Source organism: Anas acuta, chromosome 2 (genome assembly GCF_963932015.1).
Source record: "Anas acuta chromosome 2, bAnaAcu1.1, whole genome shotgun sequence".
Taxonomy (NCBI): Eukaryota; Metazoa; Chordata; class Aves; order Anseriformes; family Anatidae; genus Anas; species Anas acuta.
The window spans coordinates 36,710,372-36,825,945 of record NC_088980.1 but is presented as its reverse complement, the minus strand read 5'-3'; the positions used below and the strand labels follow the sequence as shown (position 1 = coordinate 36,825,945).

The 115,574-nt window shown below is 41.8% G+C and overlaps 4 protein-coding genes and 1 long non-coding RNA gene across 14 annotated transcripts; 2 read left to right on the top strand and 3 right to left on the bottom strand.

Annotated features, from left to right (window-relative positions):
* Positions 1 to 4,976: 4,976 nt before the first annotated feature.
* Positions 4,977 to 27,429, bottom strand: PLEKHA8 (pleckstrin homology domain containing A8). Of its 3 annotated transcripts, none has more exons than XM_068674291.1 (14): positions 27,288 to 27,429; positions 19,428 to 19,544; positions 18,661 to 18,816; positions 17,235 to 17,359; positions 16,429 to 16,587; positions 15,501 to 15,541; positions 14,602 to 14,759; positions 12,610 to 12,769; positions 12,124 to 12,209; positions 11,531 to 11,589; positions 10,309 to 10,439; positions 9,684 to 9,754; positions 8,047 to 8,108; positions 4,977 to 7,282 (listed from the first exon to the last, which is right to left on the bottom strand). In XM_068674291.1, the coding sequence occupies exons 1-14, from the start codon at positions 27,373 to 27,375 to the stop codon at positions 7,085 to 7,087; spliced, it is 1,611 nt and encodes a 536-aa protein (XP_068530392.1). In that variant the 5' UTR covers positions 27,376 to 27,429; the 3' UTR covers positions 4,977 to 7,084. The 3 variants fall into 3 exon arrangements, with proteins under 3 accessions (XP_068530392.1, XP_068530393.1, XP_068530395.1); XM_068674292.1 differs by having other exon boundaries at positions 19,428 to 19,557; positions 27,288 to 27,369; XM_068674294.1 differs by lacking the exon at positions 27,288 to 27,429 and adding an exon at positions 22,375 to 22,720.
* A 302-nt stretch (positions 27,430 to 27,731) lies between these two features.
* On the top strand, positions 27,732 to 35,822 carry FKBP14 (FKBP prolyl isomerase 14). The gene is made up of 4 exons (XM_068674303.1): positions 27,732 to 28,059; positions 30,562 to 30,713; positions 32,202 to 32,329; positions 33,184 to 35,822. The coding sequence occupies exons 1-4, from the start codon at positions 27,860 to 27,862 to the stop codon at positions 33,340 to 33,342; spliced, it is 639 nt and encodes a 212-aa protein (XP_068530404.1). The 5' UTR covers positions 27,732 to 27,859; the 3' UTR covers positions 33,343 to 35,822.
* A 1,614-nt stretch (positions 35,823 to 37,436) lies between these two features.
* LOC137852511 (uncharacterized) lies at positions 37,437 to 44,430 on the bottom strand. Of its 2 annotated transcripts, none has more exons than XR_011093894.1 (4): positions 44,288 to 44,430; positions 43,121 to 43,247; positions 42,833 to 42,933; positions 37,437 to 37,887 (listed from the first exon to the last, which is right to left on the bottom strand). It is a non-coding gene; the product is annotated as an uncharacterized lncRNA (long non-coding RNA). The 2 variants fall into 2 exon arrangements; XR_011093893.1 differs by lacking the exon at positions 44,288 to 44,430 and adding an exon at positions 43,346 to 43,681.
* On the top strand, positions 43,690 to 76,638 carry SCRN1 (secernin 1). Of its 3 annotated transcripts, none has more exons than XM_068674297.1 (9): positions 43,690 to 43,842; positions 52,524 to 52,683; positions 63,285 to 63,466; positions 66,777 to 66,979; positions 69,960 to 70,154; positions 71,751 to 71,916; positions 74,207 to 74,387; positions 75,899 to 76,058; positions 76,333 to 76,638. In XM_068674297.1, exons 2-8 carry the CDS (start codon positions 52,525 to 52,527, stop codon positions 76,055 to 76,057), a joined length of 1,245 nt encoding a protein of 414 aa, XP_068530398.1. In that variant the 5' UTR covers positions 43,690 to 43,842; position 52,524; the 3' UTR covers position 76,058; positions 76,333 to 76,638. The 3 variants fall into 3 exon arrangements, with proteins under 3 accessions (XP_068530398.1, XP_068530397.1, XP_068530396.1); XM_068674296.1 differs by having other exon boundaries at positions 43,753 to 43,916; XM_068674295.1 differs by lacking the exon at positions 43,690 to 43,842 and adding an exon at positions 44,074 to 44,216.
* Positions 76,639 to 78,758: 2,120 nt separating this feature from the next.
* On the bottom strand, positions 78,759 to 115,348 carry WIPF3 (WAS/WASL interacting protein family member 3). Of its 5 annotated transcripts, none has more exons than XM_068674298.1 (8): positions 115,192 to 115,348; positions 100,874 to 101,039; positions 88,004 to 88,136; positions 86,708 to 86,836; positions 84,544 to 85,275; positions 82,904 to 83,047; positions 82,119 to 82,220; positions 78,759 to 81,216 (listed from the first exon to the last, which is right to left on the bottom strand). In XM_068674298.1, exons 2-8 carry the CDS (start codon positions 100,952 to 100,954, stop codon positions 81,176 to 81,178), a joined length of 1,362 nt encoding a protein of 453 aa, XP_068530399.1. In that variant the 5' UTR covers positions 100,955 to 101,039; positions 115,192 to 115,348; the 3' UTR covers positions 78,759 to 81,175. The 5 variants fall into 5 exon arrangements, with proteins under 5 accessions (XP_068530399.1, XP_068530400.1, XP_068530401.1 ...); XM_068674299.1 differs by lacking the exon at positions 115,192 to 115,348 and adding an exon at positions 113,822 to 113,967; XM_068674300.1 differs by lacking the exon at positions 115,192 to 115,348 and adding an exon at positions 102,615 to 102,756.
* Between the last annotated feature and the right edge of the window lie 226 nt (positions 115,349 to 115,574).

The window sequence follows — 115,574 nt, the reverse complement described above, 5'->3', positions numbered from 1 at the left end:
TTTAACGCAGGCCTGTGCTGGCGTGTGGTGCTGGAAGGACACTGCAACCACGTTCCCAGCAAACAAATGGTTATTTTTGAAAAGCTGTGCTCATGCAGGAACATCCTGCTTGGGCATGCTTGTTTCTAAGTGTCTGTGTCAAAAAGCTTGACTCTTCTCAGAGCTGAAAGCAGCGCTCCCTTTGAGATGCTCTGCATAAAGCAATATGAACGTGGACAGAGGAATGATCCCCATCCTGAGAACAACTCCAAACTCACCAGCTGCTCAGGGCATAAGAAAATGACTTGATTGCCTGATGATAATAAAGGCTGAAGAAGTTGTGAATTAATATTTAATTACTTTGGGCAAAACTAGCCCTGACACCATGGCGTAAATTAAAGGTGAGAGAATATGAATCCTTATAACACTGGGCAGGACATTTATTAAATTGGGTTGAAGAAAATCAATAGTGAAATGTCCCTGCAGGAGTCAGCGGGTGACCGGGAAGCTCAGCATTCCCCTGGGAAGGGGACAACTCCTTAAGGCCAAGTGCCTGCCCCTCGCTGGCACTGTGATGGGCACAGGGCAGGATTTGCAGACAGCCACAACACCCCGTAGTGTACACAAAGCATTTTGTTGTGGCTTTTGGGAAACATGCCTGCCACCCGATGTGCGGGACGTGGTGTGCCAGCCAGCATTGAACACCTGAGCGCACAGCTCAAGTGTCAGGGCACGGGGACACACACGGTGCTGGGCGGCACGGCACAGGTCTTCCTCGCGCCTGCGGGAAGGAGGCCGGGTACCAGCTGCCAGGCAAGGAAGCGAGTGGAAAACCGTGACCTATAGGAAACTATGCGAGGCACGTCTGGTCTCTGGAGGCTACAGATGAGCTGACAACACCAGCACTGGAAACAGATGCTAAATTAATTGGAGATTATTTTGGAGGAAAGCCCATAGCTGGAGCTGGAGCCTGGTGACTCCTTGCTCTAGCAGCGGATAAGCAGCAAAAAGATCCTGAAGAAAATTTACTGAACCTTGCACCCAGAACAGGAGCAAAGTAATAGAGGCTGGTAGGAGGTGAAGGTTAGGGGACTGCAAGAACATGACAAAACTTGGAAAAGCCTTTTTCATTAATTTGGAAAGTCAGGAGTTGAGCGTACCCTGCCATCTAAACTCCTTCACCCTCACCACGCTATCAGCTACCCACCAGCTCAGCACCAACAGGTTAGACGTGTGGAGAGATGCAGAGTGTGGGGCTCCTGCCAGAGCCCTCACCAAAGCTCTGGCATTGGTCTTCATCAGCTTCTCAAAATGACCATGGAGAGTTCAAAGACTCCAGATACTCCTGAAAAGACCGGAGTGTAGGCAGGACAACAGGCCGGCTTTTATAACTACAGCCTTCAGCTATTTGCATTGGCCAAGGAACCACAACTTCATTGCAGATGCAGCTTTTATTCTTGTAATCAAAACAGGCTCCATGTGTTAACATTCTTCGTACAAAGATACATACAGGTAGTTTCTATGAACCAGAAACATACTGTTTTTGACTGTTCACACAGTACCTAGAACAGATGCAGTCCTGAAGAGCACTTTAGGCCCTCTGTTTCGATAAAAAAACAAAATCCATGCAAGGAGAAAATGAGATTTTAAAACATGCTTATTTAAAATAAGTTTATTATCATGAAATAATATAAAAGTCTGTCAAAGGTCTTAACAATACTCCAAAAGAAAAAACAGACAGATGCCGTGTGATTTGAGAAATGATGCAGACTGGAAACTCCAAAGTACTTCAACACTGAGCTGCTTACGACAGCACGATTTGTGCAATGCTTACACTGGAGGAGGTGATTTTGGGGGCATGAACAAGCCCTTACAATTAAATTTAAAGGGTGAGGCAATATACCTTCTCTTCATCTTACAATGTACTCATCTAAGTAAGGCTCACTGTAAGCTCAGCTTGACATTAATAAAACGAATGCCCAAAACTGGATTGAGAAGTGAAAGAAAATAAGAATGGAAACCACAGAAGCAAGCTGCTTTGGTTTTCAGTTTAGTCACCATGTTATGGAATGCAATTTACTTGTTTAGTTTCAAGTAGACAAAAATCACAAACTGTCAAGGTAACATTAAATAAAGGAATCAAAGAATAAATTTTGGACCCCTGAATGCTGCAAAAATAAAGTAAACAAACATGAAACTTCCTTCTTTCCTGATTTCTTTTTAACACTAATTTAAAAAAAAAAAGCTCTTTAGCACATGGGGGTAGCACTGGGGGTGGGTGGAATACTATACCAGGAAAGGGATGTTTAAAAATGCCAGTCAAGGGCCACATTTTGAAGAAACAGATGCCAGTGCAACAGTGTGTGTTTAAGGGAAACATCTCCCTATGCTCTACCTTCAAAGCAAGTGCTGAAATCCTTGTGTGAACTGGGAGTAGCTGTATGGGCTTACTCCAAGCCAGCAAGTGTGCTCTGATACCCCCTCTGCTCATGGGTGATTTTATATTACTCAGAGCAGGGCAGGACATTGAAGTTTGCAGGGTTTGTTCACCAAGGTAGGTTTTTAGACACCCCCCCCCCCCTTTTCTTTTTGTTTTCAGTACTATGCATGCAAGAGAAATAAGCCCAATTAAAATATAAAGTGTTTTCACTTGTAAAAGTTAGAACTACCAATTCTGAAGTGTCCTGATTTAAATTGCATCAGTGAAATTAGAAGTGGTATGGTTTTCCTGGCAGAATGTGTCAGACCAGGGCAAAGCTTCAAAGACAAAGCAGTACATTCTCCACCTGACAGTGTTTGGTTACCTGCCGCTGAATTCAGATCTGCTTTTCAAAGCTTACATTTTTATGACTTACAAAACCTCCTGTTTCACACTTTTATAGAGGTGTTTCAGCTGGACAGCAACATATCTGGCATCAAACAAACTGATGAATAGAAGGAAAGAAAAGGGTGGGGAACAGGTGGAAAGAGGGAAAGACAGCTAGGTAGGAATGTGCTAATGATCTTTTTCTGGTGTCTTAAAGGCATTTCAGGGTTCTCTAGAGCTTTTCACAAAAGCTGTATTGATTAATAAAAAGAAAGGGTTAGAGGGTCCAGCATGTGCACATAGATTACAGTTTTCCATAGTGGTCTATGTCCCTTTGTCAAAGCACGTTGCAAACAACTGGAGCACATTTTGGGCACACTTTTTATACGGCCAGCCAAGCAAGTGACAATATTCAAACTATGAAACATTTTTAAAGCAAACTGTAACCTAAATCATGATGATGCTTTACAAAAAGTTCGTAACTCAAGGTATATGGCCCTCAACTGTAAGTGCATTTGTTGAAGGGAGACCCGTAGTACGACAGCATCAAGACAGGATGTTTCAACGACTCCTGAACACTAAAGCACCCGAGCGTCCAGGTCATACTCTACAATTGTAATGTCACAGAACTTCACTATGCAACTGAGTATGGTGTCTTAAAATAGCAGAGGGGGGCTCCAGAACATCGTTTGTTTTAAAAAGAAATACAAAATAAATAAAATAAATAGAAGCCTCACATCACTACACAGAACTCTGCTGAAGTTATTTGGGAGCTCTGCTCTAATGCCAACAGCACTACATTACAAAGGTGTGTGTATGATCTCTGTTAAAATCTGCTGACAGCCATTATTCAGCACTAGATAGCACTTTGATCAGATTGCTTTGGGATTTACCATGTCTCAGCAAGGACATGCACTGGATAGACTTTGTCCATGCCATATGCTGTACAGAGTTCTGTACCCTGCCACGCTAATTTCACAAAAACACTCTTACTCCCCTAGGGTAAGGCTGTGATTACTCTTATTTTGCCATGGCTAAGTAAAATCCCTGAGAATACGCAACCGTTGGACATTGAAGGAAACATCTGAAAGCATTTCTAAAGGAAAGGGATGCAAAAACTTCAGACCAGTGCACTTTAAGAAAATAAAGCAGTTCATGTCAAGTATACAAAGCAAGGGTGCTGTTATCTGAGAGTCACATGGACCAAGATAAGTATGCAGATCAGTTGTTTATAACCTCAGCCATTAAAGAAAAATAACAAATACACTCCCCCACAATCAATGAACCAAACAAATCAAACAAAACCCACCCGCCTCTTTCCCAATTCCAAATTTGAAGGCCAGAAGTTAGTTGCTTATCCTTTACAATCCTGAAAAGCAAGAATAACCTTCTGTGCTTGCCAGACTGACATCATAAAAGTACAGGGTTTCTTTCTCAGTGGTGCCAGGACTGGAAAGGTAGCATCTGTAAGTCTTCAAAGTGCTCAACATCCTGCAAGAACAGTGCGTGGTGAAGTACAGGATTTGAAGGCAAGGAGACCTTGCTCAGTTCCATCTCTACAAGTCCCTTATTAAGCAACGAGGACACGGGGGTCTCCCGAAGCTACTGAGAATGTCCTCAAGCACCAATTCCACAGTTCGGAAAGACCAGCTTTACACAGCAGAGCCAGAGAAAGCCTGCTCTCAGGCAGGATGCCACACTGGTTAGAGGACACGCCATGTGGACTGCTATCTGCTTGTTAAAAGAAAGAAGAACTGTAGAAGTCAGCAGCTGCTGAAGCTAGTGGCCCAATGAAGCTGTTAAGTTCTTTGCTTAAGAAATAAAGCTTCTTCACTTTTTGCATCAAACACTGGGATTGATGCGCTACTAACAAACCAGTGGTTCTCCCGCTAGTTAAAAAAAAATAAAAAACAAACCCAAGAAACCTCCAAGCCCTTAAGTGCTAGATTTATTTTCCTACTACTGGAAAAGCTTACAGCAAAAACATGATCTTGCAATTCATTTTTGAGAGAAGAGTGATCTGTTCCTGCTGTCCCCATACGCCAACTGATTTTGTGGCTATGTGGTCTCTATTGCTTTCTCAGAGCACTCAGCTAAGACCTATTATAGCAAAGTTTCCCTCATAATAGCTGAAAGCCATGAGGAAACCACACGGGGTGGAGAGCTGGTTGTTCTGCTGTAGGCGTGGGTGTTTTTCTTTCCTTTTTTTTTTTTTTTTTTTTTTTTTTGCATTCATGCTTTCAAGAAGCAGACAGCCAAATTCTGAAGGCTCTCTGCTTCCTTTTTAGCACTGCAAGTAGAGAAATAATTTAATGGAGCTTTGGTCAAAAGTTCTTACTTTATATTCTAACATAAATATACACTACTTAAATTAAGAAAACTCCAAAAATTAAAAGCCCTATACATTCTTTTGATTCTTCCTTGGTGCATGTAGAAACTACAGATAGGCACAACTCAGAGATAACAGGAAGAATAAAGTGACACTGTTTAAATACCTAATTACAGTCTTAGTATCTTGCTTTATGCACCTGGTGTGACGTTTGGTCTTTTCTTCAAGCATCATATGCTTTTCTTAAAGCTTGCAATGCTGGGCTCCTTTGAAAGGATCAAGTATAAAACATGCAGAGAGGCTCCCATCTCAGAACAAAGCAGGGCTGCAGGCCTGCAGTACATTCATTTTAGATAGAATTAATTTTTAGCCTAGCAAAAGCTAGCATTTCTCCTGTGAGTACAGCAACAATGAAACTTCTCCTGTATTTATGAAGTCATTACTAAGTACCTCATAAGCACAATCTTATCTCCTCCTCTACATGGGCAAAGCTCATCTCTTTGGACAAACCTATCCAAATCCCTACCTCATTACTGAGAGACCCACTTACGCCTTGTACTGGCAGTAAATAATTCACAGGCAGTGTTCTAGTCTTCAACACAAGTAGGAATTTCGTCCATAACCATATCACTAACTAAAAGGACTTCTTTATTATTTCTAGTATCAGCAGTGCTAAGGAGCACATTTTTTAATTGATATTAGCAGAAGGAGAAACCCACCAAATCTTACTTTCTTAATTTCAGGTCACTTCTGCATAATTTCAGGTTTTAAGGTTTGTAATTCGCCCGATGTGTAATGGCTCAGTGACAAATTCTAGCTTCCCCTAGGTGTCACTATTTCATGTCCACTTTCATGAAGTCCTGCCTATAACGGCAGCCTGAAGGACTTTAATGAAATCTGCTTTATAAACTGCTAGCTGCATTCAATTTAAAAGCAAATATTATATTTGTATGACTTTAATTTAAAAAACCCTAAGCCCAAAATATAGAAAAAACACAAAACTTTAATAAACCAGGATGATAGACATGATTTTCAATTGCTTGTGTAAAGCACTACTGAAACTAGCTGGGCTCTGCCAGTCTGTGCCAGCCAAGGCTCTGGCTCACCAGCCAGAGCACTGGGACTGGTACCAGTGCAGAAAAAATATCACCTCGTGCTTATGGCCTTCCGAGTGTGTACACTCGTCACGTGTACACATCTCCTTCCTGCACTACGCTAAATGGTGCAGCAGGCTGCCCTGAACCACAGCCCGAGCATCCTCTTGCTGTGGAGGGCACTAGGAGAAATTTCCTGTACATTTGGCCCACTGGCAGGAGCTGAAAGGAAAAAAAACACAGCACATATTGGTAGCTGGGAGGGAACACAATGCCTGGTTTCAAAAGCTGGTTCCTGGTGGAAGCTCTTGATCACCAGCCGTGTGTGCTTGTGATGAAGATCGCCTCTATTTGTGGAGGCAAAAAAAAAAAAAAGCTTCAACCCAAATTAAGGGAAACTCACAGCATAGACAATGAACTGGCATTTAACTGCCCTTCTCTTTGCTACCAGGGTAAGAGTAATGCTCACTACAGTGAGCAGCACAGGGCACGGGAGGATCCAAGCCAGCAGCGCCTGCTCAGGCTCTGTGTTGACACCACGACCGATCTGCTGCATATGTGGCTCCCGTGTAAAGTGAGGGAGCAAAGGGCAAATTCTGCTCTGCTACTTTCAAGAGGTGAGGGGAACAGGGGGTGAGGCAGGAGAGGAAAGAGTCAAAAACATTCATCACAGCTATAGTTACGACCCAAAGAGAAACAGTACCTCTGCATTTAAACACTAAATGTGCACATCAAAACATAAAAATCATACATACCTTTCCCCCAAAACACTCACACCCTTCCCACCTGAAAAGCTACAATGAACAGAAATGGTGTTAAAAAAATCTTTGTTAACAGACACAGTCCCTGAAGTTTTAAGATGTTGGCTTGCTGTAGTCATACCACCTCATCCGACTCCAAACCATGTACTTCATAGAGAGTGTCCAAGATATTTAGCTGCTTTTCCATGGCTGGTAAGTAAATGTTGAGGTCCCTCTGCATTCCTTTGTAAAATGTTTCCTCCTGAGGATCACAGTCCTCTACGGACAGAGCTGCTACAAAGTCTTCGTATGTTGGAGCTGCCCTTAGAGCTAACTGGGAGAGGAAAACAAAGATTTTAAACTGAAGGTCTACACGGAAATTAAGACATCTTCAGAGGTGCCTGATTTTTAGGAAGTGTCAGTATATTGTATTTTGTACAAATAAAGAGTAAATATTAGAAATTAAATACAAAGCTTGAATGATTGTTAGGGATCCCACACTTCCCAGTGTCCCACACTTCTGCACTGCAGTCCCATGTTCAAAATACTCTTCAGAAAGCTCTCCCCCTCAACATTCCTGCTTCTCCAAGTCAGTCTTTGTTTAATCAATTGGCTGAGGCTTTTGTTTTTCCTTTTACAGTTTCAATAATAGTTTCCAGTGACAGACACAAGGGGGAGCTGCTAGATTGGACAAGAAATAAACCATCTCTAGTCTGTAAATTCTGCTTGAACTCCCTGACACCATCTACATCAGTTCTTCTTGAATGCTAATGCCCCAGAGAGAGAGCAATCCTCAAATTAGCAGACTAAAAATCTCACTCCTTTTAAGAGCCCCCACAAGACTGCAAAACACATAATGAGAACAACACACATGCAAAAAGTAATTCTTCTCTTTTGGTTCCAGAAAACGAGCTCCGCCCCGAAAGCTCAATACTAAACATAGTGATAGCTACAATCCTCACCTTGAAGGTAAGATCTGACAAAAGGAACCTACTAATTGCAATGCTTCTAATTTTAATACCATTTGTTAACTAAAACTAACAGAAAATCTCAGTAACAAGACCCCCAGCTCTATCAGAAACTAAGATGAGCACTCACCGCAAAGACCCCACGGACAACCCAACCATGGTGCTGCCGTAACGTCTTTCCATAAGCATTGTCTAAAAAAAAAAGGGAAAAAACAGAAACATGTAAGGAGTTTGCATTTGTATCACCATATTATTACTGTTTGATGCACGTAATTGCCCTTTCTGAGCACCAAAGTTATAAATGAAAGGAAGGAGAAAAGGATTGGCAGATCAGGGATTTCTGCAGTGGGGTCTCAGCTCTGCTGCCGTTCTCCTACACATCATCAATGTTAAGTAAGTTCTTGTAGACACGAAGGCAAATTTATTTTTTATTTGATTAGCTGTACTTTACAACTAACTTTTCTTCTACTTTCTAGTCCTTAGTTCGGTGCAAGTTTGAAAAAATGTTATACAGGGTGAAACTATTCTGCTCAGTCTGGATGTAACTAGCTCAGACATTGAACAAGAACCTTCTCTTTACATTTGAGTGTCAACTTCTAACCCCTCAGAACAGAAAGCACAGGGCCTGTATTTAAAAAAAGTATAAAAAAAATCACAAACTCCATTCTTCTCTTGTGAGTGCCTAAGTGTAGCCTTTGACGAAGGTCCTTGTTATGTTCCTGGACAGCTCCACTTTCATACAGAAAGCTTGCTATATAAAAAACTAACACCTTTGAGTCTTACTGGTGTTGTTTCATATCCTTGGCTTTCAGTTGGATTTTTTAAATATCAGACGTTGTGTTATAGTTTCCTTGAGCTGAAGCAAGAAAATCTGTTTTGCAGTGTTTGGATATTTGCTCAGAAATCTGCAGACAGTTATTCTTGAAGAGCGCATAAAGTCAGTAAAAGTCAGATACAAGTTTTACTGTAATCTGAAGTATTCCCCCCATCTACCAGTCTAATGTGACTGAGGAAATGTGTCTTTTTCTATACATTGAGATAGAGAATGTATGAGAAAGGTATTCAGTAATAAAAACAAAGAAAAAAGTAGGAAAATAGGTATTTTGTAGCAAATAGGATTGACAAGTCTATTCTCTGCCTTAATAAACAATATAGGGGACATTAAAAACATCAGAAGTTAAAAAATTTGTATTATTGCAATGCAAGACTGCATGCACACAGGAAGAGTCTTACTCAGGAAGAACTAAGCCTACGACAGTTTCATATTTTGCACCATACTTGCTGTGGTCACTAGCTTGACTCAGTAAGTGACAAAAATTGTATACTTGGAAAATTTTATTTTTCTGTTATGAGCTTTCTTCTTACTGACACAGACATACTGACAAGGAGGTGATTTCAAAGAGTGATGGCCAATCTCACAAGGAACTGAAGAAGTAAAACATCAACTGTAAATTTGGGAATGCTCTCACTTCATGCCAGTGGAGAAAATGGAATGAGACAAAATACTTTTTTCCCCTGAAGATATGACTGTCTCCCTGATAGAAGTATGACAATTAAGTGAATCTTTATCTGGCATCAAGTCAAGATCGACCAGTTATTTAATCTGCCCAAAGACTACTATTTTCAAAAAAAACCCTACAACTTTCAAAAAAAAAAAAGTTGTGTATTGGAGATTACGTGCATCATTAATCACTGGAGAAAAGGAAACGAAAAGGAAAGTAGACAAGTATGTAAAATCATGTGAAGAATAAAGCAACTAGCACTTACTCAGAGCTGTTTGGATATTCTTTTCTCCATTCTTCACTTCTGTCAAAAACCCTTTCAAGAACTTCAAGCCTCTGTCAGGATGAGCCCACAAAAAAGAGAACCATGTAACAAAGTAAATCCCCACATTTTGCAGTACTGTTTTAACTTCAATATACAAACTCATATTTCTGTATCTCAGAGGGATATTCTGGAGCCAACCTAGCTTAATCTTTGCTGCTTATCTCCACTCAGAATTAAGAAGCCATTTTCCATCTGAACAAAGAAATGCAGCTACATTCTCCAGCCTCTCTGCCAGCCCAAAGAAAAAACACTTTGCTAAAACAATTGTGCTGAAGCCTGAAATTATCTGCCTGATGTACTGGTCCAGCAGGAACAGTCATTCCCTGTAACTTGTTCTTTTCTTTTATGGAAAAAGGGTTGTCTGCAACCACTTTTTTAGACCTTTTGGTAAAGATGCAGTGGCATGACTACAGACAATACAGTGATCTTGAATCTAGTGAATTTGGGCTGACTGATGGAGCCTGTGAAAGCAACAAGTTTGCTCCTGATAAATAAGCTTACACTGATGAAAGGCCCTTTGTTGCACTTTAATTGTTTATAGTTGAAACTGATAGGAAGCTGTTACCTTTTCAGCCACAGAAGAGCCTCTGTAGCAGAGTTTCTAACTTGTGCTACACCTGCATTGACTTCGTGGAGCACTATCTTCTGCAGGGTATCAAACTCTTCTTTGTTGGTTATAAATTTCTGGTTTATTTTCTGGAGGAAAAAAACAAGTGGAAAGGTTTTACGATTTTAAGATCAAACAGTATCCCGTCCCATACACAGCACCTATTTATCACGATTCTTCCCTTAAAAAACATATTACAGCTCTCCCCCAATCAGTTCCTCCCTCAGGCTTATTATATGTGATGCATTGAGCAGCTGACAGGCTCACATCATGCATTCCCCATGACTGTGCACCGGCAAAGCGTGCACAGTCCCAGACACACCAGGCTAGCCTAGAGGGGGCATGAAGCTCAAGAGAGACCACATTGCTGCTGGATCAATCTCACACCACAGCACTGCCTGGTTCTACCTGCACCAAGACTTAGCTGCTGTGAGCAAGTGGCTTAGTCAAGGATTGTTTTTTTTTTTTTTTTTTTTTCTTTTTTACATTGCATTCTTCCCTTGTTCTATTTCCACAGTCCTACTGTGGCCGCTTTCAGCAAGATAAGCCAGTTCCTGAGTGACTTTGCTTCAAACAAACCTGAATGCGTACAGTGTTCCTTATCATACACTCAGGAGATGTTCTGCTTTTGTTTTTCCCCTTGAAAAAAAAGCTATGAATAGTCTTCCTACAAATATGTCTTATCTCACAAATGGCACTTCAAACCTTTCCAGACTTGAAGCAAGAACAACTTTCAGAAGAACCTAATCTACAGGATCTGCTCTGATTTGCAGCCATTGAAAAGCTGGTTCTTAATGAGCTGATTTGCTGCTACTTTGCTGAGGAAAGGTTTTTTTCCCCATTTGTCTTACAGTCTAAAGATAATATTGATACCACCACATCGTGACTTACAATCCTTTCAGCTCAGAATCAAAGTCATATTCATTAGGTGTAACAGGCTTTTTACTTGGCAGTCAACCAAGTATTTTCTAAGTTTGGTTGTGCACAACAGTTGGATTTATTAAACACAGCACGTACTGTAAGGACAGAATTAGGGACATTTCAGCATTCTGATCTGACAGCAACATTATCAAATATTAAAAAGCCTTGTAGTATTGACTCCCATGACAAAAATTCTTGAGGCCTGGTAGCAAAGATATGTATTTCATTCAAGAAGTCAGCGTTAGAAATCAGCTGTTACCTTGATGTTACCTACAAAATCCATTTTAACAGGAGCAAAGACAGTTGGTCCCAGCTTGTCTAGGAAAAAAAAAAAAGGCCATACTTTAAGATTATGTATTTTTCCAATCCTCATGTCTTAGCAACAATTTTATTCTACTGTCTAAACAATCCTTCTAACTGGTGGGAAAATACTAGAGGAATGACATAAAGCTAAGAAGAAATAGAAAGAAAAATAAATTAGAAAGAAAAAATAGAAGATATAATAATTAAAAAACAAAAGTGACAACAGATAGTATAGCTGATAACGTGCTGTCAGCTGTACTGGATGCATAAGGCACTCCATGCAGTTCTGTGGCGGGGAAAAATATTGTTCCAAATATACCCGTAGATTACCAGACACATTATACGTGGGTCCCATCTAAATGAGAGTGGATCCTCTACAAAGAAGAAGAATGAGAAACATCTAGTACCATTCATGTCCATTCTGCTAATAGAAATTAATTCTATCACCTCAGAGAAGTAATGAATTCTCCAAACAAACCACTTTTTTTTTGTAGCTGGTGTCAGTCAAAAGGACTCTGAGGCACCCCAACACAAAAATGAGCTGCTTACCCAGAACTGGCACAATTGCATAACATGACTCCAGAAACTCTTCCGTTGGTATGCCTTCTTCCTCCCGAAGTTCAATATCACTGAACCTGGTATCCAGGACAAGCAAGAGAGATTGTAGCTTTAGTAGTGCCTTTTCTGCAACTTCTAAAGACAAAAATTACATTTTATACCCACTACATTTGAACAGAGATAGAATTTATAGACACTGAACCACCAACATGGCTTTTGTTTCACTCATTTACTTTAAATGACTGCAGAAAATGCATAACTGCTGGCATGCAAGGCATGTAATTACAAACAAGGAAAAAGCCCTCCCACTCTTCCGTACAACTGATTCTACAAAGAGTATCTTCTTCCATTTCTGTGCTGTCTGAATGCTTGTTAAATAATCTCAAACACAGCTTTGCAGACAGAACAGACTTGAAAACGAGTCAAAGGTTTAATAATTTCATTATTTGTATATTGTAAATCTGCAACATGTACTACCTATTGCTCATGACACTGAAGAAGGTAGGAAAGCCATTTTCATTGTCATCTTCCTCACACAGAGTCAGTCCACTTAAAGAACTTGTTTCTGACTGCAGCAATGTGTGGGCACCAAAGCCTTCTACAGCTTGCAGCTTGTTCTTTCCATCTTCTTTAATGCCTTACATTCATGGGAAGCAGAAGAAAAAAAAAAGATAAAACAGCCACACACCCATATTGTTATTGCTCCTCAAGATGTATTCTACTGAAGGAAGGCACTGGGATATCTGGGTCACACGAAGTTAGTGACACCATACTTCTCCTGTCAACTGCTAAGACAACATCCACACCAGTCCCCTCCCCTCCTTCTAATCAGTCAGACCAATTGTGTGCAAGCCAGGAGCAGACATCTGTTTGAAGACAAGAGTAGTTCTCACCCAGTTGCAACTGCCCCAGTGCCGATCAAGTGGCACAGCCCTTTTCAGAGGCTAAAGAGCTATGTGGACTTGTTTGCTCCTCTTGATAAGGAAGTACAGTGACTGCTCAGAAGGGTACTGCTATGACATGAAAGGCTGCTACGTTCTCCCCAGTTTGTAAGAATCATCTGAAAGTTTGCCAGAAAAAGATCCCGTTTCCTTTCCCCCTCTCTGGTCTATTTTATTTCTTCTTTGAGGTCAAGTGCATCTGTTTCAAACAAACTCAGAACTACAAAACCACCTCCAAAGGAAGACTTTTATATAAGTCTTATATACCCAAAGAAAGGGCACATCTATGCACGGCAAGACCTTCTGACCTCACAGAGAACTGCAGGTAACAGGTCAAGAAGCAGAAGTGATACATTCAACAGCATCCGCTGTGCACAGGCCATGGACCTCAGCAAATCTTCCTGCCACACCACCAAACCAACACCCGGAATTTCTCAAGGACCCTGACTCTCCAGGGAATGAATGCTTTCAAAATCCATTGAGCATTTATAGACCTGAAGTGGCATTGAATTGGGCTGAAGAGATCCAGCTGCAACAAAGTCTCTTCCTCTGAGCAAAGCCTGAAAGCAAGCTATTTGTAGAACCACTAAATACGCCTGGTGCTGGGTGAAAAGAACCATTTACACCTGGTAGGAGGAATGAGACTTTAGCCATGCTCCTCAGGGAAAAAAGGAAATGTGAAAGAAGTTTTTAGGGAGAAAAAAAACGTCTTCCACACAAAATACTAAGGAAGGCCCCTGCATTTAGGGCTTCAAAAGAGTAGCTGCTTGACTGATGGCATGGATGTTTTAGAATAATGGTGAGTCAGAGAAAGCTCCTGCTAAAGAACAACGCAGTCCATTCAACAGAAGGAGGAGACATAAAATTAAGTGTGTACAAGAAACTTTTAAAGTTCAGCAGCCTTTAACAATGTGGCCACAAAGGATGGAATTTTATATGGAATTGATTCAACTGTTTTACCAAAGTCACACACAACTCCAACTTTCATACTACTAATGATGTAATGAAAGAAATAAGGTGCTCTCTAATAAACTCTCAATTGGAAGAGAAAAAAAGGGTTTATTTTCCATATAGATTTGCCAGAACAATTGTTAGCAACTACAAGGTCAACGCCTCTGACACAGGCGCATAAAGCTTCAATGTACCCTTCTGACAGTGCAGCCCTACATAATAGGGGAGGTGCTGGTTTTCCCAGATGAGGGCCTCTGGGAATGAAATGCTTGTCCACAGACCAAGAGCAGCTGAAGCTCTGCCACAGCGTATTGTTCTTCACGTCAATCAACATCAACAGGAGCCTGCACCTGTCCTAAAAAACTTTTAATTTCCTTCCACATTCAGTTCTAAGTTAGCTGTCAGCAAAGGCAGGAGCTATGCTGAGAAGACTTGACAACAGGCAGATATCAGACTAAACCACACTGACATTCCCTCTCCTGGGAAGCAAAGTATTAGTAGCACACTCGCAGGCAGCCTAAACCTCCCTCCACTTAAGGAACAGTAACTCTGGATAAAAGGTGGCACATATATTTACCTGCCAGATTCTCTTCTATGTGATCCTCAACAGAAACATCGCTGCACTCCTCATTTGTTTCCAGGTTTAAACACGCCAGACTTTTAATAAGGGTTTGTTCTTGCTGGTTAATTTCTGCTTTTACAGAGCCATTTTCACAGGGGTACAATTCCATCTGCCTGAAGAAAGCGAAGGAATAATGGTTAGTACAGAACACTGCTTGGTAAGCTTCTTCCTGTGAAGACACACAAATAACAATACAAGAAAAATAGCTGCCAGAAATTGCATGTTGTCACAGGCTTCTCTGAGGAAAAGTGACTTGTCTACCGTAATAAAAGGAATCAATAACATATATCCTACTGTCTGCAGCAAGTAGGATATACATTAATGATTCAACCTCAGCTTTCAAAATATATAGAGTATATTTTTAATAAAGATCATCGCCAAGAGACACAATCAAGAAAAGTCTGATTACAAAAAAAAAAAAAAAAAAAAGGAAATCATGGGTGTATATTGTAGGTAAAACAACATCCCTTCATTACTGCTTTTAAATAGATAATATACACTCTTGCCATCTCATCCACAAATAATCTACCCTCTGTCAACGATTTTACAAGCATATGGAGTGGAACTTAAGGTGCAGGGAAGAGCACTGAAGTGGAGAGAAATGTTTGGTGACAGGCCAGGAATTCACTGGGTGGATGGCCAGGGAAGAGAAAAATTTAAAGGAAAGGGCTCAGAAAGAAGAGGCATGAAGTGAGGCAAGCCAGCTCTCTTTTATTACATCTGTTTCCAAGTATGGAACTCAGAGCAATACAGTTCTGCCTGTATCCACCACTGGTAATATCAGAGTAAAAATATGGAAAGAACAGACACTACCCAAAACAGATTAGAAAGATTGAGAGTAATTCTTATTATACCTTTCTGTTGAGGTGTGGCTGGGCAAGACTGAGTGTTTTATCTGTAAGACAAGAGGGGGTGAGTGGGTAGAGAGACATCCTTTATAGCAAGAAGACTGTATTGTGTTTCTTGAACTTTTAATAAACCCAAACTGCAGTCAGCAGAAAAGCCGAAAAGCATAAACTCACTACTTCTGACCCAAAGGCACTGTACAGAGAAATGTGAAAAGGTGCTACAAAATCATAACATTAATATATTGAAGAGAAAAAAATGACTTCTTTCAGAAGCTAGTTAGCAAGTGCCGAGTGAGATGCCATACAGCACCTGAACAAAACTAGGGCAAGGTGTTCTTTGCAATGACGTTTTCTTTACTTAAAAAAGAAATCTGAAAAACTAGGCTAAGTAATGTGAAGCCAGATACCAGGTACAGTGAAGTGAATTCACTTCCCAGAGGCAGTGAAGCATCCCACACACCTTAATCTGCTGTTTGCCAGGGATGCTCCAATTTTACATATGTAGCTGTGGGTTCACGATTCAAGAAAATGTCCTTGTCATTGAAAAGATAAGTTCATTAGCCCCTGTTGGCATGTTAACATAGATGTGCTGCTGCAGTAACATAAATGAGTTGTAATTGCTGTGAACTCCCACAACGGACCAGCCTGTCATATAGTCAGGATGTTTTTAAATACCACTGTCTGCAGCTGAATCAGGCCCTGAAAGTCAGCAATTAACAGCTTTCACCTATCATTAGAAGTGAAGGGATTGGCCAGTGCATATTACAAAAATTGCCTTACCTAACTTGCAAGCCACAGGAAATACCACAACAGTTCCAGTGGAGGACTACTAGCTACAGTAGGAGTAAAAATTAATTCCCTGCTTCCACAAACGCTACTTTACAAAATGGTACCTTGCACGCCAAGACTGGTAGAAGAGGGTACTTGTCATTACCTTGTTTGTTCTGAGAACTGCTAAATGCGGGGATCCGGGTGGGGTCTGATGCAATAACTCAGAAGTAAAGGCAGTATTTGCAATCTGCATACATTCTTCAAGAGTCTTGAGGAAAGTGTCACAGGTTGATTTCAACAGAGCTCCCATATCAATCCCACTCTGCGGGAAAAAAACAATTGGAACGGAGACTCAACACAAAAGATCAAATTGGAGTGGCTAATTTCTACAAAGACCATGACTGCTATAGTCATGATTCTTGTTTCACACAAATTAAAATGCACAGGGTCAGTTGATAAGAGAACTGGCACCACAAATTACTGGGGCTATGCCCCCTCACGGCATTGCAATTATTGTAAGCCTCTCTCTACAACAAGCAAAGCAGACTTGGGTTTTAACAGCTGCATCTTAATATATTTAACACCAGAGATGAGTAATTAAGTACAACCTTTTATGTATTCAATAGTTGTATTCCAATAGACAACACCGACAAGGGAAATGAAAGCAAACAAATGAAATAGATACAGATTAATCTGAAGGTAACAGTAACTTCAAAAATCCCAGGAACAACAAAAAAAGATTACTTCAACTGAAAAATATGCAGAATGAAGTATCCCATTACCAACAACAATACAGTATTACTTCATTTAAACAAGAACTATTGTGGGGATATGCTATTTCCCACAGGTCCTCAGCAGAAAGAGGGTGAGTAACACAGACAGTAAATAACTATGAATGAATACTGCACTGACTAACCAGAAGGGTTCAGAACAGTCAAGACTTGGTCTACACCGAAAAAATAATCATACCTCTGGTTCTGATACACCAGAAATGCTGGCTTCTTTTGTTTTATGCACTTGCTGAACAAGGAGGTTACAGTACAGTCTAAGTTCAGACATTTTAGTCTTCAAGGCTTCTGTGTTTTCAGTGAACTCTAAAAATGAAACGAAAGATAAGTTAAATTTGTTGTATCCATCTGGGAGTATGTGATTTTAGAAAGCTGCTGCAACAATACTATACAATCTAATTCAATCAATACTTCTTTATTTCAAAACATTTTACAATCAACCCCCCAAAATGAGCTAGACTGCCATAAGTTATGCTCATGACGGGTGAAAATGTTTCACTGTTTGCTGTGATACGCAGGAACAGTGTGTTGCTAGGCTTAGAACCCAGAGGAAAAAGCAAGTGCATGACATATGACTTCAACAGGCTTTTTAAATAGAATAAAAGCCCTTTGTATCTTTTTGTTTTCATTAAGTAGTTTAAGGGGCAAACAATTACACTGTGAGTTAAAGGATCAGGGTTCTGAGTAGAAAAATACTGGAGGGAAAAGACATGTATTTTTAAACACAAATGGATTAACTTAATATATATCCTTGAATCACAGAGTGGTTGAGGCAGGAAGGGTCCGCTGGAGACCAGCTAGTCTGACTCCCCTTATTAAAGCAGGGTCATCTAGAGCAGCTTGCTCAGGGCCAAATCCAGTGAAGTCTGGAATACTGCCAAGGATGAACTCGGCTTCTTTGTGCAACCTGCTCAGTGCTCTATCATCCTTACAGTAAAAATATTTTTTCTTCATGTCCCAATGGAGCTTTTTGTATTTGAATTTGTGCCCATTTCCTCTTGTCAATTCACTGAGAAGAGTCTGGCTCTGTCTTGTTTATGCTCTCCCATCAGTTATTTCCTTAAAATATCTCAGTGGCTCTTTGCTGGACCAGTATGTCCACGCATTTCTTGTACTGTTGAACCTAGATCTCGACAGAGTACTTCAGCTACTTTATGACTAATAGTCAATCTGAGATTTTTCAGAAATAATTTTTTCTTATGAGTCCCAGAATTATGAAAGAAATTAATTTGTCTGTGATTAGTGAGAGTTTTGCCTTCATACGCAGCAAAACAGTAACAGTCTGCATCCCAGTGACCCAGAGCCAGGAGCTAGTCACTCCTTGTACTCATAGAAGCCATCAACAGACAGTTTTCAGATGATTAATACATGGTGTGTCTTAAGGAAAAGCCAAAGTTTTCAGATTCCTGGACTAATGCCAGAGCTAATGCCTGAGATTTCCAGCTAGGGTTCCCATATGCCTTGTTGTTTAGTAGCTCCAAAGACCAGAAGCACAAGTTGGACACAGAGTTCCAGTACTGATTTTCTCATTTTTGTGTGTACGTCTACTAAGGTAAGGATAGGGAAATAAAAAGTAAAAATTATGTGCCAGAAAAGGAAGTTCTTGCCTTTTTCCTTTTGTGTCCTGCTGTCTGTCAGACAGGCTTTGGCAGTTCCTAGCGCAACCAGCCACTTTTGCCTCTCAACTGCATTTCTCGCTTTCAGATAGAAGTATTGCTCCCCGGGGATGATCAGGTCCATTCGTGTGTTATCTGCAGGATGAACTGGAAGCAACACAGGTTTCAGGACAGTTCTTCAGCCGTTCCCAGCCCAACTAAATATCCCAACAGATATTAGGTGGCAGGTCAAACAGTAATGGGAGAGTATGAATCTATAGCCCCAAACCTCCCTCACTGCCATTTTGTTACTTCTAAGTAAGGGAATAGATAGGATGTGTGTACAACTGTGGGACAAAAGGACTATGTGGGACTATGAAAGACAGCTTTGTGATCATTATCATCCAGAAGTCACACCTCAAAGGTATAGCAAGTAACCCAATGCAGGTGAGCAGACCTAGTACTGAGTCACTCATATTTCTAGTATTAGCTTTGTGCCTAGGAAGAATTGTTTAAAGATGTGCTCTCCCACCACAGCTCACATGAAACAGTGACATACCTCCATGCAGAATATTCGTTATTGTAGAGCTTTGCAGCTCTTGTAACATTTTCAAAATACCATAGAATACAAACATGCATATAAATCAAGTTACTGGTTTACTACAAAAGGGTAACATCAAAATAAAAACAAATAGCTCTTGTGTCCTGAAATCTCATCCCAGTGCTGCCTGTGCTTATCGGACAAACTTTGTGCAGTTGTGTCACTGTATCGTACTTACCTTGAATTTCACACACAGCCATCTGGATGCTTCCCTTACAACCCTTCCAGGCATCTTCCTGAGAGTCATAGTAGGACAAGATGCCGCCACAGAGAAGAAACCACCGAGGCTGCCAGCCTGAAAAACAAAACTAAATCTCTCAGTTACTTCTCTCCTTGCAGTTCTACCACCTCTAATTCAAGACTTGCTGCAAATAAAGCCCCAAAGATTCTTAGTTCCCCCAGGAAAAATAAACCATTTGAATAGGTAAGATTTACAACAGGCCTGGATGTTGCACACTGCAACCACTGCTTGCTAACAATCACATCCTGCAGGCAGCCCTGCCTGCAGACAGCTGGGCTCAGAGGCTTTCAGCTACACCCCAGCGATATGTTCCTGAGATGCCATATGTCATTTCCAGTACTTTTGCTAACACAGTATTACTTAACGTTTCTCTCCCCAAACACCTTTTCAGACCACTATCCATCAAGTTCTTCACTTCTCAGTTCTCCCCTTTGCTCTTTCCAAATGCCACCACAGCAGTCTTGCCTTACATATAGAACCTTACAATCATTACGGTTGGAAAAGCCCTCCAAAATCATCTGGTCCAACCATCCCCTACCACCACTGTCACCCACTAAACCATGTCCCCAAGCACCAGGTCCAACCTTTCCTTGAACACCCCCAGGGACGGTGACTCCACCGCCTCCCTGGGCAGCCCGTCCCAGTGCCTGACTGCTCTTTCTGAGCAGAAATGTCTCCTGATTTCCAGCCTGAACCTCCCCTGGCGCAACTTGAGGCCATTCCCTCTAGTCCTGTCACTGGGTACCTGTGAGAAGAGGCCGACCCCCAGCTCCCCACAGCTTCCTTTCAGGCAGTTGTAGAGAGCAGTGAGGTCTCCCCTGAGCCTCCTCTTCTCCAGACCAAACACCCCCAGCTCCCTCAGCCGCACCTCACAGGCCTTGTGCTCCAGGCCCTGCACCAGCTCCATAGCCCTGCTCTGGGCACACTCCAGGGCCTCGATGTCCTTCTTGTAGTGAGGGGCCCAAAGCTATTTTCTTCCCTTACAGAAAAGCCTAATCAAACTAGTATCAGAAACAAGGGCAAGAAAATCCTAAATCAAGGTAGAGAGGAGACAGAGGAGGAAACAGTTCCTGAAAGCCATCTTTAACAACAGCTCTTGGATCTCCTGTGCTGCCCATCTAGAAAGCAGTCTCAATTAATAACTAGTGCTTCTGGATCCATTCCAAGAGGGCGATGAAAATGTCAGCCTAGACCAAAACAAAAGCTCCGGCTACCACTTTTGCCTGCCCTGCTGCCCACCCTCAGAACTGGATTACCCCTTTTGGAAGTACTACTTCGGTGCGAAAAGATATGAACAAACACGACACCAGCCATCATTTTACTCCTAATTAAAAGCTGAAGGTCATTAACATAAGAAGCAAGAGCACAGCGTTGTCACTGGAGGAAATCAGCTTTCATTCCTGAGCAGCACCAAGCAGCTCCCTGGGCCAGGGCCAGGGCTGGGACACCCGGGTTCCCAAGCTGTGTCAGCAAACTGCCTCCGGGTTTATAACCCATAGATTACTGATCCTTTGGGACTGTGGGAAAACAAATTAACCTATATCCTCCTTCACACTCTTCTAGAGTTCCCCCACTGTTTTCTAGCAGAACACAAAAGCATTCTAAATGCCAAAGCATTCTCCAAACTTCTTTGCTTTGTCTGAAAGGAAAAAAATCACAAGAATGAAAATTTAAAAAGTGACGAAAGAAAACAACAAGACTGGGTTTTATTTGCCTTGCCACCAAACTAAAGAAACTGTCCTAAAAGTCACTATTGATACAGGGGAACTCGCAAAAAAAAAAAAAAAGGAGGCGATTGTTGAGCAGAGACAAGCAGTTAATTGCCTCAGACACCCGGTGGCACAGATCCAACCCTTTAAATAACACACAGTGACACAGTCGATACAAGCCTCTAATTCAGCGTGGGGACCCTGCTGGTGCACACCAACAGTTTCAGCCACAGTCCTGCAGCTTACAATTACAGCTGATGCTCACCCAAATTGCAAGCCATCAATCCAGGGCCATGCAATCAATTAGGCAACACACACAGCGCTCTGCCTCCGTCCCCTTTGGATGCTGGTTAAAAATGTTAGGAGTCAATATATAGGGAAGGTTTTGTTTGGTTGGGTTTTATCTGCAACATCAGTGGTTATTTGCCTTGCTCTGCAGAACCTAACTTCTTTATCAGATGGGTATTAAAAGTGCAATGACATGCTGTTCAACACAGACATGTATATACACAGCAATTGCCTGCATTTTCTGAACACAATTGTTATCCTAATAAAGCCATTTTTATAAAAGGAAACAAAAAATAATACAAAAATCACAGCAGGACTGTGTCGGAAGATGCACTAACCACCTGGTACTCAATGACACTGAGTCAGCAGCCACGGGAAGGTTATCCTAAACAACCAGCTAAAAATAACGCGTGGCTGACAAATCCTGGACAGTACAACAGGGATACAACCTTCAATCTGAGTAGCTTCACATTCACAGTCAGGCAAAGAACAGATTAAAAAACAAAATACAAAAAGGGAAGCAGCAAAAAGACATTTCCATGAGCACAATCCTGGTTTTATTCAGTTTTATTTTGTTCCCCATAAGCTCTAGTAAGAATATTGCAGTTTCTGAAACTACACATTCAGACTTTACCCAAGACAGAAAGTTAAGGATGAACATCTCCAGGTCTTACTGGCGACAGCACTAACACTACTCTGCAGAATTTACTAAGCCCATTCATACTGCTGGTGTACGGGCAGGAGAAAACATAGCTCAGACTTCCACAGCTTGTCTTAGAGACACAGAACCATTAACAATAAAAGCTGACCTTGCTGGAGGGAAAAAGGAAAACCAAAAAAAAACAGACAGACGATAAAATTCAAGGCACAAGAAAAGGAAGCAATACCTTGAGGGCTCAGTCACAGAAGCCAGCAAAGAGATTTCAGACACCTCAGCAGCCACTGGTTCAGGTCCTAATACACGTTGCACTCCTTTGTGAAACTTAAAGTTAGCACCTGCAGAACCCACAAGACCTAATATTGTCCACAAGAGATATTTATTTAAGCAGCCGGTGCCTGCTGAGGATTCCTTATTTCTCCAGAAGCTCCCCCGATCTGAAAGATCTGCCTACTTCCATCATTACACTTCAGGAAATCTGGATGCAGCTATCACTGAGCAAACTTGACATTTCTTGATAAAGCTGAGATTTGGACTTCATTCAAACTTTAATGCTACACAACACAGGCTCCAGAAAGCACCGGTTCCCAAGTGCCAAGCCTGAAGAAAAAAACCATCTGAATACACATGGATCACGTCAGACATCCACAAAGCCAAACCATCTGGGAGAATTACATACTCAGGAAGTCAAACTGATGACCTGGAAAACAAGCTGCAATTAAGAGATGCCAGTTTCAGTTGCATTTCTAAAAGGCACAAAGGCAAAACACTCAGGCTTTTTTATTACTGCTCACTTCCTACTAGAATTTTGCAATAATTTATGCTTAGTAATTTCTTGGGCTTCAACGTTAAGTCTTTAGAAAAGCTTCTGCAGTAAATAGTCCTTGGATTTCTTTGACCTTAATTCATATTTTTAGTGTGGGTAGGAGATAACTGTGTACTTCCACTTTACAGCAGCATCCACCTAAGAGCAGGAATTAAAGCCTTCATCACATCCCCACTGCTCACATCCCAGGCTGGTATTAAGACTGTGGCAGCCCCCAGCACAGGTGCAGAGCAGGGGGCAGCTCCCTGCTTTTCTTTGTCAAGTCACAAGAGAACCCAGATAGTCAGAGACATCTCACAGCAAGTGCAAGCACCGTCCATCTCTCCACCCTGCCCTGGGCAAAGCAAGAAACTTTATCTTCCACCACCCAGGGACAGACAAACTGCAGCCTCAGGGACAGACAGACAGATAAGAGCAGCTGAAAAAGCTCAAACAAGCCTAAAGCAGTGCTGCTGGCTTGCAAAAACCAAGTGAAAAGCCACAAGAGAGGTCCTTCCCCAGCTGCTAGTGCTGACAGAAGTCTACAAACATCACAAATTTTGGCCCTTTGCTAAAGCCCAGCCTGCTCCAGGTAGTGGCTGCTGCCCAGGACATGCCATCGTCCCAAGACGTAACTGCTAAAATATCTGCCTCCCAGTCATGAAGGAAGTCAAATTTTCCAGCCAGAGGACGTCCCTCCACCAGCCAAGACACAGGACTGAGTCAAGAGCTCTTATTTCCAGCCTCCCGTTACCTTGCTGAGCTGTCACAGGCAGTGCTGAAAACCTTCTGCACTTCCTCATCTGCACAACCCAAAGATTTCGTACCAGCCCAAAAGCTACGCTCGTAATGCACTGACATCTGATGGACAAGGATATCCCTGGGGAATGAAGGCAATAAAAATCCTCACATTGCAAATGCGCAGAAGTTTTCAAAATCTCACCTTTGTGAAGGTACAATCTGAGGCACTGCAATGCATTTTGCAGCCTTAATTCCCTGGTGAAATGGTTTGGCAGCAAAAAAAAAACACCGGTGAGGGCAGCAGAAGTGCATGCAGATGTGGCACAACTCGCGTGCCCCCTCAGAGCTGTTGCCAGCAGTGCTGGCAGAGCAACCTGCCTTCACAAGGCAACTGATGGCATGTTTGCAAATGGGTTTTATGCCCACGGCCAGCTCTCCGTGCTTGTGAGGAAGGAGGACACCGTGCCAGTAACGAGGCGTTACTAATAGGGGCAGTGGAAGGACGAAGGGCAGAGCAGTGATTGCTGAGAGCGACAGAGGCAAAAGTGCAGTAAACCAGGTCACTGCTCAGACACGCTAATTTGAGTTATTATCTGCAACAAAACATTCACCTACTGAAAGCTCCTGGGCATTTCCCTCCTCTGGTCACACTTTCTCAGCTCCTGCCTGACCTGGGGGCACCCACAACCTGCTCACCTGAGCCAACACGACCGATTTACCAAAACACACAAGATGTTATTTTTTTATCCTCATTCTGCCACACCTTTTGATTCTGTCTGACCCAGCTTCTCCAGTGCAGAAGGGCAGCACGCAGAGGCGCCGGTACTGCAGCATACCTGGTGGGGAATGCAGCGCTGCCGGGCAGGCTCTGCAGCACCACTCCTGTCCCCTACAGAGGACAGAGGGGACACGGCTCTGTTCCTGCAGCCTCAAACTTCTCTGCTGCGAGGCACGTTGCTCAGCTCCAAAAAGGTGTGACAAAAGCAGGAAGAAAAAGCAAGAAAGAGGAGACGTGCTCATAGGGAATTGATAAGAAAGGTCAAGCCACACAGTTATGCAGAATCCTAACAAGTGACCTAAGCAGTCCCTGAAGCATCCCGGGGGAGGCTCTGTCACCCATCTACACCAACAGCTGGTCTCTGGCAGCAGCCGTGGTCAGTAATGCTGGTCACACCACCTCCCTTAAGACAGCAGGCACCTCTGCTGCTCAGTTCCACCTCCACAACAGCCAGACTTCTTGTTTTATGCAATCACAAACTGGACTATACCCAGAGAGCTAAAACAAGGAAAAAAAGAATTATAAACAAAAGCATTTTTAGAACCAAATGTTAATATAAGTGTGAAGTTTTCAATTACTTTCTCCATCTCTACAAACAGAGGCCCTTATTTTCAGAGCTTAGTAGCAAATAGATGGGATGTGGCTCCCATCCTAAAAGATCAGATTTCTTAAACTCCCAAAACAAAGACTCACTCTAAGCGGAATCATACAGATACCCATGGATCCATGCATCCAGAACCAAGCTATAAAAACTAATGCTCTTCCATGTTTTCTTTAGTGTTCCCCTCAAGTTTGGGAAGTCTGAAACATCAGAGCCAAGAGTAACTTCAAACTTTAGACAAAGCCCCAAAACTACTGCTTGGTGTCGGTGTCTTGGAAACAAACAGCAAAGAAATCAGAGCACAACCATAAAATGATGGTGCACGATCCACAGAGGTGGATGGGAGGAGCCAGCCGTGGTACGTGGCGCGATGCAGCGTCACTTGGGACGGCATGAGGGTGAGCGTGCCTCGGGGCAGACAAGTGAGTTAGTCAGCATAATTAAGAAAGGGAATATTTAAATACAGGAAAAGGTGAGCTTTCTGAAGAGAGCGATCAAAGCCACTTGCCTGAGCGTATGAAGAACGCCAGGCGACTCAGTGGAGGCCGTCAGCAGTTTTCTTTCTAATGACTAGGCTGCCTTTGATCCACAAGCCAACACCTGGTACACACCATCCCCTTCAGAGTCAGCCTCCATCCTTCCTGTGGCCAATTATCCCAGGTAAAGCGTCCCAGGTAAATGCTGAAGATCCAAACTTAACTGAACTTCAGTGGAAAAATCAGCCGAAAGTGCCAAGCTGTTACACAATTGAAAGAAGGCATTCCTCAACCCTGCTGTCTCCCTATGGGTAAATAATAACTCGCTCATTCTGTAAGCCTGGGGATAAATAAACATCTCAAAGGCAACACCTGCACGTACAAATCACAACACGAGCAGAGGATCAATGCCAGGGAAAAAACTTATCTCCAAGCAGAAATCAAGCACCACTAACTCGGTTTATCCTAATCTACATAGAGCAAACAAGTCCATTTTTACAAGCGGAGATAACTTGTTTGAGCAGTAAGGCGAGCTGACCTGCCTTTAGTTGTTGGCAAGCAAACCCTGCCTGCTTCCAATTCCAACCTTTGCCCAAAAAGCAAAGCCCAGCGCGTTTCCCACTTGTGACAGGTTCTTGCTGTCAGGATCCGGGCAGGCTGTGACACAGATCTCGCTCCCTGCCCAAGGGCTGTGGGGAAACACCTCGGTGGGAACTTCACCTCTCACGGTGGTGCTGACAGAAGGCGCCATACAACCAAAATTCCCAGAAAAGCCCCAATTACCGACCGACTCCATCAGCTCCTCTCCCCCTGCAATAAGAGCCAGCAGTTCTCCTTTTTTTATAGGGTTGGGCTTGTTCTTTCGGTGGATGTCTTATCTGCTCTCCGACTGTGGCAAACAGAGGCGTGTTCCTTATAATTAGGAGGAAAGGGCACGGGATGACTGCTGCGTGCATTTACACAGCCGTACACACGCTTACACAAGCCAGCACACCATTTTCCCCAAGCCAGCACACCTTTTTCCCCACTTTTTGCGTCCACCTTGCACAAGCGGGCACACAACCTGACGGCCACCAGCACTGCCCCAACACCCTGCTGAGCCCTTGCCCAACCTCACGCCTCCTTTAACCTCTGAAATTAGGGTTTTTCTGGCTCCCAACCCCTTGCTACCACCTCGACGACCAACACCACACTCCGGCAGCGTACTTTGTGTTTTGTTTTTTTTCCTTTCTTTCTGCTTTATGACAAATTTATGACCCAATGCCTTGGGGGCAGGAAGCCTTCGTGATATTCTGCCAGAAGCCAGCACATGTGGGCACAGCCAGCTGGCAGCACAGCCCATCCGCCGCTCCCAAACGCGTTAATGGATGGGATTTTGACAACCGAGGAGGAGACACCGGGCGACCCTGCCCCTAAAGACCCGGGGCGAAAGGCACGGAGCAACCCCAACCTTTTATACACCAGGGCGGGCTTTCAGCAGCGAGACAAGGGAGATGCCCCCACCCTCCATCACCGATCTGTGGAGAACAAAAGCCCAGCCCGTGCCCGCTGAGGCACCCCCAGCACTCCCCCCACGAACCGAGGCGGAGGAGCGCCATTAACCCCATTAACCCCATTATTAACCCCATTAACCTCCCCCACAGCCATTTCAGCGCCCCCAGCGCCCCGCTGCGGGTCCCCCCCGCTCTCCCCGGCTCTCCCCGAGCCCCCCAGCCCGCTCCCGGCCCCGCCGGGGGCTCACCGCTCAGGTAGTTGGTCCACTTGTACAGCACCCCTTCCATGGCGGCCGCCCCCCCGCCCCCCCCGCCCCCGCCGGGCCCCAGCGCCATAGCGCGGCGCCGCCCGCCCGCCCGCCCTGCGCGGCCCCCACGCTCCTAGCGCAGCGAGCGGCTGGAACAGCGGGCCCGCAGCGCTACGCTAGCGTAAGCGGCTCTGGGAATCGCGAGCTGGACGCCAAAGGGGGAGGGAGGGAGGGGAGCGCGGAACGCCCGGGGCAGGGGGCCGGCCGCAGCCAATAGGAACGCGCCCCCCGTGCTGTGCGGGCGCTTCCTGGAGAGCAGAGGCCCCGCTGAACGGTCAGCGTCGCCGCCCTCCGATTGGGCAAACCGCGCGACGGACGGGGGGCACCTCCAATGGGCGGCTGCGCTTGCTTGCCCTCACCAATCAGAGGGCGTTCCCCGCCCACCCCGGCACAGCGCGAAGCCGGGGGGCTGCCAGTCCCAGGCCCGCTGCCACGTCTGCGGGCCGGGCTGCGGGTAACGGCTCCAACGGCCCTAACGGCCCCGGGGCGCTGAGGGGGGCGGCGGGGCGGCCATGGCGGCCGTGCTGCGGGCCGTGCTGCTGGGCGCCGCCGTGCTGCGCTGCGCCGCCGCCGCGCTCATCCCCGCGGCCGAGGTGGAGGTGGAGGTGCTGCAGAAGCCGTTCCTGTGCCGGCGGCGGAGCAAGTGGGGGGACCTGCTGCTGGTGCACTACGAGGGCTTCCTGCAGAGCGACGGCGCCATGTTCCACTCCACGTAAGGCTGCGCGGGGCCCCGGGCTCTGTCCGTGTGGCTGTGGTTGTCTGGGGGTGTGTGCGGGTGTTTGTTCCTCGCTGGGTTAAGAGGCAGCAGCTCGGGAAGGTCTGGCTTGGAAAGGGGGGTGTCAGCTGTAAGGCTCCCCTCCTTTCCTTTCCACAAATCAAAGTACTAAAATAAATAATAAATAAATGTATTGTGGGTTCTGCTTGCTGGTTGGGCGCTAGAAAGCAGCGTTGGAGAGCGGCTGGTAAAAGGTGAGGGTGTTGGGCGTCCTCTTGGACCAACCAGGGGACAAATTTTTGGTGTAAACCAGCAAGTTTTGGTATAAAGCCATCTGCTGTGCACAAATCGCTCCTTAGTTTCTGAAGCAGACTTATGGAGGAGAAGTCTGCCTTCATTTAAAAAGAAACACAGCAACATCCCCCAAAAAATCATCTGACAGGCACTGCTGCCTTCTAGTTACTGAAATGCCCTGAACGACACATCTGGGTCTAGTCTTGTTCAACATCTTCATCAACAACCATGCTGAAGGAATCGTGTCAGCCCTCAGCAAGGACACTGATGACACAAGGCTGGAGCAGCGGCTGACATGCCAGAAGGCTGTGCTGCCATTCAGCAAGACCTGGACAGGCTGGAGGGATGGGCAGGAAGAAATAAATGAGGTTTAATAAGAGCAAGTGTAGAGTCCTGCACCTGGGAAGGAACAACCCGAAGTGTCAGTACAGGCTGGGGGGTGACCTGCTGGAGAGGAGCTCTGAGGAGAAGGACCTGGGCGTCCTGGTGGATGACAGGTTGACCATGAGCCAGCACTGTGCCCTTGTGGCTAAGAAGGCCAACGGGATCCTGGTGTGCGTTAAAAGTGTGGCCAGCAGGTCAAGGGAGGTGATCCTCCCACTCCACTCTGCCCTGGTCAGGCCTCACCTGGAGTACTGTGTCCAGTTCTGGGCTCCCCGGTACAAGAAAGACAGGGATCTCCTGGAAAGAGTCCAGTGGAGGGCCACAAAGATGATGCGGGGCCTGGAGCATCTTCCCTATGAAGAAAGGCTGAGAGAGCTGGGTCTGTTCAGCCTGGAGAAAAGACTGAGAAGGGATCTCATCAGTGTGTACAAATACTTGAGGTGTGGGAGATGGAGGGATTTGGCCAACGTCTTTTCAGTGGTTTGTGGGGACAGGACAAGGGGCAATGGCCACAAGATGGAGCACAGGAAGTTCCGCACCAACATACGAAAGAACTTCACAGTGAGGGTGACAGCACTGGGACAGGCCGCCCAGGGAGGTTGTGGAGCCTTCTCTGGAGATATTCAAGGCCTGTCTGGATGCCTACCTGGGCAGCCTGCTCTAGGGAACCTGCTTTGGCAGGGGGGTTGGACCCAGTGATCTCTGGATCATCAGGTCCCTTCCAACCCCTACAATTCTGTGATTCTGTGACATTCCTCACCTGCCCCAGAGCGGAAAAATCCACAGAGCAGCAGTGATGTAAGTGGGAGGAAGAGCCAGGAACTCGGGGAGCCTGCTGAGAGCCTTGGAAGACTTGCTAATGTTGCCTTTCCTGTAAAACAACGGAGTGTCAATAGTGGGAAGTGGGGAAATGAACAAGTACCTGCAGGCTATGTCTGAAATCTGCTGTTGTGGAACCCATTTAAATAAAAAATGTTTTTGCATGTTCACAGATATAAACTAAAATCTCACTAATTTTCTCTTGTAGTTTACCTGCCTCTCTAAACGGAGCTCTAGTGACACTTTAAGTTTTTGATGCTGACTAACTTCTGTAAGTGCTCGTATTTCTTGTTAAGCACCTTTCCTGCATGGCTGTCAATTGAGCTTTTCACTGTAGTTAAAATTCTGTGCCTTTCAATAGAGTGAAGGTAACCCTGGTGTTACCACCTGGTTAAACTGGAAAAGGGGATTGTCTGCCTATTTTAAACTTAAATGTTTTGCATGCACTTCTTTCTCTTTTTCTAAACTATCTGCTGTGTAGTCATTTTTTTTTTCCCCAATGGCTTTTTCAGAAGAGATGTGTCAGACTCCTCTAAGCATGCTATAAGATAGATTGTAATCGTGACCTAGCTGGTTTTTGATTTGCAGCTTACCAAAGATGTGCAATAGCCTCAAATATGTGTGTGTGTGTATATATATATATATTTTTTTTTTATATTTATATATGTATTTTTTTTAAAGTAGAAATGCCTTTCTAGTCTGATCAGCTTCAAAGTGGAAATGGGTGATCAGGGAAGTGAAGGTGGGGATCCAGGTTGTTCAGCATTGTCAGAAGCACACCATGGACATGCTCTTTTATTTCTTTCCAGTTCTTAAGAAACTTTGTCATGCAAGGCAGAACTTCTTAGAACTTTAAAAGTCTAGGCCTTTCATTTAAGAAATACCAAGGTGCCAACTGAGATTCTTTTTTATTATATAGCTGTGCTGTGAACATCTTCCATCTGTTCCACGTGCCTTTTATGGAACTTGCTGTTCAAAGACTTTTATGCCATTCTTTTCCAGTCACAAGCATAACAATGGTCAGCCTATGTGGTTTACACTTGGCATAAGGGAAGCTATCAAAGGCTGGGACAAAGGCTTGAAGGACATGTGTGTGGGAGAGAAGCGGAAGCTAACTATTCCACCAGCCCTTGCTTATGGAAAAGAAGGGAAAGGTAAAACACCTGAAGTCCTTCCCTTGCTTTATTTATTTTTGTCTTTGTTGATTTACTCTTGGCCTAAGAGTTTAGCAAGCTTTCAAGCTTCTGTTAGCGTTGTGTTCAGTGGTGCTCAGCTTTATTTTATTTTTATTCCATCGAACTTGAAGTGCTTACTTAGGTATCAACTTGGCTGTTGCATCTGTGTTTGTGTTAATACTTCCTGAATGTGCAAGCCTCATTCTTGTTTGTGGGTTTCTTTTGAACCCAGAAGGACTCCCAGTACTGCTACCTATCTTCTCATGTTCTCAGCTGATATGGTGAAAACTTGCCGTTTATTTCTCCAGAAAGGGATGCTTTATTCTTTCCCTCCTCCAGACAGTTTTAGTCATGCCTGTTACCAAAAATGAGATATGCAGGAACATTGGCAGCCATGCTGACATCTACTGAAAATGTACTGAGTGCTGCACGGACAGACAAAAACATTGCTTGAAATGTTTTCTGCCAGTAGTACACAAGCTGAGAGTATTGAGGATATTTTCCTTTCCGACATTTCCAGATCCCTCTTTTAATGGTCAGGTCTGGGATCTGCGGTTAAATGAGTGTCAGTCTGAATGAAGCAGGAATGTTACTTTTACTGCTTTACGCGGGGCACTACTGTAAATTTTTCCACAAAAAGCCACTAAACGCTGCAGAGCTCACCTAGTAATTACAGCCATAATTGCCTTGACTAAAATGCACAGCACTACAAGCCTTCAAAGACTTCTAAACCTCACCTATGGCTTTAATGCAAGAAGGCTGAATGAGTAAACACTGCTAGCTGCTGTAAGGAATGATGTATTTTAGGAAAAAAATGAAGTATTTGAACATAATTATGTTGCTATTTTCAAACGATGACAGAAGTACTCCATTTTCTTCATGCTTTGCTCTGAACACACATGAATTCACTAGCCTCCCACCTGGTGCCTTGCCTGCCGTCTGCCTTGAGTGATGAGTCACATGCCTTCTTCTGTAACGCTCAGAAAAAATTACCTGAGTTCAAACCCTGTGCAAGCCACTGTGGTCTGCAGTTCCAGAAGTTTCTGCACATTTATTCATCCCAGAAATCTCTAATCTTGTTTGGCGCTGCAGCTCAGGCTATGTTTAACACCACATCTCCAAAATAAGATTAGTTTTCTCCCTGTCATCTCAGGTTATGTGGATATTATTGGGGTTCTTCCATCCAATATAGGAATACAGAGAGCTTAAATAGGACCAAATGTGAGAGGAGCAAAGTTGTGTGCATTTAAAGTTGCATGTGAACTGCAGGGGCTGCGCAAGGTCTGGGCTACAGTCTGAAATATTTGCGTTTCTCATTGTCACTGGTGCTTATCCGGTTTAGTTCAAAATGCAGAATGCTTGAGAAGTGGTGGGATTAGCAGAGTGTTCTTTGAGGCATATGGCTTCTGTGTGGCACGGAACGCGTAATTGTTTCTAACTTTTCTGTATGTTTACCATTCTGGGCAGGAAAAATTCCACCTGAGAGCACGCTGATATTCAACGTTGACCTTCTAGAAATTAGGAATGGACCAAGATCTCATGAGTCATTCCAAGAGATGGATCTTAACGATGACTGGAAACTGTCCAAGCAAGAGGTGAGTGGGTTACTCTTCTTGTGAGGAAACCCATTGGGAGGAAACCTAATGGGATCATGTAGGGGAAAAGGAAAAGATAAGCCAAAGCTTGTAAGCTTAACTCTTAGTAAAACTAAGGTAAAGATGCACAGCTGTGCTGCACCATGCTGAGCCTTGGATCCCAGCTGAACTGCTGGATCGAGGGATTTAAAAGGGGTGCATTAGGATTAATAGTCAGGTAGAAGGCTTTGCAGTGTAGAACACCTGGGCTCTCAATAGTTAAACCTTAAACTCGGTAAAAATCATCTGATGTTGTTAAAAACATTGCTCACCGTTAGTAACTAGCGTGGTGTAAATAACTGTTGCAGCAGTCTTTTTAAAAGCTGCCTCAAACCTATTTGTCCTTCAAAGCTGTGAGATTTACAGAAATAAGTCCATATTAATGTAGTTCCCATTAGAGCAGCAGATGCCAAGTTTGTGGACAGATTTCTGTATCTGTTTGGGGTGGCTGTTTACACCTGCTGGTTTTTCAATGTGAAAAAGCTGTTTTGGTCTTTGACCAATTGGTACCTAATAATTTCTGCCTAGCTACTCATACTTTATTGAATATACAACAGATGACAGACTTTCTTGGCACACTTTTCAGTCAGATACCGTAAAGCTATGGCAACTGCTTTGCTAGTTTTATTTTCTCTGAGAGTCTTTCATCACTGAACTTGGCTGCAGAATCAGTCAGACAAGTACTGTTCTGTCAGTGGCATAGGAAGGAAGGTATCTGTTAATAGTCTAATGCTACCATCCCAAACATAATGGCCCTCCAGTACTTAATTTTCTTGTAAGCCTAAAAACTTTAACTCTCACCCTTTACCTTACAGGTGAAAATTTACTTGAAGAAAGAATTTGAAAAACATGGAGCAGTGGTAAATGACACACAGCATGATGCTTTGGTTGAAGACATATTTGATAAAGAGGATGAAGACAGCGATGGGTTTATATCTGCAAGGGAATTCACGTACAAGCACGATGAGCTCTAGAGAAGGGTGACACAATTTTTTTGACACAAATGGCAGTGACTTAGACTGTCTGGTTCTCTTGTCATCTTGATTCTGTGTTTTGGAATTGACAGCTGCTGTCGGCAAAAAAAACCAACCCAACACTATGTATCAAAAGAGAATTTCTGTTGTTTATATAAAAATGATTTAAACTATTTGTAAGTATGAAAATGTACTTTTGTGCAGCAAAGATTTGCACATTCCATGTTTTTTAAATTTTGTATTAACTTATTTTTTAGAAATGAAACCAGATTTCCACTTTGCAAACATTTTGAAAATCAAAATCCGGTTCAGTGCCTTTCTGTGATTTGTTTGCGCGTTGAGATCACTTTCAGTGACTTTTATGTCCGAATTCTGGTCTGTGGCTTAAGGTTAATTACTTTTAACCTTCCTTCTCATGTGTCAGTGCTTGAAAAGCAGTTTGCTGATCTTGCTTTTTTCTGCAGCTTTGGAAAAGCTATACTTGAAAGCATCAACATCTCCTAACGCAGCTGAGAAACTGATACAAAGCTGAATGAGAGGAATGTCTGTCCTGTGCTGCTTCTGCTTTTCTCAAGGGAGAGTGTTATCAACTGTGTCAATAATTGCCTGTTTTTTTTCATTATGTGAACAAAGTAGGGGGTAAATGTCACTTTTTCATTTTTAGTATCAGGAACATTCTAGGAAATAACTGCAGTTTGGAAAACAGCAAGTTATGCTGCACTGCAGGGGTGGTGTCCTTTACATACCTACATAAACACATTGTTTTTGAAACTCAGTGCTTGTGTTCACAAAGAAAAATAATCCTTGTCCTCAAGTTTTGAGGGAGATCTAAAACAAAGTGTTGCAAAGCTGAAGCTTTTTCCCATTTTCAGAAGAGAAAGAGCGTTCTAAATGGAGGGTTGGTATGTCCTGAAGAAAGCTGCGTTGCTTACCTGCTTTGCTACTGCCTGAATTGCAAAACTTGTCTCATCCTTACACCTTTGCTGTATTTTCACAAGTTAAGCACAGAAATTATTTGAATTTTAAGTAATAAAGTGAAGTTTTGAGGCATGAGGTAAACACTACAGTGCTGTATCTTCATATGAGTAGAGGCAATGAGGATTTTAATTCCATCTCGTTTGTTTGAACCCTCTCTGGAGAGAAAGAAGCTTAGCCATCATCCATGGGCTCCTAAATGAGAGGCTGAGGTATTTCTTGGAAGGAATTAAATTGTATTCTGACACCTCTAATAGGGGTTTCTGGACATGGTACTTTAAAAAAAAATAAAATAAAAAAATGTCCAAGGCTAAAGAGGGACAAAGGCAAATCTAGTTATATAAAATCAGTGCTGATGGATTGTGCTAATCCCTAAGTAGTGCCAAGTGGGTCTCTGCCTTCCAGGTTCTCTATACAGCAGATGAGCCAGTTGTTCTCCCTGCCACCTAGTGTTGAAAGCAAGCATTAGAAGACTGCTTTATTAGACTTGAGCTGGACATCAAGGATTGCTGTAAACAGTGATTGATTTTCTGGGGAAAAAAAGTGTAAGTGAAAGTATGCGAGACTGAAATCTGCATTCTTCCAGCATCTGGTATTTTGTGGCCAATGACCTACGTGATGTGGAGTTGTGGTCACATATTTTGTTTTCAAGAACTCAATCATGCCATCTAGTCTGAAACCCATTTATACTTTCTCTCCCACAGTGTTCTATGGCAGTGAGTTTCACAGTAGAACAATGTAGGATGGTGCTTCCCTTTGTTTTTGTGCTCAGTGCTTATCCTGGTTCTTGTGAGGAAATAATAAATAAGCATTTAAATCTTCTTACCAGTCATAATTTTGCATGAAACTTTTTTTTTTTTTCCTCATCACTGGCAAATTCAGCTTGCCTAACATTGTGAGCTGGGTGTCTTGATTTCTAAAATCACTAGAGCACTAGGCACTTGGCAGCAACTCATCACATTTATATTGTTGGTGTGGGTCAGGATAGATGCCTGATCGAGCAGAGGTACCCGTCTTTCTCCATTAACTACGTGGGGAGCCTAGACAATTACTGCAACTGAGGCCAAGGATGGCAAATGGGATATGAAGGTGGCCCTTAGGGCAGCCTTGCTTAGGATACAGGAGCCAGCTGGTAACAACCAACCAAATTGGAAATGCTGTGTGTGCTCTGCTGGGGAGAGCAGAACTGAGACTTGGATTGGGTCTGCAATGTTTAGCATATTCTCTGAATACCTGTCTGGGAAATTAAAACATAAAAACATGAGATAAAACTTGCCCCTGATCACCAGACAAATACTTAAACCTTTTAAATGGATGCTAGTGTGCCTCTTCAGTGAGGACCAAGTGTTTCCTTGGTATTAAATACGAGTTGGGAGGCAGAGAATACTGTGAAATGTACATATGCATTATCTTAGATTTTTAAAGTATTTCATAAAAATGGCTTCCAGTAAACATGTACCATAGGCAGTTTGTACCAGCAGACTATTAAAGCTGCAAGACTGAAATGCTCTCTGTTTGGTGCGTTATGTGTTGATTCATGGCAGACTGGATGGGGTTTGTTCTTACTGCTTTTCGTGGTGGCTGTGGTACATTTTCTGAAATTGAGCTAAAAAAACTTTCAAAACTGCAGAATCAGCAGCAGATTTGAGAAGCCACTGCAACTTCATTACCATTTGCTATCATTCAAGTCCTTCTGTGAAGATGATGGGTTTTTTAGGTAGAAATATTGCTGCTTGTCTTACTCTCAGCTGCGTCTGCTTGTTAATCCACAGGGCATATTGCTGCAGTACCAGCAGGAGCCAGCTAGCTACCTGCAGGAGAGCAGAGGCAGGCAGCTGCCTGCCCTATGAGGGAGGAGGAATATTGGAGCTTCAGGGGCACTCAGCAACATTTAGACTGGCTTGTTTCTGAAATGCAAGGTATATTTCCATGAGGAAACAAACCCTCAGTGCTTGTCTCTAAGATGCAGCACTTGAAGAAGTGGAGATGGCTCAAAACAGCATTGTGAGCACGTACTGGATTGTTCCTCCTCCTAAAGTTGTAGTTTATAGCCTCCTTCACACATTTCTTGTTTTATGGTTACCTAGGAAAATACACACTGATGATTTTTAGAATGGCAGCCTGTCATTCAGAGCTACTACCTAGCAATTACAGGAGTTAGTCCCTTCTGTAGGTACAGAAGCAGCCTTCAGAGCTCATTTTATTTGAAAATCCTCGCAGTGCAGTGACACGAGAAGGCTTTTGGCAAAGCTTCAGGAACAGTGTTTACAGTTTGAGATGTTTTCTGAAGCTTTCTTCTTTGAGATCAACTGACAAGGCAAACAGTGCTGAAGCTATAGGAATTGCTTTATTCGGTTTTAACTCTGCTTTTCAGCACCTTGTGTCCTTATGCTGTCAGCAGCATTCCCAGTATCGAGGTGTTCTGGTTTGTAACGAGGTCATAAAATTGCAGCGTTAAGTACACACTGAACAAACTGCTATCATAGCTTCTCGTCCATGACACTTAGAACTGAAATGATCTATGGCATGTTTTTCAAAGCAAAAATAGATGGTACAGGTCAGCCTTTAAATTACAAGTGTTTTTGTCATACGTGCTTCCCCAAACCACAAAATCTCCGCCATTGGATAGGAGGCTGTCTAATCCTCCAAAAATCCCAGCTTCAGGTGCCAGGTCAGTATCAGCAGGATGGAGAGAGCTCACTGCTTTGGGACGTTTCTGGGGAAAGCAGCAAAATTAGGGGAAGTGTGCTAAAAGATGGTGGAAGCATGCAGAGTGATGTGAGAAATGCAGAAGGTCTTCTTTCCTCAGTCCTTTTGGCATCTGCTTCCTTGGCAGAAAGAACACTGGCAGCCACTGGTGCAGGTACTGCAAATTATAAGGCTGGTTCCTGATCTGGCTTTGGTTAGAAATCACTGCTCCTGACAATTTCTATGCAGATTCTACTGCTATAACAAAGCTAAACCCACACTTCCAAGGACCATTAAAGAATATTCAGAACAGTTATGCTGAGTTTGATGTCTTCTTAAAAATACATCAGCCTCATCACTGAGCTTTTGCAAAAAAACAAGGCAATCAACTCCCCCCAAAACAAACAAACAAACAAAAAACCAGCCCTGAATCCTTAATCCTTAACACTGAATCATTTTTGGTAACAGGAAATAAACACGCAACAACCAGAACCTGCTTAGTTTTGTGTAATCCTGGATAATTTTAGCCTCTCCTGAAAGTTAATCATGATGCTTACATTCTGCGTCCTAGTTTTCTTCCGGCTTGTAGCAAAAACAACTGTGACAAAATAATGATCTTCTTTTAGCTGTCCTGCTTCTGTTTTTTATGTTTGTGCTTGATTATGCCAACAGTTTAACTCCAGAAATGTAACTGAGAAGCTCGGTAGGAAGCTCTGTATCTCTTACAGGGACCAGAACCTTCACCATCAGCTTTCCCAACCTGTAGGGGATTCAGATGGGAGTTGCCTCTGGCATCACATTTTTTCCTTCCAGGAGTTTGAGCTCCAGAAGCAGGCTCGCTTAGCTTTCCCCCAGTTGGAAGCCTTGTGGTATTTCTGCTATCTTGACGGATATAAAAAAAAAATGTAGGAGGTTGGTTTAGCTGAGAAATTTGCTGCTCAGAGGTACGATCATTCGAAGCTTAAGCATGTCAGGTAAACAATTTTGTGCAAGGTTTCTGAATGCCGTGGCTCTGAAGGCTTACTTTTAAGACTTTCTGGCTTGCTATTTACTAAATGAAATCCCTTTCAAAATGTTATTAGGAACACCTTATGGATGTGAGAGCAATTTTTAATATGTGTTCTGTGTATTCCTTAGCTCTCTCTGTCTCATTTCCCACAAAGGGGCTACAAGGGCTGGACTGAGCCATCAGTGGCAGCAGGGGAAAATCATGTTGTGGAGCTTTCACTGTCTTTGTGCACTGCTGGCAGGATTGTGTGTGTGTTGAGCACAGGTTTGTCCTGCTTTTTTTTTATTCTTCCCCTTATAAAATAGTAGGCTCTGCCTGCTGAAAGCTGGTGTATCGAGCTCTTCAAAGCTTCCCAAATCCCAGTTAGGCGTTCCTCTAATTTAAAAATTCTGAGGTGGATGCTAACTACCACTAAGAGCTGCTCTTTGTATTAGACGCAACGCTTCTAATTTCTAGTTTGTCGTGACCTGCTTAAGGAGATTAAATGACGCAGGATAATTGATTCCTCATCTGAGAGTCTGACTGAAAGCATTAAATCAGTCTTGCCCTCTTGCATTTTATTGCCACTGAAATTTCTTTAAAGCAGCCGATGCTTTCTCTTCTGCTTCTTTCCCTGACTAATAAACGAGGTAATCCCCATTTCTTTTGCATGTTTAGCCTGCCAGCTCTCTGGAAGTAAATAGCACGGCTTAGCTCTGGTCTCTAATCTGTTGGGATATGTTTTTAGAGAACAGATTTTCATCCCATAAATGCAAAGTAAAACGTTATTAATGACTCTGTGTCCACCTCCTGCAGTAGCTGACCTGGGCTCACCGTGGCACCCTCTTACAGCCCCAAGGGCTGTGCAAAAAACAACCCTAACCTTGCACCTTGCTTTTTGAGCAGGCAGCTGTGGGAGAGCAGCACAGGGATGTGTCAATGTCTCTGGACAACAGGAGTGCCATCAGCCAGGGCCCTGCTGTCACACCGCTGCCCCTGGGTGAAGCTAAGCATGGGCTTGGGGAAAACACCAGGGGTCCTTGCAATGGGGAGAAATAGGAGAAAAGTTAAGGAAGGCAGAGGAACAGTTCTCTGCACCATCCCGTGTTCCTTGGCTGATAGCCACAGCCAGTGCAAGGAAGTTTAAAAACTCCTGGGTAATCCATTAATGACATTTCTTCATTAAAACAAGCATGTAAAAAATAGCATGTGAAATGTTGCCTATGTGTAAGCTTTGTTTTGTTTTTCCCCTGTCTCCTGTTACCTACCATTTTCCAGTCACACGCTGTGGGCCAGGCCACTTGTAATAACTGGGAGCTCTTTCCTCAGAAAGAAACACTCAGTCACGGATATTTTTAAACTATGTTTTTCCCATCCTTTTGCAAGTGCTGCAACCAAATGAATGTCTTTGCTTTCCTTTGTTTTCACTTCAGTCTGAAGCATTTCTGTTGCCAGAGACCCCTTCCTACCTGCAGCTATTGACCAGTTGGTGCTGCAGAAACCCACCCCGAGCCTCCCAGACAGGACATGCCCTGTTTGCAGCCCCCAGCGTCTGAGGTGCACGCAATGGTGAACAGAGGCTGCTGCCACACGCTTCGCTCCTAAGTGTGCTCAGCAGACCTGTTGCTGTGGTAACTCCTGGAAGCCTGTAACCTCCTCTTTGCATTGCAGCAGATGGCTGACACATCACCGAGTGGCATTTTCTGTCCCTTTTATTACTGTCCAATCTTTCCTCTAAGTGCTGTGATTTAATTTGCAGCAATTTACGCACAGATCATTCGGACACGACACACTAATACACAATATAAAGCTCTTTCAGATAATACACAGTCACTTCAATAAATTCCTCCATCACCTGCGTGACACCAGAACTGTTTTTATCTTATGCCTCGATGTTTAAGCTGTTGCAATTTTATGAATAATGCTAAACTTGGAAGAACCCTAAGCTTGAATTTTAATACAATTTTAACAGCAGTAATTATATAGCACATGGTTACTATAGCACTTTTCTTGCAGAGGGAAGTGAGAGCACTTTTCCAGTTCATTGCTCTGCTACAAGCATTTCTGCACAGGCAGCACAGTAACAGTGGAAACATATATCAGGATTAAGCAGGAGCATTTAATAAAAAAAGCCGTTGTATCTCTATTTGCTGGTTCTTTGTTTTTATAACTGGCTTCTTTTCTCAGGATGACAGATTTCCTTCCACCTACCTCAACTATTGACTCTATCAAGAGTTTTAGCCTCATTGTTATAGGTGCTGTAGTAACACGCTAAAAAAACCTACAGACCCACAGACTTTACAAGCCAATGACAATAAATATGTCCCGTGATACCTTTTAGAGTTATGAAAAGAAGTATGTAACCACAGGTTACTATACATTAAAACAAGGAAGATTACAACATTTACAAAAATCAAGCAACAGACTGATGCTTTTTTTTTTTTTTGGTAAATCCAATCATCCAGAAAAGAAGCAACCTTTTTGAATGGGTTCTAAGTTGTCTGGTTAAGTGCTAAGTCCGATAGGTTTCTGGACCCCAAGGGTTACTGCAACCTGGTGGCACGCTGGCTTCCTCTGTCCCCACGACACTGGCTAAGCAGTTGTGATCACTTATGTCACTTCTGCAATGGAAAAATGATGTACTTTCTGTGGTGCATGAGTAAGCTCAGCATCTAAGCCTGCCTTTGTGCCTACAATGACATGGTACGCACAGCTGCAGCCATTTACATAGATTTATCTTCCGTGGCATAACTGGATAAAGGAGCTGCACCCAGGGTTTCTCGTATCTGTATCATTTGAACGTTTGCTGAGCCCAGCAGGTGGGATCTTCACTTCGTATCAGAATATTGCACTTGCCACCCTCTGTGGCAAGATTGTTACAGATGAAACTATCTTTAGTGTGGGAGAAGTATTCTCATCTCTCCGCTCCAGTCCGCTGACCATATAAAAGGAAATCCCAGTATCGCTGATACTTTATGCTCCTTAGATCTGTGTAACATCGTTTGAATTTACTGGCCTATGGTGTAGGTATGATCCTAGGGGCTTGCAGGGTTTTCCAATGTTACACAGGGTTGGCTTTTCTCTATCTGAGGAGATTTTTGCCCAATAACTAAATGTAAATGGAATCCTTTAAGTTTAGTGGAACGCCTTTAACAGCTAGAGGTTTAGAATTCTGATTTAGCAGCAGGCAGGTCATTTTTTTTTTTTCTATATAACCCAAATACATCTGATTTTTATGTGCTTTGAATCAGTGCTCCACCAGAGAGAACAGGACTAAGATGGTGGCTTGAAATGTCAGAAGGGAATACCAACAAAAGGGATTTCTTGGCTGTTAGTAGCCTTTCACAAAAATCTATCATGTTACATTTTCGTATAGAACTGAAACACTTGGACGATCTTTTTTTGTTGTCTGCATTAAGCCAACTTCTCTCCTTCCAAACTGCTGAGAGAACTAGTTCCACCGGTTGTATGTCTGCGTGTTCTGCTCCCTGACTTGCAGAGGAAAGTATTTTAGAAATCAGGAGTCAAATAGATTAGTGCTGAGGATTTGGGGTACTAGTTCTGCTGAATAGGCTTTGTTCTCCAACCAAGGAGGTGTTTAAAGAACAAAAATAAACTGTAACAAGCTATACATTGCTCTGTTTGGGTTTTGGTCTCTCTCTTTTCACAGATAAAACAGAACAAATGTTCTTTGAATTTCTCTTCTGTAAAGATGTGTTCTGCGCTCCTTCAATATTGTACCCCATTTAATCTTTTACAAGAGAATAAACATTTGTTTTGTATATCCACAAATTCTGCTGTCGTGTTATTAAAGATGATGAGCAAATAATCAATAAATAATCATTACGGCTTTGTCCAAATTATGATAATTTTGTATTTTCTGTTTGCACAGCAGTTCCACTCAAAGGTTTCCAAGATGCAGCTGTAACTAAATGCTCTCTGCATTTCATTTATGAGGTAATTGAATTTCCATGAGGTTACAAGTTTTATCCAAAGCCAAGCCACAAGCTCATGGCAGAACGACACACAAACACCACACACTCTCCTGCCTGCCCGGGCCATGCTCTAACTGCTCATCCTTGGTGCTTTACATAGTTCGTGACAGCTTACACAGAAAGGAAGCATCAAGGACTTCTGCATAGCCAGTATTTAATCATTCAGTAGACAGTCTAATAATTCTTAGGTAGATTATACTCAGCCATAATCATCTCTGGTGTAATTAGGAGAATAGACTTAGTCATCTAAGTGAGCATAATATGGGTAATGGAAGTGGTGTGTCGCAGGATATAATTTAAAACTCCTTTTAAACTGCACCTGTTCTTTTCATCAGCTATCTTTCTGATTCTGCAAAGCAAGCTATGACACAGTTCATCCTTCATGTAATTCCAGAGCAAGGAATTTGGGTCGTTATGTTTAACTGAATTTGTTACAATTAAATTGGTATGAACTCCTCAGTTTTACAGTATTGATTAAAGTGATTCAAACCACCTCTCAGTCAGATATTTTAAGGAGGAGATATCCAGACTTTTTTCTATTGCACAACACATTGAACTGTAATTCTGATGGCAGAAAGCTGATAGCACAGGAAATCAAAGGTCTTGTCTAAAATACATAGTGGAAGATCTTGGAGTACCAAGGGCTCCATGAGGCTACTGATCAGCTTTTTTTTTTTTTTTTTTTTTTTTTTTTTTTTTTTTTTAATAAAAAGCATTGAGCCTAAGTAATTCTAAATTGGTGCCTATTCAGGTTACTGATATAGCCCCAAAAGGTGTAGATGTCAGAATATTTTACGTTCACTGAGATTTAAACTAGGAAAGGCAAATTAATTTTTTTGATTACCTAATGAAGTTACTACTTCTTGTCTGCATGTTTGACAGCAACGGTGTCCAAAGATGATCCATCATTTCTGAACCCATGCAGACCCATGGATCCTCCTGTTCCTGTAGGTGATGAGATGAAATTATTTTCTCAGTAGATGGTTCCAGGGTTTTTCCTTCTAAATTCTCTTTTAATGTAAGGTCCCGTATGTAGATTCTGCCTGCCCTTTTGTCTTTCCTTTGTTAGATTATTAAACTGGATCTACTGATCTGCTGAGCAAAGTGATGATTCAAATGTCTTGATTCCTACCTGGTAGGAACGAGTGACTTGCACTAACTGAAATTCAGAGTGACCATCATCATCACTCCTGTTTTTTGTGGTGACTGATTCTGCAGACATCTTAGCTTGGCTCGGACCATGTTAATGGATCAGGCTGCTGAAGAGAAATAGGAAGACAGGCAAATGTCCTGAGGAGCCCAACCTGACCACAGAGTTGTGCAGCAGTAGGGGAACCCCTGATGGCAGGGAGCTTACGGATAATTAGTTCTGCTGGCCACAAGCACAAAAACCCATGACAGGAGGCAATAGCATGGAGAACAAACTCCTGAACATGGACACAAAGCTCTCTTATAGCTTAGCTGTGCCGAGTGGGGCTGGAGGCGACATCCGTGGAGCAAGCAGAGAGCTCCTTGAGGACAGGGACAAAAACCTGAGGGTGGTCCCTCACCCCCTGGGGCCAGCAGAGCCCCCCCAGCCCTCGAGGCCGCCCCCTCAGCTCCCCAAAACCGGGGAGCGGGGCGCGGGGGCCTCTGCCTCCCCCGGGCGCCATTTTCCGGAGCCCCCCGGCGCGGGGCCGGCTGTGAGGGGAGAGGCGGCGGCGCCGCGGCCGCTGCGGGACCGGGCGGAGCGGCTCGGGCGGCGGCTGCGCAACACGGGGAGGGGGAGAAGGGAGCGGGGAGGGTCGAGCCTGCTCCCACCGACCGGCAGGGGCCGCCGCCGCCGCCTCCAGGCTGAGGGGAGCGGAGCTCGAGGTGCGTAACGGGGCCGCTACCGCCGCGGGCAGGGCGGCGGCTTCCAGCTCCCCGCGCCGCTACCGCACCGCTCGGTGAGGCGATGGGGCGGTGGGGAGGGGGGTGCGGGAGGTGAAGGGAGGGATGGAGGGGAAGGTATCCGCCGCCTCGCCTCGCCTCGCCTCAGCCCGGCGGCCGCGGGTGCTGGAGGAGAGGAGGGCGGCGATGGCCCCCGGCGGCTCCGCGCACCTGCAGCGGGGCGGGGGCTGCGCAACATGGCGGGCAGCGGCGGGGGGGGGGGGGGGGGGGGCGGCATCTCCGGTGTCCCTCGGAGCCCCTCAGTGTCCCTCGCCCTCCGGTGCCCGCCTTCTGTTCGCTAACTGCTTTCCCTTCGGGTTTGTAAGCATCCTGCCCCCCTCCCCTCCCCCTTTATTTTTGTTTTGAAGGTGCCTTTTGGTGTAGTCACCTTGAGAGCTTGATGCCGTCGCGTGTGTGTGTGTGTGTCAGGTAGGTGCGTGGCGGGCTCCTTCGCCCGAGCAGCAAAACTCAGCTCTGTATTGATGCCACCGTCATAATCCTAGAAGATATCGTTAGCCTGCCTTAAAAAAAAAAAAAGATGTTTTCACCAGTACTGATAACTAGAGAGGGGGGAAAAAGATCTCGTTACCCCGGCATCTCGAGCAAAGAGCAGCGTTATTTGGGCCCTGAGCCGATGGGTGCTCATGTGTATAGATCTATCACTACGTACAATTTTCTTTAAACTGTGAGTGAAGCCATCTGTACCTGTAAAACGTGAAACTTTCAAGGTAACGGTCTTGGAGAAGAGGTTGTGTTGCAGTGGGTTTGGTAAATTCCGTGACGCAAGGGAGCTGGGTATGTTAAATTTACTCAGTGGTTCAGAAAGCAAATGCATGAGCTCGTGGGAAGTGGGCTCAGCTGTAGACTGTTGGTCTAAAAGCTGGGTTGGATTTATGGATTTAAAGCACCTCTAAGCATGCGACTTTGTACATAACATGCACCCCAAACCCTCCCACCAACCAGGTAGAAACCTCAAAACAAACCCTTAACCATACGTATTTGTCTGATCTCTGTGAACACAGGACTTCCTCTGATTTGGGATGAATCAAGGCTGAAGTTAAGCCATTCATAGCGCTATCAACTTTTGCAAGGAGTTTAGTTTCCAGAATTTATGTAGACAGTCAGAAAACACAGATGTAATATGGAGATATGGAGGCAAAGTGTGGTAGATGGAAATCCTTATTGTTATGAGTAAGTTTTGTGCTACCCAAAAGAGTATTTCTGATGCTTGGAGTTTGAGATTTTTTATGGTGGCTGCCTTTTAATTTTTTTTTTTTTTTTTGGACGACGTTTGTCACTTTTTTTTCCCTGATAGAGTAGGATATGACTTAAGCTCCATTTGCTTACTCCTGCTGAGTTTGGTGTTTTTGCTAAAAGGTACTGAATTTGGCTATCTGCCCTCCCCTTCAAAAGTCATCAACTGTGTGTGCTTTACATGGCTTGCATGTGGGAAACTTGTGCTAGTTTATGCTAGGAGCTTTCAATAAGAATTTCTTTGTCCATTATGGACTTGAAGATTTGTGAAACATGACATCGTCCCTGTAGTGCACTGGCCTTCTCTTTCTGTAAATTCAGTAGATAGGGAAATTGCATGGAATTGGCATCAGTGAGGTACCCAGGTAGCTGTTTTCTGCCACAATGTATCTTATTACATGGTACATTTACAAACTCTGTTGCTAGTCTTGCAACATTTGCTGTTGTTTTGGGTTATATTTTAAACATTGAGGAGACTTCCAGCCAGGTACTTTGGTGCTTTGTATTTTACCCCTTGTTAATAGACCAGTGTTGCTAATTTCAAAGGACTGCCGGTCAGTGCTCATAGCCAGTTATGTGTGTAGGTGGACAGTCTTCCTGTGATGGGATCAGGACCTCACTGAACAGCAAACCTGGCTTGTCCTGGCCCTTTACAAAAAGGGAAAACTGCTTTGCTAATCACTGTGCAGCAGCAAAGGATGTCTCATTAAGAAGCTGTGTGCTCTACCAAGATGCTGGGGATGCCAGCAGGTCCTGACCAGGGTCTCAGCCTTAGTACAGAAGCAAAGAGCTTGTGCAGGAAAACAGGTCCTTCTCCACAAAATTGAGGATGTTACAAATAAGACCTTAGATTGCAGGCTGCACAGCAGCTACAAAAGGGATGTAGTTCTGATCCTGCTTGAAGACTTAATTAAGTGCATTGACATCCGCTCAGTGAAAAGTTTGTATAATGAATTTTCCCTGTATGCACAGCCTATGATGGAAATGGGGTTGAAATCTGTTGTCTTCTGGATGAATGACCCTCATTTGTTTTTAAATAGAACGAGTTTTCATCAACATAATTTGAATTACTAGAGGCAAAAACTAAGATCCTATCTTCTTCTGAAAGATGCCTATGTTGAAAGGATGGGTGAAGGTATATTAGACAATGAAAGTAGAACCGGTTGGTCAGGGGACTTTAAACTTTCCTAACGGCCGAAATCTTATCATTTGTGGAGAATCTAAATGCTGAAGAGTTTTGCCAGTATCTCATCTGCTAGGCAGATTTAAGAAATCTGACAGCTGTTGCCAGGACTATCTCAAATTTTCTCCACATACAGCAAGAGAAATATTTTCAATTCCTTCCAGGCCTGTTATGCATTTGTTCAGTAAAATGACTGAAGGGGGTGTACTGTTTGGGAAAGCTTTGAATTGCAGCTAGTCTTTATGCTTGTGTAGGGAATTGCTACTTCTTGTAAGTCAAAAATAAAAGTGAAGCTACTGGAGAAAATGGCCATCCCAAATCTCTGACTAGAAATTTGAGGTTTTCCTCATATTCTCCAAAATGCAGTAGTTCGTTCTGGCGTGGTTAATGAGGCATTTTCAGCGTGTAGTTAATGTGCAAGGGGAGCTAGTGACTTTAAAGAAAAGTAGAGAAGCTGAGCTCGGCTTGCTCAGTTTCAGCTGCTGATAACTCCCCTTGGATATCTTCTGAGGCAGACAGTCAAAGCTGAGCTGCATTTCTGTAGGATGTGGCACCTTTAAGTGGTAAGTTGGCATCACCAGTCTTGTGTGGTAAGGAAAGAATCAAACAGTCTGACTGATAATGAAACGTCCAAACCATAGGAATGCACAGATCTGGTGCAGTTTTGTGCTTTATATTCAGGAACAATCTCTGCTTTTCTAATTTCTCAACAAATGCAACCTTCCTCTCTCCTGGTAAGTCAGTCTTTAAAACTGTCCAATTTGTCAATTTAAAAAGTAACCTTTCAGTGCCTCCCAAGATGGGAACAATATTATTATTGTGCCTTTCAGATTGTTGTCTTTGTTCTCTGCCTGCAGCTGAATGAATTTTGCTTTTCATTTCTGTTTCTGGAAACATTGCTTTTCTGCAGGATGCAGAGATCACATGTCGCTGCATAAGACACTAAGCTTGATTTGGAAATGGAAATACCAGCTTGTCTCCGGCACAGGAAGCGTTTTGATTTGGAGGTTAAAGTACTGGTTTGAAACCAACAGCTGAACTGTCAACAGTTCTCACAACTGAGACTGACCTTTCTCCTGCCACCCCATTAAAAGCATGGAAGATTTCAGAGGGTATAATGTGGGGCCCATTTGATATATTCTTTCCTTCCTCATGAGAGAGTCATAATCCAAATTTGAGGAACATTGTGCAGGTGCTGCCTCCAAGTTTGACATTGTAAAAGTGTGCTGTGGATTAGGTGACTTGTCCTTCCTGGTAGCAATGAAAACAGATTTATTGGATTCTTTAAACATTACTGAAATAGTTCAGAAGTATTAGTACAGCTGGGCTTCTCTTCTATAAAAGCCCAAAATGCAGCGAGGAAAAGTCCTGCTTTTATACCACAGAAACAAATTGTATGCCTTTGTAAAAGGCTTAATATGTTCTCTGGAGTTTAGAAGCAGCTCAGGTCCCTTTTGCAATATATATATAAAAAAAAAAAAAAAAAAAAAAGTAATCACCAGAAAGCAGTCAGAGCTTATCAGCAAGAGTTTAGCAGCCCTGTCAGGTAAGTAGGAGCTCTAGACATAGGACTGGCTACTTCAGAGGGTTTTCTTTTGGTGTTTCCATTGTTTAGGATGTTTTCATAACCAAAAAAATCCCAGCTAACGTGCTTTCCATTTCAGAAAACCCAGCTAACCCAGCTTGTATTAAACCCAAGGGGTTTAATATGTGATTCTAGGGGTATATTATTTTTTTATTGTTGAGATAAAGCTGTAGGGCATTGCTAGCAGCAATTAAAAAAGCATGAGGAGGAGGAAATACCTGTTCAGTTCAGTAAGCACAAATTAAGTTTCAAGACAGACTCTTTTTTTTTTGACCCTGCTTTATCTCCCTGATCCTTTTCATTGCCCGCTGCTTCCCATTAAGTGCTGCACTTTCATTATCAGCTATTGTCTTGTTTTCCAATTGAAAGGAAAAGCAGAGAAAAGAACTTGCTGTTGGCAAAAGCAATTTTACTGTTTTAGAAATAAGCTCCAGAATTGCTTGAACAATAACTTATTAGAAGGGCTTCAAAAACTAATAGCTCATAATATTGAGTGTTTATTTTTGGTAATTCTTTTGTAAATAAATAAGATGTAGCATCTCAAACTGTTGGCAGACCAGTTTTCACATAGTTTGTAACTTTGTGAAACCGGTAATTATTTTGTACTTAATGTCTTCAGGGTTTTTGGCAAACAAGGGAAGTTTGGCTTGAAAAGAGTCAATACCTACTTGATATAGTAGGAAGATATTTTTCTGAGAAGTAATTTTATTGTAGCGGTCAACTTCTTGAACTTTGTAAAGATGACTTCAGTCCCAAATTGCAGCTTTCAGAACAGCAGTGCGAGGTACGGAAGCCTTCCTTCCTCCAGTTTGGACTCCACTGGTCTGCAGGCTCATCTGAGGCATGCTGACGTGCAGCACAGGTTTACCTCTGTCTGTGTCAAAGCTTGTCTGAGGTACGTGCTGAGAAAAGCAGGCCTGTGTGGTGAAGAATGCCACAGTGACTATGTCCTTGTGGCTGTGACAGTGTTCTTTGAGATGTATTTGCAGTCATTCCTTGTGTTTTCTGAGGTTTTCAGGATTGCCTTTCCTTGGAGGAGCAAATAATCTGTGGAAAAAGAGGAGCATTCATGGGATCAACAGTAGGTAGCTTTGTAAATGAACCTGATTTATGGTGGGTTCTGTGAAGGAGGAGTGTTCTGTTCCTCCTGTGTATGAAAGATGCTTGTGTGGTATTGAGAAGGTTTTGGTGAGGTGGCAAAAATGGCAGGAGATTGCCCAACAAAGGGCCACCAAGGTGATGGAGGGGCTGAAGTTCCTCTCCTATGAGGAAACGCTGAGAGAGCTGGGATTGCTCAGCCTGGAGAAGAGGAGGCTCAGGGAAAATCTTGTCAATGTACATAAACACCTGCAGGGAGGGTGCAAGACTCTCAGGCTCTTCTCAGTGGTGCCCAGCACCGGGACAAGAAGCAATGGGCACAAACTGGAACATGAGAGGTTCCATCTAAATGTCAGGAAGCATTTCTTTGCAGGTGACTGAGCACTGGCGCAGGCTGCCCGGAGAGGTTGTGGAGTCTCCCTCCCTCCTTCCTCATTCAGAAGCTGCCTGAACATGGTCTTGGGCAAGCTGCTCTGAGTGGCCCTGTTTGAGCATGGGGGATGGACCAGGTGGCCTCCAGAGGTCCCTTCCTACCCGAACTGTTCTCTGAAATGCATGAAAATGAGAATGAGGACAACCTGAAAATGAACTAAGGAAAGAGGGAGGAGAAGCTACCTGTTCGGACAGGTAGCTGCTAACAAACTGCTTCAGGTACATGATCAAGGAAGATGAAGATCAGTGGTGTTCGGAACAAACTCAGGCTGTGGGTGTTTGAGAAGCTGATGTCCTTGTCTGATTTAAATTTAACCAAATGAGGCTCTAGGAAACACTGCTACCCAATAAACTGAGTAGATTTACATTGTACCAGACTGCTGGCTAGCTTCCCTGTTTGTAGATGCAATTTAAGATCCCAGTGCTAACTCTTGTGATTGTTATGATCATGGTCTTTACTCTTATGATCAGGTTTTCAGTGTAGTGTTGTAACATTCAGCTTGAGGTGTTCAAATGTTATAATGCACCACCTCCCCTCTGCCCCAAGTATACTGTGTGGTATGGAGAGCTACAGAGGAGCTTACCAATACTTTTGTACCCAAAGTATTACCAAAATGGTATTTTTATTTTTTTTTCTGTAAGTGTTGATATATTTAGAAGAACAAATAAAAAACAAAGATATAAAAATGACCCCATTTTATGCTAAGGAGGACATGAGGAATCTGTATAACATTATATACCTACATTTTTTTTTCCTTACCTACTCCATCTGGAGATATGTAAAAGCCTGCCTTGCATACCTTCTGATTTATTCAGTATCATAGTGCTTAAACATTCCTTCCCTTCTTTTTAAGCCCACCTGGCAATAATTCGGTATATAAGTAGTACATTTGGTAAGCAAGTAGAAGAACTGAATCTAATAAAATTAGTGCTGTATATCACTTCAGACATCCAACAGCCTAGAAAGAAAGGTCAGTGTCTTTCAGCTGCCTCATGTATTTCAAATAAATCCACTTAGTTTGTGTTTAGAATAAAGAAAAATTATTTTGCTTTCTGGTATCTACAGTAAGCCTGTGAGTTATCTGAGATTTTGGCGGGTCTGGCAAGACGACAGAAGATAAATTTAGAGCACTGAATGTTGCTGTACCTGAATGTAGATGTGAACTCTTAAGGGGTATTGGAAAGCAGTTTTGTTGATGTTGCCAACAAAGCAAAATAAACCTGCATACTCCTAATAATTCATGCTTTGCATACATTAAAATACTATATGGTTTCATTAGTGATGGAATTTGGGTAAAGCTCTGTATCTGCAGTTTAATCACAATGCTTTGACTCACAAGTGGTGAGAATGGCAATTAAAGTGGAGCTCTGTCTTCATGTGTGTCCACAGGACACCCGTCTACAACCGGTAGTATGCTGGACTTAGTGGCACAACGTACAAGCCTGTGTCCTCTTGCGGGTGTATTTTCATCAGCAGAAGTCATTACAACTTATTGCTGCTTGTCCCTCCTCACTGGTCAAAATTTTGCCTGTAAAAAGGGGTTTATGAGTGTTACCTGAAGTATTTTCAACTCAGAGCTCTTCTGTAAAAATCTTGCCTAAATTAAAAGGTTGTGTGAATTCCCTACACAGTTCATCACCGCCCATTGGGTTGGTGGGGAACACCTTTAACACAATGACATCTCTTGGTGATTTTTTTTTTTTTTTTTTTGCAAGGCTGAGCATGTGTATAACCTGTTAGTAGTCAATAGGTGAACTCTTAAGTGTTTTCTTCACAAACAATTGCTGCTCTGTGTGTTATAGCCTTTATCCAAAGTCATTCTTTCTTTAGTTTAACATTGGAAGCCTGCTGTTTTGTCTGAAAAACGTCTCAAATGGTACTGTTTTTTCTTTTTTTTTTTAAAAAAAAACAAAAAAACAAAAAACAAAACAAAAAAAAAAACAACCACTGAAATGCCAGGTTTGAATAGCATACAAGTTAATGATCAAAACCAGCTTTGTGCATCCCCTTCCCTCCGTGCACGTAACATTCTTTCAAACAAATTAGCAGCTGTTTGGGGGAAGTTTGAATGTGTAGGTTGTTTCTAAGGAGTCCAAATGTGTGGGTATGTTTTCACCTGTTCAGGATATCAGGGAGGGAGAGGAGGAACATATTTGTTCATTTTGAACAAGGTGTACTTCTGATGCAATGATAAGGTCTGAGACGTGTGTTGAGTGATATTTTAACAAGCAGTAAACACCCCACCTTTTTATTTTGTAGGCATGTGCCAGAAGGTTCCCTGAACGGAGAAAAAAGTCATATATAGCAATGTACACAAGACAAGCTACAGTAGTGTCCTAGTCCTGAAACCATTTACATTTTTAATTAATATTTGTCATTATAAACACCTATAATGTGTGTGCTGCCATACGAGCATTTTAAAGAACATTCACATTAACCCGCATAAACAACTAAACTGCAATCAATTAACTTTAGGTAAAACAGCAATGCAGAGAAACCACAGAGGAAATAAGGTGCAGTTAGTGCTTCAGTCTCTCTGCGATGTGAGTAGATAAAATGACAGACAGGTTTTGCTATAATTGTGCCATGTCTTTGTTCTGTTTCCAGTTACATCATTGTTCTCCCTCAGGAATCCCTCAGACATGTTTTCTTTTTCCTTTTTAAAAATTTTAAACTGCATTGGAACAGTGAGAGTAATTTAAAATTCTTCTGTGTCTCTGCACTTGTCTGAGTCAGCAGAATACATCTAGGTCATATGTTCCCAAACAGCTCTGGTGCAGAATATCTTCTTTCCTTCCATGGGGACTGGGTAGATTCATTAAGATACAGTCATCTTGTCTTTCTCTCTTCGTCTTTACAAGGCCTGAGTGAGAAATGTCTGCAAGTTACCACTATTGTTTTTATTAAACCTCCTCTGAGCTGGCATCTTCTTCTGAATAATCAACTGACAAATAAAAGGAATGTCTTGTCTCTTGGCTGCAACAAATCATGGAAGAATGAATGATTTTCTATTATATGAAATTATGAATTGGGCAAATGCTAATTTTTACTTCTCCTTTCCTTTTTTTTAGGATGGCTGCAGCTCCTCCAAGTTACTGTTTTGTCGCCTTTCCCCCGTGTTCTAAAGACGGGCTGGTGGTGTTTGGGAAGAACTCTGCACGGCCTAGGGATGAAGTACAGGAGGTGGTCTACTTTGCTGCTGCAACTCATGATCCAGGAAGTAAAGTTGAGGTAAGGGTGAACATTCACACGGTGTGAAATGACTGTTACCAGAAGAAATGACTGCTGCTTTTTTTCCTTGCCAGTTTGTTCAATCCTTTTTCCCTTCGTTAAGTAGGGAGGAGACAAGATTTTTGAAAGTCTTGGAAGTGAAACTTGGAATGTAACTTTTTAGTTTAATTGAGGAAAAATACACAACCTGTACTTTCTGCAGCAGACAGGCGGAACTGATCCCAGAGAGCTGCACTGTGTAGCCTACATGACAGGAGAATTGTAAGGATAAGCAGATTTGGAAGGGTAAAGAAAGAGGACAAATCAAACAAGACGGGAAGAGGGTTAAGTGTTTGGTGCAGGTGCAATGAAGAGACTGAGGCAGCAGAAGGAAAGAGAAGGATTGGAGGGGGTAGCTGCTTGAGCATAGGATCTGCATTCAACCTCTTCCCATCCCTGTGGCTGTGCAGAAGGCTGAGGACGCTAGGCAGTCTGTGCCAGGCTGGCGTCTCCCCTCCTTGCCAGTCATTTATGGATATCAGAGTCGTAAATTCCCTGAAAGAGATCCCAAGGCTAGTGCCATTTTCATCCTGTCTTTGAAGTGGGGCCAATTCCAGATTTCAGAGGACCTGGTGCTGTTCTGTTCGTTTTTGTAACAGCTAATGTTCCCCTGATTTGTTCTGCTACTAACATGTACTGCAACTTGTGCATTATTAAATGGTTTAATTTCAGATACAAAGAAAACCACCCCCCTCTACAAAAGCACCAACTGCTGTGCCGTAGAGAGGTAGCACTGCAGTAGACCTGTGCTAGCATACAGAACACAAGCATGACGATAAGACAAGAAAACTTTAAGAGTAGATTTTTGAAGTTTCTCTTCAGAGAACTGGAAATAGATTAAAAAAAAAATGTTAATGTGGATAAAGAACTTCTAAAAGCAGCTCCGGAGCCTTTGTCACCTCAAAGGAGAATAATTTTTAAGAGCTTAATGTTAGAGTAGTGGATTATTTTGGACTCTGCCCTGTATCTCATTCTTTGATGAGATCGTCATAATTTCATGTAGGATGTAATTGAGCCATATACAATGTATTGTGATTCCCATTAGCATCCCATGATTAACCAGTTTAATTCCTTTTGTAGTTGCCTTTTGGAAACAGGGAATACAAACGCTTTGCCTAGCACACCACATATTATAGTTATTCTGCTAAGCAGTGTCTGCAAGCCTCCTTAAATTACACAATCTTTATTTATAATGGAGTTAAAGTTTGTTGTGGAGTTAAAATGGAGTTATAATGGAGTTAAAGTTTGTTTGTTGAAGATACGATGTTAGACAGGGGACTGGAGTGGGCTAATGCCTTTTTTTTTTTTTTGTAAAAAAGTAGAGGCTTAAGTCCTAAATAGATGATTACTTTGGCCTCTGTTAAATAAGTCTAGCAACTATCAATATTGGTGAGTAATTATCTTTAGAAATTGCTCTTTGTATTTTTCTGTTTTCTTTTGAGCTAGTCACTTAAGGACTTTCAAAAAGTACAATAATCCTTTTTGTAGAAATTCTGAATGATCAAGTTCATCATTAAAAGTTCTACAGTCTACATTTTGGGCTGCCAGATTTGATTCTAGGTTTTGCAGCTGTTTAAACTTACAGATGCTGATTAAGGAGAAGATTGCAACTTCTAGTGTGGTAACTCTTCATGACAGCAGAACTGAAATAAGATCTTCAGTTTTTGCTAATTATCCAAAACACGTGTATTTCTCCTGTTATGGGAACATGTCTAACACACTGCTCTTGTCTCATGATAAATGCGTGCTTGACTGTATGCAGAGCTTGGGCAAAAGCTGTTAATTTCCTGTGTGCTGTTACCTGTGCCCCTAAAAGTTGAGAAGAGCTTCACAGGACTTCATCTGCTTCACATTTTTTAAGTAGCAGCCATGGATAGAGTCTATCCACCTCTCCAGCAAACTTACTGAGCTGTCAGACATAATTAGCTAATACAGAAGGTGAAGAGGAATATCAAAGCTTCTAGATGTAGCCTCTGACATGTGCAGAATTATTATTTTTTTCTTCAAAACCTTTGAAAACTGTGAACGATTCATCTACTGGTGTTTTGGTGGTGGTGGTGATTTTTTTTTTTTTTTGCTACAGCTTTTCTTCTTTTATAAATTAACTAGACAGGTTGAGGAAATTAAAGGTATGATATTTTACAAATAGAAAAATGTGATTGATTACTGCATGCTACTTTTTTTTTTTTTTTTTGACCAATAATCCTTTATGGTTCTGAATAAACTTTCCTTTTCCTCTATATTTTTTTTTTTTTTTACCTCCAAGTGAACAGATTTCTTTCCAGTTCATACTGTACTTCTTGTAGTGTTGTGCTGACTTCTTATGCTAGATACATGTTCTTTAACTTCACTTGGCGATGATGGCCAACTTGCTTTATGTTATATTCTGTTCTTTGCAGGTAATGTCTATCCCTCTTTCAGTACTCTTCCACGACTGTCATGATAATGAGCTTCTTTAAAGAGCTGGTTTTGAACACACGTAGACCATCAGTAGTTTGTAAGGCTCTCTCAGGAAGTCTGCATCCCATTTGTCCCGTGCTGCTCATGTTTGCAGCCGTGTTAATGCACAGTGTAACCACACATGGCACAGTACTTCAGCTAGATTGTTGCTGTAAGGGAATGTAGCAGTCTCTGCTCTGTAGCTCTCACCCAGTGTGTGGCAGCACCCTAAACAAGGAAAGATCAGTATTCAGTTAATACTGGGAGTTGTTTGAAATTTGGTCTTTGTGGCACAATCTACCAGACAGTAACCCGGCAGCTAACTCATCAGCATAATTCCTTTCCTGCGTGTCAGCAGGTTCCCAAGGCCCTGTACAATAGGGCTTTTCACTAAGGTCTGTTCTGTGTGTGTGTGTGTGTGACAACTTTCTCAAAACTTTGCTCTTGTTTTGTATTGTTACTTTGCAGTTGCAAATGCTGATCATCACTCTTGCTTGTTGTAGTGGTCAGTCTAGGAAATATGTGTGTGCAGGTGAAATGTTGCTCCCTTACACGTAAATAGGGACCTTTTTGGAATCTCTCTACTAAAAGTAAGTATTTTTTTTCTCCAGGTGTGGATTTTCTCGTGTATTGGTAGAATTTGTGTTGTGTCAGTGTTAAGATACAGAGCCCTCTGTCTTATTTTTAAGGTAGATTTTTCCTGACTAGATTTCTCTCATTCTCTGATAATCTGTTACTTGCTATGGTTTTCTTTCTCCTGAAGAATTTTTGGGCTTTTGGGGGAGCTTTTTTTCCTTTTAGATCAACCATCCTTCATTTTAACCTGGCCCTTTATCCACGATTTGGAAATTGTCATGGTTGCTTGCTAGAGCATAGAGCTGTAAAAACTTTTCTACCTTGATAGCGTGCAGCTTTTTATGGAGGAATGGAATGGGGAAAGGGAAAAGAATGGTCTACAACCAAGTCTATCGCATTGTGGAAAATGCAGAGTTTTCTAATGGTATTGAGTATTGGTATTGAGCACTCTTCTGGGCTTAAAGCCAGCACTCTGTGGGGTAGGAGGAATTCTGTGTTCTCTAAAACTTCATGGCACAGTTATGCCTTACAGGATATTTTTTGTTTTATTTTCTCTTTTTAGTAGTTTTTATTATTATTTTTAAGGGTACAGTCCTTGTTCCCCTTGCTCTGAATTTTCAGAGGAGCAGTATGTTTTTGCTGTGCATTACACTGAGTACTGCAGACATAAAAATTCACCTGAAGTTAACTGAGAGGTCTCTGTTTGACGTTGCAAGATAGATACAAAACTTGGAAAGTAGATGCTAGCTGCATTAAAGTTGGCTTCGCATTACCTGGATGTATTTTACTCTGCTATTTGTGACATAATCACCAGGCATCATGCCAGTGCTGCAGTTTAGTTCTGCTATACTTTGATTCCCTCTTACGCTAGCTGTTTGGTTTATCTGCATTATACCTGGGAGTAAGGTGTTCAGAATCTGGTAATAGAAGCCAAGCAGCGGCTGAATCTGCTGCGAACTTGCTCTTTGGGAAGCCTCCAAACCAGAATGACAGTGCAGCACTTAAGAGTCATGTCACTGCAGCTGGGAACTTGAACCTGGGCATCCTGGCGTCACACCTCCATGGGTAAGTGCTGGCCAGCTGGAAACCTTAAACAAACATAACATTGTTTGTGATAAATGATAAAACTTTTCATTTACTCTATGTAGATGCAAAAAGTTGTAGTCTAAAGGCTGACAGTTCGGAGATGGTTCAGGAAGCTGCTTTTTCTTGTTTCTCAGCTGAGCCCCAGTGTCTGTCTGTGTAAGCAGCCCATCATGACAGGCAGACAGCTTAGCTCAGCCCACCTTGTTTAAGCTAACCTTTCCAGAGGGGAGGCACTGTGCAGGCAGACATCAACTAATAAAAGACAAAGTGGTTGCTGCCTTCTGCAGGGTCTGTTGCTTGGCTAATGTGAGCTTTTTCTCTGTTCTGCTTCATTGCATGCCACTGGCCTTTAAACTAATGTGCTTGACTTTGCTTTGTAGCACAACGCACAAGCCGGCAGCAGTTCAGAGGTAGAAGCCATAATCTCTTGGATGCTTCTGCCTTCTCAAAGCCTCTTTTTTTTTTTTTTTTTTTACTGTAGGAGTGCTGTTGCTTTTCTCCCTCTTGCTACCAAAGCAAAACTGGTTAGCTTGAGCTATGCTTTTTTTTTTTTTTTTTTTTTTTTAAATAACTGGAACAGAGAGGAAGAGAGGGTAGAGTGCTGGAACCATGTTTGAGAGGCAGTAAAAACCATCTGTCCTGTCTTGACTCGAAGTGTTTACAGGTGGCAAAAAAAGTATGAGTTTCAAAGTGGTCAGCCAAAGGAATCAATAGTAGGATATCAGAGAATTCCAAGGATATCTCTGTGATGGGCTTTTTGTGGCTTCATTAAAATCTGTTTCTTACCAGTTTTAAAAAATAAAATTAATAAGCTTTGTCCTGATTTCAGTTTTATTTTTACTCAGAACCCAGGAGACTGCTGGATTTGTAACTTACAAAAACAAGAGATGAATTCTTGATTGCCAAATAAGCTCTGACAGCTGATGTCTCCAGAGTGCTCCGAGCCTTGGGTGCCTTGCTGCACTCAGTGGTATTTTGTGTGTTTAACAACTTTTATATTTCTTTTTGTTGTGCTCATTTCCATAGCGTGGCTCGATGCCTGAGGCTCCTTGATGGGCTCTGCAGAGTAGGTCAGAGTGTGCGTACTTCTACTCTTTGGAAGGAGAACAGTTCAACTTGTTCTAGCTTCCCTAATTCTTTTCTAGGATAAAATCTCTCATCCATAGTCTTCAAGTTTTAGTGTTTTTTTTTTTTTTTTTTTTTTTAAGACACTGCTAGAGGTGAGAGGCATGCAGATGATGCAACTTTTACAGTTATTGGTTGTAATGAATAGAAAAAGCAAGGAACAGTATGCAAATACTGAGGTCTATGTCGAGCGTACTAGTATCTTAAGAACAGTTTTTCCCTTTTATTAGTGGGAGGTAAGAGGTACTCTTCTGTGGCAGAAACTTTTGTTCTGTATGTGTACACCTAGCAAATGCTGCTGCTTTTTTTTTTTTTTTTTTTTTTTTTTTTTTTTTACCTGGCTACAACACGAGGTTGCAACTACTAGCAGAGAGTGTGTTTTTGAGGATGGATAGCTGAGGATTCATCATGCCACCTGAGAGACTTATGGTCACAGTTCTGTTCTGACTGTGCAGCTGCTAGAGCTGACTACTTCAGTTGTGCCCACGCTAGATTTATCCCAGTGTACACTGTCCCCTCCTCTCTGTGTGGGTGGGAAGGGACAGAGAATGGCAGCAAACTATGGGGGTGTCTAAGGGGTGGTGTAAAGTTCTCCATGTGTCTTCCCTTATATGCTTACGGTGCTGCTCAGTGTGTAAGTGCAGGTGGTGGTAACAGTGTCAGCTAGCCACATTTTTTGTCTTTTGTGCTATTCCTTGCATACTTCTCTTTTCAGAGGGTTGTTATTGCCACCCCTTTAGCTCTATTGAGTTCGTTCTTGTAAATAAGCAGCAAAAGAATTACCTGTAAAACACACTGCCAGGTACATCCACAGGAGCTGCTCTGAGGGGCTTTCTTGACCAACCATGTTCTAGCTTTCCAGTCCTCCACTTTTGCTGTTTTTGCTATCCCCCTCTAGGAGAGGTTGAAAAGCAGGCGAGATGTAACTGCAACTTCTCTAGTTTCTGCAACAGCACAGAGATCGTGCTTCTCTTCAAATATGTGCAATGGTACAGCAGTGCTTGAAGCAGTTAAGCAAAGAGTTAACTCCAAGTTAGAGCCTGGATCTGATGCGGGGGTGGTGTGGGGGAGCCTTTCTGTAATTCTTAACCTAGAATCTTAGGGCCTTTCTTCAAAGATCAATCTTCTAAAGCGTTCACTCACTATTGCCTTTGTTACCCAGGGCTGATTTCCCTGATGCTTTGTAATGACCTGGCTGACAGGGCTAGGAATCAGGCTCCTGCAGCCCGAGCGCAGTAAAAGCTGCACAATAGTTTCTTTTCATTAATGAAAGGAGAAATCTCTTGTGCCTACGACTGTCATGTTTGTGTTTGGAATACCTCCAACATCTCTGGATGCCCTAGCTAGGGTGGGAGGCACATTTGTGCCTTGTGCTATGTTTAGAACTGCCTTGATATGATTCTTCTCCTGATACTGTGAAATAAAGGAAATGTCATTAGTATCCAGCCTGCTCAGCTCTCCTTAAAGGCGTTGGCTGCATCTCTTGCACATGAAGCCTGTTCCTTACTTCCTTATTTCCCAGTGGGAATCTCCTGTCACAGAGCACAATGGCAGTTGTGCTGCTTTCAGGGCTGGAGCTCGAGCAGGTCAGTGGAGCCTGACACCACTCACCAGCAGCCGTGGCCACCAAAAATAGCAGTGGTACTCCCCCAATTTTTAGCATGCTCTAAGAAAATTGTTAGCATTAGGAAATCCTGAGGTTGGTTGCTTTGGGAATTTTAAAGACCGGATTGGCAGCAGGCAGAATCACAGCAGTGCCTTATGTCTGTTTGATTTGTCATTGCCTAGTTTGGCACAGCTCGTGTTTTAACAGGCTGCTACACCACTGTGCGGAGAGATGTGCCAGATCGGTGGGGTGTAGGAGAGAGGCTAGGGAGGCTGTGGTTTGGGCTTGTTTTTTGAAATCTGTTCACCTAAGCTCCCAGTTCTGAAGATTTAGTGGCCACTGTTTTTTTTTTGTTGTTGTTTTTTTTTTTTTTTTTTTTGTGAATAATGTTCTTTTCCCCGCTATTTTTTTAACATGTCTGAGCTGTTAAAAGCAAACACTCTGATTTCTGTGAAACAGAATGGTTGTCGCACTGCAAATCAGCAACCGGTTTCAGCTGACCTACCTTTGTGATTGATGTGTCTCGGATCCAGGTGGATAGCCTGGCTCCTCTGTTTCCTGCACCTTATTTCTAGCGTGAAGGTATTCCTTCATCCAGAAAATAGTTTTCTGATATTACTTTAGGAGGGAAATGGAGTTATGATGGGTGAGTTTTTAAGTGTAAAATAAACAATCTATTGTCATATATGGACCCTATATATTTTTAAAAAATCCATAAAATTCATACTGGTATTAACAAATATGAACCAAGCTCCTGCATTTATACATCTGTCCTATTGACTGCCTACTTCTCTGCTTACTGGAATAAATAATTCTAAATGGAAGGTAAAATATCATGAGGGACATTTCATTCCTGTCCATAGCTATGGCAAAGGACAGTTGAACACGTGTCACATGAATGTTAGTTTTACAAGGCTGTGTCATCTGCTGTCAGATTGGCATAGCTCTATGACTTTTAGGTTTTCTAAGACAATTTATATAAGGCGTAAACATTTGTACATGTGTTGTTGTACAGAAGCTGAAAATAACATGGCCTGTGTTTGCTGGCTGTGGGGCGGGGGATGTGAAGAGTCAATATAGGAGGTGACAGCAGCATCCTGTTGGTTTGCTGTTGCATTCGCACTCAGCTGCACTCAGCCAGTTGCCTTCATTACAGACTGAGATGTTCCTAAATGAAAGAGGCGCCTGGAGAGGCCTCTGGATATTTTCTGTCCTGATTACATAGTTGCAAAGCAAAAGCACTTTTTTCTTCTTTCTTCCAGCAGGAGCAAACAACTTCCTCTTTCCTGTTCATTGACCGCTGCTGTTGATAATAAAATCTTTATGGCAAATAGTTTCTTTGGAAATGCTTGGCTTCGGGATGAAGCCCCAAGTAATAAGCGTTTGATGAGCAGGTATAGCTGGAATAGGATGATTTGCAAAGAAAATCTTTTATTTGTTTTCATCATTTTTCCTTCTAGAAAAATCAGAGCCACAGTATGCAAAGTTGTATAATAGGACTGTTCAGCCAGAGAACGCTACGCAAGGGTGGTTTGTGGAGTATTGAAGTCTCCTTCACATCGCCTCCAGGTTTTTTCTTTCTTCTCTAGAGCTAAGGTTCATGTCCTGTATGGCTCTGCAGGATGGCTCCAACGTGCTGCCCACATATGAGATGCAGGAATCCAGAACTTGACCTGTGTGGGGGTGGAGGTCTCCCTGCCTGCAGACCTGTCTCCTGATATCTGGTCCTGTCATGTCTTCGTGTGTAATCTGGAAAGGTGTTTGGCTCAGCCCTTTTCCTGCTGCTGCAGCTCTGTGTCTTCCTTTGCACATCCGAAAAATGCTGTTGTTCTCTGCCCACTTCTGCGTGCGTGAAGTGCATTTCCAAACAGCCGTGACTTTTTGGAAAAAAAATGCAGAGAATGTCAAAAATGAGATTTACTTCCTGACAGCTCAAATGGAGAAGGGGGAGTTTTGATTAGAAATGACTGCTCTCTGACACAGCTTGGCTGGAAAACAAACAAAGGGTGAACTGACCACAATGTTTTTATTACATGGATCTTAGTACCTGGCCAGTGCCAGATGTTGTTACACCTATAGATTATGATTCTGCATCTACAAAAACATAATGCGTTACTATATAAACAATTTGCATCCTAGCTTGATCAAACATAGGGGATTTTCTCCAAAAATACAGAAGATAAGTCCCTGTCAGGGTCTTATTGCCTGAGCCAAAAATAAAAATTAAGCATATGGGAAAAAGGGAGCGTGTCCCTAATCTATTTTTAATTCTTAAGAATGGAAAAGTTTCCCTTTCTTTTAAGATATATATCCTTCATAAGAAATCATCCTATTATTTCACCTATAATTTTCCCGGTTTTGGGGAATGCCAGCAGTTTGATTTGTTAGCACCCAATTCCTAATGAAGGCAGCAAGCTGATTGCTGGTGTCCTTGCATGGTCATAGAGTAAAGGACTGTAAAAAATATCGTCTTTGATCAAAAATGGTCTGTTACACATTTTAGTTGCGTGCTAGACTGCTGCTATTCAAGTCATTGTTCAAGATGGGAGGCTGGAGATGATTGTGCTGCGTAATCCTTAGAGGGGAAAGCCAGGTTAGAGAAAAATAGCTTCTCACTGTTAGAAATTTTGGGCAGATTCCTTTGACTTTAGGTTTTGATGTAGACACAGTATGTATTTTCATGGCAAGCAACTTCCAGTTCACAAGTTCATTTTGCTCATCCTTCTCACTTTGCTAAGTCTGGTCAAATATTCCTGCAAAATGGTACAAATTACTTCCTGCGAGGATGATGTTACGCCAGGAATGCTAGACACTAGGAGCTGTCTCATAAATATGACATATGGCTTCAGTTTCCTCAAATGAAAAATCTGTGGTCCTTGAAGAACTTGGTGTGACCTCAGGAGTAAAAATGTAAAGCCCATTTCTTTGGCTTGATCTAATGATGGATCAAGCTCTCTTCCATGCTGCCTGGCAAAACAGTGCTTGTTTTTATGTCCTAGAGCAAGAGAAAAGTTGTTATATGTGAAAGATAATGAATGATTTCTTTCTTCCTTGCAGTTCCAATGACTTCTGTGCAGCCTTCCTCTGTATCTTTGACTTGTCAGAATATATCCATAGACGTCTGATTACAGTAGACCATTTAAAATAGCAGAGACATCAGTTTTAAGCAAAAACAATGCCTGTGTTTTTCTTCCTGTGACTGTTTATCCACTGAACACTTTCAAGGCTTGATCTTTTTCTACCAGCACTCTTAGACCAGAGCAGCTGCAGGGAAAGCAGCAAGGGAGAGGGGGAAGCCTTCTAGTGTACTTTGTCCAGTTGCTGTCATTATACCATATACCTAATAAACTACAGGAGATTGTATTTAGGTGAGATGATGGTTTGATGTTGTTGTGCACAAAACATGGTCTGCTTCTCTATGGTAACAGCACAGTCCATCTAGTGCAGCTTTCCACAGATTCTAGGACTTGGATTCTGCATGACTCTCTGAAACCCGCAGCTAGATATCAAAATAGTATTCTCCCAGTCTTTTGCAGTATCAAGAAGTAAAGGTTCAAACATGACAAATACTGTTTTAAAAAAATCCACCTCTTGAGTATGAGCAGGGGATTCTTTTTAAGGACGTGTATCCTGTCTCTGCATTGAATCTTGTGTTACTTTAGTCATAATATTAAATGAAGTGCTTGCAAATGTTTTGCTTTTTCTCTTCCTACTCTCTTCCCCAATGCAGTGCACGTATATTGAGATTGAGCAGGTGCCGAAGACCCATGCTGTGGTGCTGAGCAGGCCCTCCTGGCTTTGGGGGGCAGAAATGGGAGCGAATGAGCACGGGGTCTGTGTAGCTAATGAAGCTGTTGTGACCAGAGAACCAGCTTCTGAATCGGAAGCCTTGCTCGGAATGGATCTTGTCAGGTGGGTGGCTTGCCGAACTGTGACCGTCATTTGAAGTGCCAGAGGTTTAGGTGATGATGATAACAGGTAATGGCTTTGTGGTGTTGGCATTAGGAGATTTTAAAACAAAAGACATCAGCTGAGTTAACACTTCAAAGCACTTGGGGTCTGAAGTTGGCTACCAAGTATGTGCTACTTCATTCTAATGTGAGTTCACTAAACATACCTCATCTACCTACTCCGCTGCCCAGCAGTGGCTATTTTGACAGGATAAGGGAAACAATTACAATGTTAGTTAGAAACTGCTAACTGATTTGTAGCATCAGACTGCTGATGCACCCTTCATTCTCCCTCACTTTAAAACAGCCTACTCTGACCTAAAAAGCTTATCCTGGGCTTGTAGCCAACTGTAGTCATAAACAAACTACTATGCGTTGCTTCAGCCCATGCATTCCAATGCAAACCATTGCCCTTATTTAAATGCTGGCAAACAAAGCTCCATGGAAGTCTGTGCACTGAAGGCTGTCTGCCTGAAACACTTGTGCTGCGTTGTAAGTTTCAGCCTGCATGCTGATGCTGCAGTAAAGAGAATTTAAAGAAGGGTTAGATGGGGGAAGAAAGCTGAAAATGGAAGAACAAGAGAAAATAGCACAAGCTTATCACAAAGGAAGAGGGAAAAAATGTCAGTCAATTTCAGACTCAGTGGTCCTGCTGAAATTTGCCATAGGACATCTAACAAGCAGGCTGAACCACTTTCAAAAGTATTGTCATTTTTCTTGGTTTAGTGAAAGATAGGAAAGGTTCTGAAAACTGGAAAAGATTAATTGTTGTGGCTATACCTAGAAGTGTTGAAAAGAGCTGTGGTTTAGACCAGCTTAACCTCAGTTCCTGAAGGGGAAAAAAGCCACTTAAATATCAAGATGACATATGTCCAATACTGACTGTTAGTCATGAAAAACCCTGTCAAACCTTTCTACTTTACCCCTGTAATGGGGTAACAAATTTTATGGATAAAGGCTAGGAAATAGATAGTTTGACTTTTAAGAGGCCATTAAAACCTCAGAAGGTATTCTCATACGTAAGCTTGGAACCATGACTTAGCTGAAATTGCTGCTAGGTGTATAGCTGCCTGAAACTGTAAATGTAAATGTTCTAACTCTAATGATGTCTCTGCAGAAATACAGTATTGGGTTCCAGCTACCATAAATCAAGAGGAATGTGAGCCAGTCGGAGAGAATGCAATGAAAATGGGAAATATGATCAGAGATCTAGAGAATCTGATCAATAGGAAGATCATGAGGGAACTGGGGTTATGTTTCTCTTTGTTATTTTTTTCTAAATTCTATGTTACTCAAGGAATCTACAGAGAAGCTGTACGTAAGAGGACTAGTGAATTTAATTGCATCAAGGGAGACTGAACAGACTGGGGAGCTTTTTAGGAAAATGTAGGACAAGCTTTTGACAAGAGAAGGGATACGTTAGGTGATTTTCTAAGCTCCACCTTAATTTTTCCTCTCCTTCTACCATTCTTTTGCAATTTTAACAAACCATTGTTTTAGGTGCAGAGTTCTGCTTATTTTGGTTACACTTACTGCAGTCTCAGAATACTGTCTAATGCTAGAGTGTATATGTGATCCAGCAGCTCTGGGTTTACCCACACTAATAAATTAGGATACATTAAAATAAGGAGAAGCAACATAAACAACCAGTGATTCTCACCTGTAGATATTACCCTCCCTCTCTTCCTTCTTATTTGCAGAAGAAATTGTTCATAGCTTAGAAGCAGGGAGTGCTTGAGGCAAGGAGAACTAGAGATGTTGCGGACTACCATCTGTCTCGTGCTGCAGCCAGAATGGTTCTTCCTCTTGCTGCAAAGACTTGGCCAGTGGCATTTAGCTTATTTGTTTTGGATGACCTCATAGAATAAAGAGAGCCATCAAGTACAAAATCAATCATGTAGGCTGCAATGAAGCAGCTGGCACCAGCACTGTCTCTTTTTACCCATCTGCAGAAATGGTGAGCTCTGTCACACAGGATTTATTGGAATGAAAATTAACTGGGGAGTTTTAAGCCTAAGTAAGGAATGCACATTTCTGCTGTCTCAGCTTTTTTCACACCTGTGTACGTGTTGGACTTTGGCATCTACATCAGATCTTAACCGAAGGATGAAGACTAACACAGTGTGTGCATGCATGGCTTTAAATGCTTGCAAAAGAAACTAAGAACTTTACATTTCAAAACGTGTTCTTCATAGCAGGCATAAGAGTTGTCAACCCAGGAATGTCATTCAAGTAGTAGAATCAAATTTTTCTTGAATGCTAAGGCTCCCCTAAGACTTAGCTTCTGCATTCTCTTAAAGCAATTATTCTTTTCTGTAGGGAAGACATCCTTTCTCTTTGAACTTGTATGGAATTGTCACTTTCCAATTAGGATTTAAAATCCATCCAACATTGGCAAAGGCTGAATCCATTCAACAAAGGCAAAGAGTGTTGTGAGAGCACATGAGGTTAAATAGGCCAGAGGCATCTCGTAGTGTGCTCGTATAGTTCTGAAGTATGAATGGTTGTTTAAATTGGAAGTTGAAATTTTATCCTAAAACCTCATAGATGAAGCATTTTTTTTCCAAATGGAAATATGTATTCTACAAAGTTCTTTGCTTGTTTAGTAACTGGCTACTGACTTAATGACTGAAAACAGTGTTACCTAGTATACTGCTGTATGTGAGGATTAAGACAGATCTCTGTGGATCTTTAGCTTGATAGTGTCACAGCACAGCATGTCAGAACATAACGGTGAGTCTGAAGAAATGGATGAAGATTGTGTGAGTGACTTGAGGGGCAGAAGTTGGTCCTACTACACACAAGCTTGTCCCTATCCCAGTTTATCGAAGTGGAAAAGGTAAAGCTAGTCACAACAGATGGAAATATTGAAAGAAAATCGGTTCCCAGTACAAATTCCAAAGAGACACACTGTAAATAGACATGTAAAATTGAAAAGCCTAAGATAATTTTTTGACAGCCTTAAAATATGCTGGGGTAGGTTATTGAAGGCACTGAGACACTAGATTGTACTAAATCACTTACATTTCCTTAATGAATAATTCAAGCTATCCGATCTGGGTGTGAAACATCCTAAAACTTCTTTATGGTGTCTCCTTGAAGGGTTTTAAATTAAATTTGAAAACAAACAAACAAAACAAGCCAATCATGATACTGAGAATAAAGAAACCAGAGTAGAAAATAAAAGCAGCACTGATCTGGTTCTAAAATGAATAACTTAAAGACCTCAGTGTTACATGTCTGTTTGAATCTGTTTTACCCTTTTCATGTAGACTTGGCCTAGAAAGAGGTGCAACTGCTAGAGAAGCATTGGATGTAATAGTTGCTCTGTTGGAAGAGCATGGACAAGGAGGGAATTACTATGAAGATGGGAGTTCATGCCATGCTTTCCAAAGTGCGTTTTTGATTGTGGACAGAAACGAAGCCTGGATACTGGAAACTTCTGGAAAGTACTGGGCAGCAGAAAAAATCACAGGTCAGTTCATCACACACAGCAAGCCTCTTTTATAATTAGTAGCTGTAATTATTAAGAATTTTCTTGGAAAAATCGGTCTCATAGTAATGTCTTCAAGGAACTTATTTATGCAAGTGTTCGATTAAACCATCAGTTTCAATCTTCTTTTATGTTTGTACTACTTCTAGCTTTTAAGTGCTTATTTGCATTGGTTAACGCAGCCAGGTTCTGTGAAGTTGAAGAGTATGTTACCTGTACACAGCATAAGTTACATAACATTATTAATGTTTAAACTTGAATCTTTAGTAAGTGTTATATTTTCCCAGATTAATTTACTGTTTGGAATATGTCAAGAATCTTTTCAGTGGAGTTAATGTATAAATTATTACTTACAAATCTAAAATGCGAAGAGGCTAGGATAAGCACTGATAGCGTTGAGAAAAGGACTTAGATGTAGGTCTTAAATTGAATGGTCTGCTTCCAGTTGCTTCACTGCACTATCCCCTCATATCCACTTTTTTTTAATCTAATACTGCAAAACGATAGTTTTCTGCTCTATATTATGTAGTTTCTTTTTCTGTATGCATAAAGCTAGAGCTCCAAATTTTCCTGGCTTGGTGGCTGGACTTGCTTTAAAACTTTGTGAGAACACATGCTCTGCCTTAATGTACTATGTTTATCTAAGGTGTATATTTATGGTAACATGGGTTGTTGTTTTCAGTTTTGAAGGAATTTTTATTTTCATAAGAGTAGAGCTTAAACCTTGCACACATTTGAATGAATTAAAAGATTCAAATAGTAAGAGGATTTTTACCATCTCTGCTTTGAGATCCATTTAATTCTCTTTTTATTACTCTTTCATTGAAAGTAGGAGGTAACAGATACGGGAGGGAGGGAGGGAGGCTTAACTTTTTGAGTGTACCAAAGCAAAGACGTAACACCGGGCTGTGTCATGTTGTGTGATGGCCTGTTGTCAGTTCGTACCATCAAGTACAAATTGGCTTACCTTTGCAGGGATGACGCTTTGCCAAGCAAAGCTTACATTTTAAGGACATCTATAAAATGGAGAAAGTCTTCTAGCACAAATGCATACCAAACCTAGAGCAGGGGAGATTGATAATGCTGTCCTGATGAAATCCAGATTTTTGAAAACAGTCAGCTCCTGGAGTTTCTAGGGTTATGGGATGGCAGGCTTTCCTCTTCTGTTGACCTACCTGGCTGCTATTTCAAGTGTTTTTTACTTAGCCTTTTTAACTGCATCAGCAATATATAACCTTCATGGGTTTCTTCTCAGCAAATAAACTGTTGACATCATCTGCAGCTTGCAGCTTTTTGAAATGATATTGTAGCTCTGTTCTCATTTCTACCAGCACTTTTCTCTTCTGGAGGCCCCTATAAGCAACAGATTCAACTGACTGATTTCCATCTCCTGCAGCCTGCTGAGGCTGCCAGGAGGAAAGAGGATGGTCCTGTCTGTGTAAGAACTTTGCATTTCATACGTTGTTCAGGAGGTTCTGTTTTTCAACCATAAGCATGCCTTGTAAGCTTTCACACGAATGCATAAAAGTTAAAACAGGGAAACCATGTCATTTCCCAGCAGTGTAAAGGAATTTTTTTTTCCTGATTCTCCTGAGAATTTTTCTTTTCCTAATATTACTGCAGTAGTTCTGTAAAGCTTATAGTGAATGTTTATCAAGCAACTTTTTGACAGTAATTTAAGGATAAACACTTTTAAAATCAGTCCTATCAGGCTGAACAGAGAATAATTTGCATGATAAACTTGTCTTTTTTTCAGGGGGGATCAAAACCATGCAATACTATTTCACACAAGTTATTAAATGTAATAATCAAAGGGCTTTTAATGAGTAGTTTGACTAGCTTGATATGAACACAAGTATTCTTATCTCTCAAGTCAAGAAAATCCTCTGTAAGTTATGCTGTTTGAAAGTGCGCGTCAGAACAAACTGTCAGTGAGCCTGTAATATAAATCAGAACTGAGGGACAGCAATTTTCCTTCAGATGGATGCACAGAACTTCCTACTGTAAGTTCTTCCTTGTTAGTTAAGTTTCAGGCATGGGATGTTAGCAGGGCAAGCTTTCGTGGAAGGCAGTATTAATAATTTTCAGAAATACTTCTTTGGTTTCTGTTTCAGAAAAACCTTGTGCCAAATTCCATAATCTGGTTTTATTTTAATTTACAGATTTCCTTTATCAGCTCTTTCCCTGGCTTTCAATGCATTTACTTTATGCTCTCTGAGGAACAGCTGCAGCAGCCACTGTTTGTTAGTCATGCTGTAGATGTATGGATATAAGCACTGCAGTGTTGTTGAAAAAAGCTAATTATAAAAAAAAAAAAAAAAGCAACAAATGCTTTAATATCCTTTGAAGGTTGCTTGCACTTTCCTTTTACTTCATGCCATTTTAAAAATTAAGATTAAAAATGAACTTCTGTAGCTTAAGCCTATCTTTTGCTGCTTACAATAAAATTGTTTTTCAATTGGGAAGCTTAAAGTAATCAGTAAGCTTTTTAAAACGTTTTCCAAATTAAATTATTGGTTTTGGGGGCAAGGAGGATTCATTAATCTAAATGCAGCCAGGTTGAAATATGTTTTGAAATCAAATTAGACCTCAAATCTTGTTGCGGCAGTGGAATACACCACTGGTGAATATATAAGGCTGGCATCTTCTCAGTGTTTTGTCTGTCTTCTGGAATTGGGAGACCTCTTACTTCAGAATGTGCGAGGTACAGAGGAATTGTGAACCTATAATCTTACTAAATAACACTACTGATCACATAGTAGTGTAACTACCTACATAGGGTACAGAGAACCAAGCTCTGCAACGTGAACGGTGGCTGTGTATGTGTAGTTAGGTGGTTGTGTTAAATGTGTATACTAACTGATGGTTTGATTTGTTTCCTAATTGCAATTACTTTGTCCTTCTAGCTTCTCCCATAAGAACTGTATTAACACTTTCTTCTAATTTGTGGCTCTTCCAATAGAGGGAGTGAAATGCATTTGCAATCAGCTTTCATTAACTACAAAAATTGATGCTGAACATCCTGAACTGAGGAATTATGTGAGAAGTCAAGGCTGGTGGAATGAAGACACAGACTTCAATTTTTCTGAAGTGTTCTCTCTTGCTGATGACCATTTAGCCTGCTGTTCTGGCAGGGAGAGCCTGGAAAAGCAAGGTGGTAAGCGTGAACCATTTTTCTGCATGTGCAGCAGGATTTGTAGTCACTATTACCTCCTTTCCACCATTCTGTCCAGAACTACAAGTGGCTGAGGAGAATACCTACTTCTACTTGTAAACCATGTGGAAAGGAAGGCCAGAACTGAAGACTGTTCCTAAACTTACCACAATTTAGGATGAAACTGTTAATGTCACTCAAAAGTTTGTTTCAAATCATGATGCCAGTTAAAAAATAACTTACTTTGCTGTTATTCTAGCGTGCATGATGTGCCACGATATTTGTTCTTTGGTGCAAATATAATGGCCCTGCCTAATATCATAAATATAGGATTAAAAAAAATGGCCCGCTGTATGAAAGCTTGATCTCAGTGGATGCTACATTTTGGGAGGTTTGCTTAAGCTTTTGGGGAAAGAATTCAGGTGATAGTTTAAGCAGAGAAACACTATTCAGTTGCAAACTGAAGTCCTTTTTTCATTGTTGAGCAGAACAAAGTTACCAGAACAGACAACGTGCCAACTGCCTTCAGTCATAGGAAGGGTTTATTTCCACACCAAAATTAATGACTGTAGCTGGCTAAAATAGCTGGAATATGACAAGCCTGCAGGAGTGCTTTTCTTCATGAAAAATGGTGCAAATTATCTTTATAAAAAATCATGTATTAAAAAAGTGAATTTTATTTATTAGCATTTTCATGTATTGGCAAACGTCAAGAAGAGTGTAGAGATGAAATGCTTATTGTAATGTTCCTGCTAACATTATAGAATTACTTGGAGCATAGTTGGTGTATAAGAGGCAGATAAAAATGAGTGAGAAGGGAGGGCCATAATAAACAGGACCTTAATAAACCTGGATTTTAGCACTGGAAGGCCTGAGGATCTTGATGGACAGATGGCTATGGCTGCAAATTGCAGACCTGCTGGGTCATTCCATGTCTTCAGGTGGACTGAGGCACTCATGCATGGAAGGGTGAGGTTTAGGAAGCTGCTGTGGAAAGAGGCCCTACCTGCCAGGGAATAGCACAAGGTGATGTGGAGGTGCCATGGGGAGACCGTTGTGATAAGACACATACAGGAAATACCATGAGAACAGGGGATTCTTGCAGATCGTGGTTTGGGGAAAGATCTCAGTGTCTAGATCTGCTGCTGTAAGATACAAGGAGTGTGAGATGATGGTTCAAAGTTTTGACTGAGAGCTGATGGAAATAGAGAAGTAGAAGATCAGGGTGCTACCATTGTGCCTGGACTTGGGTAGTGTCGTAGAGGAAAATGGGTATTTTCTGCAAGTAGTCTGTTCACAGTGATTGCTGAAGCAATATTACAGACATAATGGCCTTCTTCCTGAAAAATACCTTTTTAATGAGATTTCTCCCTATCTAGTAATTGTAACGCCTAATTAAAGCTCCCTACTGTTCTCTTTTACTAGTAGGACTAGTAGGCAACTTTGTTCTCATTTACATTGTTAAAATAGAAACTGTTAACTGGAATTTGCTCATGCTAAGTGTTGCTGGTCATACTACGTCAAAGCCTATTCAGGCTAAAATCTTTCCCTGGGATCCAAGCCACCAAACACACAGGAATTTTCTTTCCCTTCGTATAGGTGACGTCTCTGCACAAACTATGATTGATGTGCTGCGTGACAAGGATAGTGGTGTCTGTGTGGACTCTGAATCTTTCCTTACTACAGCTAGCATAGTGTCTGTTCTGCCTCAGGACCCTAGTTTTCCTTGTGTTCATTACTTCACTGGCACGCCGGACCCTTCAAGGTAAGCTACAGCACTGGGGGTCCCCTGGGTGCAGAGTAGACGGTGGGCTGAAAGATATTAAACAAGTCCTGTTATCAGAATTGGAATTGAATAAAGAAGCATCTATATGCCATCCCGTCCTGTTTCCCAGAGGCCTTCTGAGCCATACCAACAAGATTCTCAAAATGGAAATCTGAGGGAAACCATAGGGTTGTGCTGAACCCTAGAAAAATCCTGAATTACGGTCACACAAAGGCACCTTGAGAAATAATTATTGTCACTTTTTAGTAGCTAATAGGAAGGTCCACTTTACTGCACTTCCTTTCCTATGAAAGCCAAGGTGGAATTATTCCCTTCATTTACAGAATAGGCAAGACGTGTGTGGTCTGTTTTGTATTAAAAGAGCTCTCATTGACTGAAGCAACTTCTTGCTGCCGAAAGGGCTCTTTGCTGCCTCCTCTACAAGTCACCTTAGGTTGAGAGAGGAAGGAAAGTGTTAGAGGGGCACCAGGTCAAGAGAAGATGTGGCTATGGCTGGGACACCACTGTGCCTGTCTAACAGAGAGGCTCGTTAATGAATGGACACCGCTGGGTTGAATGGCTAGATCTGGAATCTTGCCTGAATGCAGAGCTTCTAGAGTAAGCACAATTTAGGGAGGACCCAGAAAGTACTGCTCCAAAGTGATTGCTTAGGAGCTGGATTCTTGTTGAGACAGTAAGTTCTTGGACCATTTCAGTCATCTCTCTTGAATAGGTGGGTGTAAAATTGCAACAAATAAAGTGCCTAGCTAGCAAAGAGGGGTGTGTGCCCCTAGGTAGCTTTGTATGGTATCAAAAAAAGTTAACAGAGCAGAACTACTGCAACCCTCAGTTACCCCAAATATCTTTTATTGGAGGGACAATTTCCATTTCTTTAATGATGCCTTCTCTAGTTGAAAGCATCTGAGAACATGAGGGAACTCATGGGCCAGATCATCAGAGAACTAATGAATTATCTTGTGTTTTAAACAGAATCCACCTGGGATTCACAGAAATTAAACTAAGCCACTTGCAGTTATTCAGGAGATCTGCCACTTGCATTGAGGTAAAGCAGTTATGGGGAGGAGAAAACGGTGCCCTTGAACAGCTGACAGTCATTCCTGTAGGACTGGTAGTTAGCATCAGGTGCTAACAAGTGCTACAGAAGTCATCCAAACCCAAAGGACTTCTCACCACCTTGCATGATGCAACTCAGACACTTAGGATTGAGAAAGAAGTTTAAGTTTGCTTTCCAGAACTTTTCTTTGACTTGATACAAATCATTTGGGATAAAATGGAGCAAAGTTTCAAATTGTTTTGGTGGGATTTCTTTCCTTTTAAAAGAATGAAAGTCTGTCTGTAAAAGTAACTTTAGAGACCTTTCTTGTTTTTATTTTATACTTGTATTAAAAAACAAAACACTATTTTAACTGCAGGTAGAGAGTCATACTAATTCGCAGTCGACAAGGCTTCATGACAGTGATGGATCGGGTAGCGGTAATGAACCCACTGACTGTATTCAGGCAGCAGTTATTAGCATATTTTTGCAGAAGTCTTGCACTTCTGGCAGCTTCTCTGTGAAATGCAGGGTACAGGTTTGATGTGCATCTAAAGGGGAAGGCAGTTTCTCTGCATTTGAGAATACCTCCTCCTCTCAGATTCTCAGGAATTAAGATCCTGGGTAGTTGGTTTTATTTATTTCTCCCCTCTCTCTGGAGTTCAGATCCAAATTTAATACTGGAGTTGCAAGTGATGTGTCACAATATTAGTAGCTGTGTCTTTTTTTTTTCCCACCTAACATAAAATTCTTAAGTGTTGCTGGTTGTATGCCAAATCCTCTCATACTGAGCGAGCTGTGTGATCGTCCCTGCTCCACACAAATGTGTATGTGTGATTTTAATGGAAATTATGTCTGGGGGAGAATGAGAGATGGCTAGGTGAACAGAGGAGAAAAAGCTGAAGTGAGGTCAAATGCTGAGGTATGTTCAACAAAAAAATTGGAGAGGAAAATACAGTGCTGATGTAGCAGAACTGGCATGAAGGAGACCAAAGAAATCTATAGCTAAAATGGGATAATGAAGTTTTACAATAATTGGCAAACCTACATTTCTTTTTAACGCATGGAGATTTATTTTGCTTCTGGGCAGTACCAACTCCCTAAACGAGTTTGTGGATGGTGTAGAGGGATTACCTATGCTTTCTCATATCTGTTTTAAAATAGGCTGGAGAACATTTGAGTCATGTATATAAAATCTGTCTGATTACTACCAGCAGTAATTCTCATTTATTTCAGGTCCATATTTAAACCCTTTATTTTTGTTGATGACGTAAAATTAGTACCAAAAGTCCAGTCCCCTTCTTTTGGTGATGATGATCCTGCTAAAAAGATACCTCGATTCCAGGAGAAACCTGATCGCAGGCATGAATTGTACAAGGCACACGAATGGGCCCGGTCTCTCCTTGAGAGTGATCAGGTAAGAACTGTGGGACCTGGGAATTTTATAATCTTGTAGAGAGTTCCTTAAACCTCTCTGCTGATAATGGCTTTGTTTGAGATGGGGCACCACAAAGGTTTTACACTCCACTCTCCTTTCTTAAAACAGTTGTGATGTGAATTTAAAATACCAGGTATCTTTGCATTGTATAATGGTGTCTGGATATACGGGGAGGAGGAAGTAAAACAGAGAGGGATCACCAGGTCATGCCGGTATTGGTATTTCAGGCAAGTTGTGGAAGACCCACATAGTCATGCTGTACATTCCTTCACAGAGGACTTGTTTTTCTGCAGTTTTCCTCTGCAGCAGGGTCAACTTTGCATATTTACATAGGTCAGGGTCTTGCTAAGATCATAACAACGTTCGTTCAAACCTGTTCATTAAGGAAACAGGGGTAACCTCTGTCAGTATGATCTTTGTTTTTATGTAGTTTTGGCTAGATGTAGTTTAAATCTCTTGGAATGGTTCAGTTTAAGCTCTGTGACCTCTGTGGTAATACTGACTCGCTATTACAGCTGTCTTCCATAGCTTTCAGTTAAGTCTGCTATGTGAGATGCTGATTTAGGGAAGATCTAGAGAAGAGTATATTAGTATCCTGTGAACTCTTCCCTATTAAAATAAAGCGTGGCACCAAAAGTTGGGTTAAGAAGGAAATGTGCTTTCAGTGAGGTTTCATGCTATGATAACTGAACATGTGAGAGCCTAAAGCACCTGAGGTGCCCTGCTCTTTCTGCACAAATGGCAGTATAAATCCTGGAAGGCTCTGAACCGTCACTCATTCTAAACAGCTTTTGTTTCTGGAATTCAATTTTAAAAGCTGCAGGCAAAACAAACAGCGTGTCTCTATTAAATTAAAAAAACAAAGTGGGGGGGGGGCTTGAAGTAACATCTGGATAACACAAAATGACACCTTCTTCAGGAGTGTATTTCCTGCCCATCAACATGAAGAAAAGTAAGCTAGGATGATAGATGAAGCCTTCCCTGCTCTCTGGATTCTTACTGCTGTTGTATTATGCATCACTTCAGATCTAATGACCATCTTATAGGTGATGATGAGGGATACACATGTGCACACCATGATCTCTACAATCATCAGGACATGTGCACACCATGATCTCTACAATCATCAGGGCTTCTAGTCAGATAGCCATCTTCATATAGAGTTGTTCACTGGTTTGCAAGCTTAAGAATTTGCTCTACTTCTTTCTCATGTCTATAACCTTTTCCTCTGTCCATCTTTCACCTCATCTTCCTTCTATGCTTTAAACTTTGCAACTGCTTCTTGTTTATTGTTTGTAATGCATGAAGTATCCAGCACCGTTCCTTTTAGCCTTTGACCATTCAAAAAGGTATTAACAGAAATTATTTTTATTTAAAAAGACTTCTATTTTTAAAAATACTTGAAAAGATCTTTGCAACAGAAAAGATCAGTAAATACTTTAATGAGCTGGTTTACTGGTTAATTCAGTTTGATTATTTTGTGCATTTAGGATAAGGGCCAGAAACTGATGAGGATTATGTTAGACCTCGAAAAACAAGGCTTAGAAGCAATGGAAGATATCCTTACTCGTACAGAGATTCTGGATCCTGCTGAAGTAGTGGATCTTTTCTATGACTGTGTTGACACAGAACTAAAGTTCTTCAAATGAAGTAAGCAAACATTTTAATTCTTTAGATGCTGAGTTTCTGGTGCCAGGTGTCAGTGAACACATAATGTTGGATCCAATTCTGATCATCCTCTTCCTCTTTTAGACAAAGTTAAGGGTGTTCAGAATTAGGTCCAAAGCCACCTCTCCACTTCAGTGCATCTAACTGAATTGCCTCAAGACCCTATCCCCTATATTACATTGCAGACATTCATATACTTTTTTTCAATTTCACTGTTGCTTGGAATGGATTTTAAACCAATTTTATCTCGTTTCAGCTACAGTGGCTACTGTTAGCCTTTTCACAGGAAGACTGCAAAGTTCTTCAAGCCTTGAAAGAAAGTCTTCACACTTGTGAATTTGCAGGAAAAAAATTTCTAGAGGAAAAAATGTTACTTGCTAGCTATATCTGGTTAACAAATTGCTTTCCTTTGTCCAATCTTGTGGCGTTCCTGTTTGTGTATGTATATAGTGAAAGGAGAAAATCACTGACTGGTCCAATTACTGTGTGCATGCTGGCTAATTTAGTACAGAATGTTTAAATATGTATGTTGGGCAACCAATTAAAGCAAAGATTAACTTCATCAGGATAACTACCATATTGTCATTGAAAGCAATCTGTTTTTTTTCCTCTGCTGCTCAGGTCTAGGCTTGCAGCAAAGCTGACTTGCATTTTTCTCTTCTTGCTAATTCATACAAAGAACGGTAGAGTTGAAATCCCAGTTTTGAGGGGAGGCAGGAAGGTAAGTCCTGCTTCTTGGGTTTGCTGTACTGGTCTTGTACTGGTGTATCTGGTAACAGTGATCCAGCATCTGACACTGGGCCTGTGCAAATCCCCAGAATTGGGTTCCCCAGGTTAAGTTTTGCCTTTGCCTGCTCCCAGCTTCAGAAACTTTGTGTGTTTGTACCTGGCTACTGCCCTGGTGCTGAGTACTGCAATACAGAGCCAGGCTGAACGCCTAAGACATTTACACATAACCTATTGGCTGTAATGACACTGTTAATAAGATGCTGTATTTATATACAAGCTATGCGTTTAGAATATTTTGGGGGGAAGAAATTGATCAAAAACTGTCTCTTCTCCCTCTTTCTGCCTTTGTACTGAGGTACAGCTACAGGTGATCTCAGTGATGAGCGTACACAGCTGATGAATCCATTAAGTACCCCTGGCTTACTGATGGGCCTGGTTAATCTTAGAAATGGGCATCTTTATGCTTCCTTCTGTGACATGCAGTTCTGCAGCATGCTTGAGACTTGGCAGTCTTACAGACAGACCTACTTTTTGTGTATTTTCTTCTTCTAAAAGTGAGATGGGGCAAATATTTTAAGAATTAAACCAGTAAACATTGGTACCTGTGTCATATTAAGACAGTTGTTTTAACAGTAGTGACAGAAAAGTCCACGTTTTTAATAAATAGAAGTTAGCATATGGCATTAAAATTCTTCACTGTTTAGGGAAGGGGACAGTGATGAACCAGACATTTGTATTAAAAAAAAAACACAAAAGCTCATCAGGATGCAGAAACACCTCAAGTTGAAACTGAAATTAAGGACATTGTAATATTGACACACTAGCTTCTGTGATTTTTTTTTAAAATTGTTCTACTCATTACCTTGGTATTGAGTTATATGACAGTTGATAATCAGAAGAAAACAGTAGGCCTTTTCACTTACATAAAAACAAACGTGAAGGCATTTTCTCTCATGGCCCATGTAATTATCTTTCCATTCATGCTGTAATCCTCCCAGGCTCTATTATAGGAGCAGCTCTACCTGGCCAGGTCTTTCTCCCTCATTTCAGCTCCTGGGCCTAGGTATTATAAAACTGGAGACAAGGGAAGGAGAAAATAGGCAAGTAAACCTAAAACTTGTCTCTTCCTTGATAGAGCAGAGACTGCAAGGAGCACAATTAATTTCAGTGAGTATTGCAGTGGATGAAGAACATGAAAGAACAACATGCTGACAACTCAAGTAAATGGATTTCCCATGAAATCCACTTGTGGGTGCTTTGAATGAAGTTATTCCTAATCAAAGTACCCTTCACACACCCGCCAAGCTGAACTTCAAAGCTGCTTCTGTCGCTGGTGCTTGCTGAATGCTTTGTGTCATAAAAGGAGTAGCTGAATGTTTGTGAACAAAGGGACAATGAATAAAATACTTCTCTCAGCTAGAGGGCAGAGATTAAGATACACCATTTCACACAGCTCTTTTTGCAGCTCAGTTCTCTGGAAGTTTAGAGGTGGGAGGGAGGCAAAATAGAAAAAGACTGTGTTCCTGCTAGAAATGTAATATTTGCCCACTTGAAGAAACAGATCTGCAATTATCTTGTGGGAGTTTGTCCTTACTGGGAAGAGTTTTTACAACAGAAAAAAATTGTTTTGAGCACAGTGATCCAGACACTGTTTTTAAGAGCTGAAGCAGAAGCAAGCTACTAGGTAGTGAATTAAAAAAAAACAAAAACAAAACCAGAAAAACAACCAACTGGGTTACAGCAACATGCTTAGGGGCAGTCACTAGTCCTACAACTCTGAGAAAACGAGAGCACCCCCATAGCCTGAAAGTTCCAGTGGTGTTGAGCGCAGCTGTGGGACTAGCTCATGTCATTCTCTGTACATCCAAGTACTGGGAACTTCTGAAGCTTCCATGGATCTTGAACAACAAGGATTTAATACGTATGAAATAACACTACACCAACACTTACAAATATGCACAGGCTTTGTAGTTTAATCTCTAAAAGATGTTTCTTTCTAAAACACCCTAATCAAAATAAAAACAGAAATAAATTTTGTTTTGTTAGATATCTTCTGGCATGTGGTCTGACCATTAAATAGCTTAAAAATCCTTAGAAGGTACTTATTACAGAGGTATACACAAGTTGCAGAACAGATGAGAACTAGCCATACATCAACCTTTAATAACAATATAACAAAATATTCTTTAAAGCAGTATTAAACTTTCCCACTTTTTTGAGAAGCAATATATATGCTGACCCCTGTTTATTACTGAACTCATGCATACTTATCAAGTAACTGTAATACTGGTGGCAGTAAGTACTGTTCAAAGCATCACTATTTTGTTTTTCTTTTCACATGAAGAACAACAAGGTATCATAATAGGCTAGTAAAAGGCGGTGCTTCTTTGGAGCCTTCTAGGCAAGAGTTTCAAATGCTTCTTACCCTTACACCATCACCACACCATAAGAATGCATGTGGGGTGGGGAGTAGGAGTCTCAACATAACCAAGCCGTTGCAAGAACTAAGAGAAAAGCAGAGCTATGCAGGGATGTAGTTACCTTTCTTTTCCAAATACTGTTGCACAAAGGCATTGCCATGAGGAAGGATCTTCACCTACCATCTATACAAAAACACTTTGACAGCTGCAGATGAGAGGAATTATGGTACTTATATAAATAAATATTACAGTAACTATAATTAGCCTGGCTGTTAGGCCGGAATAGCAGTGCAATTATTCAAGCTGCTGAAACCAATTAAACTGTAAGATGGGGAAATTACAGAATGGGTGAAGATGGAACAGACCTCAGGAGGTCATCTGGTCCACCCCCACCCCTGCTCAAGCAAGGCCACCTTCAGCAGGTTGCCCAGGCCACGTGGAGCCATTCCAATAGCTCCAAGGAGGGAGACTCCACAACCTCTCTGGGCAACCTGTGCCAGTGCTCAGTCACCTGCACCATAAAAAGGTGTTTCATTATGTTCAGACAGAACAACCTGTATTCCAGGTTGTGTGCATTGCCTCTGGTCCTGGCACTGGGCACCACTGAAAAGAGCCTCGCTCTGTCCTCTCTGCACCCTCCTTTCAGATATTTATGTACAATGAGATCCTGGCAGAGCAGTCCCAGCTCTCTCAGCCTTTCCTCACAGGAGAGGTGCTGCAGTCCCTTCATCATCTTACTGGCCCTTTGCTGAGCTTTCCCATCCCAGAAGCTACTGGCAACATTCCTCCTAACGCACTGAAATGTTGCATTTGTATAATTCTTCCTGGAAGCAGACATCTGATGGTCTGAACATCAGTGATCCAAACACCTCACTACAGCTTCACATTAAAAGTAGAATCTCAAGTCTCTTCCCTGGCTGGTTTACTTTTTTTCAACCAACTGAACTCAAGGGAACCACCACTTTAGGGACTCCTTATTCTATATAGTCTTTTTTGGACAATGCATCCTTACTGCTGCTATGGGTGAAAAATCAAAGCTCTTCTTGCCTACTTACAATGTATGCAACTTTAAATGATCTCAAGGCCTCCTAATTGCTGGGTACAGAGAATCTGTCACACAAATGGTTAATAATATGCACTTTGCCAGCTTGAAAACATAGGACACGTGCCCATACGTATACACTTGACAGCATGTGCATTCACATCCACCATTTTTTGCTTACAGTAGAACAACTTCATCTTTGTCCAGTTTGAAGAAGTTCTGTTGTCTTTGTCAGGTCCATAGGCACCCTACCCATCTGGGCTTCTTCAGACATGTTCGCTATCCTATAAGGATCTGTAATCAGTAGAGGTAGGCTCAAGAGCAGCCACAACCCATTATCATCTCCTTCCTCTTCATGCCTGATGAGAAGGGGATTGTGGACCTGCCTGTTCATGAAAGTGCCATTCTGCTCAGTCTGAGGATATGCAGAATACAAGAAGTGAAGAAACATAAGAAGGGACTAAAAGAGTCATTATTTTCAGACAGTTCATTGAAACATATCTGAATAATAACTGGAGCATTTCAAAAATACTTAAAGATGGAAGGGGAAGATGAATTACAAGTACATCATGCAAAAAAAGTATTCTTTGAGGTAATAACTGTCAGCATGATAAGAATTGTTTGAACTATATAAAGAATTTAAATTTTATGCTTCTTTGCTTAAAAAATATCCACATATATACAATATTTAAAAGCCTGTGCTAACATTCTTGTGGTATGTAGGCCACAAAGTACTTCAGAAAGTATCATTTACATCTCTCTTCCAGTTTATAAAAAGTGTTAACATTGCAGCACTTGTGATTCAAATATTATCTCTGCCACTGTAATGGGACCCCTTCTGTTTTCATGTATTATCCTGATGTTCTCCATTTTTAATACCAATCCAGAAAGCATCAGAACGACTCTTCTCATCTCACGTGTGTTCTTAATGGTGGATTTTTAGAGGGATCTGCAAATACAAAGGACAGGTTCATTCAGAGGAGATAGATACATATGTTAGGAATGAATTTGTGATGTAGTTCTACGGCAGTTTAAACAACCTAACTCAGGGACGTTATGTTTATCACCTACCCTTGGACTGATGATATATATTGCTCATGCTCTGTAACTCTTCAGTAAAAAAAGTCAGATCATATAGCAGATAATTTGGACTGGCTTAAGCTGCTATGAAATGTCATGCAAAGTACATTAGCATGGAAACAAAAATAATGACAACCTGAAGATAAATAGCCAAGCTAATAATGCAGAAAATACTGGGTTTCATAAAAAGCAGAACAGGGGCATGAGATCTTTCAGCAACTTCAACTACCAGTTTTCAAAGCTGGATAGGTGAACTCCTGCTCTTATGGAGACCTGACACCAAGATTCTAACTTAAGCTAAAACAAAGCAAGGTTCAGTCAGTCACTACTTTCCTGCTAAGGTTCAGGTACAAAGTCTTAGTTGTTCAGGTGCATTAAAACACCTTGCAAAGGATTTAAATCCAGACAATGATAGAAGTCATGATAGAAGTCACCTTTCACAAGTTCATAAACAGATAAAACAACTCAGTAGCAGGCTAAGTCTGTCTATGGGATCATTGATTTCAACTTCAGGGCTCCACAAATTCAACAATCTAAAGAACAAATTGTACGTCAAGCCAACATTTTATTTTTTGCTACTAAGACTTTGTAGTAACAAAGTGCTTTTCATTGCATCTTTGGCTTCCATTACCACCGTAACAAATCTCAGTCTATGCCTATGCTTCCAACCCAGCTTTTCATGTTTTATTGCTGGTTTCTGTTCTTTATTTTCTCTCCTCATTTTAAATGCTATTTGATAACTATCTGACATTCTCATATTTATACACTTACCTCTAGGTATCTTGCTGGGATATATTTTCTGAAATGGCTTGAATTCCTCAGGTGGGGGGAAGTCCTCCACAGAATGGAAAGTAAATTTAGATTCAAAGTCATCTGGGAAGTTTCAGGGAAACAAATATTAGTCGCTCTTAGAGAGAGATTAAAAAAATAAAAATCGCCACAACTAATTTCAATGAAAACTGCTGACTCACTTTCCCTTAGAATTGATATCTGAGTGGCTTACTCCAGATAAACAACCTTGAGCTATCCAGCTTGTAAGCCATCCAAGTTTTCAGGCTTAATTACAAACACTGCCTGGTACTAACTGAAGTCAAGCTTCTGGCTGCTGTTCCAGTTTTCTTCATTGATGATGTTGTGGTAATAGATGTATTCCTAGGTGGTTTTCAAGCAATTTAGCAAGAATGAATGGCCAATTCATTAGACCACAGAAGTAGTTCATAGCAGATTTTGCTATATAGAGTTGAAGCCACAAAATGTCTGTGAACTGTTTTAAAGAATAGTGGTGTTAGCACAGCACAGCAACTTTTCACAACATTAAATAATTTTGCAAGTGGGGCATGCAATTTCTTGTCTATTGAATGGTTCAAAACCTTTCTGAATAAGCCTTTATGAGAGAAATCTCATTGGATAGGATTGTAAAAAAAAAAAAAAAAATTATATCAGTCTAACTATACTACCATGTTGTCATGAGAAAGACTTGCATGAGTTTTTAATGTCTGAGACACAAAGGCTTTTGTACCAAAATCTTTACCTACGGCTAATTAAGATGACATTACCAATGATATGCATATTTCCATTCTTAAGTGGTGGGTAGGGGTCATGAACTGCCCAGGCTGAGATTCCAGACTTGCTCGTAAGTTCAGTCGTTGGCGATCTGGCTGGTGGCTGTGGAGGAACGGCTAGCTTCCCAGCACCAGGTCCTGAAAAAGAGGAGGCAGAACAGCACATGAAGATCATCATGAATTAACAAAACTGACAGTAAGCTCTGCACAGAAGTGGAGGGACTATAAAAAGGAATGCAGTATTTGGGGCAGACATATCCAGGTATTGTAGGTGACTTCACAGCTGCAGTTTGCCAAGCCTAATCATGGATTTATAACATCAAGTTTTAAATTTAAGTCACTACTTCAGCTTTCTATTGGAGCTTCCTATTTTTAGTTCTTCTAGTTCTAGGGAAAGTAAGACACTCTAAAGTATGCTTTAGTCCCATTCTAGAGGGGAAGGCCATTCTTCCACCTTCAAAGGAGCTAGAAGTTTCTTTAAGAAAAATATCACTAGATGGTATCTCTAAAGCAAAATCTTTTCCTGACATTTTGGCAGCCATGCAGTGGAATTCACTTTATTCTTGTGCTTTTTACAGAGGAGTTGCAAGGGCCTTCAAAGTTCACATCTTCTAGGCAGATCTACCACAGGAACTGTGTAAGGGGGAGGGAGCCTGAGGCCTCCAAGTTTGCTTCTCAAACTGCATCTCTCCCTAGATAACCAAAATGGAAACCTCTAAAGTTGAATCACCAGGAGAAGCAGGCATCTTGATAAAATAATGGTTCATCAGGCAATTCTGAAGCATCATTAATCACCACCACAAAGCAGCTGATCTGCTGCATTTAGATGGCCTTTCACTTGGCTGTCAAAGGGAACACCAGTAATCCTTCTCTCCACATGCGGCTGCTAAGATACAGGGTACAGAACATTCTCTCCAAATGTTCCTTATTAAGTAGCTGTCTGCATTTCTCAAACCCACACAGACCTAGACTCATTTTTTATTTTTTAAATTATCCTCATTATATCAGATCTGAGGAAAGTTCCTCCTATCATCTGCTAAAGGAAACACGAGCCAACATGCCCACTTCCTGAGCAGTTGGAGAAGCCTTTGGCTATACCACCTTGATTATAGGGGGCACTCTTTGTTGTGGCTGTAGCTACCCCATCTTAATTTTATTATCTCCTGTAAAGTTTCCCAGCCAGTTACAGCAGAAGAGAGATGTTACGGGTGGGCTGGAGTTTGAGGAGCTGCACACCTGGCAGATGTTTCAATCATGGTGCTGTATGCTCTGCTGCCCTACCTGAGATTGATTTTGATTGAGATTTTGACTGAGTGGAAACTGCTGCTGGAGACACACCAGCAGTAACACAAAAGCAAGAAACCCAGCAGTTCCAAGATATTCCTTCACTGATCGGCATGCTGCTTCCAAGAATCACAGATTAGACTATACGTGATGTATGTCCAGCAGTAAGAAGAGCCTGAGATCTAGCATGCTCATTACACACTGTGCTAATTACATTCTTCTCACACAGTGGACTTCATCCTCTTCCTACACGTACACTTTGTACCCCTCGAAGCTCTCCTCATCAGTGCAATTTCCCCCCAGCAGCCCAAAGGAGTGGGAGGCCTCATTTCCACCACCACTGCTCTTACCTCCACCTCGACCTGCTCTCTTCTTCCTGGTCTCCACCACTGCCGCCGGCTGAGGAAGGGGTGGGGTGGGAGGAAGAGGGAGAGACTGAATTGAGGGCTTGTGCAAATGGGACAGCAAGTGTGGGGACTTGGGGGGCAGCGGTGGGGGCATGTCACCGCTGCTGGCAGTGCCGCTGAAGGCTGGGGCGGGCGGAAAGGAGAGCCTGTTCAAGGCAGGAGGCAGCGCGGGGAGAGGAGGAGGAGGAGGTGGTAGAGGTGGTGTGGGAGGTGGATGATCCCTGCCTTCGGATGGAGAGGGAGCAGCAGGAGGGAAATCGCTTGTCCTGGGTGGAAATCCACAGGGAGGTAGGGGAGGAGGAGGAGGAGGCGGGGGCGGGTATGAAGCGCCTCCTTGGAACTTGGGTTTGTCAGCCTGAGGAGGAGGGAGCGGGGGCAGAGGAGCTGAGCTGGGGGGTGCCCCCTTGGAAGGCCTGTCTGCTGGAGGGGGGAGAGGTGGAGGAGGAGGGAAGGTGAGGGAAGGTTTGCTGGAAGCTGGAGGTGGTGGAGGAGGAGCAGGCAGGCTGGGTCGCGTGGCGCCAGCTCGTGGGGTGCTTGGAGGCTCTGGCAGGACGGCTGCCCGTGGCCCTTCGGGTGGGCTCAGGGGGCTACTGCCCGCCTTCGCAGTGCTGTTCGGTGGGGCCACGGTCTTCGGAGCCACTGCTCGGACTCCAGGAAGCTGCCCAGGCCTCCCAGCTGAAAAAGAGATATCACATGTTATACACCAGGATTTTGTTCTGAGTCATCTGACAAAAAAACACAAAAAGCAACTCTTCAACTTCCCTTCCCCAGTGGGAACTCTGAGTGATTAAACCACTTAACCCAGAACATCTCGTACCAACAGGTTGTCTCTGCTGTAAGGGCCTGGGAGGTGATGCGTTCCAGTGGGCACCAGGGGCTCTGCTTAGTTAAATGATGACCTGCTGAGAGACCCTGCTCTATTTCTTGGTTGCTGCAACACACAACATGTCAAGGAGAAGTTGTTTTTCTGTGAAGCCCCATGGTACTTCATATTGCCTTATCTTAGTAGCACACCCAGCTGGACATGAACGAGTGGTCGCTTGGAGGTGTCAAGAGGCCTTCTGAGAAGGCCTCAAAGAACACGAGTAGATTGACACACACACGCTAACATCCTTACAGTTAAGGACTTAAGTTTAAGATTAAAACGTTCACACAAACATTATATAAATCTCAATCCCCTGGATTTTTAAAAGTAGTGCCTTGAAGGCTTTCCAGTAGGTACAGGTTCAAATGTTTTCAACAGCAAGTGCCCAAAGACTCTTGACCTTACAGAACATATTTGCTTAAGTAAATGTCAAGGGTTTTTCTGAAAGCAAGATGTCGAAAAGGTATCTCATCCTATATTCATGTATTCTGACAAGCATGGTCCTAGTTTAAGAATAACTTAAAGAAGCTACTGCAGTTTTGTGAGGAAGCCCAACCACAGGCAGCACTGAGCATCTTCAGCTTGTCTCCAGAAAACACAAATGCATGTAGAGCTGGGTTTTTCCTTCCCCAGCAAGAGCCTGAGCAGGCACCAGCTGCCCAATGGCCCCAGAGGTCATTGATGCCACCCAGAAAGAGTTTCCCCTCATTGAGGCCTGTATTTCTTGAAGTGAAAGCAGCAGAATGACTCCCAGACATGCCTTGCTGGATCAGAACTGTACTTTTATACCAGAAGGCAGATGTCTTAAATATTAAACTCTACAGTAACATAACAAGCCTGTAATACCAGAGAAATACACACTAATGGAGGGAAAGAAATGTGACATTTTTGCCATTTGTGCTGAAGTTGTTAAATGCAGTACTGAAATCTGAGCTTATTTGAGGCACAATTACAAATTTACATTAAGATAATATAAAAAAAATCTCCATGTAAAACTGCAGAGTCCACTAAATCTCTTTCTTATCCAGTGTACAGATATTTTATTATTTACACCTTAAGGAATAAGGTACTTGAGATCTAGAAAGATGATTTCAAGCACATTATTAATTCAGCCTTTCATGGCCAGAAGATGAATTAACGGTTCAAAAAAGAAAAAAAGTGTCACTAAAGCTATCCCCAAAGTACTTTTATTCCAAATCACAGTTCACCCCAGCTGCTCTTTCATACAAATGAAGCCCTTACCTGGCAGGTCTCTCTGGCCTGCTGGTCTGAGAACAGGAAAGCCGCCAGCAAATAAGCCCCCCAGAGGGGGCTGAGCACCACCTTTATTAATGGCTGGACTAGCTCCATCTTTGTTAGCTCCTTTGGGTTCTGTTACAGGAAAAAGAAAAAAAAAAAAGTATAGCACAAAGCCATTTCATCGTTGCTCTCAGACTGCTAGGATTAGCACCAACAAACACAACCAGACTAGATTTTTCCTCTTTAAATTGACTCAAAGAAACTTACTATTAGTACAGTAAATTGCCATTATTCTCTGACCAATATCTTGAAGCACAGCACCCTCTGGTGCTTTTCAATCTCAAGTCAATCATGGCACCAGCAAGAAGTTGTCTTAGACTACATTTGAAGTTATAGATTTGAAGATGCTTGTTGAAAAATCTCCCTTACTGATTGCAAAGCAATGGGATGCAGTGTCCCCGGTGGAAATTATAGGAAGACACTAAAGAAAATGCCTGTCAGGAGTGACGTAGGGTTTAAATTATCACATCAAGCTCTAACTCTATCCTTCTGTTACTTGCTCTGTTTACATGTGAATCAGTTGATTATTACAAAATACACTCTTGCCTATTCCCCCACTGTCCCCAAGATGCTTTCTTTTAGCATCTAACACTAAGGAAGAGAAGAAAATAAAAGAAAAATAAAAACCAACACCAGTGACCTGCCATTACCAAGATGTGTGGAAAAGGATTCAGGCTAGAGGAAACACTAAAAGGGTGCTCTAGCAACTATTATCTTTTAAAAGTTAATCTTCTTCTTGATTTTAAATGATGATCAGACATGCATTCACAGCTAAAGGAGACTTGAGAGGGTAAACACTCCTGTCTCAAAGGAATCAAATGTATGCCTCTAGAATTTTTTGGCATATTTTGTTCTTTTTATCTATTAAAGAAAAACTCTTCTGCGAGAGCCAACAATTCCCGCTTAAACAGTTACTTTAATAAGATATTTACATGGGTTTCATCATTCACAATTTTTTTTTTTTTGGACAGGGAATGTCTGTTAAGGTGATATCCAGTTACAGACTTTTTATGAAGTGTTAGTAGCTGCTGATCTCAAACCAGGATGTAAGTTTAGAAAGTGAGACTCTCCCCTCTTCACATCCATATTAAGCCATATTAAGATGCTGTCCCTTGATGAACTTCAAACCTGCCCTTCCATTTGAAAACTGTCCAGCTGACCTCCACAACCTCTGAATGGCTCTGAGGAATGACATCTGCAGAGCTCACCCAGGGACCTTCCTCAGGAGCCTGTACTTACTTTCAATCTGTGGTGCACTTCGGTCATTGATTTCAGTCACTTTCCTCAAGCGAGTTCCCTGCTGGATATCAGCCAACAGTGCATTTCGTGCTTTTTGGTCTTCCTTTCGCAATTTCGGTAGTTCTGAACTTGCCTGTTGACAATATGAGCATTAGACAGCAGGTACAGATAAAAATACATGCTTAGAAACGGCACAAACAAACTTTAGAGAGAGAATTTGAAGTTACTCATCCCTGGCAGTTGTCATTTCAAAGCTTTTGGGTTCAGTCAGCCAGAACAGCATTCAGTTGTACAGAAGACACGAAACCTGGAAGTTTAAAGATAATACAAATCTAGTACTAGGGGTGTTAACATTGTTGAAAGGAAATTAGAGGGCATGCTTAAATGGCGTGTGACCTCTTGCTAGGCCGTTTATGGTCTCTGCCCCACAAATGCAGCTCTGGCTCCTTAGCTCTTTTCATTCTATTTACAATGCTTTATAAGTATAATTTATTATTATATTAGAATATAAAAGATAGATTTTAGAATAAACATCCTTTTTACCCATTTTACCTTAGGGAAAAAGCTCATTAATTGCATATTGAACTTCCATTTGAATGTGAACATTAATTAAGTTAGGTTCTCTCTCTATATCCAAGAATTACACCAATTTGAGCAGACTGTCTTTACAACAATGCAGTTATGTTTCAGTAAATTTTCTAGCCTATCCAAGGTCCATAAAAAGTCAGGTTGTAGTTTAAAGTTTTGTAATAAAAACAAAAAATGAAGTTTATTCTTTCTTCTTATTTCATCAAGTTTCCTGTTATAAGAAGCCAGAAGCACATTCTAGTTTAAAAAGTTTGGAAGTTTTGCTTTGTTGAAGCAGATAAAGTGTCAGAGCTGCTATTTCCAAACCTCTCATGTGGTTAACAGAGAGGTATCTTCACATCATAGCAGCAATGTGCTGCTCCATATTTCCACATCTACTGCAAATTCTCAGGGGTTACCAAGCTTCCTAAAGGGAATGAAATGTTTCTATAACCCCTGATTTTAGCATTATAGTCATAATAAAGCAAAACAATACTGTCATATTAAAAAAAAATAAAAATAAAAAACAGTAACTTGATTAGAGCATTACAAAAACAAAACAGAAGCCTGAAAAAAAAACAAAAAACAAAAATCAAAAAACAAAACTTATCCAGCTGCTTGAATTAATAAAACTTATAACTTGCTAATCCTAAATGGAAAAATTATTCTGTTATGCCATTACTTATGACTATTTTACTAGCTTAAAATCTCTCTATATTTATAGATTCGCACAGGCCCACTAGATGGCACTCCAGATTGCTGCAAATGCCAGCTGCATTCCTGACACCTGATGTAAAAACTCTGAATTATACAATCTTGTGACTGATACCGTATCCATGTATTATTTAAAAATATTAGAAAAAAACACCGTTACACAGTTTCCCAAAGTGAAACAGTGCTACCTGCCCCTGTGTTTTTAGGGACAGTGAGTCTCGTTCCCGTTACGACCACCCTAAATGCTGCATGTATACTAAAAGCAGCGCTATACTATGTACAAGCCAGAAATGATTTCCACTCACATTTGCTTTGACAGTACTTACTGTGAAAAATGGAAATACCATAACTGGAGCAAGGATGCCTTCCCTTCTCGTAAAAGCTTTTTACCGGTACCTTGAACTTCACGCCCCTCTACTGCAGCACGACAATTAGGATCTAGAGGGATCTGATCGAGACCTATGTTTAAAATTAGCTCCAGCAGCTGTGTTTTCGTTTCCAGGTTCAAGTGTCCGTATGCTCTGCCAGCTGTCCGCTTCATCTCCCCAGTCTACTTTTTCTGAGCAGGTAGACTGCTGGCACATGAAAAGTCTTAATATCCAAACAGCTATTAGACTAAAACACCCTGCTTGTGGCAGCTTATATTTGCCAGTGACCTGTGACTCGATACTGCTTGAAGAGAGAGAAGCTTTTAATTCGTTCACCATTTCTAACACAAAAAAGAAGTGCTCTAAGCTGCAGGCCCAGAAGGCAGTGTAATAAGCTGCCATTGTCTTAAGACAGATCCCCTCACTTATCCCCTCACTTCAGCACAACGCCATCCATACCCCAGCTCTTTCTTCCTCCTCAAGAAAGAGACAGCATCTTCCATGTCCAGCCCGGTGGGCTCGGGTGATTGATTAGCTGCTGAGTAGCTCAATATGGATTCTTTTTCCATTACAAAGTCAGGCCGGTCTGAGGTGTAATGTTGCCTGGCTGCACACTGGTCAGAGCTCCTTTGGATTTGTTGCTTGCTGCCTGCACTTTCCAGGCCTGTGACAATTCCTGTCCAGAAACGTTTCACCAGGTACCTCACCCACTCATCTACTGGTGTCCTGGCTCTGCAAATTTGTAGTTTACCACGTTGCTTTTTGATACACAGTCAGGACGGGACCTTCCTTCCTCTGATCAATTAACAGTGTAGACTGAGTAATAAATTAATCAGGAATTCACACTGATGCTATGCCTGCAATCCACAGCACATGAACAGGTATTAAACGTGTATGTTGTCTATCGAGAGAAAAACAAAAAGAGGAACTCATGGGTTTTAAATCTCAACCCTGATCACATGAAGTAGAAATACTGAGGCAGGAAGACAAATATATTTTCAGTCACTGAGGAAAAACAGCTGCAAGACAAAGGATGTAGTTCTCAGACTGCATTTTTTCTCCTCTTGTCCGAAGGGCAGTCTCATTTATTTACAGAAACATTTCAATCTTTCAACAAAAGTCAAAAGGGAAGCAGAGGAGAATGCAAAGATCATTTATTTTATCAGATGCCAGAGCTGCCTTAGGTAACACAGACCAAAATTAAATCCCTTACTTTATTTACATGGATCAGTACAGGAATGGTGGGATTTCATTACCCTAGTAACCATTAGGTTATTCTGCTTCCATTTCAAACATCAGGAATGGCACTGACAATACGTAGTTTGAAACAGAACAGAACAAAACACACAGGTAAACAGCTAGAACATAAGACAAGTACTTCTTTTCATCTCAAACTCCACTACTTTTGTCTTTAGTGTCCTAAATCACACTCAGCTATGCCATTCAGTACAGTAAAGGATCAATGTTTGGGCTACAAGACAGCTCTCTAAAGTACTTGTAAACAGGAAAATACCATCAAATCACAGTATTTAGAGCAATGTTCCGGGCTATAAATCAGCAGTGATAGAAATAAACATGCTGCTCCACCACAGGAGTGGCAGGGAAGATGCACACTATAGAAATGCCAATGCAGTGAGCCCCATTTCAAGGTGCATTCCTGCTGCATGTGGTATTAGCATCACTTTCAGAAAGTCACTTTACATCTTGCAAGACGGATGGGAGCATTGACCTACCCTCTGGGCTCCTATGATACTTCAAATATTTAAGAGGTATACGTGCTCAGATAGTAAAACGGTGTAAAGGCACCAGGCATTTGAAAAGTTCATAGTAGTCTTAATTATAGGGACATGCTAATTATTACCTTTCAGATGTTAAAGAGCACCCCTGCACACAGAAAAGGGGAATTCCTCTGGACTTTGAGCAGGTAGGTCAGGTCATAATGGATACAGAAATTGTCCCATAAATGGGTTATATTTATTCTGATGTTTAAATGTGTTCTGTTTTTGAATTTATGAAATAATTCAGGGTATTGTAGATCTTTATAAACATGAGAGCTGAACCAAAAATGTACCTCCAACCTTCTGGACAATCCAGTAGGCGGGCAGTCATGGACCCTTGTTTCAGAATAAACCCATCACCTGATGGGAAAAAAGGATCCCATACTCCATGGGATTAGGCAGGAGCCATTAGTAAGATAAAATAAAGCACTGTTTCATCCAGAGATGCTGCATTCTCTTTCATTTCAGAAAACATGTAAGATTGAGCATCCATACTCCTAACATGCAATGAATTGTATCATCACAGTGGATTCCCTTCCCTGGTTACTTTTTATAAGAAATACACTAAATAGAGCTGTGTAGAAAATGTATTTGTTTGCCTGAACTAGATTTAAGAAGAGTCAAAATATATTTAGCCTAACCTTAACAATATCTATTCGGTGAGATGTATAACTACAAAATTAAAAATAAATAAATCAATTTGACATGTGGTATTTTATTACGGGCAGAAAGATAGAGCTCTCATTTACTGACAGTTTCATTTCTTCCTGTGAATCTGGTGTCAGTCCTCCTTTCTCTCTCCCATGCCCCATTTTTCCCTAGACAAAACAGGATTTGCTGCAGAGATCAAACACAGACACTGGCAGGAGGCAAACACTGTATCTTTTAGTAAACAAAGAGTTTGAGGACAGCCCTTATCAAATCCTTCCTATTATTTTCTACACTGTTCTCAGTAAAACCTGCCCAGATACTGGCTGAGGCAAGGAATCTTCCTCAGTGCAGCACGCAACACCTCTGTTTTGTGTTGTACGGACAGGGACAGACATCACAGCAAGATGTGAAAAGATGAACAGAAAGCTTTAGGGTAGGGGACGGTTGATCACCAAGACACATACTCACGAAAACTTTCCTGGACCAGCCCTCAAACGCACAAATAATATTCCTGTATTCACAATGACAGGCATAGACAACATGGACTGCTCAGGAAGGGCGACAAAGGCAAAACTATCTGTGGAACACTGTCTGTACATAATGTCACGGATGGCCGTGAACACTGGGAGGATAACAGCCTGTTTGGGCTTCGTTAATCACTCTGAGTAAGGACGATCAGTGTTCTCGCTGCCCATATGGCACAGCAAGGCCCTCCAAGGAGGAGAGCGTAGAGGGAGATGAGATGAGTGGGTCCCTATCTGGATATAGAGCTCCTGCTCGCCTGAAGGACAGCCAGGCACAGGGCAGGTGCTCACCACAGCCTCAAAGGGCAGAGACACAAAGTAAGGGGCCACCTTATGGTAGGGTGCAACATCCTGCTGGAACACCCTCCTGGGAACAGCAGTGATGAAAAAGATCAGAGCAAGAATAAGGGGGACTTGCTTGTGAGCAACTTACTCTGTCTGCAGCTTCCTTCCCCTCAACCACAAGCTGCTGACCACTGAGTATTTAATACTGTCCCACAGGAAGATCTCCGTAAGGATCAAGACTAAGGGATTTAAATTAATTCAGCTTTTAAAAGACCGTATCCTATTCAAAAACAGAATCAAGAAAAAATATTCACAGTAAGAGGCCACAATATTAGAACAAACTGCAGTCTCATAATATTCATCAAAAGAATGAGGATGTTTTGGAACAAGACACAAAATTGAAGATGCCCAGAAACATCAGTGTGAGCCAGCATGTCTTGCGTGACATAGCACAGGATTATAAATCATCTATACTTTAGTAGCCCAACCTGAAACACCAGATGAACTCGTTTCCCTCGAGATCAATCCACTATTACCAGATTTGAATTATGCCAAGAATTCACGATGTTGAATTTGTAGCAGGAGCAGTTTGCCCAGCAGGCAAGAGCACTGCTTTTTACAGAGCCTTCTCAAGCTGGCAGCTGACGTCTCCCCGGGGAACATGCTGGGAAATGCAATTGCAACAAAACCCAGGAGCTTAGGAAAATAATAAAATAAACCCAGTTTCCAACAAGCCACAGAGATAAACATTGTCATTCTTCTGGCGTTTGCTTTAAGTGTGCGTCAGGTGTGGTTTTACTCATGCACTGTCAAGTGTTAAATAATCAAAACAAAGCCCTTCTCCAGTTTGAGGAAAAAATCCAGCAAGTCTCAACAACATAGCATATCACTTCCTTCTTGTATTTTAAGTTTTCTGAAGCGTTAGCTTATGAAGAAGCTTGCGAGATCTAGCTTGTGTTAGTTGTGGTTCATATATTCACAACCGGGTCCTGACCTCTGATTTAAAGCCTTTCACTTATGGGGAAACCTCCCCGCGGTGCAAGACTCCACCTGTAGAGTCAATTGCAAGAGCAGAGCTGCTTCTGTTACTTGTGCTCCACAGGATGAGACTAATTAATTCTTGGCACTCGGCCTACCTGCGTGAACACGGCTATCTCAGGGACTTCTAGCAAGCTGAGCTCCCAGCACACATAGCATGAGGGGTCACGATCCAGCCAGCGTTTCTTCTGAGGGAGCCCACACGAGGGGACCTGCCAAATAGCTTCCTGGCAGCTAATTAAGTCATTGTTTCGAGAGAATGACAGGAGCGGGCTTTCAGGACTCCAGCTACACCCAGCTAAATAATCATTAGTCGTGATCTCAGCGTTCGCCGCACTGAGTTCTGCAGCCTGAAGCTGCCGGGTTGAAAAGGTCATCGAGCAGTGTGTGTACTCAGATAGGCTGTGTCCACACCAGGCCTCGCTCCTCAAAGCCAAGCAAGGGAAGTGCTGTACTCCACTTGTCAAGAGGCCTGTTCCCAGCCTCATAGCTGCTGCCTAATCCTGGCATTAGCAGGCCTAAATAATGAGGTGTTTCAGTGGGAGCGCGCTACCTGCTTGGTGCATGCCTCTAGATGCAAATGTACCATCAGACACAAAGGCAGGGAACAAAAGATTAAAAAATAGCTTAGCGGGAGCCCCTCTCTCCTACATCTCTATTCCAGTGTTCGTTTCAATCACCACCTCACTGCATACAGGCCCTCCTCGCTTCACATCGGCACCGCTCAGCCAGACAATGCAGCAGCTCGTGTACTTACAGGTTACATCCACCCTGCCACAAACGGAGCCCTGGGCTCATTAGCAAGGGGGTACTTAAAGAATTCCCGGGTGGGCTGCTTAATTTCGGTGCGTGAATGCAAAAATGCGGCAGAATTAATGCGATGATTTATACCTGCTGAGCCACTTAGCTTTCATGTGAGTATTTAACTTGCTGACACCCACATGTGGAACACAAATTCTGGCTGTTCTTTCACTAAAATAAAAGATGCAGTAACCTAAGCCACCAAAACGGAGGCACTGCACTGCAAAATGAAAAACTACCACAGGGGTGTTTTCCCAGCATTTCAGAAAGATCACAAGTCACATACCAGAAATACCCTGGGACTGGCTTCAAAAAATCATTTTGAATTTCGCCTTCTGATTTCTATATTTTGGGGATTTAAGTTCTCAAGTTTTCCTCAGCATCAATTAAAAAGCAACATGAAAATTCATGTATAAACAAGAAAACCTGAGGTCCTGGCATTACAATGAAGATACCAGAGAACACAAGGCTGAAAACACTGCAGAGGGATCTGGTGACACTACCCGTTTATACTCTCTATCTACTACAGCAGGGTCCCCAAAATGACAAGGGTTATTATGAGTAGCAATAACAAAATATTCAGGAACATGTTGCCAAGCCACAGAAATCACAATTTAATCTTATTCTGCTCTAAGAATGCTATGCCATTTATCCCACCCAATTACCTGTGATGGTACTGATAGCTCAGAAATGCCTTTTAGCATCAATGCAAAATTATGGTTGGCCCAAGATGGGACCATATTGAGAAACTAAAAATTTCTTGCAATGTCACATTCCAATGATGTAAAGAGGTCCAACACAAGTATTGCTATAATTCTGGATTCTATTTTAATTAAAAGGCTATAAGTCTAATATTAATCGACAGATGGAATTTAGTATGTAGCCTTTGCACACAACACAGATGGATTAGTAATTTTTCAGGGCAATAATACCTTGTGAGAAGGATGGTAGATTAACTCATTAGCTCTCCACAGCTTCTAGTACCTGGGCTTGATCATTTACAGCTACTTATAGTACCTCTGTGACAATTTCCATAGTTTTAACCTTCAAATGCAGGAAAGTGATGCGCAAATCGTACAGGTGAAAAATGGACAGGCAAAAGAAGAGAAATAAATGTAAATGCTTTCCATTCCATGAAGACATGTATGACATATGGCATTATGAGAAAAAAAAACAAACACCTACAAAACAGAACTCACTGCTTAAATACATAAGAAGGAGTGCCCGAAGAGATCTCAAGCGAAGCATTCAAGAAAATCAGTACACATGAACATACACAGTGCATGTCCCTGTACCTGTCCAGATGAAATACAAGGAGCAATGCCAACCTAGAACTTCTGTTTTCTTTGTGTTTTCTCCACATTTCATAGTCCCTACTTATCCTTTCTGTATTTGTTTACAAGTGCAGAAGGCTACAGTGGCAACACTTAGAGATGCCATAACTTATGCAATCCTACATTTTCCACCACCTGAAAATAAAGTCAAATAAATCACACACATACACCTTTCCCCCCCACACACATAATTGCCTCTCGCTTCTTTATGAAAAGAGACTGGTGTGTGATGCGATACATAATTAAAACATTATAAATCAGTTTCCTTTATTTTGGCTGGAACAAAGCACCATCAAAAATTTCAGCTATACCTTGTGCAACCCTTGGCACAGTCTGTGTGATGCCTGTCATTAGCAAGATTACCAAGCCTGTGCTCCCTCTAGCTCTGCTGTTTTCACCTAGCAGCAATAAACATTACGATTTAATATATCTTGAACTAGGGACTTCATGACAAAGTAGCAAGTATCATCTTACTCATGGCTTGCACAAAATTTTCATAAACACATTCCTAAATATTTTGTAAATGGCACCATGCATGACTCTGCTAAGCTCTCAGAGTTCCGTTTGCAAATGTAGGACTTTGTATGAAAACTTCATTTTCATGGGAAGTGACCTTGGTTTTTACAGTCAATAATTAGCAAGTATGCACATATATTTATGAATACCAATACATATACATGCACATTCTCTTTCTTGTTATATTATATTTGGCAGGCCCAGACCAGAACCCCACAAGTCATCAACCAAGCTGTTTTACATACATACGTTGTTTTTCTCTTTCCAAAGAACAGTAGTACTAAATGTTACAGGAGCAAAACCAACTCCTACACAATTTCAAACAAGCACTGTGGTTCTCTGAATTTCTTGGAAAGGTTGGAGTAAATAGCTCAACAAGGTTTGCACTTTGACAATTGCATAAAAGAGGAAAAAAAAGCATCCCCACAAGGAATACCATAAGCTGATATTCTCCTTAACACTGGAATCCTTTCTCTAGGATGAATAGTGTAAATAATGCATTTATTGACATTATACCATATAGAATTGTTCTTCTGAAAATTTATTACAAGAATAGAAAGTATGGTCAGAATAACAAACTTGGTAAACTGACAGATGTTCATCTACAACAGAAGTTCTATTAAAAAAAACAAAACATAAAACAACAACTAAATGAGAATGCAGTAATCACTGAGATTAATCTACATGCCAGGTTAATGTTCAGCATTTTTTCAGTTTTCATGTTTTAATCCCTGAGGTAAGCATACTCCTTTCCTCTTCTGCACTCCTAGTTTTTAGGAGGCCATTAGGGCGAATAAACTACTGGTGCTACTTTACTGGGTTTAATCATTTGATCCATTGTGTTTTTTGGGGTTAAGTTCTAAGCTAAGGTTTTGATAACAACAATTCTAAAGAGAACAGAAGTATTTTCTTAAACTCCACAAGCATATGAATCATTAAACAAACATCTTCTCTGAATAGCACTCAACCCAGCAAGCCTGCTACACACTTCCTTCAATATTAACATTTTAATAAGTGATGACTGAACATATCTTCAGGAATTTATACGTACAGACAAAGGCAACACAGCACTGCACATAAAAAGTGAACACGGTTTATCAAAGCAAAATTTGCTCTAGATCCTCTCATGGGAACCTCACCTGAGATTTTTTTTTTTTAATCAGCTTCAGTACTTTTGGAAATTTAACAACCTAAATTAACCAGAATGCTCCATAAAACTAAAAGACAAAAGGAAAAAAAAAAAGAGAAATAGACGAAGGAAAAAGGGAGAGAGAAAAAGTTCAGACTTCTGCAAGGCAGGGCCAGAAAATACATTGGGGCAGCTTTATTCTGCCTATTCATAACTCTCATCTTTATCTATGACCCCCAGAAGACATTAAGCATTTGAAGACATGCTTAATTAATCAAATTAACTGTATTGACATTTTGACTCAGCCACCTACATTTGCTATTGCAGATACTATAGCATTTCCTCTTGAAAAAAAAACCCTTGGTTTTCATTTAAGTATGCCCTGACAGCCAGTAGCTTTTCAGCTGTTGGGCACAGGTGGCTCCTAGCATGACTTAAATACCATCTTCAAATCATTTTAGTATTGCCTTGCAACAGCTTCTGTAAGTGAGAATTCAGTACAAATACTTCAGAGTATCTGCAAATTCAAAGCTTTGAAAATTGTAGGGAAGAACCTATCTTTTCTTCTGCCTTAAAAGGGAGTTAATAGTATAAAAAAGTCAAGTGCCAACAGTACTTAGGTTTTCAGTGAAGGGCTGCAAAATCATTTGGGACCATGGCTCATTATATTCACTAAGGAAATGTGCAGGAATAAGAATGTAATATAGCGATTATTTCTGCTAAAAATCTCTTAATAGTGAAAGCAAGATGAAAGTACAGCTATTATCCATACAATTAGGAAAGCAAGACAAGTGTGTAGTACCCATGCAATGGTACCAAGCAAATGACAGGATTCTAAAGCCTCAACCTACACCCGGACATTTCTCCTTTAACATAAAACAAGCAAGTAAAACTTGGGGATCAATACAGTGGTTAAAACCTAACTTTTATTTGCCAACATTTAAGTATTACTCGGGTTTAATTATGTCAATATAAAAGAATAAAAATCACAGTGCTGTTTACCTTGGAATGTTTCCAGGTGTTGCCCAAGTAAAATTTGTTTGTTTTGAAGGTTTGCTTAAAGCTATGTGCCTATGAGAATTTTTATTCCTCTTTTCCTCCAATTCTGGATTTAGCAGCTGTATCAACAGCTGGGCACTTTAGCAGCTGTAAAAGGCAGATGCCAAGTTCTAGGAAGCAGCTTCCTAGTAATAAAAAATAGGGCCCGTAGCAAATATTCATGGATTCCCCAATTAGAAGGTTTTACTCTGCAACATAACACCAGCTAGAGATTTGACTCTTTCTTGGACTGTGCTTTTGCTGAACTCAGACTACGGATCCTCGCAAAGTTGTCACCCTCTGATTTTGACAGGGAAAAATCCTTTCACTGTAAGAGAAAAACAGTGTTCTGTCACACAATTATACTAATTCTTAATGGTGGCTCATGTGCTCTCTTTTCAGTGTCAACGCTTTCATCAAAAGGAAGGCTTTAATATCAGAAATTAATTATAAATGCATTTGGTTTGTGTCAATCACTGAGATGAAACTGACTGTAAATTCTGTACATCTTACCCACAGAAGATCATTTTAGTAAAAGAATGATCTAAATAAAGTATGGAAACACAGTATAAGTCTTCTTCTATCGAAACTCTTTCATAGTAGTGGTTTTGGTCATCAGGAAAGAAAGGGAACAAAAAAATCCTGAACTTGTTTATACTGGTTCTTAGGAGTTCTCTCAGCTTTCCCAAGTCATTTGCAATTTGGAATACGTTAGAGGAATCTAAAAACATCTCTAGATATTTACTGAGCTAAATTTATTAGGAGAAGAACACTTGCAGCTTTGTTGACTTTGATTGCATTTGTGGGCATTAAGTTGCTCACAAAATTCAGCCCACTTATTTCAGTATCTAACTATAGGTTGTGTATCAACTCTGAAGAGCTGCTAACTGAAAACACTGCTGATGGTGCCCAAAATTAAAACAGAATGACAATAGGAATCAAGCACTGCTGATTTAATTTACTGTCTCAGTCCTCCTCCTCTTCATCTCCACAATTCCTGGAGAGTTTTACAAAATTGTTCAGCCTGCAAAGCAGCAAAGAGAAACATGCAAAAAAAAACCTCCTCCTGGATGAAGATAACGTAAAAACATTATTAAACTAAATCAACAGACCTTCATGGGAACAAAACAGTAGAGATACCAGAGAATAAAAGGCAGAAATAAAGTTCTTAAAATAAAAAAAATCAACAACCCCCCTGCTCCCTCCCCCCCAAAAACCAAAACCAGAACAAAAACATTTTGAAGTATATTCAAAGCACGAAGAAATGCTGTTTGCTACAGGGACTAACAAACCCTGGAAATAATTACAGCAGTGACAGAAAAATAATGAAAATTAAGGAGAGATTTTATGTCTTGAACATAAACATGCCATGTTTCACTATTTCAGAAATGGTCTAGGAATTTCAGTGCAGAACCAGGCTATGAATAACTGGTTACAGTATGCAAGGAACAACTTAAACTTGTTTTATCATAGGTACAATAATTGTGAAGGTATGAAAATGTAATACCACGCAGAACATCCTCCCCTTACTGCAAACATGCTGGCAGGGTGCATGTTCTACTTCATGGCTTACAGAGTAATGATCTGTTACAAGCAGTAATTGTTCCTGCACACGTATAAAAGCATATTGTGCTGTATCCCCGGGAAGGTGGCATGTGCTAGAGAGAGAAACACCTACAGCTGAACACTGTGAGTCTTAACAGAAGCTTATGAAAGAAGATGAAGAAATTAAGACTTACCACCTGCAAGTCACCAAGACAAAAATGAGTTTCTTGTGACTGGAGAAGTATCTAGAAATGCTAAATTCTCACCACATGCACTTTAACACAGGGGTCTCCAAACTTTTCATGATCACACACCCCTAGCAGTAAAAATTTTTTGAGCATGCACCCCAATAGCTGTTTGTTTATTTATTTATAAACTACACACATGCACCTCTGAAGTTCTAATATTTTTTCCTACACCCCACTTTGGAGACCACTACTGCAATGCACGGAAGAACAAAAGCCAGCAAAACAGGCACCCACCCCAGATATTTGCTATGAACATGCACGGCAAAATTCTGGGAGCTCTGAGCTGGCTACCATACCTAAGTTCTTGTTAATAGAAATAAAAAGTCGATCTTACCAGAGGTGGTGGTGGAGGGGGCCCTCCAGAAGGCGGTGGAGGCGGCGGAGGAGGCGGCGGTGGCGGCGGCGGCACAGGCATCCGTTAGATTTCTAGCTTCACACAGTTATGAAAAATATAGCCAAAGTCTATGTCCTTGAGGGGAAGGAAGGGAGGAGAAAGAAAACTGGAAAAAAAAAAAAAGAAGAACGTGTTTATGCACTGTACGCTGAAGATCAGCCAAATTTCTAGCTCTCAGCAGACTGAAGACTTTTGCACTGCACCGCTTCCAAAACTACAGTATGAACAGCCTCATTATAGTTATCTGATGACAACACTCATCCAAAGAGCAAGCTCCCATATTTGGACAAGTGCCACAAATACCAAATGCATAGATGCCAACCTGTCCAGCTTTAATTACTGTGCCTTCTCCTAATCTCGCCCGTAGCCCTGAAATGCAATTCTGCAGAGAACAAATCACAGTCAACCAAACGTAGACACTCCTGCTGGGACAAAAGCTCTGTTGACTTTAAACCAGGGTTTTGCTGCTCGAAAGACACAGCAAGGAACTTTGAAGCAAGTCCAGTGACCCTTACAATGGGAAAAAAAAAAGACATGACTAATAACACATAAAGAAATAATTATACAGTTTCATTAAATATAGTTCTATTACTAATTAACACCATGTAAGGATCAGACAGCTCAAGTACTAAAGTCAAATGTATGGCGTTTCCTGACATTTTAAAATGTTATTTTTTAACAATTTTTTAGAAACACTGAGTAAAAGGACAAACATCTTCCAACAGAATGGTGAAGGTGCTAATTTACAAATAGGGGCTGTGGTTATCAATATGCAAAGCTCATGCAAATGTACCTAAAACAGTATTGATAGATAAATCATTAACAAGTTGCAGAGTTTGGGATAAGGGCTAAGATTTTGGTTGACCACATTTCACTTTTGACACAAGGCTCTCATGAACTGTATTTAAGCAACATCACAGATGTTGAGCCAAACATTTCTTCCTACAACCTATTCACCTGACTGGCTTCTAGGTGACTAACTGGATGGCACTGTTTCAGGAAAGATTCAATTTTATTCTGTTTTAGCATTATTTTTAGAGTTAAGATGATTACAGAGGCTTTAAGTACCTGGACATACTTAAATATGCCTGAAAGGCTTATTCAAGCTATCACATAGCAAAGACATCATTCAAGACTCCTACTGTCCACACAACACTGGAAGTTACACGATTACTAGAAGAAAATAAGTACTATTTGCAATACTTCTAAATGGTACCTGAAGAATTGATGAGATACTAACACTTTATTTATTTATTTATTTATTTATTTATTTATTTATTTATTTATTTATCCTTCATTAAGAAGGGCATGGAATATTCCACAATGTCTTTGCAAGACCTGAGAGCTTAATGAACAACCTCACCGGTTCAGTTTCCTCCAGGTGAGAGCCAGGGAGCAGCACCCCATACTCCAGTAGGGGAAGGGGACTCCTTCCAGCAGCAAGCCAAAGGAAAATTTACAATGCTAGTGCGAGCTGAGGAAATGAAACAGGCAGTCAGGTTGGACTTTGCTGGAAATGCATTAGCTAGAAGTTGTGTAAGCTGTAGAACGTCAGTCAGGCTCAAGGAACAGGGATGGAAAAGTGTAAACAAGGATGCATGTGGCCAGGGACTGAATAGCCACAGCCAAATCCCATAAAATATGGGGGAACAGGCTTCAGAAAGGTAGCTGTCAGCTGCACCTGGGGCATTACTGACTGTGCTTGTCCAACCTCTTCTCCATATCCCACTGCGAAGGAGATGGCATGATCGAGACCACCTACTCCAAGCATCCCAACTGTTGGAAAAGCCTTCTGTTAGCTGAACACAAATCTCTTACTCCCTCTGGACAAAGAAAAGAATAGGACATAGAACAGGTTGTCTCCTCTCTGTGCAGCACTGTCACATATTTAAAGGCTTATGCCTCCCCCTTGAGTCATCTCTTCTCTATGCCAAATGCCCTATTTTTAAAAACCTTGATTGGTAGGCAGTGTTTTCCCAACCCCATGTCATTCCTGTGGCCCTCCTTGGCAATTCCAGCTGCCCTTCTTGAGATGAGAGAGCTCGAGATTGGGAGAGGCAATGATGTTAACAGGCAAGTGCAGCTTTGCATCTTTACAAGATTCGAGATCTTATAAAACCATTTACGGGAGATCAATCACAAATTAAGCACGCAGTGCCTCTGCAACAGTTGCTTTCACCCTCAGAGGGTGCTATGCAAAGGACTAGTATATCAAAGCACTCTGGATCTGTAAGACAGGTGGTTACAGTCACTTTAATAATGCCTTAATGAAGTTTTCCAAGAAAGCTAGCATCACCAGCATCCACTATTCCACCCTCATTGTTGTCCTGTGCAAAAAGCTATTATCAAAAGATACCTCTTTTCTTCAATTAAGTCATTCAAAAACATGGACATAAGGAGAATGAGTCTTCCCTGCTAATAATACGTTGCGGGTTATTATCTTTCCACCCTGCAATACAGGCCTTTAGTCTTCGTTAAGGATTTAGATTGGGAAATATGCTCTTAGTCAAATGAGAAAAAAAATACAGCCCACGCTCCTGTGGCAGACCATGTGCAAGGCAGCAGGAGGCAAAGCACACTGGAGGCGAGCAGCAGTGGGAGAAAGGAAATGGGAATCAGATCTTGGTATTTAGAAGTCAGAATGTGAAACGCAATCAGATGAGTTTTCTGGCTGCCTGTCTCACCAGCCCCAGTACCAGCCCCAATCTGTACAGCCGTCTACAACCCAAAATTCAGCGCGCAGGAGGTGTTACTAGTCACCGCATACCCCATTCACCTATCCTGAGTCCTCTTTTCCAGTGATATAGGAGAAGAATGCATTCTGGGGGGCTATAACCCGTGACCCTTGAATAAAATATTGGAGATGCCCTATAGCTTTCCTCCCACGCTGTTCCAGATCCTCTCCAAATGAGCTGTCCCTTCTTTCAGAAAATTCTGCATCTGTGCTTTCCTTTGCCTCTTATCACAAATTCAGTCATGATACCCTGCCCTCGTGTGCACACAAACTCACCCTCTTTTTGCACCGTACTGTTACACTGTGAAGGTGAACACATCTAATACCTGCACAATGAAAAAACATTTCTATTTGTTCAAGCAGGACTTGGAAGGAGTGCTGTCATTCACACAAGCAGGTGGTGATAGTAAAGAAAGACCACAGGTAGATAAAGGGAGGCATCTCAGAACAAATTTACACCAAAAACCCCAGGCTCTTGAAGTTCAGCCACAACCTCATGATCTACACATCTTAAAACGTAGGCCTGTTGTATAATTGAACCTCTTCTGCATTCCCATGCCTATCTCACTTACACACAATTTGTCTTTGAAGGAAATTATGTAGGAGACTGCAACACTTTCTGTGCATCAAAACACATTTGGAGGCCCTTATTCCCTGGTTAAAGGCTGTATTTCGTTTGCCTCTTCCCTTCCCCATCAAGTTGCTAGTTAAAATATGGTTGGCAACCTCAGACAACAGCTTCAGAACATGCCTGGGTTATAGATTTGCATATTATGAGCTGAGTAAATTCTGAATTAAAAATTAAAAAAGTGTAGCACAATCAGTTCTACAGTCTGTTGAGTCCGACAAGAGGGAAATGCTGCTAAGTGTCCTTACGGCACATGTGTCCTTTCTCCTCTTAACTCCACGCTGCTTCTATTTCTGTCTCTGTTTCAATAGCATTAGTTTGCATTTGTAAAACCCTTTTTTCCCTGTCAAAAAAAAAAATATTAAAAATCAACAGATCAAGGTAAACATTCTGGATGAACAAATCCCCCTCCTTATTACCACATTGCTACTCAAATTGCAAGTGTTGGGAAAGCCAACTTTAAATATATTTATTTAAAATCAGAAGGGTGGGGTGTGATCCATCCCTGAGGGACAGAAATAAAAAGATAAAGGTTTTGAGTTTAGAATGTTGGCAATAGGTGGAGGGGAGAAGCTGTGAGTGATGAGCCTCAGTTTTCTCCTGCCAAAAGTAATGTAAATCTTTCCTTGACTTCCACTTTGCTGAAGAGGATCAGACCCCCAAGTTGCAAAATTTATTGAAAAAAAAAAAAAAAGGAAAATCCCCAAATATGCCTTTCTAGTCCACCTCCCTACCAAAGCAGGGTTGTAGATTATTTTAGTGCTTTCTGAAGTCTAATTTTAGGTGTCCCAAATAATGTGGCTTGTATTATTTCCCTTGGGGAGCTCTTTCACAGTCAAATAACTCTCATAGTTCCGATTGCCTGACACTCAGCCTAATTTCTCCTTCTCTTAATTTGATCCTATTTGCACTCCACTGCAGATGACTCTACCTTGTACCACACAAAATCATTTCTCCTGCCCCTCAATCTAGTTTTGTGAAATATTAGAATCATTTGCAGGGACTAGTTATGTTTTTAAGCTGCTTTACTTCTCACAAGTCATCCCATCAGTCATTGAACAGTATTACTCTTCTCTGATTTATACACACTTGTTCTTTTTTGTCCTCTTGGTAATGTTAACACTAAAGCTGGTAATTTCAGGTGTCACAGACCATTCCCTGCTTCTACTCGCAGTGCTTGCTTGAGTAACAGCTGGGTTTAAGAACAGCAGCACAGTCCTCAACTCACAGCTCAAGCACCAAAGTTCTGAAGTCCCAAAATCTTCATCCAGCCTTTCATTTTGAAATGGCAGATGGCAGATCTTTTCTCTTCAGTAACTGCTCTCTCAGTCCTGTTAGATTCACCTGCAGACAACTCAGCATAGCTGCCTATGCTTTTATATAGATCTGGTCTCACCCTGCCCAGCTGCCAGGCGTACACAAGCCCTGATCCGAAAGCTTTCCATAGGTTCAGGTTGGAAATGAAGAGACATTGGAATGGGTTGCCCAGGGAAGCGGTGAAGTCCCTGTCCTTGCGGGTGTTCAAGGAAAGGTTGGATGTGGTGCTTAGGGACATGGTTTAGTGGGTGACATTGGTGGTAGGGTCCAGATGATCTTGGAGGCCTTTTCCAACCTTATTGATTCTATGATTCTAAAGCATGGTTGCTGCAGCACTGGGATGGAGAAAGTACTGCAAAATATTGGATTCACTATTACTGGACTTGAGATCGTTGGCAATTCGGCTTTAGGGAAATGTACAAATTTTTGCTTCATAAGAAGGCTGAGGTGAATATTTCACAGCTGTGCAGGAAAACTTCTCTAAAGTATTGGCCTTACCTTGTAGATCAAAAACTGAAGAATAAAAGTGGACCACAAATTAACTTTTAGTCAGCTTTTATATAATCATATACATCTCCATTAATCATGCTGTTCTGAATTCTACCTTTTATTTTAACAGTCCTTATATTTCAACAGAAATCTAGAAAATTGCAAAGTTACACAAGCAGCATTAATAAGCAGCTGTTCAACTCTCAGGATCTGAAAAGCAGACAATGAGATTAATTGTGCCCACACTTGTTCCTGTCAACCATCACTGAAGAACAGCTGAAATCACTGGTACAAGCACACCACAAATGTTTTAATGCCAGTGTAACATACACAGAGGCAGAAAAGAGAAGAAAGGGAGCAGAGTATATGTGTGTTAAACAGACAGATTAATTTTTTCTGCTGTCACTACCACGCAACTGGAAATGATGCAGAAAAAGACCCTGTTTGGAATGAACCATTTTAGTTTTTAACTATCACTGAAATCAAAACATGTAATTTTAAAGCATCACATACTACGCTTTCTTCTTCTGTTTGCAGTGGGAATGATTTAATATGTTTAGAGAACAAAACAAAAAAGAATCGAAGAGCCTCTGAGTATCCTTGCAGTCTCTATCCTCTGCAAAAACAACACTGTTCACAAAATACTTGATGGCCTCTGCTGTATTTGAGAGACTCAAGAGCAGTGGAAAAGCATGAAACTCTTACTACCTTCTTGTGTAGCTCACCCGCAATATAAAGTCTCATACACAACCCATTTTACTATATATATTTTAAGACATTCACAGGTAAACTCCCAGAACTGACTAATAAAACTAAAGTCTTTCACCATTTCCTAACAGCCTCTACCTTGGATTGTATACAATTTATGAGAAATTTCTGCTCTCAGCCCCCATTTACATCAGTGCAACTGAAAGGAGAATCTGGCTTTTCCATTTCCATTGAAATGTACAAACCACGGGGACTCTTCCTCCATTTAATATCCAATGAAACATTCTTAGGAAGCATTTGCCTACACAGGGTTTGTGCAATTGTCTCGCAGCACGTTAACAGTATTCTGCATTTAAGCCAAGTAATGTAAATTCTCCTCAGCTTGGAATATTTCCACCAGGCTTGATCCAACTGAGGGCTGCATCCCATTTCTGCCTGTAAAAAAAAGCCCACAATGCAGTGCAGCTCTCGTTCTGTCAGGAGCCTGATAACACTACAGCTAACCAGCCAAGGCTGACCTAGTGCCGATTAGAGGAACTTGGAGACACCTTGTTTCCATGTGTGCCGTGGGCAGATATCTCTGCTGGGTTCCCCATGGTGCTGAGGCTACAAATTAAAGTGCTGTGTCTTGACAAACCTTCCTTCAGAGGCAAAGCTGTGCAGATGACTTCATATTCCCTATACATGACTATTTCAGGGTGGAGCTTCCTGTGCACTGCAGGGATCTACCATAGAGGAATAATTACTGGAACACTGCAGAATAAGAAAATTGTCATCCTCTCTTAAATCAGGACTAAGGGAACAGAACTACACATAAGAAGAAACATATTATGCCTACAGTATTGCTAACCTCAAGCTAAATAATCCAAAGACAACTGAGGTAGATTGGAAGCAATTAGGACGTTTACAAAGATGCAGCTTTGCAAAGGAAACAATTTTACAAAGGGTTTCCTTTAAATATACTGTATCATCCCCACAAAGAGAGACAGGGCCAACTTCACTGCTATACATACATAAACAATGGTGAATTTGATATACAGTCATTAGCAAAGTTAATCATTGGCCTAAGCTAAATAAAGAAAGTGTAGCTCAGCTGACGTTCAAGGTCACTGCCACAGTCTGAAGACGACCATTTGCTTTTATACTCTTCAAGTGTTTCAGTGTGGACAACACTTGAGCTCTTTCAGTAGAGGCAATCTCATGTTCCAAGTTACACTTTAAAGTTTGTGGTCTCTGCAAAGAAGCAAATTGTACGTTTTCATGTAGTTTTTAATAATAACATATATTTATTTACGTTATAGTCATTCATATGCTACTGAGAGATTTGAAAAGTATACCTGTACATAGAATGGTTTCCACCAAAGAAATCCCTACAGCTGTTAATCAATTCTCCTACAAGAAGAAAGCTTTTCCTTCCAATTAAGTTGCTAGCATTAAAAGGCAGTATTCGTAATCTTGCTTTTTCATATCTGTTACTCAGCTCAACAGACGTCTGTTTTTAAATGCCAATCAAGTGAAAAGAGTTTGCAAAATTGGGCGCTAGAAGACTCCAAGACTCATGAAAGCCATGTCTCAAATCTTTCTAAAATTTTCACTTTCAACCACATGATGATTCGTTAAAGATCAATTAAAGATCCTTTAAACCTTCTCAACTTTCCATCTCGCAAATATGAGTTCACAGAAAACGCCATGGATGCCATATCAGGCCAGTCTCTACAATTTCTAGTACTCACAAAGCAAGGAAAATGAGTCTGGCACTGCAACGTGAGTCATCCTTCCCTACAAGACAGTATCAATATCGTGCCTCAGGACAGGGTGGTAGTCGCCACATGCTGGAAGGTAATTGGGTAATTGTCTTTCATAAGGGATGTAAAATGTGATGGTCTCACCACCTGTGGGAATAAGTTTCCAGGGAAATCAGCACCTCAAAGAGAGAACTGCAAGTTTTGCTCCAGGTTTTCAGTGAAGCTGTGATTACCTCATTTCCCTTCCAAATGTATTTCCAGTGGTAAAAATGCTCGCTCTAATGTCCTGACAAGCTAAACTTCAAATTCTGAATGTGCTTACACAATCTTACTTTCCTGCTCTTATCTGTCAATCCTGTTGAAACTCCTGCTTCATTTCAATGTCATAATGGATGATTTTACCTTAGATGTTCTTTACAGCAGGGTAAGGGTTGTATACTTGCAGTTAAAAGGTATATAAACCCCTAGGTTACTAAGGGAGCCTAGCTACATTACCATAATGTTGCCTTTTTACTACTTTAAGTAATTCAGTGTTCTGAAATAAATAAAATACAAAGTGTTTTTACTGCTCCTAAGTGTCATAGGCAATAAACGTATAAAACTTACTATGTGCATACAAATGTAAATATTCTTTCTTGTACAGAAAATTATCATTTAAGTCAATAGACAAAATATCTAGCTCCATTTACATCCATTTACTCAGGACAATGGTTTCACTTTATACAAAGAATAACAGATTGCAAAGTCATTTGTAACTGGTAATTCCCTAAAAAGTCGCAGACAAAAGGTGCTTTGATCTGCTGACCCGGTTCTGAATTCACAGGAAAACAAAGTTCCCAGAGGAAGCGATCTGAGTTTTATTAAATTGGAGATTCAGACCTTCAATTTATTAAAGGACTTGAGCTGTAATTCTTTGTGCAAGTCACCATACTCAGAGTGGACAATGTGATGGATATCTACACATACACACGGAATAAGCAACCAACACCAGACATCCAAAAATAGCCAACTTCCTTTGTTGCCTGCTGAAGAAGGAAAGTAATTCAAAGGGATTAAATGACAGTAGGAGATTGTTTGAAGTGACATCATCATAGACGCAAAGAAGCAAAGTGGTTTCCCACATTTTTCCTTCTCTGAACAGGTTGATTAGTTAATATAGCAATAGCTTGATGCCACAATGAGCTCCCAAGACTATTTCCAGTGTAGCCAGTATCTCCTCCCATCAGACCAAGCAGGGGAAAGAGGAGGACTCATTTAAACTGACTCTGGAACCAAGTTTTATGGTGGTTTTGGACTCAGTGTTCACTTCTACCAGTTTGGATTTGGTACTTTTCTTTTTTTCTGTGTTAATCTCTCTCCTTTTCTAGTGGTTTACTGGTCTCTCTGTTCCCACTCCCTTTTGTCCTTTGCTCCTTTCACTGTTCACCTCACCTGTCACCTGCTGCTGATGCCTGCAAGACAGAGACTGTTCACTTCAAAGGTTGAGCTGTCAAAAGAAACCCTGCACATGGTGCACAAGTAGATAACAGCATGGTGATACCAGAGCTTCAGCACAGGTTGCCAATACTGAGAGAAATGGAAGAAATGTAGGCTGACCTAGCTGTGAAAAGGAAATGTGATTTCCAGTCAGGAGCTATACCCTGACTAAAGTAGATAAGTTATAATGCCAATGTACAAAGCCTCACCTGATGGTCTTGTACAAGACTGAATATTGGGAAAAAACAAAGCAACAACAACAACAACAACAAAAGCAAAACAAACAAAAAAATACAAAAAAAAAAAAAACACAAACAAAACAAAATGAAAAGAACAGATAAAATCCAGTCTGGGCAGAGGAAAGCAGCAAAGCAACTACAGCATACACATTCTGCAGCTGTGCTAAGCTAGCTCAGGTACCCCTGCATAGCACTGCACTATTTATCCTACTGCTAAGTCAATGTAGACTCATGATCACTTGATCCAAGAACACTTTCCACAATCTGCTTTTGCATAATTTCCTTGCTTCTTAGTCATTTCAAGGCTAAAAAAGACTTTCATTCTGCATTAAATGCCCTGTTGGGCCCCACTCCTGTCACTCACACAGTACACGACAGTCTCCACCCCCTCTGACAATTTACTAATTTAGGGACTAATCCATCTCTCATTAATTCTCATGCTAAATTTTCCATTGTTTTCAGTAGAACCGTTCCCAGTTTCTTAGGTTTAATTCTGAAAACTTAAGCAATTAGCAAGCTGACGTAGCACAAGCAAGTAACATCCCTAACGCGTGCTAAGCTATTTGGGCTTGCACAACTGATCAATCGAAGATTATTTCTGACCAAATCCTAGACAGAATTTGGCAGATACTTTTGCAGTGATTCATGCATCGCCAAGAGGAGCAAACATTCCTTCTGAAAACAAGCTGCTAAAAAAATGTGCTGTTTGCCTGGTATGCAAGCCTTGCTTGCCTTCTCTGCTCCTTTTGATTTTCTTTACATCTATTCAACTAATACAGCAGATCTATAGATTTTGGACAGATACAACACTTTTCAAATTTCTTCTTTAGCACACGACAAAAGCATGACTGACTTGGACAAAAGCCCCAGATCTGCCAGGGGTATTGTACACGCAGTCAGCAGCGCTGCTCTGTGACAATTTTCACTGCACAAAGCGATGCCAGCTAGGAAAGCAAGAACATAATACCTTCAAACATGAGGATAAAAAGGAGGATCAAAAGGAGGACCCAAGACCTCCATTGTAAGCAGATGCCATACTCTGCTCTTCTCATTCTTCTTTTTTTATTTATTTTTTATTATTTATAATGAAGAGAGTGCATGATAGACTAACTAGTTTTCGTAGGCATTTGTAAGAGCAGTATCAAAACTGAGCAAATGCTTTCATGCTGAACATTCTGTTCTTATAACCCCAGTGAATTTTATCTTGTAGGAACCTTCAGTCCAGTTTTCCTCTGTTTTTCACTTAGAGTTATCACTTGTAGTGTAGCTACAGCATAGCTGTTTTGGTGCTCTTGTCTGCCCAGCCGGGCTACAGGATGATACCACGCTGGTCAAACAGGGAACCTGCTCTTATCAGCAGGCAGCGATGACATGGGGTCAACCCAACAAAGAATCAGGCTTCTCTTCTGTGACCTTATCCAAGAGAGAGTTATTTCTGGTAGTCCAGAGGAAATCCGTCTCAGCTGTTGTCTGAATTACCAGGGCACAAAAGAATGTTTTTCACACCTTATGAAAAGTCTTCAGTTGTTTCACATACTTTCAAAGAGATCCAAAGGTGGCTGTACAGCTGTCGTGTACAATACTGAATGAAGCCACCTGAAGATTCTCAGAAGTCAACTTCAGGTGGGCTCATTCAAAAGCACACAATTTGTTCTAAAAATACACTATTACTCAGATGTTGAAGCCCTAAGGACATCTTTTCAGTTTGCAAACACAGCACAATTCACATCACTGGCCATCCTGGCTACAAAGCCTCTGGACCACCCTGCTGCAGAGTGACCAGAGATTAGTAAGCAACTCTGAAGTGCCAGTAAGGGTTTGCTACTGTCAGCCCATTTTCAGAAAGCTTCCGTCTTTCAAAAAGAGTAACTATTTCATGGGAGAGGACAGAAAAATTGCGGAAAATCTCGAACTGTAAAGGTGTTCCAGAAGCTTTACCTCAAAGCTGCATAGCAGTCACTGGTAGCTCAGTGTTAGCTGTGTACTGAACACTTTTAGACTGAAGAATTTATTGGATATTAATTTTTACTTAGATGTATTGAGATGTTAATTTTACATATACTCTGTAGAAGCAAGCAATCTGTATTGTGGCACAACAGAGCCCATTATCATTTTCCCAGAGCAGTCATCTGCTTCAACTTTTCATCTGTGGTCTGTTGTATTAGACCTGAAAATGAATGTTGTAAAATACCCACATAATAATGTGTCTGATGCTCACACACATCCAGGACAACTCAACTATGCAAGTCCAAGGGAAGAGAGCTGAACTGACCTAGACCGGTCTTCTCACCTACTTTTGATAACTAAACAGAGCTTGTCCCAGTCGCTGAGCACAGAGAAAAAAAACTTCCACAGAAAAATCATGTATTTCTGACTAACAAAACATACAAAGTTTGATGCCAATCTTTTCACTGCTCTAGTTCACTTCACAGCTGGTATGTGTTTAAAATCCTAAACATTTGACGGATATTTTAGCATCATTATCATTTATTTTATAGTTAATTTAAAATACTAAATCGTATGTTATTCAGCTTTGAAGCTTTCAACATTTATCTCTTAAAATGTGCAAATACTCTTCTATTTGTTATGACTAAGGGACTGTTTTCAGTTCAAGGTCTTCTTTTCAGATGACAATTAATTTCCCAAAATATTGACCTCATCAAACAATAAATGACCTTTTTGAAGTACAAAAAGCATCTATTAGCATATATACTGTGCTGCTAAGATGAGATATTCAACAAGCACTGCTGACTCTTATGGTATAATTAGTGAGATGAAATACCACTATGTTTTGATTTACTGTTTAAAATTTTTCAAATACTTCCTGAAAATTCAAGTTTAATAGCCATCACACAGGGATTCCTAGCATGGCCCTTCCTGATGTATTGTGGCAACTGAACCTGAGATGCTACAGTATCTTTACACTTTTGTTTATTTATATTTCCTTTTGGAGGAGCCACTGGAGATGGAGAGAGAAAAAGAAAAAAGGAGGCAGTCACTTTGTATTATACCATATAATTTGATAAATACAGCATATGTTGCTCTTTCCAGCGCAGAATCAGAATCTCAAATGCATCTGAATCTTCTTCAGGAATAGAACCAAACTACAAATGATCTGCGCATTGCACTTAATGAATCCAGCTCTGCACCTACCCCTACATGACCAAAGCCTGTATGCAAAGCTGATCAAAGTTTCTACACCCTGTCTCCATACAATGCATACCCTTGATTTTTTTTAAAAAAATCAAGTTTTGTACTTACATTGCAAGCTGGCACGGGCACCATACATTTGTGCAGTTTTACATACCACTTAGCATACTGGAGCCTGAATCTTAACAAGATGTTGTAGACAAAAATGTTTAGTAACAACGACACCGTAACATCAAGAGGGGCTGTGTGTCTGTTGCTAAGCCCCATCCCCTTCCAGGATCTCCTACAGGAGGAATCAACTCCCACAGAATTTTTTTCTGCCTATGAGTCTAACTCACATTCTGGCATCATCTCCTAAAGCAAAACATCCAGAACACTGTCACTGAAACAAAACACACTTACACAGTCCTCTGCAGGGATCCCACACTGAGCTTCTCGTACTTTAGTTTGTACATGGAAGTTGGTAGTTGACGGCACAGCAGACTGAATCTCTCCACCTCGCACTGGGCAAAGTCCCTCGCCAGCTGTGGGCGGCAGCAGTGACCGCACTGCCCGCACATTCCAGCCGGGACACTGCTTGGGGTCACGGGGCCACGCAGTGAAGGGGAACCGTCTGCATGCACACGTACCTAACAGGCAGCCCAGATCAGACTGCCGGCACGGAATTAACTTGTATTCATTTCCTTGGTCGTCTCCCCTGTGGCTTGTTTTTCAGTACAAATGACGCGAACTGAAGGCTGTAACGATGATTACACGAACGCTCGCACATCGTAAAATAAACCTGAGTTTGTGCTGCATATAGAGATGGTGAAACTGAAAACACTGACTGTGTCAGGGGCAGCTCAACATTTCTAATCGTGCAGCATACCTGATCACAAATACCGCTGTTACCACAATTTCAGCAACATCACACCGTCTGAAGCAGCAGAAGCACCCCGAAATTTTAGCCCCTAAATCCAGGCTGTCCTGTGACAGTTCTGTGTTGAAACCATCAACCTCTAATTGTAAACCTTGTTGTCTCTTCCTCTAAATCAGACTTTGAGACCCCTCACTTCACACCACCCTCCCAAAGCGGCACCTGGCCTGGCTGTGTCCCTCCTTCCTCCACCTCGTCCCGGCCGGTTTGTGCTGCTCCCATCACCCCATCGCCCTGCGTTTCCACAAACTGACCGGTGCAGGAACAACCAGATTTCAGTCATGGTTTGAAGTGTGCTGATTTATTATTAATAAATAATAAATAAAAGCTTCTTGGGGATGCTTCTCCAGCATCCCCCCCTGCGACAGCTACACAGGCATCTATGCACCGCAGCGCTTATGGCTATCCAACCCCCCTTCCCCCAGCGGTCCTATTCCAGCACAACTACTTTAAAGGCGATAACAAGAAAATAAAAAGTTCTTCGCATCCGATGCTGTGCAAAAACAGCCCCTTTGGGGGAAAAAGAAAGGAAAACAAAAAAAGAAACAAACGGAGCAGCACCACACCAGCCCTGCCACTAGTGCAGCCCCGCTCCCTCCACAGCAATAACCTCACCCCGCAGGCGGGGGCACTCCAGCCCTCCCCGGCCCCGCAGGAGAGCTCCAAGTTTCACAGACCCCCAAACCCCAAAAACCCAAGACCCCAAAACCTCAGCCCGCCGCAGCCCCCCGGCCCCCCCCCCCAGCGGCCGCCTCGCCCCGGGGCCGGCCCCCGCCGCCGGCGCCTCCCCGCCGCGCTGACACCGGGCGAGGCGGGACGGGGACACCGGGCACCCCTCGCCCCCCTCCGGGCCCACCTGCTCGGCGGCCCGGTGCCGGTGTCGGTGCCGGTGCCGGTGCCGGTGTCGGTGTTGTCGGGGCCGGGGCGGCGCGGTGCGCTCCTCCCCGGGCAGAGGGCGCCAGGTAGGGCGGCCGCCCGCCTCCCCTCGGGGGAGGTGGGGGCTGGCCGGGAGGCGGGGGAAGGAGGTGTGTTTGCGTGCTTCTGGGGGGAATCTTAAATCTTGAGGGGATAAAAAGCAGCCCGTCCCGGTCCTCGGGGGAATAAAAATTAAAGAGTGTTTTAAAAAAGTAGGCAAAAGGAGCCAACGGCCCCGCAGCGCCGGTTTCTGTCGTCTGACGATGGCACCAGGGTAGCAGCCTGGGTCTTGGCCACGGGTGCGTGGCCATGGACACCATCTCC

Excerpts from the sequence above, each read along its gene's own strand:
- SCRN1 (XM_068674297.1), top strand. The coding sequence starts at position 52,525 with ATGGCTGCAGCTCCTCCAAGTTACTGTTTTGTCGCCTTTCCCCCGTGT. Across the intron at positions 63,467-66,776 it reads CTCGGAATGGATCTTGTCAG|ACTTGGCCTAGAAAGAGGTG; the intron begins GTGGGTGGCTTG and ends CTTTTCATGTAG. Across the intron at positions 71,917-74,206 it reads GGCACGCCGGACCCTTCAAG|GTCCATATTTAAACCCTTTA; the intron begins GTAAGCTACAGC and ends CATTTATTTCAG.
- WIPF3 (XM_068674298.1), bottom strand. The coding sequence starts at position 100,954 with ATGCCTGTGCCGCCGCCGCCACCGCCGCCTCCTCCGCCGCCTCCACCG. Across the intron at positions 88,137-100,873 it reads CCCCTCCACCACCACCTCTG|GCAAGTTCAGAACTACCGAA; the intron begins GTAAGATCGACT and ends TATTGTCAACAG. Across the intron at positions 81,217-82,118 it reads TCCCAGCAAGATACCTAGAG|ATCCCTCTAAAAATCCACCA; the intron begins GTAAGTGTATAA and ends TTGTATTTGCAG.
- PLEKHA8 (XM_068674291.1), bottom strand. The coding sequence starts at position 27,375 with ATGGCGCTGGGGCCCGGCGGGGGCGGGGGGGGCGGGGGGGCGGCCGCC. Across the intron at positions 12,770-14,601 it reads CATAGAAGAGAATCTGGCAG|GCATTAAAGAAGATGGAAAG; the intron begins GTAAATATATGT and ends CATGAATGTAAG. Across the intron at positions 10,440-11,530 it reads ATTTTGTAGGTAACATCAAG|AAAATAAACCAGAAATTTAT; the intron begins GTAACAGCTGAT and ends TTTTTCCTCCAG.
- FKBP14 (XM_068674303.1), top strand. The coding sequence starts at position 27,860 with ATGGCGGCCGTGCTGCGGGCCGTGCTGCTGGGCGCCGCCGTGCTGCGC. Across the intron at positions 30,714-32,201 it reads TTATGGAAAAGAAGGGAAAG|GAAAAATTCCACCTGAGAGC; the intron begins GTAAAACACCTG and ends CATTCTGGGCAG. Across the intron at positions 32,330-33,183 it reads GGAAACTGTCCAAGCAAGAG|GTGAAAATTTACTTGAAGAA; the intron begins GTGAGTGGGTTA and ends TTTACCTTACAG.